We start from the raw sequence: 117,261 nt of genomic DNA, 5'->3' as shown, positions 1-117,261 counted from the left end.
ACAATTTGAAAAAGTACCCATTCCTTTAAAGGTCTATAAGGAGATGTAGGCCTATATTTCAGACTTTCGCGTGACAACAGACCTTCCACTGTTACTGTTAATGATGGTTCATGATAAAACTTAAATAATCTTTTCTAAAACACATTGGATTGCTAATATGTATGTATGGATATTTTTTGCAAGTTGTAATTAAATGTTACCCAAAATTAGACTACCTTTGACTTTTCTTAAATACAAGGTGTTGGGACGCAAATAGCATTTACTTATTTTGATAAAATACTATTCTGCATTAACTCTGTTCAATACAAGGAGGTAATCACAAACATAGCTCTGTCGAGGGGTTGGTTGTGGGTGTATGCGACTGTTTGATGCGTATGGTTTGATGGGACAAAATGAACGAGAACGAAATGAGTAAAGAGAAGTACCTGGCATAATAATGAGCCGTCAAAGTTGCGAGATAACTATGAAAGAAAAACACCCTTGCCACACGAAGGTGTGTGCTTTTAGATGCTTGATTTTGAGACCTCAAAATTTGGTTCTCAGGTCTCGAAATCAAATTTGTGGAAAATTACTTCTTTCTCGAAAACTATGTCACTTCAGAGGGAGCTGTTTCTCACAATGTTTTGTACCATCAACCTCTGCCCGTTACTCGTTACCAAAGTTTCATGCTAATAATTATTTTGAGCAATTACCAATAGTGCCCACTGCATTTAAAACGCCTAACGTATTGCACGGGTAAGCAGGGAATTTCTAAGAGTGTGTGTGTTAAAAGCGTGAGTGACGAATGCCTATGGAGTAAGAATGCCACACTCCACTTAGACTTGACTCAAGTCCCTTCCCGTGAGAGTCCTTATAGTTGGCGCAATATGCCTAGGACCCCTCGCACGAGAACGGGACTTAAATACAGTCTACACTCCACTAGACATTCGTCACTATTGATGTCATTAAGCCAAGCTGTTTCACAATAAAGTTATTGCAAACAATAGGGCCTACAATTTTCGAGTGAATTTATCTAGTTGTATTATTGAGCGGTCATCGCAACGCAATCTACACAGAGAACATCCGAAATTTAAAGTGTCTTTAGTCAACAAATATTGTTCAACCCGGTAAAATATTATCATCTCTTGGCTTTTTTAATACCCATAAGAAACAAAATGCGTAAAATAGTGCTAGCTGCTACTGGAACGATTGCCGCAGTTGTCGTTTACTGTTTGATGTTGCTAGCATCACAACTTCAATTTAAAATGGATGCTGTTTTCAGGAAACAGCAATCGGTTCCAACGCCCAAAGGTATGTACACTTCATTAAGTAAGGATAATTTTATTAGCAACAATAATTGGGTTGCATTCGTTAATACAAAACTAAATTAAATCTAAATTAATTTACACAATTGTAGCTGAGTTTACAATCAAACGCTTGTATTAAAAAATGGCCGGTAAAAAATGTACACAATAAAATGAGTGCGAAACAGACAATATTTCTTCGTAAAAAAACACATTTTTTACATCAGAATATTTGGATAAAAGAATGATTCGTATCTCAGTAACTCTTCATGAATCTACCACTACTATTAAAATAAATAAAATAATACAAAAAAATGTTACTCTGATAATGTAATAGATGTTAAACTTGCATCGGGGATAAAGAATATTAATTTTTGGTTTTTACCCATATACACCGATGTGTGTAGCACTGTATACTCGGTACTTTCCCGAGTCCTGTGAAAAAAATAAAGGTCGTGGGTTCGAATCCCACCCGAGTAAAACGCCTGTGATTTTTTTTCACAGGACTCGGGAAAGTACTGAGTATACAGTGCTACACACATCGGTGTATATGGGTAAAAAACAAAAATTAATATTCTGATAATGTATTTTATAAGCTAAACATCGTATTGTACCAGTTGCAGTGATGACTGTTGAACTATATAATGTAGCGTTCCAGCTGTAACCTGTTTCTTCTAAGCAACATTTGTCTGTGCTGAGTGAATTTGTGTAATTGATCGGCTTCGTGAAAGTTTGTATAGGCTTAATAATAAATATTATATTAGGACCGTCCCTAAAATCATTTAAAAACGAGCAGTGTCATAATTGTATTACATCCCTAGTTATTATTCAAATTAGGCCTATGTTGTAATATAAAGGAACATTACAGAGTTGGCTTTTGCTAACAAAACAGTTGATGGCAGTGTAAGCACTTTATGTAATCCATCATATACATAAACTGACAACACTGTAGAAGTTCACAAGATCGATCGGCCATCTGTGTCAAAAACCGATTACAAATTTTGCATTACATCGATGCCAAAATATAAAACGTTCACTGAGCGATAAACTCCAAACGCGAAGTATGATTATTTATTTCTCATCAATATGACATAACACAGAAATATTTCGAGGGATGTTTTTCTACTATCATCATCATTAGACCGTGCATTTTTTTATGTTAAAGTCACCTGGAAATAGATTTTTTTTTCTTTCAAACATAAGAGTATATGCTTACGAACAATAAAACAATTTTATTAGTAATTGTTTGTCACGATTTATATGTTTAAAAAATATATAAAGTTGTTTGGGGGCTGACTCCGCCTACCCCTTTTGTGACGTCAATCGAGGCAGACTGTGCATGCAATGCGTATAGTAAACACACGTGCAAAGTACATGTACGTCCAAGTCGTGAGTTGGTACATTTCAAAAAGTGTTTTTCTGCATTCAGCAGCAATACACCTGGTCGGCGTTGCCGAAAAAAAACACAACTCACGACTTGGTCCGTACATGTACTTTGCATTTGTGTTTACTCTACGCATTACAGGCAAAGTCTGCCTCGATTGACGTCACGAACAGCGCCCTCTCGGGTCGGGGTCTACTTGTTAAATTTGTAAATAACATAAGAACTGATTTTTTAAAACCTTAGTTAACTGTTTATTCACATTCCACTCATCAAAACACTTATATTAGTGACAAAAGCTTTATTTTGAAAAAATACCATTTCCAGGTGACTTTAATCTGTGGTCTTAAAGGCAGTGGACATTGTCAAAGACTAGGCTTCACAGTTGGTGTATCTCAACATATGCATAAAATAACAAAACCGTGAAAATTTAAGCTCAATCGGTCATCGAAGTTGCGAGATAATAATGAAAGAAGAAAACACCCTTGTCACACGAAGTTGTGTGCGTTTAGATGGTTGATTTCGAGACCTCAAGTTCTAAACTTGAGGTCTCGAAATCGAATTTGTGGAAATTTACTTCTTTCTCCAAAACTATGGCACTTCAGAGGGAGCTGTTTCTCACAATGTTTTATACTATCAACCTCTCCCCATTACTCGTAGTCAAGAAATGTTTTATGATGATAATTATTTTGAGTAACTACCAATAGTGTCCAGTGCCTTTAACGATTTTGGTTTCTTACCAATCATTACGTTTTTTTAGTATTGATAGCGTTGACAAACAAACTGTGTTAATGAGAGAGATCCTTGTTTGTTTGTTTGTTCATTTTAGTTTTTATTCATACAACAAAATAATTTGAACGAATTAATTCAGAAGCCTCAAATATGGAAATGGCATACATGTATACGCACCGATCCACAGTGGGCCAGGTCAAAGTTAAACTGCGCCAAAATAGGCAATTGATGATTGTTTAAAAAACACACAATACATTTTGTTTATTGTTCCTCGTGGTCCAGAGGTATGTTTTTATGAAAGAATTAATGAAAAAATCTCGTAAAATACGGGTAATAATTTCATTTAATCACAAAATGGTAAAAAGTGCGGCAAAGCCGGTGAACTCTTTGGGTATTTTAACTTGCTACCCTCAACAGCTCATAAAAGATAACGCCATGAAAATCGGTTCGGTTGTTGTTTATAGTCTATATTTCATGAAAATTAAATTAACAATCAGTTTCATTTCTGTTTAGTGTTTAAAAAAGCCTGAGAACTCCCATAAAATGCCCCCTAATTGCCATGATTCTTTTTAATCAGAGAAAAAGGAATTATAAAATGCCACCGTTTCTCACTTTTTTTGTCCAGAAGCCTGAACCTCCAGGAACAGTCTAAAACCAATTTTGGTTGCGATTTTTTGCGACTTTGGAAATTTTTCCGTTTTGAGATTGTATACTCCCTATGAGAGACGCCTGTTTTGACTCAACCACATGTTACGACTCGGGTGTGTGTCAGCGGTCATAAATATTTTCTGTTCAGCATCAAAGAAAGACCACCATTAAAATGAGTACCGTTATTATAGAAACCTTTAAGAAAACACACTTTGCATCACCAAAAACAACAACGTTGATATGCCTAGGTTAGACAAAAAATTATTTGAAAACAATTGTATGCACTTGCCCTACGCATATTAGTATAGGATAATAAAACGGCTGCCGACCAATCACGACTTAGGACTATGATGACGTCGTAGACATTTAAAACCATGACCATCGAATTATTCGTATCCGAAAACCCCACTTCAACCAACTTTTCATCATAAGTATGTTGAAATATAATTTTCATAATTTTGTTTATGTTGAAACATAATTTTAGTGCACTTTGATTCAATTCTGACCCACTGTGCGATCCCTTCACACGACATCACTCAGACGGGATGGTGATAATTGTCATTTTGTATTTTGACAATCAATGCTTTGCATAATGCTTTGGCCTTCCAGAGATTTTCAACCTTGGTTGGCTAAAACTCGGGCTGGAAGGGGCTATAAACATTCCTCACTCGAGGGGACGATTTAACTTAACACTCTTTATAGCCTGTGTCCGATTTGACAGCTTTTTTTTGGCGGCTGCACGGCCACGACTGGATTTTCGCGTCATTAGACGGGGTACGTCCTTTGTATACACTTAGCATTGTCGGTGTGGCAGGAGACTCGGTACCTCCAATAAGTGCAAACTGTGTCATCCTCATCCAGCCCATGTTAATGTCAAATGGGAGACTTTCGGGACGCTTGGTGGCAGCAGACTTACCAGGTAAAATCCATTATTCTCGGTTATGTGCGCATGGTCAGAACTAAGCAAACAATGGAAATTTACCTGGTAAGTCTGCTGCCACCTAGCGCCTCAAAGTCTCCCATTAGTGGACCGAATCTCCGGCGGACAGAATTCTCTGATTGGACGGCGGCTAGCAGACGCCGAAAGATGACCTTTGAAAAAAATGTTAACTCATCAGTAACCTCACACCATCACACTGGAAGTTTTGCTGACTATTCACAATACTTGTTTACCGTGCAGAACACTTCGGGCTTCCACGAATACTAATAGCAGACCTGAAGAAAAACTCGACAGTGGCTGCCAACTCGGCCCTGAAAGTTGTTAAGGCCGAGAAAGTAAAACCAGCTATGCTTATAACGGGTCCGAGGATGAAGATTGCACAAAGAGAAAGAGCACGGTCAAAGAAGGTCCCCTATACAGATTCCGTAAGTTTCATTTGTTACAGCTCAAAATTTATATTAGCATACAAACTTGCTAGAAAGAGCAATAGTGAGATGATGATGGCATAAACCATTTAAAAAAAAGAGGTTCTCACTGAAAGGCTATAGGCCTGAATCACCTTTCAGGCATCCGAAAGCACAGTTAAATAATTGGTGCGACAAGGGTGTTTTCCCTCATAATTTTCTTGCAACTTCAATGAACAATGAGCCCAAGTTCTTGTTCAGATAATTCACAGATTTTTCAAATCAACGTTCTTTTGTCCGTCTTATAAATTATGTAAGAATTTGGAAATAAATAATTACAGAATTATCATTGACCCAACCTATAAAGCATCGAAGCAAACCTACAATATTCAAGCTCTGATGGTTAAAGACAGACAACACTATTGGTTATTGTCAAAACCAGTCTTCTCACTTGGTGTATATCAACATATAAATGCATAAAATAAAAAAAACTGAGAAAATTTGAGCTCAATCGGTCAGCAAAGTTGCGAGATAAAAATGAAAGAAAAAACACCCTTGTCACACGAAGTTGTGTGCGTTTAGATGGTTGATTTCGAGACCTCAACTTCTAAATCTGAGGTCTCGAAATCAAATTCATGGAAAATTACTTCTTTCTCGAAAACTACGGCACTTCAGAGGGAGCCGTTTCTCACACGATGTTTTATACCATCAACCTCTCCCCATTACTCGTAATCAAGAAATGTTTTATGATGATAATTATTTTGATTTATTACCAATAGTGTCCACTGACTTTAACTCATCAGAGTGTGCGGGCTCGATAATGTGGTTTGAAAATATACATTTTCAAAAACACTTTCTTTCTACCTCTTTTTTATTTGTTAAAACAGACCTGCCCAATGAAAGCATCGTCCAAAGCTAAGCACTCCAAGTGGTTCGGACGAAGATATAAACACAGCATTATGCTCTTCCTAGATCGGAATGACTTGAACAACTCCGAAAATATGACGAAGTTTCCTCTACCGTTCGGATTTAATAAAAAAGACTTTGGCCGTAAGTAGCTCGTAGGTTAGTTGGACTTTGAACGGCACTGGACGCCTTTGGTAATTGTCAAAGACCAGTTTTCACTTGATGTATCCCAACATGCATTAAAGGAACACGTTGCCTTGGATCGGACGAGTTGGTCTATAAAAAGCGTGTGTAACCGTTTGTTAAAATATGCACATGGGTAGAAAGAGGTTTTAAAAGTAGAATACAATGATCCACACGAATTTGCCTCGAAATTGCGTGGTTTTCCTTTTACTCTGCGAACTAACACGGTCGGCCATTTATAACAAACGGTTACAAACGCTTTTCAAAGACCAACTCGACCGATCCAAGGCAACGTGTTCCTTTAAATAACAAATCTGTGAACATTTTGGCTCATTTGGTCATCGAAGTTGCAAAAACCTTATAAAAGAAATTACCCTTGAGGCACAACGTTGTTTGCTTTTAGATGCCTTCAACTGCTGTATGCCAGAAGTCTTTTACTATTTTGACTGAGAATTTCTCAAAAACTATAATGGTACTTCAGATGGAGCCGTTTCTCACAATGTTTTATATTATATCACTGGCATACATATCATTGTCATTTGATTGGTGGAACTTACTTCACGTGACATTCACTATTACTCCCATCCGGACCGGCGATCAAAAAGACCTATTCGCCCATGGGGAATAGCATTTCCCATTCAACAGTTAGGATCATCCTTGTTCCCAATGTTTTTGAGCAGTACAGCGCCGCCGCACCGCTGCTAAAACAAAGGAGCACCTGTGGAAAAGGTTGTGATCCGATCGCTATTAAATTTGTGCATTGTTGCCGCTACGCGGCGGTTCCGAACCAGTAATTTGTGTGATTTTTCATCATGTTTTACTTTTAAAGTACATCAAATGACAAGGATCTATATGTCAGTTATATAAAACAAATATTGAGTGGCTTTAATTCGTGGAATGGAAGGAATAATATTATTGCTCGGTAAAATTTGGACTGTTCCATTTCACTCAGCTTCGCCTCGTAAACTGGAACTGTCCAACTTTTACCTTGCGATAATACTCCTCCCATTCCACTCTGAGCCACTCAATATTTGTATACTATCAACAGCTCTCCATTGCTCGTAAAATACCAGGTTATTTTGTATGCTAACATTTTTTTTAAAAAGAATTACCAATAGTGTACAGTGTCTTAAAGGCAGTGGACACTATTGGTAATTACTCACAATAATTATTAGCATAAAACCTTATTTGGTAACGAGTAATGGGTAGAGGTTGGTAGTATAAAACATTGTGAGAAACGGCTCCCTCTGAAGTAACATAGTTTTCGTGAACAAAGGAATTTTCTGCGAATTTGATTTCGAGACCTCAGATTTTGAATTTGAGGTCTCGAAATCAAGCATCTGAAAAGAAAGCACACAACTTCGTGTGACAAGGTGTTTTTTCTTTCATTATTATCTCGCAACTTCGACGACCGATTGAGCTCAAATTTTCACAGGTTTGTTATTTTATGTATATGTTGAGATACACCGAAGTAAGAAGATTGGTCTTTGACAATTACCAATAGTGTCCACTGTCTTTAACTAAACTGTTACAATATTTTTGTAGTATTTATTTGGGGTTTTAATTTCAGGCGAAAACTGTATACAAATCTGACATAGGAATACAGAAGGAAAAATTTATTGTGATTTTCTTAACAGTTCTACACAAAATTGTGACGCAGACCATTTTACGTAACACTTCGGCACATGAAGGACACATTTATTGTGATTTTCTTAACAGTTCTACACAAAATTGTGACGCATTCCAATTTCCGTAACACTTCGGCACATCTCGGTGATACTCGGAAGGAGTGCCTACGATGCGCTGTGATTGGAGGCGGGGGCATTCTCAAAGGCTCTGGGGCAGGTCCTGAGATTGACAGCCATGACTACGTCTTCAGGTGAATCTTTATTACATCAACGTCGCTGATGTCTGAACTTCCTGTTTGGTTGGACGGGGAAAAAGTCAAATTGGGGTCAGGTTTTGGAATGAAGTGTTAATGTGCCATCAAGTACAAGATGGTATAAAAATCATTACTTTAGTAATTAAATGTGATTCATGAGAATTTTTTATTTAAATAGGTTTAAACTTCCCTTTTTGCCCGAGAAAGGTCACTTCGGGTCAGGTCTTGGAATAGTGTCCAAAAGTGTCATCCAACAAGAATAAAATGATGACTTTATGACATATATTGACAAGAAAACACAAGCTGCTCCTTCTATTTAAAGAAGCTATTAAAAGATGATTGACTATTTCACACAAATTTTTGATTATTTATTTTGATCATCACCTTTTTTTGGGGTATAGATTAAACAGTGCTTACATGAAGACGTTTGAAAACGATGTTGGAAAGAGAACAAGTTTTTATATCTTCTACCCGCTATCAAAGACTGCTCTACAGTACCCACTAGACAAGGTACCGGTAAAACAATCAATATGTCGGAGACTTTTAGGACGCTAGGTGGCAGCAGACTTACCAGGTAAAAACCACTGTTCTCGGTAATGCTTAGGAGTACGTTTTGGCGATCCCAAACCAAGCCATAAACGAATCAATAAGTCGGTTACCTGTTGGTCTGAACAGCATTGTCACCGCGGTTCAACCAAACACGCGAAAACGCTCAACGGACGACCAATCATGGGGGTCGCCAAAACGCACTCCAGTCTACATAAACTATAGACACTTATCGCCATGCTTATCGCACATCTTGGTACGCACGCGTTAGGAGTGCACGAGGTGCATCCCTGGCACTCTTTATGTTTTGCCACCTCATGTGGTACTTTCACTAGACTTGATTCAAGTCCCTTTATCGCGTGAGGTCCCAAACACATATTAAGACAAGTGCGCCCCATCGTCAAAATGTAGTTATTGCAGCAGCGGAACAGGTTGGGACCCGGGAAACAATTATTTTCTGTGGCGCTGGCACGGGATTGGGACTTGATTCAAGTTTATACTATCATCGGGTCCGATCACGTTTTATAGCTAGCTAGACCAGCATGCACCTCATTCAACAGTAAGCGCTTGCGCAATAGGTATAGAGAGGTTTCGCGTGACGTCACAATCGTAGGACTTTGACACCCGCCGCCATGTTGAGTACTAATTCAGCTGGCCTGTATAATATAACGTAACGCCTGCACGGTGCAACAACCAAACCAAAGCGGTTCATGTGTTCAGTTAAATCACGGTTAAATGTAAACATCGTAAGCCAGCAGACCGTGAATTTTTTTTCTCGGCAACCATCGATTGTTTTACACCAAGCAGGGCCAAGCACAGGCTGGCAAACAATCTAAACCTGTTGAAACAGCCGCGGAGGAGGACGACACGGCATGGCATTAAAAAGAGAAAACATCGGAATGGGCTTTGGAGATCTCGACGACAGAAGAAGCCTAAACTATACAAACCGGACACAGTGAAAACATCATCCACGTATGTCAACAGATAAAAAAACAAAACGAATTTGAAGGAACATTATTTTTTGGATAATGAAGCAAATTTTCTTGGATAACCTAGCCCTTTGGTTTCTGACCTTTTTAAATATAAATGAAAAAGGGGAACATTAAAATTATACAAAATCTTAAAGGATTTGGGTACTTTTTCAAAATGTCCACAGATTTACAATAAACTTACAGGGTTTGAAGATAATGATAGTGGAAAGCTTCCCTTCAAATATTACTAACTAAGGTTGTGTAGTTTTTGAGAAATGAGTAAAACAAGTCACAAAATAATTTTGCTCTCATGAGACCAAAATTATTTCAGCATGTAAAATCCCCTTAACCAGTTATTATATTATACCAAAACCATATCATAACTGGTTAATACGTTTTTACATGCTAAAACTGAGCCGAAAATTGTTACTTTTACCCATTGCTCAAAAACTACAGCACCTAAGTAAGTAAAATTTCAAGGGAAGCTTTCTACTATCATTATCTTCAAACTGTGTAAGTTTAATGTAAATCTGTGGACATTGTGCTTTTTGTTAGGAAAAAGTACATATACCCTTAATGGAGGTAGGATTAGTAGCAACAAAGCTTCGCACTGAGCTGCCCCAATGTTTTGCATGTATTTTGTAACGGATATAGACACACATGTGCAAGATAACATTGTCTTTTATGACACTTGAGTTTTGAACTTCCATTCCAGTCCCAAAGATTTTTTTTAAAGACACTGAAACTATTGGTAATTGTTTAAGACCATTCTTCTCACTTGGTGTATCTCAACATATGCAGAAAATAACAAACCTGTGAAAAGTTGCGCTCAATTGGTCGTCGAAGTTGCGAGATAACAATAATAACAGAAAACAAACTTTTTAACGAAGTTGTGTGCTTTCAGATGCTTGATTTCGAGACCTCAAATAAATGTTAGGTCTCGAAATCAAATTCGTGAAAAATTACTTCTTTCTGGAAAATTACGTCAATTCAGAGGGAGCCGTTTCTCACAATGTTTTATACTATCAACAGCTCCCCATTACTCGTTACCAAGTAAGGTTTTATGGTAATAATTTTTTTGAGTTGTTACCAATAGTGTCCACTGCCTTTAGCTATCGTTGGTTTCTTTGTAATTTCCCGCTCTTAATTTTAATTTTGACTAGCTTAAGACCTCTTTGCCTTCTCCTATTTTGTTTTTGTATAAAGTTGTTTAATGTGTACATGTACGTGTAAAAAAAAAAAAACATTCGGCCTGTGGCCGAGAATATTTTGTTTGAATTGTGAATAAACCATCTAAAAAGAAATCAAATCTATGCCAATGCGTTTTGTCAACGTGAATCGCCCTCTTCAGATAGTTGAATAAAAAATATACCAGAGTGCAGATGAAGGCCAGCCAAATACCCTTCCACCATTGCTGAAAAACTGAGTCGACAGCGTTTTCATGGATTTTTGTTTTGTAACAAATTGTTGTATGCCCACAGTATCGATCGGCGTTAGCTTGCATTATCCGGATTGTGCTTGATGTTGTTCATTGTTCCATTAAACAGCCAATAAAGGATGATCTCAAATTTTCCTGTCCATCCAGGAAACATAAAAATATAACGAGTCTCTTACCTCACCAAAACGTGGTAAAAATGGGTTTTCTCCAGAACGCTCCAAGCCAAATTTCTGAAAAACGCGGGGTCAGACAAACCTGCGCGAGCGACAAAGGAATCGTGACGTCAGTGGCGGCTATTTGAAGTGGAAATGCCAAAGCTGGAGAACTGTGTTCAAAACCAAAAGGGGAAATTTGTCACTGGCGTCCAGGGTCATTATAATAGACAAGCCGTTTTTGACTCTCGGCTGAAAAAGCCGCGCGGCCGGGTGCATTTTTGACTCGAGATATTTATTACTAAATGCAAATTTTGAGAGTAAAATGGTTATTAACCGGTATCTGCGATGTCAATTTTGACCATAAAAAGGTAATAGTTGACATATTGAGATCATCATTTATTGGCTCTTTAAACAACATACCAAATCAAATACTGAAGGAAAACCTTCTCCAAGTATTTGTCTTTCGGAGAAAAGCCAACTTTCTCGGTTACAAACAAGCGTCTGCTGTTGCGAGCAGACGACGCGTCACCAACATAAATAGTACTCAACATGGCCGACGGCGCGCACAACGAACTTTTTGCGGGGTCACGCAACCTCGAAAAGGTTTATGGAAGTTTACCTGGTGAGTCTGCTGCCACCAAGCGTAATTCCATAGTTTCACGTTAAATGAATAATCAAATACATAAATACAACTTTGCACTTAAAAGTCAAATACTGATTGCCATGCCTCTTCTAAGATCGCTTCATTGGTTACCAATTAAATAGATGATTGTATTTAAGATTCTTTTATTCGTTTACAAATTCTTTCACAATCAGGCACCAGTGTATTTTTTAATGAATGTCTCTAGTTGTATCGACCTTTGCGTACAAATCTTCACTCCAATGCAGATCCATTTCGCCTTACTTTTCCCATGACTCACAGTAAGGCGGGAGATCGAACATTCACTGTTTCAGCAGCTACAGAGTGGAATGAACTTCCCTCCTATATTAAATCTGCTGAAACAGTGAACGTGTTTAAGAAGATTCTCAAAACCTACCTCTTTCCTAATTGATTTTTTTTCTATTGTTGTTTGTTTTGTATAATGTTTAAATATTGCTCTTTGTAAACGCTGTGATATGGTTTTACCATGAATAGCGTACCTAAATGCTTAATAATAATAATAATAATGCTAATAATAATAAGAATGCTAATAACAATGCTAATAACAATGCTAATAACAATGCTAATAACAATGCTAATAACAATAACAATAACAATAACAATAACAATAACAATAACAATAACAATAACAATAACAATAACAATAACAATAACAATAACAATAACAATAACAATAACAATAACAATAACAATAACAATAACAATAACAATAACAATAACAATAACAATAACAATAATAATAATAATAATAATAATAATAATAATAATAATAATAATAATAATAATAATAATAATAATAATAATAATAATAATAATAATAATAATAATAATAATAATAATAATAATAATAATAATAATAATAATAATAATAATAATAATAATAATAATAATAATAATAATAATAATAATAATAATAATAATAATAATAATAATAATAATAATAATAATAATAATAATAATAATAATAATAATAATAATAATAATAATAATAATAATAATAATAATAATAATAATAATAATAATAATAATAATAATAATAATAATAATAATAATAATAATAATGATAGTTGCTGGAGGGCGCCCTCAGTGGCAGGCTTGTATCTTCAAATTCTACTTGTTTAAAGGCAAAGTAAATAACCCAAAATTTTGTTTTTGAAACAATTCGAATGTTGTTATCCTGCATCAATGAAGATAAAAAAAAAACGCAACCTTTGGACATTTCATTAAAAGGGTGGTAGCGTTTTGGAAACATTTCCGAACATCTGGAGCACTGGTTGATTAAAAATAGATTATTAATGTGTTCTCTTTCAGGATGCCAAGGTTATACTTGTCATGTTTAACAAGTTTGACATGAACTACGCGTTGAATATGTTGCATGTGCAAGGAGCACCACCATCAAAGGCACAAGGAGTTGCAAATCGGTAGGCCTTTCAAGTGATGTGTAAAATGCATTTTAACTCAATTCCTAGAAAAACTCAACTAGCCAGTTGCTAACTGGAAACTGGTAGTATAAGGGAAGGGTCGTTTGGTAATAAAATAAAAACCAAAAAGTAAACGAGGTAACACAAACTAACTTGGAACAGAAGTGCAGCAGCCTTCAATATTATACAGAGAATTATTTCACTTTGAAGTGTGGTTTGGAAATATTATTTCAGTTTTTGTTCTCAAAAATTTTAGCTTTAGCCTGAGCTCAGGTTGAGTATCCTGCTTCGACATAATCGCTCCGGATTTTCGGCGGTGATTAATCTTAAACGTGGCCACTTTTTGCAAATGAAATTTTCACAGGTAGATGACATATATAATTATTTACTTATTATATAAATGTATTAATGATATCAAAAACCAAAGGTTTACTTTGCTTTCAAAAATCTACTTCTCGTATTCTATTATTTATATCCTCAGTCAATTTGAGCCGACCCAACTAAGAATCGTTCATCCTGATTTTGTTCGTTACGTGGCAACTGCATACTTGAATGGATCCGAATTCCGGCCAACAACAGGTAAGCCCATTTGCGAATGATACATACACCGGGTTATAACCACAGACATAAAGAACCTATAGACGGACAGTAGGGGCGCCAAACTGTAATTTTGTACTTTCTCAAACCGTGGGCGGAAGTTAACGCGCGACCCGCTGCTTTTAGTACACGTTTTGGTATAATTTTGAGGCAGTGCCCGCACCGTCTTAATTATATTTTATATACGCAAGTTCATATTATAACACCCCTTCCTTTGATTCTATCTGTTGATTGGCCGAAAGCGTGTCACATGGTGTTGTGTATTTTCACTCTTGTACATGTTCACCGACCTAAGTAACTACTCAATGGACTATTAAACGATAGCCTAGCAACCGATGTACTAGTGCATGGGTACCCTGGTACCCAGACTACATTGACTACCATTGATTTAAACGAGCTGCTTGACAACCTCGAACCCGGTGTATGAACAACATATGTGCACTTGAAATACGGTTTAGAGAACGAACATAACAGCAGTCTGGTATCCTCTTATTGTGTCAAAACTCGGTGTTTCAACGTAAAATTTTACAGTTCTTGTTTGACGATTGATTGTGCGCGACGTACGTACAGTTTTTTGACGATTCTACCAGGAAAATGGAGGACAGTGAGCCCCGTCCGCGATTTGTTTTACTTACTGAAGATGAATTACGAGATTTTATAGACTCAGCAGATTCAAAGAACACTAAAAGCAGCATAAAATACGTCGAAAGAATTGTTCAACAGTACTGTTCTGTACGCAACACAACGTTGGAGATAGTGGATCACATGAACAACGAAGAACTGGACAATTTCTTATTAAAGTATACAGATAGAGTCAAAGGAAGGGGTGTTATAAAACAAATATTGATTGCTTTGTCTCGTGGCATAGTAAAACTAGTCACTCGGGGTGATCCCCGGAGCAGCCTATCTTCCCGAGGCGAAGCCGAGGGAAGATAGGCTGCTCCGGGGATCACCTCGAGTGACTAGTTTTACTATGCCACGAGACAAAGCAGTCAATATTTGTATATTATAACACCCCTTGCAAGTATTCTGCCTGCTCATTGGTTTAGAGCGCGTCACATGACATGTCTTAGTTTTGCTAGACGACGGCCGTGTGATAGTGCGTCGGTTTACCATGCGCTAGTCCGAAGACTAGCACACGGCGCCGTGCGCTAGTCCGAAGACTAGCACACGGCGCCGTGCGCTAGTCCGACAGACTAGCACACGGCGTGCAGTACCCAGACGTCCGTTGCGTGTACGAGGATGATAAATTAATAGTCTGTAACCATTTCGGATTGCACGACACACTACATGCAACACAGTAAGTAAAAGTGTTTGCAATCTGTATTCGCGTCGTCCGTGGATTGTAGCATTCAGGTCTGTAACTTAATAATAATAGTACAGTATTTAGAAATGTTTGGGGTGTTATAAAACAAATATTGACTGCTTTTACTCGTGCAATGGTTAAAAACTATGACTCCCTCGGTGATCCCCGGAGCGTTTTATTTTCCCTCGGCTTCGCCTCGGGAAAATAGAACGCTCCGGGGATCACCTCGGGAGTCATAGTTTTAACCATAGCACTCGAAGCAGTCAATATTTGTATACTATGGCCCTCCGTGTTGCGTACGCTCGCGTCGAATGCACACCAAACAATCGCGTATCGTAAAGTCTATGCACGTAAAGTCTATGCGGTTACGCTTTATCAGCGCCCGACGCAAAACACGCACCGACGCGCCTTTTGGTCGTAAAGTGTGTGACGAACATATTTTTTTAATATAAATTTCTTCTACTTTCATCGTTTTGGAGAATGTTCAGAAAGAGGAGGAGAAACAGCAAACAACTAACGGCAGAAAAGGTATCTAGCTAATGATTTTACATTGTTTCTTTTGTGGTCTTAAATTGTGTTTTCAGGTGCCATAACAACATTTTTGGCGTTGCATCTTTGTGACGAAGTTTCCTTGTACGGATTTGGCTACAATCGTCGATTTACGCTTCATTACTACGATCGGCATTTTATAAAGCACACAAACTACATGACAAAAGAACACGACGTGGAGAGTGAAAGTGCCATCTGGCGTAAACTGAACGAGGAGGGCGTCATCACGTTGCTGAAAAGAGATGTCACATGAATCAGATAGAATCGCAAATGGCTTTTAAGCTCGGGACCATTCATGACGTCACAATATTGCAAGTAATGATAATAACTAGACATAGAATTTTTGTTAATTACAAAAACACGGTGTTCGGTTGGACGTTACGTGATGACGTAGTTCAAAAACATTGAACAGTAAAGATGACTTTTTCTACAATGTGTCGTCATTTTATAGTTAAACTTGTATGACATTTTTAAACAACTCCTTCGTTCTTCACAAAATGCAATATGTTTGTCTGAGATTGGCATCAGGTTTTATTATGCAACTTATGGAAACCCTTTTAAAATTTAGCTCACCCTGCACGGGATGCTGTACACAGATTTGATAATCAACAGCGCCCTCTTTTGTTGGACAAAAGAGAGCGCTGATGGGATTCCCCCCAAAACGTTCTCGCCATATGATTTTTACAAATTTTAAACGTTGTTTTATTGTTATTTAATACCCGATGACGTCATTATGTTGTAATAAGGCCTGTGGTGTCTTGACATTAAGGTTCAACTATCTGTTGAGTTTCAAGGTTCAAATCGATCTTATTCTTGAGTTATGCCGTAGATAAGCTCAAAAGTTGTTTTTTGATGAACAAATATGAAGATGAACTTTGACCCAGGGTAACGACCGTAGGATATTGGCGTTAACTATTCAAGTGTTGCCCATGTCTTTATCTATCCGATGCCCAACGATGAACATCTTAGCTTTTATATTTGTTAAGATCCAGCAACAAGCAAATGGTCACTTTTCAAATTTAAAAACCTCGTAATAACGTCATCAATGACGTCATCATTCCCAAACAATGACAGTTTCATCTACTCACTATTGTCTATGTACATAGTAAGTTTCAAATTTGTACAAGCTTTACTTTTGTTTTAAAGCTCGAAAGTTGTTTTTTGATGGAAAAAACACAAATGTGAACTTTGACCCAGGGTAACGACCCGGAAGTTAAGGTCGTACGATTTTGGCGTTAACTTTTCAAATGTTGCCCAAGTCTGTATCTATATGATGCTTAAGTATTAACATCATAGCTATTATATTCGTTGAGATACAGCAACAAGCAAATGGTAATTTTTCAACATTAAAAACCCTGTCATGACGTCATCAATGACGTCATCATTCCAAAAAGTGGCGGTTTCATCTACTCACTAGTGCCTATGTACATAGTAGGTTTTAAGTTTGTACAAGCTTTACTTTTGTTTTAAAGCTCAAAAGTTTTTTTTATTTTATGAAAACATTCGCAGGCGAACTTTGACCCATGGTTACGACCGCATTTACTTTTCAAATGTTATCCAAGTCTTTATCTATCCGATGCCCAAGTATGAACATCATAGCTTTAATGTTTGTTGAGATACAGCGAAAAGCAAATTTCGTTTTTCAACTATAAAAACCTTGCCATGACGTAATCAATGACGTCATCATTCCCTTTACTTTTGTTCAAAATTGCTGGAGAAGGTTCGCAGGGAAAGAAGAACGCGAGAAAAAAAAACAACATAATAATAACACTAGTTGTTCGGCTGTTAGCCGAAGACCTAAAAAAAAAAAAAAAAATCATAACAATAACAAATGTTGTTCGGCTCTGTTAGCCGAACACCTAAAAAACAAACATAACAATAACAATAGTTGTGCGGCTGTTAGACGAACCCCTAAAAAAACACATAACAATAACAATAGTGGTTCGGCTGTTAGCCGAACACCTAACAATAGTTGTTCGGCTATTAGCCGAACACCTAAAAAAATATATAACAATAACAATAGTTGTTCGGCTGTTAGCCGGACACCTAAAACAAAAACAAAAAACATAACAATAACAATAGTTGTTCGGCTGTTAGCCTAACACCTAAATTACAATAGGTGTTCGGCTGTTAGCCGAACACCTAAAAGAAACATAACAATAACAATAGTTGTTCGGCTGTTAGCCGAACACCTAAAAAACCATAACAATAACAATAGTTGTTCGGCTTTTAGCCGAACACCTTAGCCGAACACCTAAAAAAAACATAACAATAACAATAGTTGTTCGGTAGCCGAACACCTAACAATAGTTGTTCGGCTGTTAGCCGAACACCTAATGATAAAACCATTCTTATTATAGCGCATATCACCGTGACGTCCCTATGCGATGTAAAAGGAAATCAACAATTCAGAGATGCAACCAGGTGTTGAAAAAAAAATCTGAAATTGTTTGTGGTGACGTTTTGGACACTAACCCAGTAAACCACCCCAACCTCGCAGCCAGAAATAGGGACAAACCTGGACTGATTTGTTGCGGTCGCCGGAGGTGAACATACGGAATCTGTATATTGAACTAGTTTGGGGGGTCAAACAAACTTTGGGTCGCACAACGAAAGTTTCACTAGCCCAATTGTAACATTAATGCAATAAAAATCAAAACGTAAAAAAAACAAATTTTTAACATTAATGCAAAAAAAAAAAAATCATTTTTTTTTTTTTTTTTTGGGGGGGGACGATCTTACCCGCTAATTTCTGCCCTTAATAACACTTTTTTCGTCAACAGCCATTTTCATGGGTATATGATTTGAAGGTTGTATAAAAAACTTATTTTGCAATAAAAATGTTCGGTCAGCAACGCACACTTGGAAATAGTGCGGAGGTAGAAATACATGAACAGATATTATGTAGGCTGGTATAGTACTCCTAGAACTATTTCGGTTTTGTCCGGCTATCGTCTCCCGTAACCTCATAGGTTTAGAATTCTCACGCGTTAAACGATGATGGTTCAATCATTGTTCAAAGAATTTCGGAATCGAAGATCTCTCTTTCTTTTAATTTCAATCTCGCCAAAATTAGGCTCTATGTGTCCTTTGATATCTCAATGTCCGAACGGGCGACCAGAGAACCCACTCCGCAATCTCAAAAAAATGTTAAAAGTTATAAATTCTTACCGTAATTCAATCCCCAAATCCTCCGTGTTACCACTACACTACAAATGCTTATTGTCCCCGAACTCTGCCGAACGCATCGCGAAGTCACGACACGTGCCGAGCGAGCGCATATTATTTTATTCCCAGGCGGACGTGAAGAATTTTCGCACACGTTCGTCCGTCCTAGAAAAAAAAAAACTCGATCCGTGCTTTGTGTACAAAACATATGGACACGCGTCTAGGAATAAGACGTCTGTTTCCCAGACGCGTGTCCATATGTTTTTGTACGCAAAGCATGGATCGAGTGTTTTTTTATTCTAGGACAAACGTGTGTAGATAATTCTCCACGTTTGTCCTGCGAAAAAAGTGTTTCAGATATTTGATAATTTCATTGTATGAGGATAGCTCTATAAACAAGCTTCATCTCTGTCTTCGCCTTTTACAGATAATAAAGTAGGAGAAAACCAATTATTCATCAGAATTGCGTAACGACCCTTAATTTATGAGTGTCACATATAAAATTGCCGCATCCGCAGTAGCTTTAAAGTGTGAGTATCCTTGACGAATTAGGAATCCGTAAATGGGCATCATGGAAGATTCTGAGGTCACACACGGAGCGCTTCGCTGATCATGTTGGCAAGCCATTATGTCATGTTTGCCATATATTTACTGCAAGCCAAAAGTTCAATCTTCTGATCCCAGTGTGACAGGAGATTCTGTGCAACCCCTCCACATAAGGCGAACTATGTGCAAACCTCTTGTCATATCGCCATCTTTTTAATCATTACCCTTCCTCAGCACATGTTTTTTCCCCAATTTAGGTGGGGGGCACAGAATCTCCGGGAGGCAGGAACGTTCCCTATGACACCGGCATAGTCTACTACATGTCCATCACCGCCCCCCTACCACCACTCCCTCCCTTTACATATATATTATAAGCGAGACTTGGGGGTGGTAATGGGGGGGGGGGGGCACACAGAATCTCCGGGGAACAGGAACGTTCCCTATGACACCGGCGAGGTCTACTACATGTCCATCACCGCCCCTCCCCCTACCACCACTCCCTCTCTTTACATTTATATTATCAGCGAGACTTGGGGGTGGTAACAACGGCCATGATAAAGGCTCATCTTTCCGTCAGGTACTTCTCTTTACTCATTTAATTCTTAATGACCGGCGATGTACAATAGACCACCCCGTCCCATCAAACAGTCACATACACCCACAGCCAACCCCTCGACAGAGCTATATGTTTGTGATTATCTTCTTGTATTTAACGGAGTTTATAATATACTTTTATCTAATTTTCACATCCAAAGTAGATATTATTTGTATCAAAACACCTTGTATAAAAACAAATAGTCAAAGGTAGTCTAATTTTGTAACATTTTATTGACAAGTTCTCTATCTTGCATAATAGATGTCCAGTATATACAAATTGGCAATCTAAGATATTCAAAATAATTATACAATTTTTAAATTCCATTGCACCAGAGTTTTGTTTTCTTCAAAAATCTTCTTTACAAACTTTGCCTAACACTCTAGAACTTCCGGGTCATTAAGAACACGGATCCGGAATCCATAGGGCCTGACCCACTTTTTGGGTCAATATGACCTGGAAATCTTTGTCAAATTGAAGCCAGAAATTAGTCCAAACTATGCATAATCCGATTCAAGATTCTTCTCTTTAACCACTTCCTGGGTCAGCTTGACCCGGAATCTCGGAATCCTCGGAATACAAAAGGAACATATTTTAAAAGGGATATATTAAGGAAAACGATTTCCGAAGTTCAAACGTCTCTTTTGAAAAGCCTGATAGCGCCCTCATCATGCAGTTTCATCCAGAGCATTCGTTCGTTGTCCACGTCATGAGACCCCGTCGATGCTTGTGTATGGGTGACAAACTTGGTGTCGTAGTAGTGCATGGTGAAGCGTGGGTCGTAGCCAAACCCATATATTGTCACCTCATCACATATATGTAAGGCTAGGCCCACGACCAGCGCACCTGTATAAAGTTAAAGAATGTATTTGGTTCAATGAGTGTATTTGTAACGCTAGGTGGCAGCAGCCTGATTATCCACGTTAGTTATTACAATTAATTGATAAAATGCTGAAGGACAAATGACTCTGTGCCTCGTTTGAAAAGTGTTTTGAGTAACTCGACCACGGCACAGTGCCGTGGTGAGAAAGCAGGCATATGGCTGTACCCAGACCTTTGAACTCTCACCCACTTATACTCTGCGCGCGAGCGCTCTTCATAGATCTAGACTCGACTCAAGTCCCAATTCCGTGAGTCAAAGTCCTTTTATTTTCAGTCCCGTATCGCCTAACGTCAGCTATTTTTGCGCGGCCGGCATTCCCCAAACCTGTGCCACGGGACCACAATAGCTACATTGTATTTGCTAGTCGCACAAGATAGGGACTTGAATCAAGTCTATAGATGATACGGAGCCCAGGGGGAAAGCACGCGCGTAGAGTGTAGCTGTGTGAGAGTTCACGTAAAGTAAAATCAGCTTTGATCGTTACACTACAGCTCCTTTAAAGGCAGTGGACACTATTGGTTATTACTCAAAAGAATTATTAGCACGAAACCTTACTTGGTAACGAGTAATGGGGAGAGGTTGATAGTACAAAACATTGTGAGAAACGGCTCCCTCTATGAAGTGACGTAGTTTTCGAGAAGGAAGTAATTTTCCAGGGGGGCCGAATCTCCGGGTGGGCAGGACTTCTCCCTTCACACCTGTATCTGGTACATTTCACGAAATGTATGAGGATGGGGCAAACTGTTTTAAAGACGTTACCTCGACCGGTGTGGCAGGAGATTCCGTGTTCCCCACATGGCGAACTGTGGTCAAACTTCTATTGATATCGCCCTCTTTTGAATCGTCACCCTTTTTCGGCCGAGGCAAATGTTTATAAAACGTCAGCTCAACCGGCGTCAACATAGATCTGTAAAGTGTTGCCAAGGGGGGACTTTTGGGACTTAGCAGACTTACCATTCCATTGTTCTCGGTCATGTATGTGCCCATGTTCAGAACTACGTAAACAATGGTAGGTCTGCTGCCACCTAGCGTTCCAAAGTCTTCCATTGTATCGATTCTTACTCAATGTTCCACCTCTCCACAAGTGCCTCGATCTAGCACCTAAGGATTTGTGCGCTATATAAGAGCATGGGGGATAGATTTGTCTTTGACACCGGGATCTGGAACGTTTCACGAGATATGACATCCAATGCTGGGGATGGGGCTCGGGCAAACGTTTAAAAGACGTAAGCTTGAACCACATAGACCTGTAAAGTGTTGCATCATGTATACACCTTAATCTATTTAAAAACATTGCACCAAACTGTATCCGTGTAACTCCCAAGTCTGAATGAAAGAGAAAATATTAAAATACAAAAGGAACATATTTTAAAAGGGATATATTAAGGAAAACGATTTCCGAAGTTCAAACGTCTCTTTTGAAAAGCCTGATAGCGCCCTCATCATGCAGTTTCATCCAGAGCATTCGTTCGTTGTCCACGTCATGAGACCCCGTCGATGCTTGTGTATGGGTGACAAACTTGGTGTCGTAGTAGTGCATGGTGAAGCGTGGGTCGTAGCCAAACCCATATATTGTCACCTCATCACATATATGTAAGGCTAGGCCCACGACCAGCGCACCTGTATAAAGTTAAAGAATGTATTTGGTTCAATGAGTGTATTTGTAACGCTAGGTGGCAGCAGCCTGATTATCCACGTTAGTTATTACAATTAATTGATAAAATGCTGAAGGACAAATGACTCTGTGCCTCGTTTGAAAAGTGTTTTGAGTAACTCGACCACGGCACAGTGCCGTGGTGAGAAAGCAGGCATATGGCTGTACCCAGACCTTTGAACTCTCACCCACTTATACTCTGCGCGCGAGCGCTCTTCATAGATCTAGACTCGACTCAAGTCCCAATTCCGTGAGTCAAAGTCCTTTTATTTTCAGTCCCGTATCGCCTAACGTCAGCTATTTTTGCGCGGCCGGCATTCCCCAAACCTGTGCCACGGGACCACAATAGCTACATTGTATTTGCTAGTCGCACAAGATAGGGACTTGAATCAAGTCTATAGATGATACGGAGCCCAGGGGGAAAGCACGCGCGTAGAGTGTAGCTGTGTGAGAGTTCACGTAAAGTAAAATCAGCTTTGATCGTTACACTACAGCTCCTTTAAAGGCAGTGGACACTATTGGTTATTACTCAAAAGAATTATTAGCACGAAACCTTACTTGGTAACGAGTAATGGGGAGAGGTTGATAGTACAAAACATTGTGAGAAACGGCTCCCTCTATGAAGTGACGTAGTTTTCGAGAAGGAAGTAATTTTCCACGAATTTGATTTCGAGGCCTCCAGTTTAGAATTTGAGGTCTCGAAATCAACCATCTAAATGCACACGACTTCGTGTGACAAGGTTTTTTTTTTTTCTTTCATTATTATCTCGCAACTTCGACGACCAATTGAGTTCAAATTTTCATGTTTTTTTTTATGCAATGATGAGATACACCAAGTGAGAAGACTGGTCTTTGGCAATTACCATATAGTGTCCACTGCCTTTAAAAGGCATCGGTTCTGCTGTTTTACCTGTAGTTGGCCGAGCGGATTTGTCATCTAAATAAGTGTGAAAGACGTATTTGAAAAAATCGGGGTGAACGATTTTTAACCTCCGTGGATCTGATGCGGGCTTGCGGATTAAACTGTTTTGATGAAAAACAAACACAAAACAAACATATTAGTTTTGCATATAAAGGCTGAAACCACCCCTAAATGTATGCCATTAACCCTTAGTGTGCCACACTGCCACTTAGTAACTCAGTGGCTAATAATATATGCGTATAAACTTAGTGAAAATCTCAATTTCCCTGATTTCTAAGAGAATACGCTTATATTAGGGAATTTCCGATTGACTCGTACATGAACGAGTATTTTAGTCTGTCCTGCAGTAATTGTTTGAAACATGTCACCTGACCATACGTGCACACATTCATGGTGCCCCCTGGAATGGTGGAATGCAAGATCTCCAGACCACCATAGAAGACTGTGAGATTGCTATCAGTTAGTAAATTAGGATAGGCAACGCCATTTAGTTGGCAAATGACAGGGTTTTATTTTAACGTCAAAATTAAATCTCTTTTAGTTCAGAGCCATTTTGTGTTGGTCCCATTTAAAACAATGTAACAAAATAATCACGGAAATTCTTCAAAGTTAAAATTGGAATTAATTAGTCACTCTATGCCTTTACCCAGCCTTTATGTTTTATACACATTCCAATCCATCTTGAATTATGCCCGTACCATTAAGTTTTTAATTGTTTTACTAATATGATATCTTTGTTATTGTTTACCCCCCCCCCCCCCCCGTACATTGTATATGGCAGGTCTGTACCTTTTATAAATATTTTTTTTCGGCTGACTTTACCTTTAGGTTATAGGAAAATTTACATGTTCCTCCTCCATATCTTGCTTATACCTCTTATGTGTGTGTAATTTTATTGAGCTTGGAATAAAATAATCAATAAATAATAGTAAATGTTCGTGGGTTTTTCTTCGGCCTTCAACTTGATCCAGCCTCATGTTCTGTTTGGCAAGCTGAGGGGGATGAATGTTAACCCGTTATTTATTTTATGGATAAACGATTTCTTGACAAATAGATCACAGAGAGTTAGACTGATGCAGTCAGTGTCTGAAACTGTTCATACCAATACAGGCGCCCCTCAGGGATATGTTTTATCCCCAGTACTGTTCACATTGTATACAAGCGATCTTAGATGTAGTAATGCCACGAGTGTTCCATGGTCAAGTATGCAGATGACACTTCACTTACAAGATTCATTACTCATGAGGATGAGACGAGGTATAGATATGGAATTGCCAAGTTTGTTAATTGGTGAAAAGAAAATGTTCTGGTTTTAAATGCAAAAAAAAAAACTTAATCTAAATAAAAAAACATTTCAAACTTACTGCTCTTTTCCTCTGGATATGTAAGGTGGAGGTGGAACGTCTTTAATCATGTTCAACCCATACTCTACGTCGTACTTCTTAAACATCGTAAAGAACAGAAGAACATTCTGTGAGTATAGGAAGAAAACAATGTCTCGGTTAACTCGGACCTTAACGAAGAACAAACGAAATGCAGAACAATACGGCCGTGTCCAGAATAGGAAAAGGCTATTGCCGGATTGTTGAAAAGGGCCAATAAATCACTTGCGCAAAGCAGAAGAAGGCAGGCACCTCCGAATAATGCGCGTCTGCCATTTTGAATCCACGGCTTGGGCTTCTAAACCAAAATAGTTCCTATTGTCATTAATTTTGAGAGTGAGTAATTACAAACGCATACCTTTCCTGCCAGTTAATGGAGAGGTAGACGTTTGGTAATTACCCAAAACAAATAATATTAAATTAAAAACTGACTTGGTAACGACCATTGGACAGCTGTTGATAGTATAAAACATTGTGAGAAACGGCTCCCTCTAGCCAGAAGTCTTTTATTCATATCTGAAAGCAAACAAATCGTCCAACAAGGTTTTTTTTCTTTCATAATTTTCTCGCAACTTCGATGACCAGTTGAGCTCAAATTTTCACAGGCTTGTTATATTATGCTTATGTTGGGACACACCAAGTAAGAAGCATGGTCTTTGACCATTACCAAACGTGTACCTTCCCTTTAAACACAAAGTGTAAATTCCATATCAAGATAAAGACATCTAACCTTGTCTTCGACATCCTGGATGTTTTGAGACTCGGGGAAAAAGGTGTAAAATGTTGTCCGTTTTCCGACGTCGTTGGCGAATCTCCCTTTCGTTAAAGCACGGTTCACTCTTTGGATTAAAAGGGCAACAACATATTATTTTCATGAGTCCATTTAATAATTTGAAACTTTGGAATACAAGGTGGCAGTAGACTTACTAGGTAAAATTCCATTGTTTAGTTTCAATTGAGCATGCGCACATTACTAAAACAATGGATTTACTTGTTAAGTCTGCGCTGCCACATTATGTCATCAAATGCCTTCCATTATTACTTCAGCATCATCACCAATGGCCACAAGTCCTCTACGTCCAAAACGTATGTTGGAAAATCCCGAATTTGAAGTTAAGCTCGTTTTTAGACTTTCCCAAAAATAGATTTTGAATCATACACATTTATTTTTAAGTTTTTCCATAACTTGTGTAACTTTAAAAGCAGTGGACTCAAAATAATTGTTAACATAAAACCTTATTTGGTAATGAGTAATAGGGAGAGGTTGATAGTATAAAACATTGTGAGAAACGGCTCCCTCTGAAGTGACGTAGTTTTCGAGAAAGAAGGTGTCCACGAATTTGATTTCGAGACCTCAAGTTTAGAATATGAGGTCTCAAAATCAAGCATCTGAAAGCACACAACTTTGTGTGACCAGGGTGTTTTTCCTTTTATTATTATATCGCAACTTCGATGACCAATTGAGCTCAAATTTTCACAGGTTTGTTGAGATACACCAAGTGAGAAACAATAATGTCTCTACGTGAAAACTGTACAGGATTGGTTTGTTTACTTTGCAAAACAACCAATACTTTGACCAATGTTGGGTCTATGAACTCACAGCTGTTGACTAAAATTATACCCAACAATGTTGGGTAAATATATAAACCGACTTAAAGGCATACCATACATCGTACAAATATATCTCGCAAATGCATGCCTTTCTGTGAAAGAATATACTGTTTGTAATGCGCTATAATAACTGTTTCTCTGAGGCAAACATTGGTGGCGCCCTTTATTGTGAATTTGCCATTATTATTAATATCAAGTTAATTTGAATGGTTGCATTCAGTTGGAACACTTCTATATTTTGTAACCAGAGGTATTTGTTTAAAAGGCCGTCGGGCGACATTTTTTCTGTAAACCTTATAGCGATGACCTTCATCCTCCATTTCAGGTTTCGTTGGACGATACCCGCCGCGTCTTGTCCAAACTAAACGAGAGGAAGGCTCCTGGTCGGGATGGGATTTCCTCTCGCCTTTTGCGATCATGCAAAAATGAACTGTGTGACATTCTCTGTATTATTTTTAATTGGTCATTGAAGATTTGTCATGTTCCTAAGGTATTTAAACATTCATTTGTCATTCCTGTGCCCAAGCGTACACCTGTTTGTTTAAATGATTACCGACCAGTTGCTTTGACGTCAATTGTTGCAAAGTGTTTAGAGTCTCTGGTACGGCAACATATTTTAGCTAATATTCCACCTGCTCTTGATCCTTATCAGTTTGCTTACAAGAAACACAGATCAGTAGAGGATGCAGTGTCTCTCGCATTATTTAATGTAACACGGTTTCTGGATCAAAAAATGCCTAACCAAGTTATGTAATTGTTGTTCACCTAAAGACGTAATCGTGACTGTCGATTTCATCGCCAGCTCCGGAGCCGTTCAAAATGCCACCGCACCCTACCACAGCGCAACGGACACACCCCGTCTTGCTCCCTGCCTTCTTTTTGTGAATCGATGGGTTAGTGAAATTCTCGTGCAGTAACATCTGATTGAGAACTGGAAAGAGACAGAAATGGAGGTAAACTTTCAAGAAATAAATGCGTTCATTTATATTGTGCAAATTAATTCCATGTTATGTTAAGATATGCGCCACATCATAAACTATATACCAACTTCACATGACGTCATGACTCGTTTGCTTTATGCGCGATTTTGGAAGTCACAATGCATGTGTGTTGTAGGAACTGCTCGTGTGGTATTCGCCTACTCTATAGATATGAGGTTAGTTTTTGCAACTTGAATTCCAAAATGGCGGACTATGGAGGGCGGCTGTGAAATCGGTGCAAGTGAACCAATTAGACTGGTGCCCTGCCTGTATGAAAAAATAGACTTTCTTACCGGTTTTATTTTGACCTTTGAACCCGAACGGAAGTGTGTTAGACGACAGATTGTCATAGTGACGGGTGTCATCCTCGTCCAAGAAGAGTTTGACGTCCGGCCGGTAACGCTCTCTGAACCACTTGGAGTATTTAATTAGAGATGACAGAGTCTTTGAACATTTCTGGTGCTATAGATCAATTTAGAATGTTTTTTTAAAAAGAAAGAAAACGTAAGCAGGGTTTGAGGTAGTTCTATATATGAGAGCTGAATAAAAACATGAACTGTAGAAACATTGTTCGTCCGATTCAGCAGCCTTGAAGCATGAAAGGATAGGTGAGTCATTGCCACTATATCTGACGTCACACTTCGAGGCTCGTGATTTACGGATAAGGACAGGGCGAATGTCATTCTGCAGCTAGGGGGACTATTTTGGACGCTAGGTGGCAGCAGACTTAAACTGTAATGGATATTTACCTGGTAAGTCTGCACAAGATAAAATATATTATCTTGTTGTTACCGCAAACATGTCTTATAGTTAAGTCTTTGTTTGCTGGAACGATCATTTTGTTCTAAGAACACCATAGCGCCCTCTACCGGTAAAATGCTGTTCATGCACTGAATGGTTGGTTTGAAGTGTATGGCATTGCCACCATCCCTATTGTTTGTTCATGGCTTTAAAATACGGGCTGTGATTTAATAATTCATTTTCTAATTTAGAACTACCACTTATCGTTTACTTTTTGTTGGTACAATTAAAAATAATAATTATTATTATTCTTATATATGTATATTTTCTTGTTTTAGAACTACCGCTCATCTTTTAGGCAGATGCTTTTGTTTGTTCAATACTTAAAGGCAGTGGACACTATTGGTAATTACTCAAAATAATTATCAGCATAAAACCTCACTTGGTATTACGAGTAATGGGGAGAGGTTGATCGTATAAAACATTGTGAGAAACGGCTCTCTCTGAAGTGACGTAGTTTTCGAGAAAGAAGTAATTTTCCACGAATTTGATTTAGAGACATCAAGTTCAGAACTTGAGTTCTCGAAATCAACCATCTAAACGCACACAACTTCGTGTGACAAAGGTGTTTTTTCTTTCATTATTATCTCGCAACTCCGACGACCAATTGAGCTCAAATTTTCACAGGTTTGTTATTTCATGCATATGTTGAGATACACTAAGTGAGAAGCCTGGTCTTTGACAATTACCAATAGTGTCCTCTGTCTTTAAAATGAAAACTTAATAACAACAATAACAACAACACTTGTCATGCGGACATATCTACCCTGCTTGGTGTTCAAGGCGCAGTAAAAACAAAACAAATCGAAAGAAAAACAGACACAACAAAATTAGTCTTTGAAAACCTGAGTCATGATAACACAAGTTTTGAGAAGAGATTTGAATTTTGGTGGTACAAAGACACCGACCTACTTGTATCTTCTTCGAATCTATTCATCAACATTAAAATCTATATAATATTTGTGTCAACTAGGCTTGATATTGCACGTAGCATACAACAGCAGACGCAACCTCTGCTTGCAAAGTAAGTGGACACCATGCACACACAGACACCCCCTGGGTGGAGTGACCCAACAGGTCAATCGTTATGGGAGTTTAGACTCTGACATTTTGGTTGTGAATCTAAGTATGTTGAATGCTTAATATTGCTTAGGCGATCTTTAAAGGATATGGGTACTTTTTGTAACACAAAACGCAATGTCCACAGATTTACATTTACATTAAACTTACACCGTTTGAAGATAATATTACTCGCTGAGGTGCTGTAGTTTTTGAGAAGCTAATGAATAAAACAATGTCATGAAAATACGTTTTTACATGCTAAAATAATTTACTAATTCTCATGATCACTGAGACGAAAATTTATTTCATGACATTGTTTTACTCATTTCTCAAAAACTACATCACCTCAGCAAATAATATTTTCAGGGAAGCTTTCTACTATCATTATCTTCAAACTGTGTAAGTTTAATGTAAATCTGTGGACATTGTGTTTTGGGTCCTACAAAAAGTACATAGACCCTTTAAAAAATAAGTTTAATCCAGTACTTAGTTCCTTGCTAAGCGCTTTAGGGTTGATGGTCTAGTTGTAAGGCGGTTTATAAGTTCTCTTTATATGATTATGATAATTATTTTGTGTTGAAATGATCGTAAAAAGACGTCAAACTTTTACATTCGAGATATTTCGAAATATTTACCCCTTTAAAAAACAAATACAGTGGGACTTGAGCGGGCGGCTGAGACAATACTGGAACGCCACAACCCCAGTTTTTGGCAACCGAGGTTAAATGCACACAAAAAATGTCACAAGTTCGTTACATTGTGTACAGCCAACTATTCAAAACTTGTGATGAATATTAAAACAAAGCAACCATTCATTGGGAGTATTTTATTTGATTGAAAGTTTAATCACTATTAGCACGATTGAATGTTTATCTAACATTCTACCATGCATAGGAACTTCTACATTACATGTGACGCTGTGCCCAATTTTTAAACCCTGGTATGTGGGTTATTAATAAAGGCACGTCTGTGGGCTACATTTTGGGCTCGGGCTACATTTAGGTGTCACACACACGTCATTTCTTTTGTGACAGCTTCAAATGGGCAGGAACCTTCCGTTGTATTGCAGCTCTCGTGCGGTTAAATTGATACGTGCGCGGCGAGGCGGGAGCGGGCGTGTATCGCGATAACAGAGTGATTGTGTGAATAACCACGACTTGCACCATCCACGACAAAACTTTTCAGAACGTAGTGATGGGGGTATAAAACATAACTACGGCCCAATAGTGAGGCGACACCATAAAGTAACGTTAATTTGCAATCATTGTACGTATATGCCATGCAGAGTATTGTTGTCTTCCGATGTTACACGTACTAATTTGACATATGCCGTTTTCCCATGACAGTATCCTCGACACCTGAATCCTGTTTTGTATTAACAATGATTTTTGTATCGATTTCATTGCAAGTGATTTTTTTTAAAGTTTCTATCCTTTAAATGCTTGTTATAAATATGGTAATGCTAGTACAGTAAGCATCCAGTTCAACTATATCGTCTGAAATTCCCCGCTGACTGGAAATCAATAACATAAAAAGAAGGAATAAAAAAACATTTGATTCTGAGAAACGATTTATCGCATATTTCTAAAGGGTTTGTATCCAAATGTTGTCAATGGACCCGACCCCCCCCCCCCTTTTTGAGGGGGGGGGTTGGATATCGTTACAGTTTTTATTTGTTCTATAAACGAGTACAAACACCATATTCAATTCTAACGTTCACGATTGCATTTTATTGCCCTTTCTTGACAACTTAAAGCAGCCTTACGTTGAAGCAGGGGACACTTTTGGTAATTGTCAAAGACCACTATTCTCACTTCGGTCATGCATAAAACAGCAAACCTGCAAAAATGTTGATTCATCTAGTCATCAAAGTTACAAGAGACAAATGGCTGAAAAAAACATCCTTGTTGCACAAATCTGTGTGCTTTCAGATGCCTAAAAAAGGCTTCAGGTCTGGAGTCTTTCAATATTCTGAGTGACAATTACCTCTTTCTCAAAATCCAGAGGTTACTTCAGAGGGAGCCGTTTATAACTATGTGTAATACCACTAACAGCTCTCCGTTGCTCGCTACTCAATGGGTTGTTATGCTTACAATTATTTTGAGTAATAAACAATAGTGTCCACTGCCTTTAAAGGCAGTGGACACTATTGGTAATTGTCAAAGACTAGCCTTCACAGTTGCTGTATCCCAACAAATGCATAAAATAACAAACCTGTGAAAATTTTTGCTCAATCGGTCATCGAACTTGCGAGATAATAATGAAAGAAAAAATACTATTGTCACACGAAGTTGTGTGCGTTTAGATAGTTGATTTCGAGACCTCAAGTTCTAAACTTGAGGTCTCGAAATCAAATTCGTGGGGAATTACTTCTTTCTCGAAAACTATGGCACTTCAGAGGGAGCCATTTCTCACAATGTTTTATACTATCAACCTCTCCCCATTACTCGTCACCAAGAAAGGTTTTACGCTAATAATTATTTTGAGTAATTACCAATAGTGTCCACTGCCTTTAACGATAAGTGTAAATGGGTTAAACGAACATTACGCAACAGTCCTGGAGGGAATGTCTCGTTTTGAGATCTGGGCCCAATTTCATAGAGCTGCTTAACGGTCGATTTTGTGCTTAACGGGTGCACCTAGCAAGTTTTTCATTTCATAGCCTTGCTTAAGCAAGGTTTTTTGCTTAAAACGGCAAAGCAAGCAAGCAAAAAGGGTCCTTAAAGTCCCATTGCTTAAGCACCCTGTTTAAGCGCCGGGCCCAGTTTCAAAGAGCTGCATCCCGTAACGGTCGATTTTGTGCTTAACGGGCGCACCTAGTAAATTTTCATTTCATACCCTTGATTTTTGCTTTTATAGGTAAGCAAACAAAAAGGGTCCTTAAAGCCTCTATTTTGCTTAAGCACCCTATTCACACAGCGCATAGTGCAACACTAAATGCAAACGATGTTATTGTGCCGGCAAAGCGGTGATTGTACGTGCGTTTGTATGGTAGGTGTAGCGAATAAACGAGTGTCTAAAATGCTTCAGAATCATGCTGTACAATTCATGTATAATTATCTTCTTGTTTACTTTCAAATTAGTGTGTAAACCTTTCGAGGGGCACTTTGAACCATTACAAATAATACATATCAGACACAGAAGGTGATGACTTTTTTTTTATCGCCACTCGAGTGCACTCCGCATTTATTTCGCCCGCCATTTTGTCAGTACTTTCTTCTTTTTCGCTTAAGCAAACGATCTAAAATGTTGCGCGCGCAGTTTGTTTACGTGCTTAAGCTAGCAACCGCTGGTGAAATAGGTTTACGCTTAAGCAATTTTTGTTGCTACGTTAAGCCAACATATTTGCTTACCGTTAAGCAGCCCTAGGCCATGCACACAGTGCAAAATACACTGCCTTCTTCTGTTTTGCTTAAGCAAACGATATAAAATCTCCGCGCGCAGATTGTTTACGTGCTTAAGCTCGTGTACGTTTAGCATGGAATCCGAATGGTTTTAAGCAATTATTTTTGCTACGTTAAGCGAAAAAATTTGCTTACCGTTAAGCAGCTCTATGAAATTGGGCCCTGGCCTCACGCCATAAAGGTCAAGTCTCAAGTCTTATTGGTCGAGTCTAAGTCGTAGAGGTCAAATCTCAAGTCATAGAGGTCAAATCTCAAGTTTCTAAAGGTCAAGTCCTAAACCCAAAAGGTCAAGACTGGAATCCTAACATAAATCAAGTTTCAAGTCCTAGAAGTTGAGTGTCAAGTTAAGGAAGTCAAGTGCCAGGTCACAGAGGTTAAACGCTCACACATTTGCTGTAAAGACCTTCAGCCTATACCTAGAGCCAATAGTTCAAAATATGTGCAGGCGCGCGAGCATAACATTTAAAACGGTATGTAAAAGGAATTTGAGGGAAACAAATGTCATTTCGGACACTAATCCTACCTCTCTGTGCTCCTCTGTCGGTCTGGTTTGGTTTCCCATAGACTCTTTCATCGTCATCACAAGCTTCTGCAATCGCATCAGTTCCTTCTGAACAGTATCATTATGTGAGACTGTCTCTTCGCGGCTACCAATTCGCCACCTCTCGATTACCACTTCGTCGGCCTTCTGGGCTTCCCACGGGTACAACAGCTTTGGTGCGTGCTGCCGCGAAGTTACCCAAACCAGGACAGAAGCAGAGGCAATAATTGCTAAATAAAAGGTGCGTAGCCGAATTGAACAAAATGACAACATATTGGATGATATTATCCGTAGTTCATATCCAGTGTTTTGTTAAATGGTATTGAAGAGTGTATTGTTTTTAAATATCCCTTTTTTACTCCAACTTTCAGAAATCTATCATTTTTTTAGAGTCTGTATTACAGTTTTACACGGCATATCATTGTCTTTTTGCTAAAATTGTTTTGGTCTTAACAATTCCGCACGGGTTGAATACGTCACCAGTGGCGTCAATGAAGATAAGCTCAACGGTACTCGTCCAGCCTCTGTTATTAACTGAAAGAAAACACAGTGAAAACTAGATATAGTGATTGTTATCCCTCAATTTAAATTTAACTTTGTTTATAGACAAAGAGGTGTCGTGGCCGAGCGGTTAAGAGCACTGAATTTAAACTCAGGTGTTTCTGATCAGCACAGTGTGGGTTCGAATCCCCAGCCGTGACACTTGTGTCCTTAAGACACTTAACCATTGCTTCGTCCTTCGGATGGGACGTCAAGCCGTTGGTCCATGTGTTATGTAACGCATGTAAAACCCAGTGCATTATTATCGAAAAGAGACTGGGATTAGCCCCGGTGTTCCTGGTCTGATCGGCAGCAAATTGCGCCACAGCACTTTGTAAAACATTACATGGTGCTATCAGAGTTAGGTCTCATAATTCAAACGTAGTCCCACATCTTGCAGGAAAAACTGCCTGTTACAGCGCCAGGAGAGTCACTGGGTGACGGACATGTGTGCTATATAAGAAGCCACATTTGTATTATTATTAATGGAATCAATGTGTGGTAACGAGGTTTTCAACTAGTGGTTTAAACCCAACGAGACCTGGTTCTTTTACCGAGACGAAGTCGAGTTGTCAAGAACCAGGCCTCGGCGGGTTTAAACCACTTGAAAACCGATTCAACACACCTTGATTCCAATTCATAAATACCTTTTCAGTAAAAGAACCATTAACACTTTTGGTCAAAAAGTAAAATAACTCCTTATAAGGGAATGCTGTGCGCGTCGCGCGTATCGCGTGATGAGGCACAACTGTCCCGGCCGTTGCGCTCGACCAATAGGAATGAAGAAACTGTCTTATAAGCACAGGTGCAAGCTCACGTGTCACGCCCATGTTTCAACACTTTTGACTGGTCATTAACAAAGGTTTATACACACCCACGTGACGCGCTCTCCACCAATAAGAATAGCGAAACTGTCTGAGGTATTTATGAATATTATTTTATAAACCTAGCCCTAATCTTCATTCTAATATCCTGACTCTACCCTGACCCCGTACCTGACCTTGACTTTGACCATATAGGAACCTAAATCGTACCACATCCCACCTGATTCAGGAATTGTATTTTTTTTTAAATGTTTTGTTTACTTTCTCTTTGGCCTGGAATAAAGGTCAACAAAAAAATTGTTTTCAAACAGGCATAAGATACTCATGCTAAAGTATAGAGCTAAAGTCAATACAACAGATACAGGTAAAAGGTCATAAGACTGGGGAATGAGGTGTGAATTTGAATGCGTTGATAATGTTATCAAATAATTATTGCTGAAATTGGCTGGGAAAAAGCTATACAAAAGCGAGTAACTGACAGACCACACACGGCATGCATCAAACCATGAAACAAAAAATAGCCGTGCAAAGTACGAGGCGGTCTACGCGACGAGGTCTTTATCCCTGTGATAACCGTACTATAATAGCGGATGTCATGCGGTTGCCAACGCAACACACAACAAAGCAAACCACGTTCCAGTAGCTTGTGAGAGACTTCCATGGCAGTCAATAATTGAAGAAACATGTAATTAGACGGCATGAGCAAATTCAGACTCAAGGTTGTACGATATTACCGACGAGCAAGAACAAAAATCAACATAAAATAGACGCATGCTCGTGAATTTACTAATAATTTTATTTTTTATTTACCCCCCCCCCCCTAAAAAAGACTAAGGGCTAAAAAGCCTTGCACGTAAAAAAATAAATAATCATCATCATAATAATTTATTATTTTATATTGCGCCCATTCCATAACATGTACACATATAAATACAGGCGCATAACAAAATTATTATAAACATATTAAAATTTTACGACAGGAAAAAATGAGGAAATCCATCAATCTATCAAAATGTAAGTACATATCTTTACAAATCAAATCATTTGATCGGTATACCTTTGATCGGTATACCTTCCATCTCAGCACAACTGCCTGAAAGCATTTTATTATTATATGATAAGAGCAAGAACAGTAAAATATGATGAATAAAACAATACAACAAGGACAATAGGACAGGTGCACAAGCCTGAAAAGGATTGTTACAGAATTGGTAAGATATATATAATCAGTACATTTATTTCAATGCTGTCATACAAAACAATAATACAATAGCGTACATTTATGTCAAAATTAAAACAAGCAATATAGTATGAGGTATGATTAGGTACACAATACTTCAAAAAAATAAACATGTAGTATTTAAAGACAACATTTAGGTGTAAGGTGAAGCAAAATGCTTTTGTGCCCTAACCTATTGACAGACAAACATGATACCAAGGAACACAAACAAAGACAAAGACAAGGGACAACATGGTCAGACGATAGGTGTAGGCCTACAAACAACACAAAGGCGAGTCATCATTAAATGGACTCGTACTATTAAAGTCATGAATTATAGGGTTATAAGGAATATGCATTTGAGTAGTAGTTTTTGTAGTTGTTTCGAAAATACAGGTAGAGTGATTGCCGATTAAATAAATAAAAAGCTATTAGGTAACAGGTACATAAATTTGCCTTATATCAATGATGATAAAAATCAGAGAACAAAATAATGCGACAGTATGAAAAAAAAAAAAAAAAAAAAAAAAAAAAAAACCCGACATCTCGCTTTCGTGAATTAAGACGCCGATTACTACTAGTGTACCAAAGTATTCTCTATGTGAGAGACAAAACAGACACACAGGTATACACAAGCTGACAGCTGAGACCAAACAAAGCAAACGATTAAAAAGAACAACATTAGATTTTGATGGCATTACAGATAAGTATCTAGCAAGTGGTGTTTAAGTTTTCTTGAAAATGTACTGATTGTAGAAGGTTGCTTAAAATGTATGGGAAGACTATTCCAATATTCTACTCCTCGTTGCACAACGCTATTTTTATGAATTGAAGTTCTATTGTGATTAATATACAGATCCCCCTTCAATGCTTTACGAGTACCATAGGAATGTAATGATGAAGCTAAAATAAACATTTCATTAAAGCTATTAGGTAACAGGCGGTATTTGTTCTTGAACATGAATTTACTTAAGTTCAGACGATACAGGTCATTAAATTTGAGCACTTTAAGTTCGGCAAATATAGGAGCTGAATGAGAAAGATAATTGGCTTTTGTAATAATTCTAACGGCTTTCTTTTGCAATAGTAAAAGTTTGTTACATAGTGCCTTTCCGTGACCCCAGGATAATATTGCGTAATTTAAATATGAAAGAATGAATGCATTGAATAAAGTTAACAAAATCTTTTGCGGTAGAAAATATTTCAATCTATTCATAATACCAACATTTTTTGAGATTTTGGTGGTTAAAACATGTATGTGTTTTTTCCAGGACAAGTTCTCATCAATATTAATACCTAAGAATTTACAACTCTTTGTTTGGTTTAGAGCACTGCCATTTAAACAGAGGGGTACATGGCGCACATATTTTCTTTGCCTAGCACAGAAAATGATATAGTTTGTTTTCAGAACATTAATTGACAGTTTATTTGCTAGAAGCCAGTTACTTATTTTAACGAGCTCTACGTTAAGGTTTTGTATAGCTACGTCAACATTGTGGTGTTTATATAAAAGGCTTGTATCATCTGCAAACATACAGAAGGAGATCAAACTAGACGAATTACAAATATCATTTATATAGATAATGAACAATAGAGGACCTAATACGGAACCTTGAGGAACTCCACAAGAAATATATTTATTGGATGATTGTCTAGAATTATACGAAACAAATTGTTTTCTGTGTGTTAAGTAGCTCTTAAACCATTCCAGGGCCAACCCACGAACACCAATATTCTATAATTTAAAAAAAAAAAATACAAAAATCGTGAAGATCAGGTTTACATAAAACTTACATGGTCTAATGATGATGATAGTAGAAAACATCCCTTGGAATATTTCCGTCTGAAATGTCATATTTGATGAGAATTAAATAATCTAACATCGCGTCTTTGAGTTTATCGCTCAGTGAGCGTTTTATTCATTTTTCATTTATTCATTTTTTTGCATCGATGCAATGCAAAATGTGGAATCTGTTTTTTACTATTCTCTCGTGACCCAGACGGCCGATCGGTCTCAAACTTATACAGGTTTGTCAGTTTATATATGGTGGATTACATAAAGTGCTTACACTGTCGGCAACTGTTTTGTTAGCAAAAACCAATTCTGTAATGTTCCTTCAACTAATAACGGTGACACCAAAGCTTTTAACTCCGATGCTATCATGGCTACATAAAAACACATCTAAGAAAGACATAAACCAAAATACAACAATGGAAATAATATTACAGATGTTAAACTTGCATAAATTTTCAAATATTGTTACACACATATTTGTGTAAGGGTAAAAACCAAAAGTATAATTTTGTTTTATCTCCAATGCGAATTCAACATTTCTTTAATAAAAATATACGTACATGACATACACGATCCTAATAACCAATGGAACATTAATGCATGTGTAACGTACATGCAGAAGAACTAATTACACACTTTTAATTAAAATGAACTGGTGTTGGTTTTGTTTTTGGGTCTGTTTGGCCACATAATAAGCAGCTACTTTATTATGTTAACGCTACTTCATGAATTTGCGATTGCACACGCAGTGGACACTATTTAATTGTCAATTTCCAGTCTTCTCACTTGGTGTATCTCAACATATACATAAAAATAACCAACTTGTGAAAATTTGAGCTCGATCGGTCGTTGAAGTTGCGAGATAATGAAAAAAAAACACCCTTGTCACACGAAGATATGTGCTTTCAGATGCTTGATTTCGAAACCTCAAATTCTCAACATGAGGTCTCGAAATCAAATTCGTGGAAAATTACTTCTTTCTCTAAAACTACGTCACTTCAGAGGGAGCCGTTTCTCACAATGTTTTATACTATCAACCTCTCCCATTTACTCGTTACCATGTAAGGTTTTGTGCTAATAATTATTTTGAGTAATTACCAATAGTGTCCACTGCCTTTATGCATCCGTGTATGCAATTTTATTTTTTATTATGCGTGGTTTTTATTTAATTATTCAACTTAACATGATATAAGTTTTTTTTTTTTTTTTTTTTTTTTTTTATAACGCACAATCAACAACTGCAGTTGGCAGATTATGTCCAAGCTGCAGGTGTGACATCGGTAACCTATTTCCGTTTTCATCAATGGGCAATCGATATCACAAAATGTAAATTACAAAAATTAGTTTATTAAAAAAAAAAACATATGTAAAAAATAGTTTATCAGCAAGAGACAGACGTACATTTGATTTATCCACTATTAATTCCAAACTTTATTTTGGTTTAAGCATGTTCTTTCTTTATGATTTTGTGTGTTTCGCGTGTCTTGGTGATTTTGTCATTTTTTTAATTTTTGTTTGTTTGTTTACTACCTAGATCATGTATTTTTTTAATCTTTTATATAAAGTATTATGATTAAGCACGCGGCCATTGTTAAGGACATGCATGTGTATCAATATGCTTCGTGTAAATCGATATTATTATTCGTAGAATTTGAAACTTAGCATGGTGGAAACACGATATAGAAAGGTTTGCGGTACAGCATGTAATGATGATCTCTAAATGAGTGTGTGGTTGTGTGTGGGGGGGGGGGGTCTGAAAAGAATCGTTGGTTTCAATATAATATAAACAAAATAACAAAACTATGGTGAAAGCTTAAGCCTGATCTGTCACCGCTTACCGGATTCATAAGAATTTAGAGGGGAAAAAACCTTTTGGGCCTATGCACTATCGGTTTTCAGAACTTGATGTTTTTACTCATTTAAAAAGAAAATATTTACCGTTGGTAAATAATCGAAATAACTGTTAGCATAACAACTTGTGTGTTATGTCTATTGTAACGTATATTTCACATTTGTATAGTGTGGTCAAAATCAAAGGTTGAAACCTTGAAACGAGTATTAGGCGTTTGAACGTGCAACGAGGGTGTTTTTCATTCATTGTTCTCGTGCAATATTAAGTTCAAATGTTTACATAATTTATGCGTTATTGTATGTATACGTTTGGATACACCAATTAATCATACCAGAGACAAGACTGGCGTGCCTTCAAATATTCCCATATCTACCCATACACCCCACCCAAATGAATGATTCTGTCGTTATTTCACAGCTATAGGAACAAAAGGTGAAAGCATGACAACAAGGAGTTATTTCGCATACGTTTTACCAAATCCCTGCAAAAATGTCTAGGGCGTGGAATTACGTTACAAGTCCTATGCAGCGAGTTTCCTTTGTGCTTATGCTTAATTTTAGACAGGCTATTTTGGTTAACAAAGAGCTGGTTTTCTTGTAAGGAACAGAAAGAAAATTCCTAAGGGAATTTGGCTCATAGCCGTTCTTTGCGGTACTCCGAGCGGCGGGGTCTCGCGCTGCACCCAGGGCGGCCCTGGGACCCGGTGCCCTCGCCCGTTGTGCCTGAAAGGACCGAGTCGGCCCGGCTAGTTGATGGTGATGGAAGGGGAGACCGACAGCGTATTGAAGAGTGCGGTATAGCATTAAGAGTATGAGCTGTACCTAATAATGAAGTGATCAAGAATATCTTAATCTGAATCTATAGTCGACAGAGCATACTATAAAAGAAACATCACTACAAGTTGTTATTTTAGAAGGAGACAATGAAGACATTTCAGTTTTAGACATGGGAGGAAACCCCTTATGTAGGGAAGACCTATACGCAATCACAGTAACTGAAAAACCCGGTCCACATGCAAGGCTCTTGGTGCGGGAATCGAATGGGGTATACAGAGGTGAACGGCAGGGACAGAACCCAATAGCTGACCTTACTGATCAAGGTTTGGGAGTACCTTCCTAGAAAGTTTTAAGATAGCCCAGATAAGATCAACCAGCAACATTTCAGCCAATATTTTTAAGCGATAGCTGAAGTGAAAGTGGTGATGATCGGCGAAGTTGGAGAATGGGAATATTGCCGAGCCCCGAGTCTTCCATGCATAAGGGAGCCAGTTGAAACGGTAGGTGTAATGCTTTATTCATAAATGACTCAGCTATTCCTTTTGGTGGAGAGTGCGTCACGAGGGGTGTTTAAACGGCTTAGAATGACCAGCTGGAGCTGTTATAACCTGTACGAATGCATATCCGAAACGCTCGGGCCTTTATCGCACGGCCACGACCCTGCAGATTTAAATAGCAGTTTTAAAAACTCGTCGCTACCCCTGGTATTCCCTTATTTAAGGGCACTGGACACCTTTGGTAATTGCCAAAGACCAGTATTCTCACTTCTATATCCCGACATATAGGCCTATGCATAAAATAAAAGAGTTTACTTTGTGACCAAAAACATGGCGCATTATAAATGTTAATTTATTATAATTTCTTTTCAGTTTTGGTGTTTGTTGTTGTAACTGTTTATTTAAATTGGGATCCACCTATGCCTTAAAGGCACTGAACACCTTTGGTAATTTGTCTATGAACAACTGAGTATTCTCACTTGGTGTGTACCATGCATAAAATAACAAGCCTGTGTAAACTTTGGCTCAATTGGTCACAAATTTGTATGCCTCCAAATGCATGAGAAAGGCTTCAAGCCTGAAGTCTTTCTCAGATTCAAATGTTCAAGTGAGAAATTACCTTTTTCTCAATCACTACGTTACTTCAGATGAAGTTATTAATTCTCACAATGTTTTATACTATGCAACAACTCACCGTATACAATTGCCCATTTCCAAGTGAGTTTGTATGCTGACATATATTTCGTGTAAAAACCGAGAGTGTGGACACTCTTTAAGTTGTTATATGGCTTTTAGTTTGCAGTAGAAGAGTGAGATTTTTATGTATTTCTTATTTACTCTGGGGAAACCTCTCAGTGAAACACTGTTTTTCAGAGGTGCCCAGCGACACAAACACATCAAATTTTAAAATTGTATTAATAAAAATATATCTACAAAAACTAAAGTTACCAAGAAAATACTTTCCGTTATGGACATTAATAATAATCGAAGTCTAATTATAGTCTAAGTACAACGCCGGCTATTTTGTAGAGTATTATAATTGTGGGGTAGACAATCAAGCCCAATAAAAAATACGGATATATATGTTTTGGGGTTTTTTCTGTGAAAAATTGGCCTTGATGCTGAACGATCAGATTATTGTCGGATTAATATTGTTTTTAATATCAATATTTTCAAGGGCTTCCGAGAACTAAAACACTTAGAAAGACCCCGACCTCATTATTTGGACCGACCCAGATGCAATTGATTCTTCTGCTATTTAGAATTGGCATCCTCAAATATTTTCCTGATTTTTGTTTGAAGATTCCCCTTTTGAATCGATTCAGAAAGGAAAGAACTCCCATTGAAAAGCACTACGACAGTGGCAGCTTCGTAGTGCCGTAAACAAAATGGCGACCCGCATCTGGGAAAACACCATCATTAGACTGGCCCCATGTCTTTATCCGCGAAGAAAAAACAAATCATGAAGACCTAATGTGATTTAAACAGGTTTTTTTATTGTATGCATATTTTTTGTTGAGGTCTAACAGAACCAGTGATTTCATCTGATACAATGATTTCATTTGATAAACGTGCAGTTACTTAAAGGGACACCCCCTTCGTTGGGCTACAAAAGGATTCCCTTTTTTGAAATCGATTTAGAAGACGAAAGATGTCCCTAATGGAAAGCAATAATACATGTGGCAATTTTGTAGTGCATACAAAAACAAATTGCTATACCGGGACTTCGTACAATCACAGGCGAAACCAAAAACGGGTAATATGATTCAAATATTATTTGCACAGTTCCAATCTTCGTGCGTGCATGCTTTAAACACGTATACCACTGTGAATATTAAAGGAACACGTTACCTTGGTGGTTTTTCAAACGCTTTTAAAGAAGCGTTTGAAACCGAATTGTCATGATATGCTTTGAAAGGTGTTTTAAGAGATAATGATCCACCTACGCCTCGAAATTGCTCACGCTTTTCCTTTTATTGTGAGAACAAACACGGTCGGCCATTTTGTGGAGTCAAAAATTTGACCACAAAATGGCGTGCCGTGTTATTTCACGACGTATAAGGAAAAGGCGTGTAAGTTGGGGGCATGATCATTTGTGTGGATCATTATACTCTACTTTTAAAACACCTTTCCAACCATTTATTATGCCTTTCATAACAAACGGTTTCAAACGCTTTTCATATATAGAGCAACTCACCCGATCCAAGGCAGCGTGTCCCTTTAAGAATTTTCGTAATCCCCTCGTTTATTTTAAGCAGCTTTATATTTGGGTATCATGTGTAATAGTTGTAAATAAATAGTTCATAATCTGTACGATCTGTGTGAAAAGTTTGTTTGAGTAATCAGTGCACGTGAAGGCTTGGTGGCCCGGGTTTGTGCCATAAAACTACAAGCAGTTTTACGGTGATCTCAATGATTTACGCTGTAGTATTTTGCCCGCATGTTTTCATTTTTCCCCCTTTTTTTTAGACGTCAAAGTCATAGAGTTTATTTGTATAACTATATGAACCGTTAGCATGGATAATACCATAAAATAGCAAAACTATAAAATAGCAAAACATAATTTTTTTTTTTTTTTTTTTTTATAGTATTATTTATTGATAATAAAACCAAATTTTAAGAGACACATACTGGATAAGCCAACATGTAAATGAAAAAAAAATACACAAAACCATGAGAAAGGAAAAGCAAAACAAATGAAACATCACATGTACATGGGTTAGGGGTCAGCTATAGTGTTATAGTATCAAGCAGAAATCCCTATAACCATCACTACGAAATAAAAGCCTGAATAGGAAGGTTTATGTTGGGCTCTTAAAATATTCATGACAACCAACACGCTTGGTTAGAAGCATACAGCAGCTTTCGATAGAAACATTTGACTTAGAAATAGTGTGGTTACATGTAAAAACATATAAACGTTATACCCCCAAATTTGAATATGAGAAGCGTTAATGCAGTAATGCTTCTCAGACTATGTGCTACTATTATTCTTCCTGAATGCTCCTAGCCGCTCCGGATTTTTGGCAATATCTCAACAAATTTAGCTTGAAATAATATTAAAGGCAGTGGACACTAATGGTAATTACTCAAAATAATTTTAATCATAAAACCTTTCTTGATTACGAGTAATAAAATGGGGAACGGTTGTTGATAGTATAAAACATTGTGGGAAACAGCTCCCTCTGAAGTGACGTAGTTTTCGAGAAAGAAGTAATTTTTCACGTTTTTTGATTTAGAGACCTCAAGTTTAGAATTTGAGGTCACGAAATCAAGCATCTGAAAGCACACAACTTTAGTGTGACCAGGGTGTTTTTTCTTTCATTAATATCTCGCAACTTCAACGAGCGATTTAGCTCAAATTTTCACAGGTTTGTTATTTTATGCATATGTTGAGATGCACAAACTGTGAATACTAGTCTTTGACAATTACCAATAGTATCCACTGTCTTTGAAATAGATATCGATTTTTAGATAAAATAGCACTTTATCACCGCCCGAAAGGCGTATCAAAGTGTTTCCAACATTATTACCCCCCCCCCCCCGATCACTGGGCCTTAAAGGCAGTGGACACTATTGGTAATTACTCAAAATAAATATTAGCATAAAACTTAACTTGGTGACGAGTAATGGGGAGGTATTAATAGTACAAAACATTGTGAGAAACGGCTCCCTCTGAAGTGAAGTAGTTTTCGAGAACGAAGTAATTTTCCACGAATTTGATTTCGAGACCTCAAGTTTAGAATTTGAGATCTCGAAATCAAGCATCTGAAAGCACACAACTTCATGTGACAAGGGTGTTTTATCTTTCATTATTATCTCGCCTCCGACAACCGATTGAGCTCAAATTTTCACAGGTTTGTTATCTTATGTATATGTTGAGATACACCAAGTGAGAAGACTGGTCTTTGACAATTACCAATAGTTTCCACTGTCTTTAAAGACACTGGGCCTTAAAGCCATTGGACCCTTTCGGCGCTGCGAGTTACCGCACTCCAAAATATCATGGGTAGAGAGAAGCATTGGTTAAGCGATGCCCAAGGACACAAGTGTCGCGACCGGTATTTGAACCCACATCCCGATGAGCCACCATTACTTGAGTCTGATGCTCTTATCCGCTCGGCCACGACACCTTTTCTTAACTTTAACCAATACTGGGAGAGAAAAAAATAAACCCGATCTTAATGACATTGTACACGGTAAAGGTAATGAATTCTTGTTTTGATATTCGCTTTGCATCGAAACAATAACTCTCGCAGTACTTACCTCGTGTCGATATGTGAAAATGTCCAGAAGGTATTCAGTCCAACTGTCATTCCTCAATGGTTTCCGGTAAAAACAACACTTCTAGTATTGTGCGCTGTAATCATCCATAGCGCAAACAGTAAACAACAATAATACACAATCAATACACAGCGGCAGCAGAGCGACTTATTAAACGACTACAAACGAGCTGGTCTTCGAGACTTATAACACACAGTTCGATGTCGGTGGTTGTTTATTATGAGCTTGCTGCCTACTGGTCCCGCCTCTTGTTGCTATCGCTATATCACTATAGGCTGCTACATCAAAAAGGTGGACTTTGGATTCCTGTTGAACTCTGTGCGCGCGCATGTTTGATCATGAAGGACGAAATGTCTACCTCCATGGTTTGATGCTACAAATAGCATGTGAAGATAAGTGGTAAAAACGGGAAAACCCACTCCTGTTTTCGCGCGTTTCGCCGTGTCATGACACGTGTTTATAACAAATCCGTAATTCTCGCTAACGAGAATTTATATTGTTTTACCGTTTTCTCAAAAAGTAAGGCATTTCATGGACTAATATTTCAAGAGAAGTCTTTCACCATTACCTTCTGTAAACCCTGTAAGTTATTTGTAAATCTGTGAACTTTTATTTTTGTCTGTACCGAAAGGGTCTAATGGCTTTAAATTTGCATCGGGGATAAAGAATAAATATATGTTCTTTGTTTACCCATACACCGTTGTGTGTTAGCACTTTTTACGAATTTCAAAGCAAGCATTCATGACATTTACCGTGTACAATATCATCAAGATCGGGTTTATGTTTTTTTTTTTTCCAAGGTAATAATTGGTTTCTGTTTTGGTCTAATGTTTCTTCATCTTTCACAATGCTTGGATTTGGTGCCCAACGAGTTCCTGTTTCGACTGAAACTCTATCTGTATAATATAAAGTCCACTCTTAATTAATGTTAAACACTATCAGGACAACTTTTACAGGCAGCTTGGACGGGCAACCACACACAATGCATGCAAAAAGGGACACGTTGGAAGTCTACATACACTGTCTTACACATCGTGTCCTCACATACTATTAGTGTGGAAATACGCTTGTGAATGGTTATTTGTCTTGCAGTTTGCCTGAAAAAAGGGTTTTCAGTTAATTGCCTCGTCGTCACACGTCTCATCCAGTTTAAAGACGAAAACGACAACATGTTAGCTTTGCCTAAACTCATTCAAAGTTGTTTCAATAAAAAAAGAAATTGAGTTGACAGATTTTATTTGCAAGAAAAACATTCGTTTTGAGTAGCATACTATGTGAGAGCTTCTTTTTGTGTAGCCACTTTGTTGCAACATCCCATACAAAAACTCGTCAAAGAACTGCAATTTTGACGCACGCCGTCAACGGTAGAAGTGTAATTTTTAAATAATAATAATCTTCATACAGTGTAGACTGCGAAGGTGATTGGTGTTAAACGAAAGTGAATGGTGTTAAACTGTGTGTTTGAAAAAATAAGTTTGTAAACCAATCTAGAATTGATGTTCAAACATTCTTCACGGCTTGATGCATTATTGGCTTTGTATAAATCGATATTCCATCTACATTTTTTGTTTTTGTTTAATACGCATGTTTGCACCTTTAAAGGCAGTGGACACAATTGGTAATTACTCAAAATAATTGTTAGCATAAAAACTTATTTGGTAACGAGCAATGGAGAGCTGTTGATAGTATAAACCATTGCGAGAAACGGGTCTCTCTGAGGTAAAAGCGTATTTTTGAGAAAGAAGCAATTTCTCACAAAAATATTTGAATTGAATTCGAGGTCTCGAAATCTTATAATAATGAAATACAGGAAAATAGAGAGAAAGTGTGTAAGAATTCCGTTTCAATGATAAAAATGCTTAGCATTTTGACACCTGCTCTCGTATTGGTTTGTAGCACTCAAACACATACAAGAATCTAAAATGTGGTTATGTAAAAGTATCAGTTTCTAATGGCCTAAAATTTGAATTTGAGAATTCTCAGAACATGTGTTTCTATTGTGTATTATTCTTCCTGCATAAGCGCACTTTTCATCCTGCTCCGGATTTTCGGTGGTATCTAAAAAACGCGACCACCTTTTGAAATGAAATTCTGAAATGTTAGCTTTATTGTTAGAATACATCTACATTTAAATAGGATTAAAGGCAGTGGACACTATTGGTAATTACTCAAAATAGTTATTAGCATAAAAACTTTCTTGGTGACGAGTAATGGGGAGATTTTGATGGTTTAAAACATTATGAGAAACGGCTTCCTCTGAAGTGCCATAGTTTTCAAGAAAGAAGTATTTTTCCACGAATTTGATTTTGAGACCTCAGATTTAGAACTTGAGGTCTCGAAATCAACCATCTAAACGCACACAACTTCGTGTGACATGGGTGTTTTTTCTTTCATTATTATCTGTGAAGGCTAGTCTTTGACAATATTATTACCAATAGTGTCCACTGCCTTTAAAACAATCGAACTGTTCCAAACACCAAATGTTTACTTTGCCTTTAAGCTCAGCACATGGGAAAATAGTGAAGCAAAAAGCTGTTGTGGTTTCCTTTTAGACAGACAAAACAAAGAATGATAAACAAGGGAAAGTTCGACAGCTGAGAAAATAAATGCCCATGGAATAATTTTTCCAACTGTTCCAATATACCACGTTTAATGGGTAGATATTACGTTAAAACATACAAATCACCCTTGAATACTCTTTTTGTATACTGATTGTCCTGGTTAAGTATTTCATAAAGAGTAAATCAATTTTATGAACAACGGACAAAGAAATCAATCCACTTCCATGATGGGCTTGATGAACAAAGGCTACACAAATCTATCCCCCCCCCCCATATTTTGGGCTGGATGTGAGGGGATCAATAATATGATAGCCCCAAAAATGTACCCTCCTGTTAAAGGCACTGGACACTATTGAGCTCTTGAAATAAGTGTACATTGGTGATCATATTGTTTCGACTTTGACATTTATTTTGAAATTTTTAAAGTATCAACATGGTCGAATGATCGAATGGTACTGATTTCGGTTGAATTTAATACATCTTTTCGACAACTGCTAATCCTATATACAGCCTAAATTTCATGTATTTAATTTATTATCGTTTTCCTTTTCACTTTTTATGGGAATTGAACGTATTCTTTGATAATCTATGAAATTTCCTTGATGTGGCTGCTTGATATGGCGTTTGTAACCGTTTTTTATAAAATGCATATGGTTGAAAAGATGTTTTAAAAGTAGAATACAATGATCCACACAAGTTTGCCTCGAAATTGCGTGGTTTTCCTTCCACTGTGCGAACTAACATGGTCGGCCATTTATGGGAGTCAAAATTTTGACCCCCATAAATGGCCGACGTGTTAGTCGACGAGGTAAAAGGAAAACCACGCATTTTCGAGGCATGTTTGTGTGAATCATTGTATTCTATTTTTACAACATCTTTCTACCCATATGCATTTTATAAAAAACGGTTACAAACGCTTTTCAAAGACCAACTCGACCGATCCAAGGCAACGTGTTCCTTTAAGCAGGAAGTAAAATACTGAAATTCTGACAAAATACCTTGCCGATGTAATGCATGTTAGCGACATTTATGCAGTTTCTGCGTCTTTGACCCCTAACTCGCCTAAGACAAGCATCTTTTTCAAGATGATTCGGACAGATATAGAAAGCTTACGTCACTGCACGTTTATCCAATGACGTCATTCAATCCAATGACATCTCTGGTTCTGAAAAGAAAGTACCCGTCTTTATCCTCGCAGATGTAGACAGGAGAATCCTGCTGCTGACCTGGGGCCAATTTCATAGAGCTGCTTAAGCACAAAAAAAATGCTTAAGCACGAAAATAGCTCATTTATTTTACGCATGTTACTGGCCAAAAATGTCATGCCATATATACATTGCTTATGACTCACTGGTATATAGCTGTTCTTAGCATAACATTGAGTGGGGGCTTGGCCCGGTAATCTGATTTTACTAAAGCAAGGATTTGTTGCTTAAGCAACTCTATGCAAATGGGCCCTGGTGAAGGCAAAGCTTAACAGAATTCCACATCGACTCAATCCGCGGCGAGTTTTATTTTGTCTGTGTCAACAAAGAAGGCCACAACACGTGTCACGTGTCTCTCTTGAAAAAGCGAATGGCGCCATCATCGTGCAGTTTGTCCCAAAGTCTTTTCTCGTTTTCGACGTCATGCGTCCACGTCGATTTGTACGAGCGCTTGATGAATCTCGTGTCGTAGTAATGCATTGTGTAGCGTGGATCGTATCCAAACCCGTAGATGGTTACAGAGTCACATAGGTGCAAGGCGAGCATGACTGCAACCGCCCCTGAGTAGGGAAAAAACAATACATTTATTTCATTATTTTGTCTCAGATCGTGGCACGGGTGCCAAATTACAAAAGGCAATCATTAGAAACAACCAAATTCTACAAACCATAAAACTTGCTTTAAAAAATGCTATTTTGTTCGTGAAAAGTGACTACCTTGAAAAGGGGTAACCCCTGAATAGTGGTTACCAACAGGGTGACCCTGAAAGTGGTTACCTTGAAAAGGGTTACCTTGGAAAGGATTACCTTGAAACGGGTTACCTAGAAAAGTGGTAATCTAAAGAAGGGGTTACTTTGAAAAGTGGTTACCTTGAAAAGTGGTTACCTTAAAAAGTGGTAACCTTTAAAAGTGGTAGCATTGAAAAGTGGTTACCTTGAAAAGTGGTAACCTTTAAAAGTGGTAGCATTGAAAAGTGGTTACCTTGAAAAGTGGTTACTTTGAAAAGTGGTTACCTCGAGAAGTGGTTACCTCGAAAAGTGGTAACCTTTAAAAGTGGTAGCATTGAAAACGTGTTACCATAGAAAAGGGAATAACTTCCCTCACATTGCTTGAATACCTTGCTAATAATTAAGGTCTGTTCAGCCAAGCATGTGGTCCTCAAGCCCATTATCACGGTGTGTGGAAATCCTGATTTTCTCACATAAAACTCAATTTAATCAAACCGAGGCTGGAAGAAAAAAAATATAGTCTGGTTCTTTTTTGTGCAATGAATTTATTAGGGTCCATTACTGCTATACTGAACACAGGGAAATGACCGAGATGGTACCATCATAATGTCGTAACCATGTGAATTTGCCATCAGGGCCCAATTTAATAGAGCTGCTTAAAAGCAGAAGATCTTGCTTAAGAATTGTTTGCCTAGCAGAAATAAGCAACATACCAGTCACCAAGTGTACGTGTAATATGGTATAATGGCTGGTAACCCTGTTTTGGTAAGCATAATGTTGTTGCGCTTAATGAGCCCTGATCCTCGTGAGACTCGTGCGTCCGCGCATTACGGTCCCTAAAACTTACCCGTTGTGGGCTTCATGGATTTGCCATCCAGGTACTTGGCGAAGACGTAGCGGAAGAAATTTGGGTGGATTATCTTGAGTTTAGTGGGGTCAGCTCGTAACTTGTGGTTTCTCCTGTGGGGGGGGGGGACAAAACATATTCATTTAACCACCACGTAATAAACGTAAACTTTGCTTTGTACATTAAAAAACAATATTATTACTAGCTTGACGGCAAAATCAGTTCAGTCGACTCTTATATAAAGGGCTTCATTGTTCTTTAGATTCGCAGTTAAGTCTGTGACGTACATGACATACATAACACCAACATATGTCCCTGTCCCTGCAGATAAGGACAGGGAACAAGTCTAATACAATACTTACTTGCCAATCCCGAACATTTCAGCAGCGTAGGTTAAATCAAATGAGTTGAACATGGCGTACAACAAACTCACATTCTGAAATAAAGAAACGAAAATTAATTGGAAAAATATTCTGCAAGTATACTGGTTTTGTAGGATGGCACAACTGTGTGCAGAATCAACTGTATATTCATGTAAAAGTGTACATGCATTCACCACATAGCACCACATGATGGCATGCATCAAGTTTATCCATCTCTCTCTCGGCAGTCCTACATTATGTCATACATCCATATTAACTTATTTCAAGAGTGAACAAAATATTATGTTCTGACAAGTAACCAGTTTCATAAAAAGGATTCCTACAAAACAAAAAAATAATTTTATTTTAAAACAAAATATTAAACAACACTTTATTTACCGTTGTTTTCAAAGTTTGGAGATGGGCCGACTGGGGGAAGAAAATGTACACATTCGTCTTTTGTCCGACGTTGTCGGCGTGCTTTCCATAAGTGACCGCCTTGTTCAACCTATAATCACAAAAGTCAATAAAAGAAGTGTCTTGTTAGAAGGCATGTTGAGAAACATTTCACTTTTGGTAAAAAGATACAAGTTTTTATGTCCCCAATTTAAATACGAGAATTAACGCGGTAATGATTCTCAGATCGTGTATTCCTATATAGGAAACAATTCTTCCTGGATGCGTGGACATTCGTATTACATTGCATTGTACATGTGCGATTCCATCATTAGTTTCGTCATCGTTTAACCTCTTATTATAGACGATGTGACCTCCGACGTCACACGAAAACCATAAGATGATTCGCGCGCATACCGCCGGGCAAAACCTTTGTGTCTTGGCAGCCAGCTAGAAAGTGTATCTTACTATATGACTACGCAACTCAGTGCCCGGCGAAACATGACGTATATAGTGTTTTGTCAACAGAGGGCGGTTTGAATGTAAACATAGGTCACATCGTCTATAGCAGGGTGATGACGTCACGTATTAAATATCATGACCTAGACTATACCCATTGTGTTTTTATTTCAAACAGCTTACATAATTGTTATCCCCAATGGTTTCATATTGAATCTGGAATGCAAACAAAGTCCAACCCCTTTTTCAGCATGACTATAAATGTCTTTGTAAATGAATTTTTCTACTTTTTTACTTTTTTGCTACCTGAAAATCAGACTGAACGTTTTGCGAAAATGCATTTCTACTTTTCTGTTACCAGAAAAGCAGGTTTTACGTTATCTCCTTTACTACTGGCGGACGAAAAGTGGTCATTTCTTATCTGCTATGAGAATAGTAGAAAAGCAGATTCAACGTTTTGTGAAAATGCAATTTTCTATCTCTCTGCTTGTCTGCCACCTAAAGGCAAACTTTACCCTGGCGGCAGAAAAGTAAGCCAACTCCTTTTCTCCTTTCAGATACCAATTTTTTTTTTTTTTTTTTTTAATCAAATTTTACTTAGGCGGCCAAAAAGTGCCCCGTTTGCCATTTGCATGGGCAAACGTATCATGCACGCTCATTGGTTTAAAGGATTTGGGTACCTTTTCAAAATGTCCATAGATTTACATTAAACTTACAGGGTTTGAAGATAATGATAGTGGAAAGCTTCCCTTCAAATATTACTTACTGAGGTGCTGTAGTTTTTGAGAAATGAGTAAAACAATGTCATGAAAATATGTTTGTAAATGATTAAAATAATTTTCGTCTCATGAGACGAAAATTATTTTCATGACATTGTTTTACTCATTTCCCAAAAACTACAGCACCTCAGCACGTAATATTTTCAGGGAAGCTTTCTACTATCATTATCTTCAAACTGTGTAAGTTTAGTGTAAATCTGTAGACATTGTGTTTTTTTTCCTACAGAAGTTACATAGACCCTTTAATAATGCGCAGCCCCATCATGCATCACACTCACACTGCACCATATTTCTATGCACTGCACATATGACGTACTTCCTGAACAAGAATCTGTGCAAGCCGATTAGCCCATCCCAGCGGTCCTGGATAGACTGGCCGCTGGGGCCGAGCAAATCAACAACTCTCCATTGCTCGTTGGGTTTTTATGCGAACAATTATTTAGAATATTAACCAATTAGTGTCCAATGCATTGAACCACCTCTTACCTGAAAACAAGGTCGTGTGAATCGATCTCGCGGCCGGCGTGCGAACCGTTCAGTATACCACCAGAGCCAACCACGGCACAGCTCAGGCAGTCCTTGCCCGCCCTCAACGAGCTGACTGAGGGGTTCTTAAACTTTGGATGACGTAATATGTCCTTCAAGACTGAAATGAGTCAAAGACAATTTCAGGTGTTATTTTGTTAAAGGCACCTGGAAATAGGATTTTTTTCTTTTAAACATAAGAGTATATCTTTATTAACAATAAAACAATTTTTTGAGTAATTGTTGTCACGATTTATACCCCTTTTTCTGGCATTTTTCCGGCAATGCCGACCAGGTGTATTGCTGCTGGATGCAGCAAAACAACTAAAGATGGGGTCAGTCTTCATCTATTTCCTGCAGATCCCAAGTATAGGCGGTTGTGGGCTGCGAAAGTCAGATTAACTAGAGCAAAGTGGTCCGATCCGACGTCTTTTTCAGCGCTATGCAGCGAACACTTCGACCCGTCTTGCTGGGATACACCACTCATTTGACATGACGAGAAGAGCCATTCTTAAACACGACGCCGTCCCAACAACTTTTCCAGCTAGTGGGAAATTGAAGAAGGTATCTGAAAGACGTAATGTACGGGGGCCTGACTACAAATTTTCTCTTCAAATATCGCGCCTTGAATTACGTCACGAACAGCGCCCTCTCGGGTCGGGGCCTACTCGTAAATTTGTAAATACAATCAAAACTAATATTTTTAAACCTTAGTTAACTTTTTATTCACATTCCTCTCGTAAAAACACATATTTTAGTGACAAAAGCTTTATTTAAAAAAAATACCACTTCCAGGTGACTTTAACAAATAAGGCAAGAAATGTTCATGGATACCTACTGACCATAGTATTTACCTACGTTAACATTATCATTTTATATACCATTTGATTGGAGGATTGTCCGTCACGTGATAGCAAATAAAAGTACCATTGCACGCTGAGTCACTCACCGTGCTTTTTCGTTCCAGCGTGCAATGGTACTTTTCGGATGGAACGAAAAAGCTGAGTAAAAACATCACTGCGTGCGCGTGTCTTTGTAACGCAGCAGTGTTACTGCAAGGAATAATATTAGTAAAATTACTAATACTAGCATTCGGATTCTACAATAGACTGTGCAAGTCTCGCGCGGATTTGAACTTCCGGGACCATTGTGGTCCCAACCTTATGGAGTTTTACGTTGGGGAGATTTTGTTTTGTCCATTACTTTAGTTTAATGTAGTTTATGACCATAAAAATGACACATGTTGTTAAAAATGTAATACTAATTAACATCATATATAAAAGTAAAAATAAAGTCAACATAATAACGAAGAAAAACCGATATTTAAACTTGACCTCAGGTCAGGTTACTTGGTAAAAATTAAGAATTTCTGCCCATCTCCGATCACGAAACTTACGCAGACGCTTGTTTTGGTCGCGCGGGGTGAAAAGCTTTTTCATTAGTCGTTTAGGCGTCGGCTTCCTCTTTAAACTGCGTCACGCGTTTATCTAACGCCCTTGCGACCATCGTGCGTCCGCGTATAAACCAGCTTTTAGCAGTTTCACATTCGGGCGTAGATTTACAAAAGGGGTTTCAAAAAATTTAAGATCAAACAAACATCCTTGTCCCAGAGTTTTACTTTTGTCCATACATAGACTTTAACCGATAATTGTGTGTTTGTTTAAAAAGCTAAAACTAATTTAAACAAGCTCTATAGGGTATTTTTGTTGTTCAGATTCAGCATTAAGAATAAATTAAAGCAAAGATTTGATTCATAAAAAAATAAAGTTCTTCAGTTGTCGTGTTTTCTCGCTCCGGTGCGCGCGAGACTTGCACAGTCTATTAAAAATTGTAGGCCAACGCTTTGTTTGTTTTGAAAGTTGTATCTTTCAATCAAAATGGCAAAGATCTACTTGGATGTTATATAAAACAAATAATGAATGTTTTTCATTCGTGCAATGGTGCCAATAATATGTTCATTCGTTGAAAGCTGGAATGTTCCATTCAACTCGGCTCCGCCTCGTTGAATAGAAAATTCCATCTTTCAACTCATATTCGCACCATTGCACTCATAAACATTCATTATGTGTACACTAGTCTTGGTTGCGCCAAAATATAGCGGCTCACTTACTACAAATTGAATTTACTTGTAAACTTAATTGGTTTGTTTTGAAGAGGCTTAACAACTTTAAAACTGTTTTTTTTTTATTATTATTATTTTTTTTTTATTCAATTTAACATTGGTTGATATTGTGAAGTGCAAAAAATGGATGCGTTCAGCAGACAGTATACAGATATTAACTGGCAACGAAGTAACTAGTACACATCTATTTCCACGAGGGACTTTCAGTGACCAGAACAGCGACCTATTTCCCGAGGCCGAAGGAAATATAGGCCCCTCTTCTGGTCATTCACAGGCCCGAGGGGGAATAGACGTAATGCACACTAGTTACCGAATTATGCAAGTCAATAACGTGTTTTATAACACAGCTCGGTCGTAAATGTCAATTAAGAACAGAAAAAGGTATTTTGCACTATTTGCAAAGACTATAGTCCGCTCTGGTACTATTCCCGCAAAACACGCGCGCGCGATCACTAGCCTACATTAGTTCATCCCACGTGACCGTGTTTCAGCCAACCAGAATACAGGTGTGTTATAATGCGTACTATTAAACACTAGCAACACATAATGAGTTGTGGCGTGACGCATGCCTAATTAGCAACTCCACTGCCAACCAATAATGTATGAACGGTTGCGTGAGTTTAATCATTATCACATTTGCGAGGAGCGGCTAAAACTAAGATGGATTGCAAGTGACGTCATTGACCGCCATCTTTGATAGCAACCGAAGTTTCATCAACGACGGTGGTCAATGCGAGTATCAGCCTAATAGCTTTCGGAGACATGCCTAGGTCTCCCCATGTCGTTTTGATTATAAACTCTTGACGGTTTAACCCAGCAGGTCACCCCAACCACCCTGTTCTTATGGGGGGGGGGGGGGGGGGGGGGTAGTGGGAGGCTAGGAGGCAGACCAGATTTCGACCCAGTACGAACCGGTTGGGTACAGTCTATACTTACGTGTAAGGTTCTCATTCTTGAGGCCGAACGGTAGATCATAAAACGACGAGTTATCCAAGTTTGCGATGTCATTTACGTCCAGGAACATCTTGACGTTTGGTTTGAATCTCTCCCTGAACCATCTGGAGTGAGCCGGTAGAGACGCTATGCTTCGTGGACATATCTATAGGTGGTCAGAGGAAGAAAAAGGACTGTGCCGTGCAATTAGGTTTGCTCGAGAAAGGCTAGATGTCGTCACACCATGTATTTTTTTTCCAATTTCAATTCAGCTCGACATTATGTCCAAGCTGCCAAATGTACATGTATACAGGCTATTATAAAGAAGGTTTACTGAACAAGGATAAATAAAAATATACTATTGAATAATTGTATAACTTACATATAATAACAATAAAATCCGGGCAAAATTGGAGGCATATTCAAAAGACATCGTGTGGCCTACAGCATCATTGTGTGGACTTCTGAACAGAACGAAGCGTAAGTGAACGCACGATTATTGTTGAAGTGAACTTAAGATGCTTCTGATTTTTATTCGCAAATTGCATCAGTCTGTGATCAAAAACTAAATTTGCTCGCAAATGAAAATGGTCGATATGTTCCGTTATGAAGCAAATAAACCGGAAAGTGGTATTCGATTCAAATACTTTACTTACCGACGGTTCAAAGTAATCGATTCTCCCAGGCACACTTTGCTGAAAGTTTGTTGAATCAATCCCATTAGTTATCCGTTGATTATCGACTAGCGATACTCCGCTTCTGGTCGGTCTTTCAATAAAATCACGTTCGAGAAGATTTGACAGCTTTGTCGCTGCGAAATACCTTTGCATAAGAGTCACTGCAATGAATGCAAGAATTGTAAAAGTAGCGAGAATCGACACTTTCCTCCAGGTCAGAGATCGAATACCGGTTTTTAGGAGTCGGCATAATGTTGACACTAATACATGTGCTTTCCTCATTTTCCTTGGATTTGAGAGATCTTATGAGAAGCATCACAGCAGTTTGCAACGTGTAGTTGGTGTAACGTGATGTCGCATTGTTGTCAGTTGGGTGTCGTGCCTAATGGAAAGGAGAGGAGAGAGTGGTCAAGTTGAATTAATGATAAACAAATTAAATTGCGGCCGAATGTCAGCAAAGCATTTCAATCGTGATAAAAGATGATGTGACAAAATTCAGAACTTTCTGAAAACTTTCAATGGGAGACTTTCAGGACGCTTGGTGGCAGCAGACTTACCAGGTAAAATCCATTGTTCTCGATAATGCGCGCAGGCTCAGAACTACGTAAACGATGGAAACTTACCCGATAAGTCTGCTGCCACCTAGCGCCTCAAAGTTTCCCATTGTAAAACAAAATACTCTCCCATGATTGAGTGCTCTGTTTCAAACAAATTCAACACTATTTCTGAACAAGTATTGTGTGACACTGTTACAAACTTTGGCCATCTGGGTTTTTATCCTTTCCATTTATGTCTTATAATTCCGTATAGTTTTCTAAGCTCGGTTTGCACAACTCAGACTGTGACGTTGATATAGACACTTCCCGAATCCACCCCGGCTTCGGCTCAGGCTAGCTATACATGTAGGCCCATCTTTTTTGTTTTGGCTATGCGTGTGCTATGCGTTCAGGGCTTCAGTCCAGAGAAGCCTGAAGACGAATCCAAAACCGAAGCCGTGTATTCGAAAAGGGCAATTGAAAGGTCCGATCCATCTGACTATCGCAATTTGATTGGGTAGCAACAATTTTTTATTTTTGTAGAGATCACCATGTGTGCTAACCCATATACGCACAAGTTTTATTTTGGTCATGTGGCTTCAGTGAAAACCTTTCAGAGTTGATGTATACCTAAAGGTTATGAATGGGGATCAAAGTGTGTTGAATCGGTTTTTAAAGGAACACGTTGCCTTGGATCGGACGAGTTGGTCTATAAAAAGCGTTTGAAACCGTTTGCTATGAAATGCATATGGTTGGAAAGATGTTTTGAAAGTAGAATACAATGATCCACACAAGTATCACTCAAAGTAGCACGGTATTCCTTTTACGTCGCGAACTAACACGGTCGGCCATTTATGGGAGTCAAAAATTTGACTCCCATAAATGGCCGACCGTGTTTGTCGACGAGGTAAAAGGAAAACCACGCATTTTCAAGGCATGTTTTTATAGATCATTGTATTCTACTTTTACAACATCTTTCCACCCATATCGATTTTATAACAAAGGGTTACAGGACGCTTTTCAAAGACCAACTCGACCGATCCAAGGCAACGTGTTCCTTTAACTAGTGGTTTAAACCCGCCGAGACCTGGGGTGGATTTCACAAAGGTTGACCTAACTTAGGACTAGTCCTAGGCAATGCTAAGAGATAGGACTGGTCCTAAGTTAGGACCAGTAACTCATCCTAACTTAGGACTGGTCCTATCTCTTTTAGCATTGCCTCGGACTAGTCCTAAGTTAGGACTACCTTTGTGAAATCCACCCCCGGTTCTTTATAATTTACCTCGACTGCGTCTCGGTAAAATTATTAAGAACCAGGCCTCGGTGGGTTTAAACCACTAGTTGAAAGCCTCTTCACCACATATTGATTCCCTTTAAATTGTGCATGACCATAAAACGTTTTCGGACTGTGACCTTCTAACCCAAATTGAACCTTACTGTGTGTGCAGTTCCTGTCGCTCTGTATGCTCATATACTGCTGCATCCGTTTGTAAGTTCCTTCCTGTATGATGATAGCCACGACAAAGTTTACTCCATGGTGACTATAATTAAGTTGACCCATGGACTTTGGCCGGCTGTGTATACATACCTGAGTGAAGTTTGCTCGCTAAAAGTGGGTCAATGACAGGGCGCACTACATCAGGCCTGATAATTCACGGAGGCATCAGCCTCCACGCCCCTCCATTGCCTTGGTGCCCTTGAAATGCTCAAGTGGAATTTCACACAATTTCCTCAGGTCATAAGGGAGCCCTTTGCCAAGGACAAAATGCCGTGGTGCCCTTACCCTTTCAAAACGCGGCAGTCCTTGTTTACTGATGGACTATAATGTAAATCGTACTTGCCTCTCTTAACTGCAGTAGGTCTATTATACACAATTACAGCACAGTTTCTGCCACATGTTTTATTGATTATAGTCACTCCTTTTTATTAACCATAATACACAAGCTCGTCCAAACCGACGACAGCCGGGCAAAATGGCCGGTTGGTGTTAGAGTAGAGAGGTGCACGCAGTCCAGTCATCCGGTGAATAGAAAGGGTAATTTCGCAATGCTCCAATGCACATCCAAAACTCTTCATTCATACATAGAGGAAACAATTCTGGATGACCGTTGCCAACTTCAATTGTCCCATGAATAAAATATCTGCGTTCAGAGGTTCATAACAATGATACTTGGTGCACACTTTCTACATGCAAAGCCTCACGAAAAATCCCAAGCAAACCAGATGTTTCTTCGATTCCCTTCTTTTTTTTTTATCTCGGGGGAGATGATTGAAGCTCTTCGAAGTATTTAGCACCATGATGCGTGCATGTCTTTGAGCGTTATACAGCTACCATGGAGCTATATATGCACGCAGTGGGTGAACCAATGCCTTGTGTGACCATACGGTTTGGGTTCAGGGCTACGTATCAAGGTTGTCAGAACAGAGGGTGTCACCCGGCCCATGCGTTCCGTTATGTTAATTCAGTGTGACCATGGAGCAATATTGAATAGTACAGTAATGGACGGGGATCAACATTGAAAACTTCCCATTTCTACTGTGATCATATGAAGCGAAAATTACACTTGTATTTTTCGGTTTACTGGGTTATAACTACAAACAAAACTTGCATTCTTTGGTGACATCATTCTCGAAAGAAGAAGGATGTGGTGTTTATCTGAACCTGAACTCGACTCACAGGAATCTTTACCAATTCGTTCTTATACAAACATCGATTTGGTAATCAATTGTTTTATGTCTATTGCCTAAAGTTTGCGTTTCGGCCTCCAAGTCCAAGTGAAATATCTATTACTCGTAGTTATGATTATGTAGAAATCGTTGCCCATTGAATGGTTCGTACATAAAAAATTCTACGAACAACTGCCTACGATATATATATAGCTACACACGCAAAAACATACTTACGATTTATTTGCGTGAATATACTGTCTTGTATTTGCGTGAATACTGTGTTGTACAATATGGACCAATAAACTTTAGTTTATTGATCAATGGTTGTACAATAGGCAACTATAAAAGAAAGTGAATGAATTGAACTGAATCGTTACCGTTACCTCCATAACAACGTTTTAGGCATAGAGCAGGTCGACCTTTGCTCTATCTCATAAGCTTATCGCGAAAAAGTAATGTATGATGCATGTTTCACTCGCCGTTATTGGTGTATTAAAATGATCAGCTGATAACAAACAGCAGCGAAGAATTTCATAACACAAATTAACTCTGGAGCGCCTAGCTCGACTGTCTAAAAAAAGCTTTAGTGACTTTTGAAATGGCTGCCGAATGAAAAAATATACGATTCTGGGGAAAAAAGATGATATGTCTGGATAGATTATGGTCTAAACTTTCATATGACACAAGGGAGTCCGAAATAATTAATGCCTGGGTGAGCACTGCTCACTTTTGTGAGGGTATGGAAATCAGGCTGCGCAGGAATATAGCCTTCCAATTTGTGAGTTTACAAAATTGAGGATGAGTGATATAAATTCATGATCAATTGAAACTAGTTTGAGTAAGCATGAGTGAACAGTATTTAGCATTGTTTTTCTTTTAGCATTGAAACTTTCCCTGGTAGACTCACAGTTGTGTGTTCATGGGAGTCAGGATGGGCTGTGCTGTGGTAGGCCTACATGTTGCAATTTCCACGTAAACTGTTTTTTTTTTTTGCTTTCTTTCTTCACATCTGTGACTTTGAATCAAAACCTCCACCCCACATTTAAGTTCGTGTAAGATTAGTTGAAAATTGATTCCTGAATAACCAGATGGAGATTAAATAAATTAATTATTCAAAAACGGTTTGTTGAAAAAAGGAATGTCAAAGATGTTGGCTACTTCTTCTTTAGAATACCCATTGACCAGATGTAGCCGACATAAGCTTGTATTGAATTCCTGCGCAGCATAATTGTGTTTAACCCATCACAAAAGTGAGCAGTGCTCACCCAGTGTTTTCGGACTTTTTGGTGCCATATGAAAGTTAATAGTAACAATAACAATAACAACAACGATAACAATAACAATAACAATAACAATAACAGTGACAGTGACAGTGACAGTGACAGTGACAGTGACAGTGACAGTGACAGTGACAGTGACAGTGACAGTGACAGTGACAGTGACAGTGACAGTGACAGTGACAGTGACAGTGACAGTGACAGTGACAGTGACAGTGACAGTGACAGTGACAGTGACAGTGACAGTGACAGTGACAGTGACAGTGATAGTGATAGTGATAGTGATAATAATAATAATAATAATAATAATAATAATAATAATAATAATAATAATAATAATAATAATAATAATAATAATAATAATAATAATAATAATAATAATAATAATAATAATAATAATAATAATAATAATTAAAACTTATACAGCGCCATCTATCTAAGACTTAACTTATTCCGAGGCGCATAAAACAAACAAAGAAAGTAAAAAAAAAAAAAAAAAATACAAATTACGAAGCTTGGAAAGAAATAAGGGTACGTGGAATAAAAATGTTGAATTACATAAACGTGTTGGCAAAAATAAATGGTTAAAAACAGACAGAAAGTCAGTCATAAGAAATTTTGAATGGGTGGGTTTTTAGCAGAGTTTTGAAAATGTCCAAAGACGTTGTAGCTCGAATATGTAAAGGAAGAGAGTTCCAGAGTGTGGGTGCGGAGAAACACGACGTAGAAACAAAGTTCAGACCATAAGCTGTCCATACGGCACCATATCCTTTCCCCAGACGTTTTATTCGGCAACGATCAAAAGTGTTTAGTTTCTTTTTATTTTTTTATTTAGACATATGGTAGTATTTTTCATGTATCAATGTTTATCGTTCGTCTACCACGGAGCATGGAGGTATAAATAGAGCACGGAGGGAGGCAAGCCCTCCATGCTTCCACCGTAAGTGATAATTACTTACCTATACTTCAACATGACACTGGGCCCTTCTCAGCGTTAATCCCTCACAATCGCTTTGCTTGATATTATATAGTATGGTGGCCCTGAAGGGACATCGCATATCGCAAACGTGTGCGCATACGTATGCAATGTCGTGAAACAATTCGCAAATATGTGCGCACACGAATGCAATGTCGTGAAACAATTCGCGAATATGTGCGCACACGTATGCAATGTCGTGAAACAATTCGCAAATATGTGCGCACACGTATGCAATGTCGTGAAACAATTCGCGAATATGTGCGCACACGTCTGCAAATACTATTTTAGATGTCGTGAATTTTATTGCATACCATGTTGCATACCTTTGAATAAAATATCTAATGATCTGGGGGGTTTCTTTCCAACAGTGAGATAAGCGGTAGTCATTGCAGCAGTAGTCTTTGTTGTGAGGCAAGCGAGGCGGGTGGTCTTCCTTGGCCTGGTGCCAAGTTCCAGGGTATACACATGCTTTACAGAGGGAGCCTGCTGTAGCGCCACAGTACTCCCTAGATCGGTAAAAAATTATCCATAACTATGACATCATCCTAATGGTATGCAACATGGTATGCAATAAAATTCACGACATTGCAAAACAAATCGCAGTCGTGTGCGCACATATTCACGATTTGGTTCACGAGATTGCATTCGTGTGCGCACATATTCGCGATTTGTTTCACGACATTGCATACGTGTGCGCACATATTCGCGAATTGTTTCACGACATTGCACACGTGTGCGCACACGTTTGCGTTATGCGATGTCCCTTCAGGGCCACCATAATATAGTGTTTATTTTACTTAGTCATTGCAATGCTAAACTGTGTTAACTAAATGAGGACAAACACTCACAGTGAACAAACCCATTTGGTTTAATAACAAATATATGAATTGATCTATTGACGTTGAAATGAATGGACAGCTGATAGGTTGAACCAGATGTTATGGAGCGCCGAATGAGCACATGATGCGCATGATTATGGGTGAACTCTCGGGCTGAATAAAAATGTGAAGTTCTACTTCTACTTCTAGTATTGGGGAACTCATGGAAGCCTATATTCAGCGTCTAGATGTGAGACTGGTGAGTGGTCATTCCAACAAAGGACACTTAAAAAAAAAATACCAGCTGGTCATCCGGGGTTTTCAAAACAAAAAAAGAGGATGAGGGCCTTTTTATTTTGTATTTTGTTATTTCTCTCAAAGGAAGCTACCAATCATTTTAATTCAAACTGGACTCTATTTCTTCAGTTTAAATTCACCACTTCCTTATTGTTGTTACAATTGCTTTTAAATGTTAGTAAGTTTAATGAAAATGCGCTATATAGGAGCCCAACAGTTTGGTTGCTGAAATGGCGACCAATGAGTATTTCACGTTCCACCAATTAGACACCGTACGTTGGATATCAAGTTTACAGGCTTTCCGGCCCTTTCGGCGCCCCGTGGTCCTAAAACATCCCAACTGAATTCTTGGCCACACAAACTGCACGTTTTGTGCTGGTACCGACGGCATAATATATAATGTTCACAAACCTTATTTTGTTTCTATGACTATACTGTATTTTGATTGTGATTTGATCCGGATGTGAATTCAAGGCATCTTAAAGCACACAACTTGTGCGACCAATTAAGTTCAAATTTGCATATATAATTTGCATATATGATATTACGCTTGATGTACAAAACATAGAAAAATAGAACTACAAATAATAATACATCATCATCATAGCCGTCCTCCCGAGGTAGATCCCGGAGATGTTATTGGAGATCGTTCCAATTGGAGACCATTCCACCTGCCGGCAAAACAATGTTTAAACAAGCTATTAAATCAGGGGTGGATTTCACAAAAAGTTAGGACTAGTCTTATCTCGAGTTAGGACCGGTTACTTGTCCTAACTTAGGACTATCCATGCAATTTGTATATCTCCTAGGACTAGTCCTAAGTTGGGACTAGTCCTAACTCTTTGTGAAATCGACTCCTGGTATCGTACTATGAGATTATGACATGTGAATGTCGAAAAGTAGCCAGACTATTTGAATTTGAATTATACGTATCCAAATTTTTTGGATATGAAAATGATCCAATACCAGGGTGAGAGAGCGGCCAGCCTTGTAACCGCTCGACACACCCTGGGGACGAGTTTGGCGTATTATCCCTCTCAAATCTACATCGGCGTGATCGATTCAGATACTCATGAGTCTGAAATTGATGACCTTCAAAATATGATGAGGGATACACACCCCTGATGTCAAGTTTGGAACAGAATCTCGGTTGCGACCGCTAAATGATGATGATGATGACCGTGGTTATAATGATAGATCCACGTGCGTATCTGTTGTAATACCTGTTATAGAGGCAGCATACTGCTGTGCTTTTAGAATTCCCCTATACGTCCTTTTGTTTTCTCTATTCGGTTTTGTCCTAGGTCTCCATAACTTGTATCGTAGGCCCTACTCTCTAAATGTAGGCCTAAAAGAGTGAAAACACTACTCTTTGCATTTATAGATATCCCTTAAAGGCAGTAAACACTATTGGTAATTGTCAAAGACTAGCCTTCACAGTTGGTATATCTCAATGTATAAAATAACAAACCTGTGAAAATTTGAGCCCAATCGGTCATCGAACTAGCGAGATAATCGGGGTGTCGTGGCCGAGCGGATAAGAGCACCGTATTCAAGCTCTGATGCTTCTGTTCAGCAGAGTGTGGGTTCGAATCCCGGTCGTGACACTTGTGTCCCTGAGCAAGACACTTAACTATAATTGCTTCTCTCCACCCAGGGGTAAATGGGTACCTGTGAGGGCAGAGATGGTTCTTGTGATTGATTTAGCCGAGTAGCGCATATTAATGTTGCACAGGCTGCATACTCCCCACCAGGGAGCTGAGATGGTTTAAGGAGTGAATTAAGGCCAAGTGACCAGGGGTAATAATGTGAAGCGCTTTGGGACGCCCTCCGGGTGTGAAAAGCGCTATATAAAAACGGGTTATTATTATTATTATTATTATTATTATTATTATTACTATTACTATTACTATTACTATTACTATTACTATTACTATTACTATTACTATTACTATTACTATTACTATTACTATTACTATTACTATTACTATTACTATTACTATTACTATTACTATTACTATTACTATTACTATTACTATTACTATTACTATTACTATTACTATTACTATTACTATTACTATTACTATTACTATTACTATTACTATTACTATTACTATTACTATTACTATTACTATTACTATTACTATTACTATTACTATTACTATTACTATTACTATTACTATTACTATTACTATTACTATTACTATTACTATTACTATTACTATTACTATTACTATTACTATTACTATTACTATTACTATTACTATTACTATTACTATTACTATTACTATTACTATTACTATTACTATTACTATTACTATTACTATTACTATTACTATTACTATTACTATTACTATTACTATTACTATTACTATTACTATTACTATTACTATTACTATTACTATTACTATTACTATTACTATTACTATTACTATTACTATTACTATTACTATTACTATTACTATTACTATTACTATTACTATTACTATTACTATTACTATTACTATTACTATTACTATTACTATTACTATTACTATTACTATTACTATTACTATTACTATTACTATTACTATTACTATTACTATTACTATTACTATTACTATTACTATTACTATTACTATTACTATTACTATTACTATTACTATTTTTACTACTATTATTACTATTATTATTATTATTATTATTATTATTATTATTATTATTATTATTATTATTATTATTATTATTATTATTATTATTATTATTATTATTATTATTATTATTATTATTATTATTATTATTATTATTATTATTATTATTATTATTATTATTATTATTATTATTATTATTATTATTATTATTATTATTATTATTATTATTATTATTATTATTATTATTATTATTATTATTATTATTATTATTATTATTATTATTATTATTATTATTATTATTATTATTATTATTATTATTATTATTATTATTATTATTATTATTATTATTATTATTATTATTATTATTATTATTATTATTATTATTATTATTATTATTATTATTATTATTATTATTATTATTATTATTATTATTATTATTATTATTATTATTATTATTATTATTATTATTATTATTATTATTATTATTATTATTATTATTATTATTATTATTATTATTATTATTATTATTATTATTATTATTATTATTATTATTATTATTATTATTATTATTATTATTATTATTATTATTATTATTATTATTATTATTATTATTATTATTATAATAATGAAAGAAAAAAAACCTTGTCACACGAAGTTGTGTGCTTTCAGATAGTTGATTTCGAGACCTCAAGTTCTAAATCTGAGGTATCGAAATCAAATTCGTGGAAAATTACTACTTTCTCGAAAACTATGTCACTTCAGAGGGAGCCGTTGATCACAATGTTTTATACTACCAACCTCTCCCCATTACTTGTTACCAAGTGAGGTTTTATGCTAATAATTATTTCGAGCCCAGCCCAGCCCAGCCCAGCCCAGCCCAGCCCAGCCCAGCCCAGCCCAGCCCAGCCCAGCCCAGCCCAATCCAATCCAATCCAATCCAATCCAATCCAATCCAATCCAATCCAATCCAATCCAATCCAATCCAATCCAATCCAATTCAATTCAATTCAATTCAATTCAATTCAATTCAATTCAATTCAATTCAATTCAATTCAATTCAATCAATTCAATCCAAACGTCTTTATTTATCCTTAAACGGCGGCAGTTACATAAGGAATGAATAAAGTTTGTTGTGCGTTCGTAGCTTCCCTGGGTCGACCCCGGTGTGTGGCGGTGTTTTTTTTCAAGGACGAACGTGGGCAAATAATTACCCACGTTCGTCCTGGGGAAAAAAAAATCGCCACACACCGGGGTCGACCCAGGGGAGCTAAACGAGCGCACCCTTTGAACCCTTGCGTGTCACTGCTATATATAAACCAAACGTCTATAACACTGGTCCCCTGTGATATTTGAATCTTTGCCTGGTATGAAAGGTTGTATTTAACACCACACGAGTCAGTTTCCGAATCAATGACAATTTGCCTAACGGACTCGAAGCTCCGAATTTCCCTCGCTTGTATTAGGAACACTGTTTTGTTTGTTCCGTAAACACAAACAACTGACGCATCTCTGATGTGTGCAGTGACATAATGAATTCCAGATCAAATAGCAATAACGGAATAGCCACAAGTTTTGTTTGCGTTGCATTCTGCTGCTACGCGATGTATAGTTTGCTTTTGCTGGGACTGAATAAATTAACTTTTTTATTTTATATAAATGTTTACTTCGTAAACAAGGAGCCAGCACCGATTTTCCTCACTGCAGTCATAAATTATTGGTTTGGCCTAAACTAAGGATGCAGGCTTTAATATTCCCTTTGAGTATTTTTTTTAACCCCAGATAACTGTAGATAGGCCCACAATACCATAACTAGACGGTGAAAATTCGTTTCAAAAACCTGGTTAATTTTTAGTTATAGGCCTATGCCGAAAACCTGAAGCAGTTTATGTACACGCAGAAAAATAATCTGCATGTTGAAATACACAATCTGTGAAACGTAACTGTCAGTAATTGTTCTCAGATTCAAGTTTGTTTCAATCCTGAAAATTTTGTTTCAAAATGTGGCAGAGTTTTTTTGAGGTATTGCCGAAAGTCCATGCAGAAGAAGAATCTGGAAGGCTGGAAAACACAATCTGAAACATGTTCACTGTCAGTAGAGCTTCTAAGATTCATTTTCTTCAAATTTGTTGTTGAAAAAAGTACCTCTCTCTGGCTTACTTCACAACTAGGATTGTTTTCAACACTATTGTTATATCAACTGCCCTCCGGTGTTTTTTACCAAAAGTAAGCTTGATGGTTTTCAACTTGTGGAGTAATTACCAAGAGCCCTGCCTTTTCGGCACACAAAAAAATAATAAAAGAAAAGAAATTAGGCCTAGGTCTCACAAACTGCTTCATAAACTATGGTATAAAATAAATGCAGATAACGCAGATATCAGATATTTTAAGATATATTTATTTTACAAAGCCTTTTCTGTCTCCCTGTTTTCTCATAAACCGTCAAGAAGTTAGTGACAAACACCCGTTCAGGAAAATAAAATTACTAAAATAGGCCTACTCGTTCTCGTTAATTAATTAACTCCATTAATAGGAAGTATAAAAATAAGAGTCATTTCTCGGATGATAACAAACACAACACACTATTCCGCGGCTACACTCTTTGGTTTTCAACTACTGTAACTTAAATATTGCCACTTGACACAGTAAAGACATATTCAAGTAACCTACTATATATGATATTATGCTTGATGTACAAAACATAGAAAAATAGAACTACAAATAATAATACACTCTTGTTTATAAAATATGCAAATATTCAGATAGGAAGTTTTTGTATCAAATGTATGTTTGTCCGTATTAAGTACATTTGCATTTCAACTTAAAGTATAACAGTGTAACTTGTAAAGTTTGAAAACGACAGCTAGATATATTTTTGCTGCATCATAGGGGTATTAGATGCTGGACACTCATTGGTAATTGTCAAATACCAGTATTCTCACTTGCTGTATCTCAACATATGCATAAAATAACAAACCTGTAAAAAGTTGAGCGCAATCGGTAGTCGAAGTTACGAGATAATAATGAAAGAAAAAACACTCCTGTCACACGCAGTGGTGCTTTCAGATGCTTGATTTCAAGACCTCAAATTCTAAATCTGAGGTCTCGAAATCAAATTCGTGGAAAATTATTTCTTTCTCGAAAACTACATCACTTCAGAGGGAGCCGTTTCTCACAATGCTTTTTACTATCAATCTCTCACCATTACTCTTAAAGGTTTTATGGCAATAATTATTTTGAGTAATTACCAATAGTGTCCACTGCCTTTAATATACAGCCCCAAAGCTCTAAGGCTTTTGAGGGAGAGTGTGTTAGGGTTTTTGCTTAAAGGAACACGTTGCCTTGGATTGGACGAGTTGGTCTTTGAAAAGCGTTTACATCCGTTCGTTACAAAATGCATATGGTTAGAAAGATGTTTTAAAAGTAGAATACAATGATCCACACACATTTGCCTCGAAATTGCGTGGTTTTCTTTTTACTTTGCAAACTAACACGGTCGGCCATTTATGGGAGTCAAAAATTTGACTCCCATAAATGGCCGACCGTGTTTGTCGACGAGGTAAAAGGAAAACCACGCAATTTCGAAAGATACTTGCGTGGATCATTATATTCTACTTTTAAAATATCTCTCTAATCACATGCATTCTATAACAAACGGTTACAAATGCTTTTCAAAGACCAACTCGACCGATCCAAGGCAACGTGTTCCTTTAACTTCATAATAACATGTGATTGTCATCATTTAAAAAAAAGGATGATAATAACCATGTATTTCAATTATCATCTAGGTTAGTTTGGTTGGTAAGCAGCTTTCCATCAGTTGATAATTAAAACGTTCAATAATACAAACCACAGTAATAATTACAAAAGTTCATAAAGGTTAGAAGTGTAAGACATAATGACAGATTATTTGATGATAATCTGTGAACATATTACGGTGTATAATAATTACACTTTTGGTTTAAAAAACACCTCAACTGCACAACTCTAGAAAAACTTTGGTGGTTGGGGTAAATGCATATGCCATTTTGAAATATGGTGGACACAGCACCAAGGCACTGTTTGGTTTAGGTTAATGTATCTGTAGTTAACACCCAAACCAAACAGTGCACCCATATAATGTCCAACATAAAAGGCTGTATACCCTTTTTATCCTTAAAGCCTACAAACAGTGACAAATGCTCTGTGGCAAAACCAAAAATATAACAGTAAAATTATTGCCGTAAGTGTTGGAAAACACAAATTGGTTCCTTACAGAAAATGTTACACTGAAAGAGTTCCGGGTATCAAAATATCCAACAGGAATACAATATTGCATGAATGTACAAACACTCAGTAGAAAAAGGTGAAACACAGTATACAAATCATGAATGTGACATTAAAGACACTGGACATTATCGGTAATTGTCAAAGACCAGTTTTCTCAGTAGCTGTATCTCAATGTATGCATAAAAAACAAACCTGTACAAATTTAAGTTCAATTAGTCGTCGGAGTTGCGAGATCATAATGATAGAAATAAACAACCTTTTCACACGAAGTTGTGTGCGTTTAGATAGTTGATTTCGAGACCTCAAATTCTAAATGTGAGGTCTCAAAATCAAATTCGTGGAAAATTACTTCTTTCTCGAAAACTAGGTCACTTCAGAGGGAGCCGTTTATCACAATGTTTTATACCATCGAACCTCTCCCCATTACTCGTCACCAATATGGTAATAATTATTTTAAGTAATTACCAATAGTGTCCACTGCCTTTAATATGTGTGAGGTTCGCGAAGGTTCTGAAAAGAACTGGTTGTAACAACTGGTTGTTGACATCTCACAAGTTCTGCTAAGAACCGCAATTACTTCCGTCAACCCTATGTTAATTTTTTTTTTGATGATTTACACGACAGGGGTGTTGAAACATAGGGCTGTCGGAATATAGAGAAAGAGTTCTGTGTATTTGCCTCCTCCTCGGTTCCCACTAAATTGTATGCCCACCATGCAAAGTTCCAAACCTTTCTTAATACAAAACAAGTGTTAAAATATTTTACCCGTACCACGTTTGTTCCGATCCATAAATAACTACGGCAGTTTTGTGTTTATTATACTGCCTGGTTCTAGTTAACCAGGCAGAGTAATAGTTAAACTATTCGTATACGCTAAGTAAATTATTCCACCATACTTGTTGTTTTACCGTGTTAAATTGCATTTGAACATATGCATTTTTAGAACAGTGGCCTTTTTTAAAGTTAACTTCATGAACTTCACTCGTTTTAACCAACCTAATTTATTTCCTTTTTCTATAAAGTAAATCTCATTTTCATTTATGTGTTGTGAGCCAGGTTGTCTAGAGCATCAAACTCAAGTTCTGATTGCCGAGTGTCCAGAGTGTGTTCGAATCCCGGTTTTGACACTTGTGTTCTTGGGTTAGACACTTTACTTATCACCCAGAAGTAAATGGGTACCTGCAAGGGTAGAGATTATTGAGGTATGATTTGAAGCGTGCACCCATTTGACTGTTGTTGCTGCATACTCCTCAGCAGTTGAGATTATTTCAGAATGACTAGTCCCTGTGAAAGGGGGTAGTAAAAGTGTAAGGCCTTTTGATACAATGCTTATTGCTTAAAAAGTATTTGTTAAATACTATTATTTAGTTTTTTTAATGGTGAACTTTTAAAGTAGTAGAAAAATCTGTAGAAAAATCTATAGCAAAAACAGGTTTAGTTTATGCACATTATTAGCTGACACAATTATGAATATTTACAATGCATGATTTTAAACTCATTTTTTTTTAAATATTAATATTGCGAAACTACAGAAGACAACTTATTCCAAGAATACTAAAGCTGAAAATGAAAACATTTTTTTCACAAATCCCTTTTGAATAACCTGATAATCCCTTCGTCATGTAACTTCAGCCAGAGCTCGCGTTCGTTGTCAACGTCGTGAAGCGCCGTCGATCGGTCGGTGTGCGTCATGAACTCCTTGTCGTAGTAGTGAAGGGTGAAGCGCGAGTCGTAGCCAAACCCGTAGATTGTGACCTCATCACAGAGATGCAGGGCTAAGAACACCACAATCGCACCTGTGTGGTCACCGAAGAAGGGAATAATTACAAAAATTACACAAAATAAAAATAATAACTTGACAATATTTTTCAACACCACTGAAAACCTGCCTAACATCCTTATTTATCCACCATGCAAAATTTCTCAAGGAGGTTGCCAAATGTACTCTTACCTGTAGTTGGGCGTTCAGACTTGCCATCTAGGTACTTCGTGAAGACGTACCGAAAGAAATCCGGATGGATAATCTTCAGCTTCTGGGAATCGATATCAGGTTTTCTCAAACGGCTGCCAGGGGAAAATCACAAAAAAACAAAAGTTAAGAGACTTCTTGTGCGTTAAAGAAAGTGGACTCTATTGGTATTTACTCAAAATAGTTATCAGCATAAAACCTTACTTGGTAACGAGTAAAAGGGAGCTTCTGATGGTATAAAACATTGTGAGAAACGGCTCCCTCTGTAGTGATGTTATTTTCCATGAATTTGATTTCAAACCCCAGATTTAGAATTTGAGGTCTTGAAATCAAGCATCTGAAAGCACACAACTTCGTGTGACAAGGGTGTTTTTTCTTTCACTATTATGTCGCAACTTCGACGACCGATTGAGCTCGAACTTTCACATGTTTGTTATTTTATGCATATGTTGAGACACACCAAGTGAGAAGACTGATCTTTGACAATTACCATTAGTGTCAACTGTCTTTAAACCAATGGAAATGTCATGGCTACATTTCATCGACCTGCTTAACAAAATTCTGCTAGGCACGGTTTAGAAGGAAACCAGTCACAAGTTGTTGTGAAATGGTATTTGGGCTGGTAAACAAAGTTTGTTTTCTTTCTTCCAGCTACAATGTACTTGTTGTGCTTATAGGCATTAGACACTATTGGTAATACTCAAAATAATTATTACCATAAAAATTACTTGTTAATGAGCATTGCGACCTGTTGATAGAATAAGAAGTAATCTCTAACTCAAATATTAAAAGACATCAGGCCTGAATTCTTTAATTAGGCATCTGATGAAAGCACACAAAATTGCGCAACAAGGGTGTTGTCTCTTTCATTATACTATCGCAACTTTGATGACCAATTAGGGCCAAATGTTCACAGGTTGTTATTTATGCATATGTTGGGATACACCAAGGGGAAATTCTGGTCTTTGACAATTTCCAATAAGTGGCCAGTGGCTTTAAGCAGCTCAATGGAATTTGGCCCTGGTAAATCTAACAAAACCTCAGTAACAAAAACTTGTTTTCTTTCTTCAGAAATTGAAACTTTGACTTACTAGCGTCTACCTCTGCTCCTGTAAGTTGGTGGGTTCTTATCGTTGAAGATGTTGATGACGTAGTCCATGTCATAAGTCTTAAACATTGAGAAGAAGTAAGTCGCATCCTACAAAGAAAACAATTTTTTTATTGTGATTAAAATTAGAAATAAGCTGCCCCCTTGAGAAAAAAAACCCAAAACAAACACTGTGGTTAAAGCCAGTGTTGTAGCTAGGACATTTTTAGTGGTGGGCGCAGCTGATTTTAAACTTGGTCAGGAATTGCGAGCAGTGCGCACGTACTTTGTTTTAAGGATAGTTTTCAGGGCTAAATATTAACATTCCAATCGTGCCAAATGCACATTATGTAAGATTCAAGAATCACAATTTTTAAGTATAATGACAATTGTTATTACAAAAAAAATTGTAAATGTGTTAATACAAAATAATTCTGATGCATTTGTTGTGGACAGACTGTTTTTGAAATAGTTTCTATTGTTTGCTTGTTGTAATCCCGCCGCGATGAAGTTGAAGTTGAACTTTGAAGGTGGAGTAACTGTCTCGATAGTCTCAGGTACAGTTTCATTCTCAGCACTAACTGAAGCTGTACGAGATACTTTTATATCATCTTCCAATCTTTTCCCATTTTCCAAAAAAGTCGTCCAGCTTACCGTACGTTGCGAGGCCATCTAAAAATTTACACAGAGCGCGCTGTCACACGTGTGGACGAAGTGAACGTGTTTACATGCCTACATCCGGGACACGCGAACTCGCACACTAGACTTTACACAGCCCTTGTACTGTTGTTGTGTGGCGATACTGTTTGTGTGTACATGGAATGCGTGAAATCCCCGCGAAAACCTCACGACTAGACTTGTAGTGCACTCTAGGGTCTACCACAGCGCGCGCTGGTGTACACCACATGTACTTACATACATCGTGTACATGTGCACGGTACCAGCACTGCTGTCAGCCTGTATAGACGGTACGCCTTCTACACTGTACTATAGTTCGTTCAATAAAAACGTCAGGGCACATTTCACGAAGAAAACTTCACAAGATGGCAAGAGGCGCAAGTTACGTGGGAAAACACGTTTGAGATTTTTATTGCTCGTAATTCTGGCTCAAAAAAATTACAAACTGCATTTGAAATGACAAAACACAAAAAAACATGACATTTTAGTCTTGCAATGTAATCAATATCAGTAGAACTTTTACTTTTTTATTAATTTTGGGGGAAATTTTGTGGTGGGCGGCAGTCTATTTTTCAGCTGAAGTGCCGGGCGGAAATTGTCAGTGCTGGGCGGGCCCGCCCACCGCCGCCCACCGTGGCTACAACGCTGGTTAAAGCCATTGGACACTTTTGGAACAGAAACAAAAATGAAAAGTTCACAGATTTACAAATAACTTACAGGGTTTACAAAAGTTAATGGTGAAAGACTTCTCTAGAAATATTATTCTATGAAATACTTTACTTTTTGAGAAAACATTAAAACAATATCAATTCTCGATATTGAGACTTACGGATTTGTTTTAAACACATGTCATGACATGGTGAAACGTGCGGAAACAAGGGTGGGTTTTCCCTTTATTTTCTCCTGATGACTGATTGAGCCTAAATTTTCACAGGTTTGTTATTTTACATGTACATATAAGTTATGATACATGAAGTGTGGGCCTTGGACAATACTGTTTACCGAAAGTGTCCAATGGCTTTAAGGGTCAAAACACTCAAAATATTAACGAACAAAACAGAAGCACTACAGCTGTTGATAGTATAAACTATTTTGAAAAAATGATTTGGAAAATTTTCACCCAAAATAAATTTTAATCCTTGACATAATGTACCACCCTAAATTGTTTACAAGGTGATGCTGCCAATCAAACCAGGAACACCGAGGCGAACCCCTTCTTTTCAAGATAAGTGCACTGGGTTCTATTATGAGCATTATGTACACAGCATACGGGACCAACGGCTTTACCCCCCATCCGAAGGGCGCAGCAATAATGGTTAAGTGTCTTGCTTAAGGACACAAGTGTCACCACTGGGACTGGAACCCGAACTCTGCTGATGGGAAACACCAGAGCTTGAGTCTGGTGCTTTTATCTGCTAGGCCATAAAGATGGTTTGCTTGTTGTGACTAACAATTACCTTATCCTCAACCTCAGGGATGTGCATCGACTCTGGGAAGAAGGTGTAAAAGCTGGTCTTGTGCCCAACGTCATCTCCAAAGTCTCCCGATGACTTTGCATGATTTAACCTGGTCAATCAGAAAGAGGTGAGACTTAATGCTTGTGTGAATGGGGCGTACAAACATTCTTTGTTTCGGAAGGAAACTCATACTGCCAATTTCCCAGAAACTTGCAAAGTTTTTTTAAATTTCTTTTATAAATATTAGTTTTAAGGGAAGGTGTACATTTGATAATCACTCTTAAAATAATAGCAAACAAAAACAACAATATGGTTAGAAGTACTGGGCCCATATTTCATGGCTCTGCTTACCGCCGAATTCTGCGCTTACGATCACGATTCCCCGCTTACTCGCAAGCGCCAAATTTCTGCCCTAGCCTTGTAAGCGTAGAATGCCTAGTAACTTGGAGTACGCATGCGCAGACGCCAAAATTTGCCGCTTACCTGAGAAATAGGTATGCCGTAAGCAAAGAATTCCCTGCTTCCGTAAGCGCCGATTCTTGGCTTACGGTAAGCAGAGCCATGAAATTGGGCCCAGGAGCCTTGTATAGTATAAAGCATTTAAAAAATCATTTCACCTCGAGCAACTGCTGTTATGGAAAAAGATACAATCAAAGATAGATCCCCCAAAGTTTAAATCTGAGAAATGTTACTGTCAGATACATTTCTCAGCATGTTCCAATATAATACGGATTAGTCTTCCTAAATGACATAACCACTCTAGATTTTTTGGCAATATCTCAAAAACACTACCACCTTTTGAAATAAAATTTTTACAGGTTAGTTTGATTGTGTGTAATCCAAAGGTATCCCTTATTTTTATGCCCCCCCCCCCCCAATCACCATTATTCCAGCTCCGCCATGAAGGGGAGTTTAGTAGAAGCCCGGCCTGGGCCCAATTTCTTAAAGTTGTTATGGAGATAATACTGCTTAGCAAATTTCGAAGCTAAGCCCAAAATGGGTAGGGCATCAGTAAAAACAATGTAAACTAAATGGACTTCTGTGCTTAGCAAGTGCTTGTGCTTACAGGCTTTATGAGATTTGGCCCTACCCTGTATAGTGGCTCCCATCAAAATTTTTACATTTTCGTTCTTACCTAAAAACGAAATCATGATTGTCGATTTCAGGACCAGCTTTTGATCCATTCAAGATTCCCCCACAGCCAATCACAGCGCAGGTGGTGCATTTCTTCCTGTTCTTACTCGTTGTGAGCGGGTTGTCGTTGAAAAGAGAATGCTTGGTAATAGCTCTCAGTTCTGTTGTGAAGGAAAACAAAACCAGTTTTGGTAAAAGTAAGCTTATGTAATGTTTTAAGAGAGATAACACGTCATTCAAATAAAGCTGGATTTGAAACTTTTAAGGGTGGGAGTATAATTAAGTGAGGTTTGGGGTAGCTCCATGAGTTGATCTCATTTGAGTAGTGTTGGTTCTGAAAAGAACTGGTGGTTTACAGCTCAACGTTTCCATCAGTATGCTCTGATCGTCTTCAGAAGAGTTGACAATAATTGCAATAGTGATTTGTAATGTGACATCACAGTTTGCTCAGCAAATAAGATTGATAGACAGTTTTCAATCGTAGCACTTTGTGAGATTGTCACCAGGACTCAGAGTTAAACCCACTCCCTACTGATCAGAAACACCATGGCCCAATTTTCTGCTTAAGTACAAACAGTAGCTATGCACAACAAAATTGTCCTTACCAAAATAAGGTTACCAGACAAACTGGTACACTTTGTGACTGGTAACCTGCTCCTTTCTGCTTAGCAAAAAATTCTTGAGCATCATTGTCGCTTAAGCAGCTCTGTGAAATTGGGCCTTGAGTTTGAGTCTGATCGGCCACGGCCACGACTCACCACTTACTTGTTTTGTTTGCATTGTTGAATCCGAATGGCAGCCTGTAGTGTAACAGTCTGTAGTAGTTACGGTATGACAAGATGTCAGCTTTCTCTAGGAAGATCTTTACGTTCGATTGAAAGCGATCACGGAACCATCTGGAGTATCTCGTCAGGGACGTCACAGTCTTGGGACACTTCTGGAAGGGTTGAATGACAAAACAAAAAAATAGGATTTTGTTTGTTTGTTAAAGACTCTATAGGCACCTTTGGTAAAAGACCAGTCTTCTCACTTGATGTATCTCAACAGCTGCACAAAATAACACACCTCTGTGCAAATTTTAACTCAATTGGTCGTTGAAGTTGCAAGATAATAACAGACGAAAAAACACCCTTGTCACACGAAGTTGTGTGCTTTCAGATGCTTGATTTTTGGGACCTCAAAATCAAATTCACATATTGTAGTGGAAAATTACTTCTTTCTCAAAAACTACGTTACTTCAGAGGGAGACGCTTTTCCACTGTTTTATCCATTGCTTGTCACCAAGTAAGTTTTTATGCTAACAATTATTTTGAGTAATTACCAATAGCGTCCAGTGCCTTTGAGGAAAGAAAACAAAGTTTACTCCTGATGCATTTTTAAGGGACATCAAAACAATGCAAGAGGGGCAAGGACGCAATTGCCTCTGTTGAAGACACTGCACACCTTTGGTAATTGTCAAAGACCCGTCTTCTCACTTGGTGTATCTCAACATACGTACATAAAAATAAAAAAACTGTGGTCTGGAAATTTGGACTCCATTGGTCGACAAAGCTGCGAGATAACAATGGAAGAAAAAACACCCTTGTCGCACAAGTTGTGTGCTTTCAGATGCCTTGTATTCGAGACCTCAGCTGAGGTTTCTTATTCAGTTCAAAATGTGGATTTTTTCCCCAAATGCGGGCCCTGAACAGTTGTGTAAAGATTCATTTATTTTCTGTGGATACAAGGTTTTTGTTATGACAGGATAATTTACCGATGGTCTGTAATGGCTGTCCCTCATGAATGGCAAGTCCTCCAAAGTGGCATTCCGTGGCGGTAATTCAGGCTTCAGTGCACTCAAAGACTGCTCCGTCTCAAACACATCAACAGCAACAACAGGAAAAGGCGGCTTTCTGAGTTCTTCCAATTTGTCTCCCCATTGTTTAAAATTCGAATGTCCTTTAAAATTCCAGTTTAAATTTGAATATTTGGTATCATTATGAAGAAAGATCTTCTCAAGATCTCGGTGCGCTATTTTTGAAACCTTTCCCTTTGGCGTGATTGCATACAAATTGTTGAGGTCCATTTTACGGTTTAGCACCAGGCGGTTTGGGTCCCTTGTCGGCTTGTTGTAGAGGAACAAGTCAATGAACGTCAGAAAGAGGTAGACGCAGACAGCTATGAGGAAGCCGACTTTGAGGGATTGGCACTTAAACAATCTAGTCACTGCCATCGTGGAACAAAATGCAATCCAAATAAAAGTCCCACAGTACTGTTTAACAATCTGTTGAGCAACAGTCAGCAGGTTATCAGTCAGACACTGTGTTATCACTGTCACTTTGGCCGGTAACTTGTATCATCTAAGCAGATTTGCTCAGCAGATTTGGAAGGCAAGCTGCTTCATACAGGAGGCTTAAAGTGTGTCAGATCAACCCCTTACTTCCGAGTTCCATCTTGAGGAAAGTAAACATCGGTTTTACAACGTCCTGAAATCTGTAAGCCAATGAACAAAAGGAAACCAAATTTATAAATTAATTTTACTTTAACTTAAAGAAGACTGCAAATGGAAATAAAGACACACCAAGAATTTCCAGTACAACAAAGGCAAAGCTTTAGTTGCCTGTGGAAAGAAAAACTCTTCAAAATAATAAACAAAACTGTGCATTTTGTGAGGTCCTAGCCTCCCTTTCTTTGGCTCTCAGTCTCATTAGAAAATACAATTTTTTATTTTGTTTTTTGTTTTCGATATTGATATTTTCAATATTGATAGAGTTGTCGTGTATATAAAAGTTTCCTAAGCTCATCCCATCATCATCATCTGATATTTATTTATTATTTTAACTGTTTTGTGTTTTGTACAAACAATTAAGCACCACTGGTGCAGCAAAGACTAGAAGATTGATTTGTTATGCCGGTGGTGGAGGGGGGGGGGTAAACTTGATCTTGTTGATATTGATGATGTAGTTACAATGATTTTTTAATTGGCATATCAATATGGGGCGCCGTTTGTCCATTAATTGTTTGACCCTTTTAAGGCTTGTTTTTACCATGGTTTACAGCAACTAGATGTAAACCATAGAAACTGTTGGCAAATCCTGTTATGGTTTACATACCAGTAAAGTATTTGTATTTGTTTATGGTTTACAAACCATGAACATACAAAAAACATTTACAAATCGTGGTTCATAAACCAAGAAAATTTACGCATCTTAAAATCATGTTTTATAAACCATAAAAAATAAAGCATCAAATTCATGGTTTACAAATCATGGTTTACAAACCATGAAAATTGAGACATCTAAAAACATGGTTTACAAACCATGAAAATTTAAGATAAAAATCGTGGTTTACAAATCATGGTTTATAAACCATAACAAATGAACCATAAAATCATGTTTGGGACAATGGTTTATAAACCATGAAAATCGAGCCTTCTTAAAAAACATGGTTTATAAACCATGAAAATTGAGACTTCTTAAAAAACATGGTTTATAAACCATGAAAATTTACACATCTCAAAAACGTTGTTTGTAAACCATAAAAAAAGTGCACTTACAAATCATGGTTTACAAACCATAAAAAATGTGCACTACAGAAATCATGGTTTATAAACCATAAAAACGTGCACTCAAAAATCATGGTTTATTAACCATAAAAACGTGCACTCACAAATCATGGTTTACAAACCATAAAAAATGTGCACTCAAAAATCATGGTTTATAAACCATAAAAACGTGCACTCACAAATCATGGTTTACAAACCATAAAAAATGTGCACTCAGAAATCATGGTTTATAAACCATAAAAACGTGCACTCACAAATCATGGTTTATAAACCATGAAAACGTGCACTCAGAAATCATGGTTTACAAACCATAAAAACGTGCACTCACAAATCATGGTTTACAAACCATAAAAAAAACTCCACTCACAAATCATGGTTTACAAACCATAAAAGCGTGCACTCACAAATCATGGCTTACAAACCATAAAAAATGTGCTCTCAGAAATCATGGTTTACAAACCATAAAAACGTGCACTCACAAATCATGGTTTACAAACCATAAAAAAACTTCCACTCACAAATCATGGTTTACAAACCATTAAAAAAATGTGCACTCACACAAATCATGGTTTACAAACCATAAAAAAGTTGCGTACACAAATCATGGTTTACAAACCATAAAATTCTATTCGTGTGCGCACATATTCACGATTTGGTTCACGAGATTGCATACGTGTGCGCACATATTTGCGATTTGTTTCACGACATTGCATTCGTGTGCGCACATTATTGCGAATTGTTTCACGACATTGCATACGTATGCGCACACGTTTACGATATGCGATGTCCCTTCAGGGCCACCATAATTATTGCATCAGCATTACACACACGGTGCATTGATCACAGCATTGACACACACGGTGAATTGCTATTGCTGGCTTGCACGTGGCATGGGGGGAAATGGGGGTGAAATGGGAACCGATCAGAGTTGGGAAGGAGGTTTTAGAGACGATCGTAATAGAATTTTATGGTTTGTAAACCATGATTTGTGTACGCAACTTTTTTTATGGTTTGTAAACCATGATTTGTGTGAGTGCACATTTTTATGGTTTATAAACCATGATTTGTGAGTGCACGTTTTTATGGTTTATAAACCATGATTTGTGAGTGCACATTTTTTATGGTTTGTAAACCATGATTTGTATGAGTGCACATTTTTTTAATGGTTTGTAAACCATGATTTGTGAGTGCACGTTTTCATGGTTTATAAACCATGGTTTGTGAGTGGAGTTTTTTATGGTTTGTAAACCATGATTTGTGAGTGCACATTTTTTTAATGGTTTGTAAACCATGATTTGTGAGTGCACGTTTTCATGGTTTATAAACCATGGTTTGTGAGTGGAGTTTTTTTATGGTTTGTAAACCATGATTTGTGAGTGCACGTTTTTATGGTTTGTAAACCATGATTTGTGAGTGCACGTTTTTATGGTTTATAAACCATGATTTGTGAGTGCACATTTTTTATGGTTTGTAAACCATGATTTGTGAGTGCACGTTTTCATGGTTTATAAACCATGGTTTGTGAGTGGAGTTTTTTTATGGTTTGTAAACCATGATTTGTGAGTGCACGTTTTCATGGTTTATAAACCATGGTTTGTGAGTGGAGTTTTTTTATGGTTTGTAAACCATGATTTGTGAGTGCACGTTTTTATGGTTTGTAAACCATGATTTCTGTAGTGCACATTTTTTATGGTTTGTAAACCATGATTTGTGAGTGCACATTTTTATGGTTTGTAAACCATGATTTGTAAGTGCACTTTTTTTATGGTTTACAAACAACGTTTTTGAGATGTGCAAATTTTCATGGTTTATAAACCATGTTTTTTAAGAAGTCTCAATTTTCATGGTTTATAAACCATGTTTTTTAAGAAGTCTCGATTTTCATGGTTTATAAACCATTGTCACAAACCATGATTTTATGGTTCATTTGTTATGGTTTATAAACCATGATTTGTAAACCACGATTTTTATCTTAAATTTTCATGGTTTACAAACCATGTTTTTAGATGTCTCAATTTTCTTGGTTTGTAAACCATGATTTCTAAACCATGAATTTGATGCTTCATTTTTTATGGTTTATAAACCATGTTTTTAAGATGCGTAAATTTTCTTGGTTTATGAACCATGATTTGTAAATGTTTTTTGTATGTTCATGGTTTGTAAACCATAAACTTAGACACAACAAATACTTTACTGGTATGTAAACCATAACACTAACAGGATGTGGCAACAGTTTTTATGGTTTACATCTAATTGCTGTAAACCATGGTAAAAACATGCCTTAAAATTGTCAAACAATTAATGGACAAACGGCGCCCCATATATCAACCAATACAAATCATGAACTTTAATTTTTTTAAAGGAACATTCAGCATTAATTAATCCCTCTCTATGAATATGATTATGAAGCTACCCCACCCCATCCTACTACTACTCCTAGAACTATTTCGGTTTCGTCTGGCTATCGTCTAGCAGGCCGAAACCGAAATAGTTCTAGGAGTAACCCCATCCTACTCAAACTATGCTTTATTTAGATTACCTTTTTGTATTACCTTTATTTACGCGATATAACTCCCCCCTCCTACCGTCCCGGCCGGCCCCCTAAACAACGCACTCTGTCAACTCAAACTCACGTGCCTAGAAAACAGAAAACACTCTTCAAAACCATGGACGGAGGTGTTCCAACCTCATGACCTGTGTTGATTGCTTACTTACATTCCAATTGGTCCTCAGCGATCATAGAGCAATGATAAAGACAATATTGTAGAAGTAAGCCACAAAATCGTCTTACCATTTCAATCTTCTGACATTGATGGAACTTGTTTACTTAAGTTGCTTGATCTTTGTGCAAGTTGTTCGTCGAGGGCGCTAGCCTACTTGTTGAAAAATAAAACTTGTTACTAAGCAAGTGTATTCAATTTTACTAGCAGGTTTTTCCTCCTCAGATCTATTTTGCAAGAGCACAAAAACACGGGCCTCAGCGCCCTCAGTAAATGGTTGACAAAATTATGATTTATTGAAAGCCATCAAAATAAAGAGTCAGCTTACATTAAACAGTTTTGCTAAAATCGTGCCAGAAAATAAAATAAAAAACAAATCCCGAAAAATGACACTTTTAAAGAACGCAAACAACACTTAGTTTTTGTTGCATAACACTTATCTGGTTCCCTTTTCAAAGCAGCAAACGTCATCATGATAATGTATGATATTTTTTGTAGATGGTACCAGTCAACCCCGTTCTGCGGGAAAAATAAAAAAATATCAAATTCTCTTACGCGGGAGATTTTGCTGAAAAGTAAAATCTAACCCAGTTTAAACAATCTTTCTTGAAAATCAACATATCTCGAGGTTTGTAATGTAGTTTGAAATATGAAGGTGAATATCGAAACGGTGTGACATTGGCATCAAACTAATTAAACTAGAGAAAGGCAAACGCTCTTCGACGCCGTGTAGATCTATCTCATTCTCTGCAGCTAGAGCTGTGCAGAAGGGTCGGAACAGTAGCTGCTCGTTCAGTCGCTGCATATCGAGCGTTGAGCAGAACTTGATCAGCCATGGCGGCAGCTAACTTGAGGAGAGTGAATGCAACAGTTGGACAGATGCAGAAGAACTTGGAATGTTCGATATGGTTGGTATACTAAATAGAAAATAATGATATTAGTATAGTACGTGTTCTGCTTGCTTGTTTGTATTTTTTTGTAACATACTACAAATACAAATACAATGATTAATCATTATTTAATGAACAGTCAATGAATGAATGATTAATTAATCATTATATTTTTATTGTCATTAATGACAATTAAACTTGGAATTGCATGATGAGCCATGCATGACTGAGTCATGACCCATGGACCAAATATGAAAATAAAAATGATGACTCCTTTGTGTTTTTTATTATTTTATTACTTTTCTTTGATTCCAATTTTGTATTGTGTACAAGTAGAAATAATGAATGTACTTCTACTTGAGTGTTGAGGTACTACTAGTTCATTCACTTTTCAGTTGACTCACACTCAGTCTCGTCTCACTCTCAGTCTCAGTGACTCAGATGGTCAGTGACTCGAGAGAGTCAGTGTCGCAACACGATTCAATCAAAGAAGTAAACGCCAACGGTTTACATAAACTTATCACTACTTAAGTTATATATGAATTAAAATAAGTATGGACATACAATTTACAACAAAATATTAACAACAAAAAGATCCAGTTACTTGGGCGCTGTACTCTCTTTTTTTTCTCGAATTTTGTCATACACGTATCAGTCACCACTCACTACTGTTCTTATAATCTAAGCCTGAGTAGTGAGTACGATACCAGTAGGTACTCCTTTTTTCAAAATTTGTCGTAAAACGCCCCATTTAGAAAAGATGATTTTTAACAAACGGGAAGAAGGAAAGTATAGATTAGTAACCCAAACTAAAACGTAGACCCACTCTTTTTTATGAATAATTTCTTTGGTTTGTACTATACTAAAACACACCATATATATTTCGTAGTTAACGATGGGAATCAACAATTTGCTATGATTTTCACAACACCAAGCCACAAGAAATGTCCCAAAATGATAATAAAGATCAAAGGTAAAAGCCTGAAAAGCCTTGTTTTGCTGGGTTCTCTGTCAAAGATGAAACATCACATATTTATTGCACTAACGATCGTTTTTCTGTGTTTCAATTTAATGAATTTTAAGTCCACACACGCAATAAAAATCATCACAAGCTTAGCCTTTGAACTCTCATGAGTTCAAGTGTTAGATTTGCCTTTGCAGCGTTGATGCATTAAAGGCAATGGACACTATTGGTAATTGTCAAAGACTAGCCTGCAAAGTTAGTGTTTCTCAACATATGCATGAAATAACGATCCTGTGAAAATTTGAGCTCAATCGGTCATCGAAGTTGCGAGATAATAAAAAAAAATAATAACCCTTGTCACACGAAAATGTGTGCGTTTAGATAGTTGATTTCGAGACCTCAAGTTCTAAATCTGAGGTCTCGAAACAAATTCGTGTAAAATTACTTCTTTCTCGAAAACTATGACACTTCAGAGGGAGCCGTTTCTCACAATGTTTTATACCATCAACCTCTCCCCATTACTCATCACCAAGAAACGTTTTATGCCAATAATTATTTTGAGTAATTACCAATAGTGTCCACTGCCTTTAAATAGGGGAATGGACCGCTACTACTTCAACTTGCAGGGCGACAAATAGTTTATATATCATTCTAATCCACAGTGAATGATATTGATTTGACTTTGTTCTTCTCTTGTAGCCTTGATTTGTTGCAGGATCCAGTCTCCACAAAGTGTGACCATCAATTTTGCAAGTGAGTTCAAGGCATTTCATTAATGTTGCACAAACTTGTATGCTTTGCGTTTGAAAGGGCAAGGGCACCAAGGCATTTTCTCCTTGAAGTTGTAAATTTTGCATTTCAAGGGCACCAAGGCAAAGACCAGGGCATCGAGGCAATCACCTTAGTTGCCTCCGTGACGTCTAGAAGAAGTGAAGTAGAAAAAGGTTGGAATTGAGTAATGTCATTACTCCCTTTTTTGATGACGGCCCCAACTGGTTTTTACCCATGTCAAGTGTAGTTACAACAGTCCCAAGGCAATGACCAGGGCATCGAGGCAATCACCTTCGTTGCCTCTGTGAAGTTTATAAGAAGTGAAGTAGAACAAGGTTTGGATTGAGTAACATCGTTGCTCTCTAAATTGATGGCGGTCCCAACTACATGTACTTTTACCCATGCCAAGTGTAGTCCCAACTTAAAATGGACTTAAAGTCACCTGGAAATAAAAAAAATTTTCTTTCAAACATAAGAGTATATGCTTACGAACAATAAAACAAATTTTTTAGTAATTGTTTGTCACGATTTATATGTTTAAAAAAAATATATAACGTTGTTTGGGGGGCTGACTCCGCCTACCTCTTTTGTGACGTAAATCTTTGCCTGCAATGCGTATAGTAAACACACGTGCAAAGTACATGTACGTCCAATTTGTGAGTTGTTACATTTCAAAAAGTGTTTTTCTGCATTCAGCAGCAATACACCTGGATGGCATTGCCGGAAAACAAAAAAATTTGAAACGTACAAACTCACGACTTGGTCCGTACGTGTACTTTGCAATTGTGTTTACTCTACGCATTACAGGCAAAGTCTGCCTCGATTGACGTCACGAACAGCGCCCTCTCGGGTCGGGGTCTACTCTTAATTTTGTAAATAACATAAGAACTGATTTTTTAAAACCTTAGTTAACTGTTTATTCACATTCCACTCATCAAAACACATATATTAGTGACAAAAGCTTTATTTTGAAAAAATACCACTTCCAGGTGACTTTAATGGAACACGTTGCCTTGGATCGGTCGAGTTGGTCTTTGAAAAGCGTTTGTAACCATTTGTTATAAAATCGTATAATTAGATAGATATTTTAAAAGTAGAATACAATGATGCACACAAATTTGCCTTGAAATTGCAGGGTTTTCCTTTTACTTTGTGAACTAACATGGTCTGCCATTTATGGGAATCAAAAATTTGACTCGCATAAATGGCTGACCGCGTAGTCGACGAGGTAAAAGGAAACCCACTCAATTTTGAGTGATATTCGTGTGGATCATTATTGTTATCCTTCTTTTAAAATATCTCTCTAATCGATGCATTTTATAACAAACGTTTACAAACGCTTTTCAAAGACCAACTCGGCCGATCCAAGGCAACGTGTTCCTTTAAGTTTTGAATGGCCACATTATTGATTGGACAGATTCTCAATTTCGCCGAGCTGTTTTAAGTTGTGGATAGGTTTAGTGCATCAAATTCAAATTCTGCTGGCTGAGTCATCAGGGTGTGGTTCGAGTCCTGGTCACAGCTGTGTCCTTGAGCAAGCCACTTAAGACGTAAATGGGTACCTGTGAGGGCAGAGATGGTTCTTGTCAATTATTTAGCACAGTGCACTACCGTATTTTCCTGCGGATAAGACGCTCGGCGGACAAGGCGCAGGACGCTAAAATGACAAAAAAAAATTCAAACGTCAGCAGACAAGGCGCACCGCCGCACAAGGCGCACGTTTAACCGCAAACAAAAGAACACCTGGCGCCGCCCGTTGTCGGTACATTGACACAAAGACGTAATTTGTTGCCTTTGAGAACCTACGTATACCGACCTTTATCCAATCAGCCAACGCTGTATATTGTAAATAACATAAAGTTCGGCCCAATCAGCGGGCAGAAACCATGGTCCACGCACTGTCTGAAGTTAATTTTATTTGCAACATGAACACAATGCCTCCCTGGACACATCCATCCGACGTCCCCACAAACTACGAGGATCCTTGCTGATACAGGTACATTGCAACGACAGACGGACGTAGCGTGTGGGTGTAGTAATGTATCTTCCGGCCGGGATGTCGCTGCATGCACATTAATATGCACATGTACACAGTGGATTGCGCTGCTCAATCTCGAGATTGCACAACAGATGTTGGCGACCATGTGGGCACCGTATTGAACGATGTTCGCCGACGGGTTGCGCTAAGCCGTCGCATTTGCGCTGCCTGGAAATGCGCCAAAATTCCCACGTGACTGTGCGGATCCCAAGCATGCCCAGACATAGCCTGAACGTATGCAGTCAAATTCCATTGCGGACTTGAGAGCAGTGACTATTGGGCATCTATATCACTGCACGTTCATTGTATCCAAAGGGAATCACTGGATCTAGCGGCAGGGACCTTCCGGATAAAGACAGGGGCGCAGTCTAGCCCAGACAAGTCGAGTCTTGTCTCAATGCGTTTATTGCTGGTTCACGTATTTTTTACCAATAGAGGGCGTTTAAACAAAGTTCCAAAACGCCTTCTAGCGTTCAATGTTTCTTGTATTTATTGTCACACTCACAGTAACAACGACTATAGGCGTGATATCTGCTTTTGTGTTGCGTGATTAAATTTACAGACCTCGGAACGGTTGCGTTTTGGGGCTAATTTTCTGTGTCGTTTTGAGAGATTTTCGAGTCTGAACTTGGACATCGTTGATTTTACAGGCAAGTTTCATGCAAGGGCAACCATGATTTTAACAACTGTTCCTACCCGAAGTTTTGAAGCAATACAATAAAATAAACCCTCAAAGTTTACCACACAATAGCGGTTGGGTGCATGACGTTTGTATGAAGTTATTGACTATCAATCGTTTTCGGAACGAATACCCGGCCACACAGAAAACGTTTGTACACTGCCGACGTCTGTTGGACCGAAAGCTAGACGCATTGCGGCATTAATGGAATGAAAGCACGGTCATGGGGAATAAACACGTTGCAGCGTTGTTGGAATAATTGGACCGTCTGGGGGATTGCGGCATTGTTCGAACGAAAATACGGTCACAGTGTCTGAATAGCCTTGTTCGACCGCATTATTGAGTAAGGATTCTTCACACAAAGATCGTTGATTTGAACTGGACATGAAGGTATTTTTTATTTCACGCAGTGATCTTAAAAAAAAATCAATCGTCAGCAGACAAGGCGCACCGAAAGATAAGACGCATCGATGTTTTTGGGGTCTAAAAAGTCAGATAAGACGCGTCTTATCCGCAGGAAAATACGGTACATACTTGAAAGCGCAGACTGTATACTCCCCAGGGAGCTGAGATGGTGAAAGGAATAATAAAGTGCAGTTCCATAGAATGACCATTCAATGGTCATTTCTCCGGAATGGTGCTGTGTATCTTGATCTTGATATGATGATTGATCGGCTCCTTACTAGGAACAACACTCAATGAGGTTAGGTCAGGAGGGAGGAAGTCCTAGTACGTCCACCCCCTCTGTGTGTAAGAGTCAATATTATTATTATTAAATGTGGAAGTGTCGTGGCCGAGCGGTTAAGATCACAGAATTCAAACTCTGGTGTTTTTGATCAGCAGAGTGTGGGTTCGAGTCACAAGCCGTGACACTTTTGTCCTTAAGCAAGACACTTAACCATTGCTTCGTCCTTCGGATGGGACGTAAAGGCGTTGGTCTCATGTGTTGTGTAACGCATGTAAAAGAACCCAGTACATTTATCGAAAAGAGAAGGGGTTCGCCCCGGTGTTCCTGGCAGTGGCTGCTGTATGCGCCTTGTAAACCATTATAAGGTGGTAACTAATTGGGTCTCAAAATTCATCACTGCAATAACTATCTTTCTGAAAGTTTGTATATACTCAGCGCCTTGAGTACCTTGTTTGGTAGATACGTGCGCTATATAAGACTTCGTTATTATTATTATTATTATTAAATAGTGTTGTATGCAAAGAATAATCTGAATCTTCTTGGTGATTTTGTTGATATAGCTTTTGCATATTGGCCTTGTTGGACTCGCGCCGTAAGACACCTGCCGCCTGCCCACTCTGCAAAGAACCTGTCACTAAAAGGTAATGTACTTGTAAGGTCGTGTCCCAATTAGCGGCTACAGCTAGATTTCCGGGTCACCATGCGTTGAGGTATAGGACGTCCTTTAGCAATAGCAACACCTTTAGCAATAGCTGTAACCATATCCACCAATTCAATTTCGGCCTTAGACTATTCCACTGTTACACGCATTACATTGACCCATTATCCCATCAGTCTGGTTTTCCTTAACTCTACCCTTTCTAAAGTAATTGGACACTTTCAGTAAACAGTATTGTTCAAGGCCAACCCTTCGTGTATCACAACTTATATATAAAATAACAAACCTGTGAAAAGTTAGGCTCGATTGGTCATCTGAGTCCGGAGAAAATAACGGGAAAACCCACTCTTGTTTCTCCGTGTCATGACGTGTGTTTAAAATAAATCCTTAATTCTCGATATCGAGAATTGATATTTTTTTAATATTTTCTCAAAAAGTAAAGTATTTTAAGGAATAGTATTTCAAGAGAAATCTTTCACCATTACCTTCTGTAAATCCTGTAAGTTATTTGTAAATCTGTGAACTTTAAAAAAAAATTCTGTTCCGAAAGTGGCCAATGGCTTTTATTACAAACAAATAAGATGAGCACAAATATCGTTGGGGTGGGTTTTTGTAATACTTGTTTTTCATGATATTTTCCTCTGCCTTCCCAAGATCACCAAAGATTGATTAATCGTTTTTTGTGTTCTCTCATTTTGGTAGGAGTCTTACAAGTAATGATCGTCTGAACGAGATTGTCAAAGCTGTAAGAGGAGTCGTCCAAGCTGTAGAGGAAGACACCGGTTTGAGATGTGAGTTGTATATAAACACTTGAGTGATTTTCTATGTGTAGGGTTCTTCTTCACTCAATACATATCCAACAAGGCATGTGATTTCTTCCTGATTTTAGGAGTTTTAAAAATCTACTTGAGCCTTCATATTTTCCTGCAAGAAGTAAATCAGTCACTGAAGAAAGAGATAGATAGAGTCCATATTGTGGCCAAACCTGTGGTTTTGTTTATGTGGTGATACTCAGTCTAAGAACCCCTTGAATACTTGTTAATATTGAGCGCTTAGAGACTTTCTTTTGGAGGTGTTAGGCGCTATAGAAATGCGGTTGTTATTATTATTATTATTAATATCTGGGAGTTTTTGAATCTAGAATAAGTGGGAAGCTGAGCCTACAAACTATTTATCGGGAGTTTTCATGTTCGTCAGATATTAGTCTTATCCCTACCAACACCAAACAGAAACTCAATACCCAAACTGTTGAACTCTGACAATGGTGGTATACCTGATCCCATGTAAAGCATGATCAGTTTACTAGTGCAGTCCTCAGTCCAACACCATACAGAAACTCAACACCCAACTGTTGGAGTCTGATTATGGTGGTATGCCTGATCCGATATACAGCATAATCAATGTGCTACTGCAGTGCTCATTGCAGCACCATTTAGTAACTCAACACCCAAACTGTTAAGGCTTAGTCACACAGCAGCAATAACGATAACGATAAAGACGCATGGAGAACGCATTCTATTGGTTAAATTGCTCTGCACAAAATATGCCCACGCTAATTCAACCAATTGAGGGCGTGTATTGATAATGTTTTATGTTCTTGTTATCGTTATCAAGGCCCGTGTGATATGCCTGATCCCAGGTTGAGCATAATCAGCAATTTTCACATGTTTTCTTTTTTAATTGCACATTTCATTTTTCACTTACACTAAGACTTGTTTTTTGGATATCTCTGCAGGCACTCCACCCAAGGGTCCCAGGGTGCTATCACAACAGAGCCAGACACCCTCAAACAACAAACCTAAGGAGACAACTTCATACAAGAGAACAATGAAGGTGTGTTTCATTGCATTATTACATGATATATATATATCAAAGTCTTATGTGCACGTATCTACCTAACAAGGTACAATGTACTCAAGGCGCTTAGCAAACAAACTTTCAGAAAGATAGGTTATTGACGTGATGAACTCTGAGACCCAATTATTTAGCACCTTGTAAGGGTTTACAAGGTTTTACGGCACATTCAGCAGCCTCTGCAAGGAACACCGGGGCGAACCCACTTCTCTTTTAGATAAAAGTGCACTGGGTTCTTTTACATGTATTACAGAACACATGGGACCAACGGCTTTATGTCCCATCCGAAGGGTGAAGCAATTGTTAAGTGTTTTGCTTTAAAAGGACACAAGTGTCACGGCTGGGTATAATAACTTCCATGCTTGCCTTTGCTGATTCATTCATTTCAAGACATCTATTTCTATTCTAAAAGAGAATCATCGTAACAATGATAAAGAACAGTAAGAGGGGAAGTGGAAATGGGCCTCATTACCCAGTGTTCTCCAACTATAAAAATTAAAGGTTGGTGCTGGGGGTGGGGCTAATTCGTAGGTTACGTACAATGCGAAGCCCTCACGGCGTGGGGTCCGGGGCCCGCTAAAAGGGCCCGGGAAAAATGTTGATCCTAGATGCTCTGTGGTGCATTCTAAGGTGAGTCCTGGCCACTTTCCTTAGACTTTTTTGAGGGTATACTTGGTCAGTTTTTAAGAACATAAGTACAATAGGGCCTAATTGTTTTCTGAACACAAACTTGGAAAGAAACCAATATTTTGTTTGTGTAACACTGTTACCCCATAGCCACAAAACCAAAGCTTGTGGGAGGTATGCCCTCATGTAGATAAAAAGTTATGAGATTTTGAAATAATAAACTTTGATTTTCCATAATTCAAGATTGGATGACGTCATCATGATGTCACTTCACTGGTTTCTCTTCAAGTACCTATGTGTGACATTTCAAGTTTATTTGAGCTTAGGAAGTGTGTCTTTGTTAGAGGACAATCGCCGGCAAGAAGAAGAAAAAGAAGTTAAAACAAAAAACAAACAAAAAGAAGAGGTGTTCCGGGCTTATGCCTCAACACCTACATTGTGTAGCTAAATTTTATAAACCTGTTTGCAAATGTATTGCACACACCACCTTGTAGGTGTTTAATTACATAGCCCACAGCTTCTCTCGTCCCTGGTCTTGGCCTTGGTGCCCCTTCAAAACATTCCCATCACTTTTAAGATTCTTCCAATGGAGATGCCCGTTGCAAAATGCAAATGCTCTCACCCTCTAAAAGATAGAATTCCAGGCCCGCTGTTCCCACAAGATTTAAATAACTTTACCCTTTTAGTGCCCAGGTCATACATGGGTACAATCTATTGTATGTATCCCAAAGCGTCATTATCATTACCGTCAATGTATGATCTATTTCATGTACTCGAAAAGTGTCATCAATTGAACATGTAAGGTCCGGTTTGGATCGAAAGCTAAGGCCATACTCATTTTACCCATAATATATATGTTATAACGAAAAAAGCGTTATCGCTTTAACAAGAAATACTAATGACTTTGAAATGTACCAAGGCAACACAAATCAGGAATACACATTTTGTTTGGTGTAAAAAGACTGATCTTTATTGTTTCTGTGCAGTTTTCGAAAAAAAAAACACAAAGCTGGGCATTTTTAAGTTAAAAAAACACAAACAAAATTGGGGCACTGAAAGAGTTAATTAGTCACAACAGTATTTATGTTTCATTTGTTGTCTTATAAAAATCCTCAGAATAAACAGACAAGAAACCAAGGCAACCTCCGCCAAGCAAAGTCTAAGACAGCAGATTCTGTGACGATCTACGTGGACAGCGATGACACTGACGTCTCTGAGGCAAGCAGCCCAGGCATTGCACTGATTACTGATTTCAACAGGTAACGCTTAATAAACTCTTCATTCAATACTTTTGGGCTCTATCATGGTTCAGATACACCAGGGCCCAGTTTCATAGAGCTGCTAAGCACAACAATTTACTTAGCATGAAGTTTTTGCCTAGATAAAAACAGGATTACCAACCAGCTTTTCAGGTGATTTTCAGGATAAGCAACCAACAGCTGAATACCAGCTACAAACAATATGCAAAAAAGGGAAATTTGGTTGGTAATCCTGTTTTGTCAAGGAAGAAAATTGTTATTCAGCATAGGGTATAACTGGAACGAGGTTGAGATTAGACCCCAACATAGAAATAGAAGCAAATTTTTGTGCTTAGCAGGTCTGTGAAATTGGGACAAGGAGCCAATTTTATAGAGCTGATTAAGCTAAAAATTCTGCTATTAAATTGAGCGGGCTACCAGTTACAGTTTGTACATTTCAAAATGTATTTTAGCTGGTTACCTTATTCTGGTAAGCATACTTTTGTTGTGCTTAGCTACTTTTTATGCTTACGCAGCTCAATGAAAGTTGGCCCTGGGTGGTGATCTGAATTTAAGTTTTTGAGAAAACTTGATAAAGTTGGGTTTTAAATTTGGCCCTATTGTTGAGGCCTGGTGGTTTTAGTGTTGGGCCGTAAATTCACAATGGGATAATGGTCGTGTATTTTTGTAATATCTTTCTGGACAAAATATTGACTCTGAATTTGATAATATTTTTTCAATTCTCTTTCAAGTGTATTGAAGTACACTTACACATGACACTAATGAAATACGCCTTCTATGAGTGCTCGTTCAACTCGTTTTGATTCTGGTCTTGTAAAATAAATTTTGGTCCAGTAACAACTTTAAACTACAAGCCCTGCAGTCTTGTTGATTCCCCCCCCCCCCCCCCCCAAAAAAAAAAGAAGAAATTTGAGCCCTGTGCATATAGGGTCATAGATTTGTTTTTATAGCTGTGTATTAAATGATAGCCAGAAAAAAAGAAAATATGTAACGTTAAATATTTTTAATAAAACCTACAGAATATTCTGATTATGAACTTGGGAGTTGTTTTTATTAAAAGCTCTGAAAAAATATTCTCTATCTGAAACAATTTCTTTTGGGGCTTTTTTCTCTTCTTTTTGGAAGTCAAGGAACACAGCCACAATCGATTTTGTGTGTCCACTTTCTATTGCAAAGACACCAAATGAACAACAGATTAATATTGACTAAGTCTTTGCAGATCTTGTTATTGACAAAGAATTCCTCCTGACGATGACTAGAGCAAGCTAGTCGAAACGTTGAGACCAATTCAGAACTGACTCCGCGGCAGTACAGTTAATTACGATCCTATAAGCTAAAGTAGTAGTCCAGTCTAATTTCTATACCATCCGTCCTGGTAATAGTTAAAAAGCAGGACAGTTCTTTTCAGAACTGAGAAGTCTCCCGAACCTCCGATTATCTACTTCACGGCAGTAGAATAAAGCAAGACAGTTCCCTAAGAACAACTCTACCTGGCAAGTAGATACAGACATGGTGTTACCGCAAACCAAATATACATTGATACCTCACCATGCAATGCCTCAAATCCTATAGACAAAGAATTTGTTATTCCTCATTGACACAGAATAGTTGATTTATAAATAAGGTTGAGATATCTGGTACACCTTTGGTTTTCAACCTTGTTTGTAACATGGGCACCAAACCTTTTTAGAAATATCCATTGCGCAAGGGCTAACTGTTGAATGAGGTGTATGCTGGTCTAGCTAGCGGTCAAATGTTATCCCTTAGCTAGACCAGCATGCACCTCGTTCAATGCCTAACAAGCGCGTACCGAGTATTTGTGATAAGGATAGTGGCTGTTCACTTTTAATATAAATAAAAACCTAACATTTTAATTAGGGAATAACATTGCGAGGACTCGGTTTGTTACCAAGGTCATAACCACGCAGTGAAGAGCAGGTCCTGGCACTTTCTTTTAACATTAATGGATTGTCAAAATAAACGGCTAAAATTGTCAAAATGTTGTGACTTTTTTCTTGGCAAAAATTCCCGACAAGTTCAGGGGCCATAGTTTAGCTTTCGATGGCTCCTGTCTCTTTCATGTGTTAATCACATTAATGATACTTTGAAACCAGTGACTCACTGGGCTCAAAAGAGGCAAAAGTGCGTAAAAACTTGCGCATCCATGTCGCGAAACTGTCCAATTATTAATTGCCAATAATCTCAAACACTGATTCATGAAATTGGCAACCTTTATAACTATTTGATACTTGCAAGAAATGATTTTGGACTTTCCTTTTTCCTTTTTACCTTAAACAGTGATGTTGCTGAAGACAAGCTCAAACGGAGAAGCAGCAGGGAGACGAGAAACCGAAAGCCCTTACAGCCAGTCAATCAGATTCAGACCTGGTCACCTTCAGTCGGCTCTTCATCATCTAAGACCTTGGATGAGGCTAAGACCTTAGATGAGGCCGAGGAAAAAAATCTAACAGAGCGTAATCAAGATGGGTGTAATCTCTTGGAAGCTCTTGAGAAAGGGTCTCTGGGAGTCATAGCACAGAAAGATGCCAAGGCAACACGGCAGGTTACTGAGAGACTCGAAGAGCTAAAACTGAAAGTTGCAGAAGGCTTGGTTGTTGACGAGAACAACCCTGCAAAAGTGTCAGTGAAGCTGGGCAACAAGGAAGTAAGCAATCCAAGAGTTGCAGCAAAGAGTCTAAATAAAAGTCGGGATAATGGGGACTGTTTGCTTCAGGCTTTAGACCAGGGATCTTTTGGCATGCTTGGAGATTTTGATGTTGATGACAGCCCTGATGCGGACATAAGTCAACCAGGTGGTTCTCATACCAGCTTTTCTCATCCTGATCCCCCACAAGATGTTTCAAGCACCAAGTTATATGATGCAAGAAATAATGTGAGAGCAAACGATAATATGACAGAAGTGTCAGGTCCTGAGAAGCAAAATCAAAACTTTGGAGGTTGTGAGGAGAAAGACAAAAATTGTGGAAAAGATAGGTCTACAGTTGGGCAAAGCAAGCTCCCAAGTAGTGAGACTAGTTTGTCAACAGCAGAGGAGGATCCATATGAGTTCATCGCCAGCCAACGAACCCCAAAGAAGCCCAAACCCAAGCGAGCCAGGCGCCAGAAGAATCCAAGTGGGAAAAGCACAAAGGAATTTGACTACATGAAGTGGAAGAAGAGCAACAGTGCTGAAAAAAAAATTGTTGGAAGTAGTCAGGCAGCAGGAAGTCAAGCCTCAACACAGATCCAACTTGGAGCAACCACTTCAAGACGTTCAGATGAGTCCCAGCAATCCCAAGATGAACAATGTTTCAAAGAACCACCAGAAGTGGAAAGGAGGAAAGTTTCGCCTTCTCTGCAGACCGGCAGTAGTCCTGAGAACAATCAGAGATCTTTAAGGAGGAAAATTCAAACAAAGACTGTCGAGGAAGACCTAGAAGCGGAACAAATATCCCCAAACGGAACTTCTTCAAGAAAAGCACCAGGAACTTTCAAGCAACACCAAAATAAAGAATCAGATCATGCACTATTCACCCTAGAGCAAAGTCGACAGTCCACTGGGTTGCAAGATAAAAACCAGGAGAATTTGGTCGTAAAATCACAATCGGAGACAAATCAAAGGAACAAGCAAAAAAATAGTGGAAAAGAGGACCAAAGCTTGATCCTTGACGAACAACCCATCAGAGAACTAAGGAGCAGAGCGAAGGACAACAGATCCAGTAAAGAAGGCATAGTGGAAAGTGGGAAGGACATTGAGAAGGAGAAGACACCGCCAGAAGACAACTGTAAGTCAAGAAACAAAAGGAATGTTTCTGAAGAAGTCATCCCTTCAAATGAGGATGAATGTCTTGATGGAGTAGACAGTGATGATGATGATAATACAGATTACAGGTTTGAAGATGGGAGTAACCATGACGACAGTGATGGAGGAAGCTCCTTAGAAGGCCCAACAGATCCAACTTATGAACCATCTGCAGACACATCTATACAAACATCTGCTCCTGAGAGAGTGACAGAGATTATTCTTCCCAAAAGGCTTTCAGAGCACTCTGAGAAAAACCTTGTCGATGTACCTCAACAAGAATATGACGGAGAAAGCTCACTTGAAAGCCTGAGCGATCCGTCTCATGAATCATCTACAGAAACACCAGCAAGACTGAGAGCCATTCCTGAGATTTTCACTGACGGTAGTCCTCCAAGAAGGCAGTCACGCCGTACCAAGCTAACCCTCATTAGTGCACCGCACGTACCTCATGCTGACACACCTTCTGATTGCCAAGGAGAGGAGTTGATGGGGTGCTCCCAACCGCAAGTGAAAAAGCACAGTCCCCTTACAAGTGCTGGTGTTTTTGGTCAGGTGTACAAGAAAGGGCGTCTACAGCTAAAAACGAGTCCTGAAAACGATCCTCATAAACTCAAAGCTGCAAATGTCATGGATGTTGAGGAAAAAGTTGAGAAAATGTATGCTGAGACAGGAGATGTTTGTTCCGATGATGAAGACAGATCCAACATTGTCGAAGAATGTCTTGTTGAAGACAGTGCCACAGAACAAAGTGATGAAATAGATCTACAGAGCTCTTTTATTGTACAAGCAAAAGGTAGAGTTGGCTCCCCAAAAGGCATCGCTTCTAAATCAGGTGTTGTTGATCAAGAGAATGACGATGAAGTTGGTGATTTCACTGTTGACCTCACTGAAGAATCTGATGACGAAAAGAACAACTTGGAGCCTCAACTTAATCAAAAAGAAAATTCAATTGTTCCAAGCAAAGAGTGTGAGACTTCTGTGGTACCTCAAGAAGCTGGACCTCATCACGAAGCGGATGTCTCCAAAAGCGATTGGCAGATTGCTCTTGAATTGGCAAGAGAATTTGACACAGAGCCTCGGCAGTTCTCACTCAGGTCATCGAGACGAGGTAAGCCTGAGCCTGGATCAAAGGATCAATTTATCCAGCCGAGCAGAACTAAGCCAGAATTGGCGGTATTGGTGAAAAACAAGAGTGGTGATCGAGCAAGGAGGTCTGGCGAAGTAGCTGAGCAGAGCAAAGCTGATGGAGAAGGTAAAGGCATAAAGACACAGACGTTATTAGACAACAAGCAAGTAACTCTAACAGATTCAAAGACTGATCATACTATTACTGCCGGAAAGAGAACCCTACGACAAACTTCAAACTCGACAACAACTAACAGCAAGACTCTGAAGGTTCCTACATCAGCAGGTAAAGTCAAAAGGCGCAGTATCAGACGATCAACTGCTGATGATCAGGCGATTGAATTAGATGGCCATGGTGGTTTGATCGAGTCTTATGATTCTAACAGTGATCATTGTGCACTCTCGACAAAACAGAAAGCGATGAAGCGAACCTCCACTTCTAATGAGCTAGTTCCGTCATCAGATGCCCAGGGGGAAGATTTGCACTACGGTAAGGAAGAAAAGACTCCTTCAAAGGAGGGTGCTGAGGTTGACTTAAAAATTGCTGAGGCATCTTTACAAGGCAGCAGTGGACAAAAATCAAGGCGTTCTCTGAGGAGCCGGTCTTGCGAAAAATTGGTAAGCCATGTTTCAAGAGAGAAAGGAAATCAAGAAAAAACTCCTGCACTTAGTGGACAGAACATTTGTGATAATGTCCCCAAGGGCAGCAATAATGCATCAAAAGAAGACAGGCATAGTGGTGAAGTCAAAGATTACAAACGCAGGAGCAGATACAACATTTCAAGCACAAGAAATAAAAGAAAAAGTTTGTGTGGAGATGATGAAGCAGACTGCAAAATGAATACTTCAATAGATCCTTGTGGTGATAGTTTGGAAGTTAACTCCAGAGGATTGGGAAAAGAAGACGAAGGGAAATCCAAAGTCGAAATAAATCAGAAAACACCAAACCAGAGAGCTGCCACGACAATTCCTGATGACATTCCGCTAAAAGAGGACGATGTTTTAAATTTTCAACAGAAGTCTGACAACGGAAGAGAGATACTTGAGAGTTTGCCAGGATCTGTGAGTCTCTTCACAGCCGATGATGAGCAACAGAAGAGTGAACTTTCTCCCATGACGGCTTCTCCTCAACGGACTCCGACCGATCCACAGCAGACTGGAGCGGAAGATGGAGGAAATGACAGTGGTGAAAGTGACCGGACAGAATCAATTGATCTGGAAGGAGAAAACGGTAAGTCGAAGCATTGGTATTATCAATAAATTCTTAAAAGCAGTGGACACTATTGGTAATTACTCAAAATAAATATTAGCATAAACCTTACTTGGTAATGAGTAATGGGGAGAGGTTGATAGTGTACAAATTTTGACTGCTTCAAGTGCTATGGTTAAAACTATGACTCCCGAGGTGATCCCCGGAGCGTTCTATGTTCCCTCGGCTTCTCCTCGGGAAAATAGAACGCTCCAGGGATCACCGAGGGAGTCATAGTTTTGACCATTGCACGAGTAAAAGCAGTCAATATTTGTTTTATAACACCCCAAACATTTCTAAACACCGTACTATTAAGTTCAGACCTGAATGCTACAATCCACGGACGACGCGAATACAGATTGCGAAATCTTTTACTGTGCTGTATGTCATGTAATCCGAATGGTTACAGACTATTTATTTATCATCCTCGTACACGCAACGGACGTCTGGATAGTCTTCGGACTAGGGCACGGTAAACCGATGCACTATCACATAGCCGTTGTCTAGTAAAACTAAGACATATCATGTGACGCACTCTAAACCAATGGAAAGGCAGAATATTGGTAAGGGGTGTTATAATATAAAACATTGTGAGAAACGGCGCCCTCTGAAATTAGATTTTGAGGTCTCAAAATCAAGCATCTGAAAGCATACATGTACAACTTCGTGTAACAAGGGTGTTTTTCTTTCATTATTATCTCGCAACTTCAACTATCAATTAAGCTCAAATTTTATGCTTATGTTGAGATACACCAAGTGAGAACAATGGTCTTTGACAACTACCAATAGTGTCCAGTGTCTTTAAAGGTTTTGGGTACTTTGTGTACAACACCGACCACAAACGTCCACAAATTTACATTAAACTTTTGTAACACACTTACTTTCTGAGGCGCTTTAGTTTTTTGAGAAATGAGTAAAACAAAATTCACAAAAGTAACTTTTGTCTCAAAAAGACAATTTTTTGTTTAGTAATACAATGTTAGATTAATGCGACTCTCCTGAAAACATTGCTCTGTGATTTTCCCTTGTTTCTCTCAAAACTTGACAACTAATGAGGCTTAAACTTCTACAATAAAATTATATTGCATACATCTTCATGCACAGTGAGTAGGGATTCATGTCATGGCAAAAAATTTGACCTACAAAAGTTACCAAAACCCTTTAGCAGAAGACTGTTACTAGTGAACTTACATGTACAACCAAGTGTAAGTCTGTTGTGCATTACTCTAATGTATTAGTCTTGAAGCTTCAAAAAAATACTCTGCTCGTCTTCAGGAGAAATGAGGAGATACTGTTCGAAGCATCAGACTGGCTTTATTCAGTGCCAGCACTCCTCCCACAACATACCATGTTTCAAAATGACCCATTTGTTTTTCAATACATTGTTATGAAAAAAATCTCCTTTCTGAAGTTATTTGATTGCCGATAAACTTTTTAAACCCTCAGGCCTTTATGGCTTAAAATGCAAAAATTATAGAGATTCCACCATCATCAATATCACAAGTTAAGCCTTCGCTATAAGGATAACTTGAAGTACATATTTATTTTGTTCAGCTCCAAATCTTAAAAAATAATTACTTACTCATTTTCTTTCAGTTCCTGTTATGATCGTCACCATCGGTGAAACCATTCCATCCGGATCTGACACCGAGTCCATTGAGCTCTATGAGGACTTAGACGACTCATCCAGCATTCAGTTTGTCTCTCAAGAACAGAAAAAGCAACCAAGAAAACTTCTTCAGGACAACCAAAGCCGCAAGATCCGCATGTCCCTTACTGAGAGGGAGACTTCCCCAATGATGACCAGGCGGACTCCAACAAGTACCCAGGAGACTCCTGACCAAACCCCTCAAGAAAGACCAAAACGTAGATCATCTAGGAAAGCGAAGAGGTTGCCAGAAGAAACAGAAAGTGACATCGAGGAAGTCTCTGCTAAAAAACCTTCAAATACCATTGAGATATTGAACTGTAACTTTCCTAAAACTACTCAACCGGATGTCACCCAAAAGTCTAGAGCTGCAGATAAAACCAGACAGAAACTCGCTGATCCTAAAACTGAGAGGTTTGTAACAAAAGGGAAGAAGGAAAGCTCCTCAGATAAATCACCTCAAACTAACGTGTTGTCGAAGAGAAGACAAAAACCTTCACCAGATTCATCATTCCTTAGATCTGTTGAGGATTCTTCTAATAGAGAGAGTGAAAAATTGCTTGTCTCACCACCAGATCACTATCGCAAAACCCTCACAAGGAATCCAGAAGTTGCCAACTCTGGGAGACCCTCTCCCTTAACTTCCTCAGATTCATCTGGCAGAAGGGAAACAATGAAGAGAAAGTCTTGTCCTGATGAAAAGAGTGTCGCCGAAACCAAACCTTCAAGTAAGAGACAGAGAAGTGCTGGTGCTACTTGTTTCAGTGCATCTAAAATACAGCATGATGAAGTTGGAACCAGGCGGAAAAGTGAACGTCTCCGTGGAGTACGACAAGACATCGAATCCCAGCAGTCTACAAAGTCAGAGCATGCACCAACCTATCTCCGCCATGAAGCTTCAGAAGACAACTCCAGAGTTAGTAAGGATACAGAATCCTCAATGTTTGGATTACAGACAAGACGCAAGAGTAGAAGTTTATCTCGTCGTGGAAACCTTTTAAAAAGTCATACTCCTGAAATTGACAAGTCCCAGAAAGAGAAAACTCTAGCCTCATCTTGGACGACCAGACAGAAAAGCCAGGAGTGTCTCCAAGTGTCTGACGACTATTTGACAAACAGCCCTTCTACAAATGTTTTTGGAACTGAACTTGGTTCCCAATCACTCTTTGATGAAAGTCCTGCAAAAGATTCAAGAGACCAAGCCCTGTCTGTATCATCTCAGAATGGATTACAAGTTGGTGAAAGCTCTGGGCAATTTGAGACAGCATCCGAGGGAAGTTCTTCCTTGATCTCGAATCCAATGAAGAGTCCAAAGAAAAACCAACAAGGATGTAGACCCGAGGTAGCTCGGGAAGAGAACCAGATAGAAGATTCTCAGAGAAACTCAAAGGCAATCAAACAGAAGGAGCAGTCGCCTGAAAGAAATTCACCTGAATTGGTTCATACAGAGTCTTCAAATTCATCAGAACAATTAAACAGTGAGCCTAGTTTTACCTCAAAGTCAACAAAGTCTTTGTCTCTGTCTTCAAGAGCATCATTGTCAATACCTTTTCTAGGAAAAGTTGTCACAAAACGCAGCAACAGTTTGCAGAAGCCTAGCCCTGTAGTAAAGAGAGGAAGTGGAGGCCGCCGGCAAACACCCTCAAAGGCAACAGATGACGACTTTGTGTCTGCCAGTGAAGGAGCTTCCGAAAGTCCCAGCCGCCTCTCTGAACCCATCCCCATACCTCGGAAACACCGATTAGGAAAAGATCTGAATTCAAGTTATCAGAAGAAACCATCAACAGTCAGTGAGAGTATCCATGCATCTGGAATCTCTCAAGATGTCATTCCTTCCTCTCAACCAAGTCCAAAGCCACAGCCTATGAAGAGAAAAAGTTCTTCATCAAGAGCAAGTAGATCAAAGCAGACTAGAAATGAATCAAGGGAAAGTGTCACAAGAGACCACCTGGAAGATGAAATGGTGGAAGACGATGTCATACTTCATCATCCACAAGAAACAAATCAGGTCTGTCTCGATGGAAGAGGAGAAATAAGGGAAGAAAGAGATGAGAGCAGTTCTTCCAGTTTGAAGAGTCTAAAAAATGATAAACAAGCCAATTTAGACAGCCACAACAAAGCAAAGAAGGATGTTTTTTTGGATTCTACGATGGATGAAGTGACTGGTCAACACTGCAAAGGAGCCGATGTAGATAACGACTTCAACTCAAGCGGTGATGTTGAGATGGTTAGTGCCGAGGATGAACAACTGCGCCATGATGGTAATAGCGACGAGGAGGAAGAATGCTGCCAAGAATTCGGTGAGGAGGAAGGGGACGATGATGAGGAAGATGATGATGATGACGTCATCATCCCGCCAACTCCTCCGTGTCAGGTTGCGACAAACCTCCAAACATTCAAAAGATCCACGTTTTCATTCAGCTCAACCTCATCCTTGGCCAGCAGCACCAGCTTCAAGTCAACCAAGACCCTTGCCTCTGCAACTGGGCCAACTGTTTCAAGATCAAATCAAACTCTCAAAGTAACCAATCCCAGAGAGGTGAAAGAAACATCTGCCATTTTACCGGAGAGAAATACAAGAGAGAGTTCTGGCGCTGATGAGCCAAGTCTTGACGACTCCTTTGATAGGAGAGTCTTCCCTCTTCATAAAAGTCCACCAAGATCTGAAGTCTTACGAGAGACTGAACAAGATGAGGATACTCTGGACAAAAGCCAGAGCTTAAGCATCTTTCAACAGAACGTCAGCAAAGCTTCAATGAAGTGTCTGGAGACGATACAGCAAGAGGCAGTTATTGGAGATGGTGTTGAAGAGAATGGAGTTGAGGAAAGTGAAGATGAGGATGCTTTAGTGGGAGATGCAAAGATCCAGAAAGGAGAGGAGGAAGAAGGAAAGATGGAAGAAATGGATGATGGAGAGAATGGCCTGAATCTCATGGAAGGCGATGATAATGAACATGAAGACCTGATGACTGGCATTGAGGACCACCATTATGACAGTAAGCCTTGTTATATTTCGTTGGCTGAGTACTAAAAGGTCCTGAATGCTAAGTTTCATATCCGTACTGATCAAAAGGGCTTTAAGTGACAAATGCTTATTATCTGGGGTCAATTTAAACAAGATTGTCCTAACTTAGAACTAGACCTATTCACAAATAGGCAAAATCAATTTATGAAACGCATACAAATTGTACTTATGACCTTATAGTTCTGAGCCAACTAATTTGCTCTTGTATCACCTGTTATTTGCATCCCTTTTTTCAACAACTTAGTCTTGAATTTGAATTGTACATATATTATAATTGCAAGAAACTTTGCCTGATTGCATAAGCTTTCATTGAACTTTCTTTATCCTTCTTTTTTAACTTGAAAAATTATGGACAAGAAGGAGAAAGCCCCTATTTTTACAAAAAATTTGGGTTTTATCGAAGAGGACACACTTTTCAAATTTTCTGGATCTCTCTTTTGTGTACCATCTTTGTTACATGACCTTAAAGTTTTCTACATTTATTTTTTGCAGCTGAAGGATCTTGTTGCTCAGAGACTAATTGCAGCCATCAGTTGAACCTGACCAGTGCATCATCGGTTCTGTCTAGCCAGAGTGAACTCATGAGTACACAGGTAATTCTACAAGCTAATGGCATTGTGTAGACTTTTAGGGCCATGTCACACAAGGCAATTTACGCGCAACCAGTTCCAGGCAATCTCCAAGAAGAATTCCCATTTGAATGTTAAAATTGTTTTTTTGTAGATTGTAAGACAATGTTTTAAAATTGACTCATGTGCTACCAAAGTGGTCTTGTAGCCTGCACTGTAGTTGGTTGCCTCCAAGTTGCCTGCAAAAGTTGCCTCGTGTGACAAGGCCTTTAGATATTTTTTTTATATGGAGCTGGTCTACTGTTGTAATTGCCTGCAAAGGATGATTAAATTGTTTTAATTGAATTTAATTGAATTTATCACGGTGTGGCCATCTTGATTTTACTCCATTCCATCTCAATGTAACCAAACTGAGGCTGGACGAAGTAATAGTCTGGTGCCATGTTTGCTCAATGAATGTAAGCAATCATTATACTGTTATTGGAAACAGGGAACATGACCAAGATGGTGACATTGTGATAAAGGTCTATACCTTGAGTAGATACCTACAATTTTTTTATTCCTTTGTAAATGTAGGTGTATACAGTAAAAACAAACCTGAGAAAATTTCATTTCAAAAGTAGGTTGCGTTTGTGAGATACTCGCGAAACTTTGGCACAAATTTGCCATGCAGAGAACAAAATATATTGGAATAAACAATGTGAGAAGTGTTACCGCCCCCGTAGTAATCTTCCAATGTTCAACTTTTGGGAAATAAAAAGTTATATCTTTCTTCATAACCGCAGTACTTTAATAATAATAATAATAGTGGAAATTTGTATAGTACCTTTCCATGAAAACATGCTCCTGGTCGCTGAACAATTAAAAGAAGATCTAATCCATACAGTTAAAACACCCACGAGAAAATACAGTTAACAAGTAATAAATGCAGAATTTGTACACAACAGTCAATAACATTAACAATGCCTTAGTGCTGCTTAACCACCGCAGTCTCCGCTTATATGGTCAATAAATTGCATGTGATTCTGATGGCCCTTAGTGCAGTTTTTTCGTGGTTGTAGCAATGCCATGAAATTGGGCCAAGATTATCTCAAACGACTTGTTTCTCTCTAGCAGCATCTGTCTTCTCTTTTCATTTTACTAGATTTCTGTCCAATGATGGTTCTCGTAAGTTGCCTTATAAAAATGATGATAATATATTTATCCTTTTATCTATTTTCAGCAACGACTGAAAGCTCAGGAATCATTGAAGAAGATGGCTTTGGAGATCGCCCAAATGGAAGCGGATCTCGACGGTGACTCTGAAAAGCACCCAGGTCACAAAGTTTACCCCGAGGTTAAAGATCAAGGCGAGATGGAAGAAGATTCTGTGGTGGATGATCAGGGTATTCAAAGACAGCCGTCAGAAACAGAAGATCCCAAAAAGATGTTGGACATGAACGATGGTGACAGTAACTGCAGTGATGACATCACTCACGATGGTGACAGTAACTGCAGTGATGACATCAGTCACGATGGTGACAGTAACTGCAGTGATGACATCACTCACAATGACGACAGTAACACTCCGGCCAACCTTTTCACTCCTGCTGACCTTTGCACTCCTGCTGACCTTTGCACTCCTGCTGACCTTTGCTCCCAGAAGGACTTATACTCATCAAGTAACCATGACTCCAGCAAAGCGCACAGCATCAAAGCAGTTGCTGATGCATATGTACCAGCATCACTTGGAGACAGAGGTCAATCACCCCAAAGGTCATTCAGGAGGCCAAAACCAGTCATCTCCGATGATGAATCGGACTCCGATGAAGAGATCACTGAAATCACTAGATCGGAAATAAATGTTGTAAATTCCTCGCCTTGTCGACCATCAAGAAGTCAGTTAGAGATTCCTGGTGTGACTACGTACGGTAGCGACTCGGACATCAGTGAGCCTGAGGAGGACCCTGATATTCCAAGTGGAAGCCCTCGATCTCCCTCCCCACCACCAGACCTGTCTCAGTCCACAGCCAGGAGAGCTTCCCTGGCCAACCTTCCAGAGAGCATCAAAGAAGTCAGCCGTCTGGCCGCAAAGTTCAGATCTGGAGGAAGCAGAGCTGCTGATGATTCCATCCCTCGAGGGAAGGGTCGCTCTAAGAACCGGAGCAAGAGCAAGGCCTCAGAGGGAAGGTCCTGGATGCACATCGAAGACCCCTCTGATGATGACGACTACAACTCATCACCAAGACGATCCAAGAGTGCTGCACCTCAGAAGTCGAGATCTGTTCCAGAGCGGCAGACATTTGGATGGAAAAGTAAGACACTCGAGATGAAGTCAGCAAAGGACAGAATCCTGCCCCGGTCATCTGAGGTTGTAAAGAACAACACCCCTCTGAGAAAGTCTAGACAGCCAGGTCAACCATTACTCAATAGCAGGAGGAATTTATACCATTCAAACCAGAGGGATGTTCATTTGACTAGAAGAGTTGATCTGGATCAAGATGGACCATCTGGGAGGAACCAGGTAGACGGCACAGGTAACCATGAGCGAGATGAGAGTCCAGAGGAAAGATCTTTAAGTCCAGTCATCGGCCGAAGTCATCACACCACCCCTGGTGCTAAGAAGAGTAAACCAATATCGTTTGTTTCAACAGGACTAAATCGACAAGACATGGTAAGAGAAACAATTAATCCTATCCCTCTTCATCCATTTAAAATCCATCTGCATGCCTTGTTTGATTATTTTGGACTGAGGACTGCACTGGTAACTGATAATGCTTTACACACTTTACCACCATAATCAGAGTCCAACAGTTTAGGTGTTGACTTACTGTTTGGTGTTGGACTGAGGACTGCACTAGTAAACTGATCATGCTTTACATGGGATCAGGCATACCACCATAATCAGAGTCCAACAGTTTGGGTGTTGAGTTATTGTTTGGTGTTGGACTGATGACTGCACTAGTAAACTGATTACGCTTTACATGGGATCAGGCATACCACCATAATCAGAGTCCAACAGTTTGGGTGTTGAGTTATTGTTTGGTGTTGGACTGATGACTGCACTAGTAAACTGATTACGCTTTACATGGGATCAGGCATACCACCATAATCAGACTCCAACAGTTTGGGTGTTGACCTAATAATAATAATATTAAAAATAATAAACGGCATTTAAAATACGCTCTACCTAGAAAACTTAATCACAGCGCTTACCAAGGACTGCACTAGTTAACTGATCATGCTTTACATGGGATCAGGCATACCACCATAATCAGACTCCAACAGTTTGGATGTTGACTTAATAACAATAATAATAATAAACGACATTTAAAATACGCTCTACTTAGAAAACTAAATCACAGCGCTTACCGAGGACTGCACTAGTTAACTGATCATGCTTTACATGGGATCAGGCTTACCACCATAATCAGACTCCAACAGTTTGGATGTTGACTTAATAACAATAATAATAATAAACGACATTTAAAATACGCTCTACTTAGAAAACTAAATCACAGCGCTTACCGAGGACTGCACTAGTTAACTGATCATGCTTTACATGGGATCAGGCATACCACCATAATCAGAGTCCAACAGTTTGGATGTTGAGTTACTGAATGGTGTTAGACCGAGGACTGCACTAGTAAACTGATTATGCTTTACATGGGATCAGGCTTACCACCATAATCAGAGTCCAACAGTTTGGGTGTTGAGTTACTGGATGGTGTTGGACTGAGGACTGCACTAGTAAACTGATCATGCTTTACATGGGATCAGGCTTACCACCATAATCAGACTCCAACAGTTTGGGTGTTGACTTAATAACAATAATAATAATAAACGACATTTAAAATACGCTCTACTTAGAAAACTAAATCACAGCGCTTACCGAGGACTGCACTAGTTAACTGATCATGCTTTACATGGGATCAGGCATACCACCATAATCAGAGTCCAACAGTTTGGATGTTGAGTTACTGAATGGTGTTAGACCGAGGACTGCACTAGTAAACTGATTATGCTTTACATGGGATCAGGCTTACCACCATAATCAGAGTCCAACAGTTTGAGTGTTGAGTTACTGGATGGTGTTGGACTGAGGACTGCACTAGTAAACTGATCATGCTTTACATGGGATCAGGCTTACCACCATAATCAGAGTCCAACAGTTTGGGTGTTGAGTTATTGTTTGGTGTTGGACTGAGGACTGCACTAGTAAACTGATTACGCTTTACATGGGATCAGGCTTACCACCATTGTCAGGGTTCAAACAGTTTGGGTGTTAAGTTATTGTTTGGTGTTGGACTGAGGACTGCACTAGTAAACTGATTACGCTTTACATGGGATCAGGCTTACCACCATTGTCAGGGTTCAACAGTTTGGGTGTTTACGTACTGTCTAGTGTTGGACCATGGACTGCACTAGTAAACTGATTTTGCTCTACATGGGACCAGGCATACCACCATAATCAGACTCCAACAGTTTGGATGTTGAGGTACTTTATAATGATGGACTGAAAATTGAGATAGTAAACTGATTACAAATGCTGTGTATGGATCAGACATACCCCCAGAGTTCAATAATTTGGGTTTTGAGTTACTGAATGATGTTTTTGTTTTGTGAGGAAGAAACGCTTAACCAAGGGAGTTCCCCAACCTGTAGCTGGTTGCCTGTACATTTTCCATGTCATATCAAATAATAGTTTCAAGGCAGATTTTCAAGGGTCATATATTTGTCTACAGTATCAAAAAATAAGAGACATTATCACTCAAGAGTGATCAGTTTCAAGAATACCAGTACATCTTTACAGTAAAGGTATAGTAAAAACAAATATGAGACTGCATATTTCAGAAGCAGAGCTTGTAGGCAATGGTCACTTGTCCCTAGAGACATGCATTTTATTGAGACAAAGAATATCGCATAGTTTTTGGCCTGTATCACCAAGGGGTTATTATTCTAAGCAAGAAATTTGTCATTAAAGTATGTGTTCCTTAATTTTGTATTTCTTCTTTTTTTTTTCTTTTTTTTTTTGTGTAGAAGGACGTTGAGCAACTTGCCAAGATCTTTGGCTGCCGTTTTGCTAGCACCTTCAACGCCTGCACAACTCACGTCATCGTCAACACTGGTAAAGAAATTGCAGACCACCCTAATAAATAATCAACTTCATTCACTTCCATATGCAACCTGCTTGGATTTTCCTCTTTTTTTTTAGGGGTGGTGGGGAGGGGGGCGGGTAGTAAATACAATTGTTACAATGAAACCATAGAGTATTCACAGTGTCCGTAAAAGTTTTGATCCATACACGTCTTCAGGTGTACAAACAACTATTTAAGTTAGTTTTCTTGCTTTGTAATGCAGCTTTCATTAAAAAAAAAATATCAAAAAATATTTATTATCATGATAAAAATATGACATTTTTGTCTTCCATTTGAAAGGAGACTACATTACATACAAGGAAGACATGGCAACAACAGACAACAAGAATTAAATTACAATGTACAGATAATTATGTACAAATATCTGCCATATTTAAGTGGATGAACCACCCAAACGTTATACAAACACAGACATAAAGGTGAAATTGGCAGAAAAGTACGGAGGATTTTTACACAGGGTAGTCGCGACAGAGCAGCGCTCTCTAAATTACTGATAAGAATCAAGGTTGTCAAAAATTATTTAAGATAGTCGCTCTGCCAGACACACAGGGGCGAGCACCTTCCCTCTGCGCCAAGTGTGTACTGGGGGGTCTTTTACATGCATTGATAGTTTTATAGCAACACACAGCACCTATGGCTTTACGTCCCATCCGAAGGACGAAGCAATGGTTAAGTGTCTTGCTTGAGGACACCACAAGTGCCATGACCGTGACTCAAACCCACACTCTGCCGATCAGATGAAGCAGAGGTTGAGTTTGGTGCTCCTATCTGCTCGGCCAAGACACTTCCAGTCGGTTTACAAAATATTGAATTAATTCATTCTGTGTTTCACGTGCAGATGAGCAAATGGTTTGCGAGAGGACTCTGAAATACTTCCAAGGTATTGCTTCTAGAGCGTGGGTCGTCAGCTTTAAATGTAAGTACAGTAGCACCAAGATCCTTATTAAGTATCCACAGTGTTCCAGTGGTTTGACTGCAGGACTTGCAATCACAAGTTTATTCCTAGCTAACCACTTATTTCACAATGACTAGAATAAGTATTGTCGTCTAGTTACTGAGTTACAATTTCTTGATTTGTGCATTTCATAATCATAGGCGTTAAACCAATGTTCCTTGCAACATCTAATCTCTTGCATAAATGCCAGAGATTAGTTGTTGCCAGCTGGTCGTTTATATCCCATTGTGGTTGTTTGCCAAGTTCCCTTTGACGGGAAGATCATCTAAACAAAACAAGCAAACAGACAAACAATGAGATGGATAGATTTTCTTCTTTGAGAGGGCAAGGCCATTTTGAAAGAGGGCACTCCCCTTGGAAAATCTTAAAGTCTATTGAAACATTTTGGAGGAGCACTAAGGCCAAGCTGAGGGCCTCTGTGGCCTCCTTGAAATTCCAGGCCTGTTACTGTTACCTCAATCTCATTATTCATGTCAGAGTTTGACAATTGTTTTTATTAAAGGCACTCGGCGTGACACTATTGGTAATTACTCAAAAATCATTTTTGGCATAACAACTGCCTTGATAACAAGCAATGGAGAGCTGTTGATAGTATAAAACATTGTAAGAAACGACTCCCTCTGAAGTAGCATAGTTTTCAAGAAAGAAGAAATTTTCCACTAAAATATTTGAATTTGATTTCGAGACCTCAGAACTATTTGTTGAGGTCCCGAAATCAAGCATCTGAAAGCACACAACTTTATGTGACAAGGGTTTTTTTTTCTACATTATTATCTCTCAACTTCCACGACCAAGTGAGTTCAAATTTTCACAGGTTTGTTATTTTATGCATATGTTGAGATACACCAGGTGAGAAGACTGATCTTTGATAACTACCAATAGTATCCAGTGTCTTTAACCATCATCCGTATCTCATGTCTGTTTCTAGGGGTCTCAGCCTGCCTCAAGACGGAAGAGCTCCTTTCTGAAGAACCTTTTGAGGTGCGAGGAGACGTGGTCAACGGTTCTTCTCATAAGGGACCAAGACGAGCCAGACTATCCAAGCCTCCGTATCCACTACATAAATATGATGTTTGCTGTGTCGGTCCATTCACAGGCCTCAATAAAGGTAAGCACTTCTGGATTGGAAATCATGTCAAACAACGTAATTTATAAACTCCTTGCCAACACGCAGTGCACTCACCCACGTCTATCCTGTCGAAATCAGGCAAAAAAATGTACAAAAGATCTGACTCCAGAAATAGTGCACCTTTTTGGAGGTGCGTTCCGCATGCTGCAAGGAGGATATATATATCAATTGACCCCAGTGCATAGCGCAAAACGCTGGTCTCAGGGGTGGCATTTTTTTGAGAGTGTGACATCATATGCAAGGGGTCTATAGGTCATCATCTTCTATAAAATTTGCTTAGCATGAAAATTTCTTCCCTGATAAAAGCAGAATTACCAACCAAATTTCCATTTGTTGCATATTGATTGTTACTTGTATTCAGGAGAATTTTGCTTATCCTGACTATCACTTGTAAATTTGTTGTGCGTAGCAGCTTTATGAAATTGGGCCCTGAGCTCTGAGCCCAATTTCATGGAGCGACTTTTTAAAAATTAAAAATATTGCTAAACAATTCTCTGCTGAGCAAAAAATGAGCTGGACTCCTCAGCTTTTACTGACAGTTTATATTTGTTTGTAATGAATAATGCTCATAAAATACATTTTGTAAATGTACTGTGTAGGGTTGGTAGTGCACATTAAACAACCCAGAACACTTCATCTAGGAAAGGGTTGACCCAGATGTTCTGGCTCATTGCAAGCACTCTTTAAGGGATTACTCAGGCTTGTGGGCTGCAGTGAGCTAACTTATAAGTCATCCCTTGTTTCTTTGCCAGAAATATAAAGTAATAAAACTATTAAGTTGTAAAGCACCAGTGAAACTGACTGGGTAAATTTGGGCTTGGACAAAGACAATTTTCTGGAGCAGGAGTTGAACCTTCACTTAATTTACAGACACTCTACCAACTTGGCTATCCAGCCAGCTCTTTGTTGACACTCCCTGTTTAGTTGCTCAAACCCAAATCATTTAAAGCAGTTTGGTAGTTGTCAAAGACCAGTATTCTCATTTGGTGTGTCCTAACATACGCATAAAATAACAAGCCTGTGAAAATTTGGGCTCAGGTGGTCATTGAAGTTGCAAGAGAATAAAGACAGAAAAAACACCCTTGTTGCATTACTTGATGTGTATAAAAAGGGTCATTCGATTTCGTTTTATGATCAGTCAAATGTATTTTTGCATCGTTCGATTTAACAAAATGTTCATTTATTTTACAATTCTTTAAAGCAGCATTCAAATTCGGAGACGCTTCTTGAGGCGTGTGTGTCACGAGAAAGAATGACGATACGCTAAATTGGACAGAGTGCTAAACGACTTAAATCGAAATTGAATGGCCGAATTCTGAATTTGAAGTGCAGTAACAACCGGAGAGGCAAAACAGCTATAATTCGAACACATAAAAATGAAAGTGACTGCTCATTTGCCGAATTTGACCGAGAAAACCTATAATAATAATATTTATTGTTATTTTTTTTTCTAGAGCAACTAGTCTCGCTTGTGGAGCTGATGGGGGCAAGCACTATCCAACATCCCTCCTTGTTTCCTTACAACGAGGGACGTAAATCCATCATTGTTGCCCAGGCTGATGCCAGGGACTTATCCTACGATTATGACGGTGAGTAATGTTGTCTTTGACCTTGTTCAGTGAGGACAACTTTCCAAATTGACTACTCAAGCCCGGTTCATACTTTCTGCGAATGCGATACAAAATTTTATGCAGATATTCGCAATGAATAGTTGTTTGCTCAACTCCTGCAAAACATTTGCTGCAAATACAGCCCAGTGAAGTCAAAATTTGCTCTGCATTTGCATTTAAAGGTAGTGGACACTATTGGTAATTGTCTAGCCTTCACAGTTGGTGTGTCTCAACATATGCATAAGATAGCAAACCTGTGAAAATTTGAGCTCAACCGGTCATCAAAGTTGCGAGATAATAATGAAAGAAAAATAACCCTTGTCACAAGCAGTTGTGTGCGTTTAGATGGTTGATTTTGAGACCTCAAGTTCTAAATCTGAGGTCTCAAATTCGTGGAAAACATTTCTTTCTTGAAAAACTATGGCACTTCAGAGGGAGCCGTTTCTCACAATGTTTTAAACCATCAACCTCTCCCCATTACTCATCACCAAGAAAGGTTTTATGCTAATAATTTTTTTGAGTAATTACCAATAGTGTCCACTGACTTTAAAGACACTGGACACTATTGGTAATTGTCAAAGACCAGTCTTCTCACTCGGTGTATCTCAACATATAAAATAACACACTTGTGAAAATTTGAGCTTAATCTGTCGTCGAAGTTGCGAGATAATAATGAAAGAAAAAACACCCTTGTCACACGAAGTTGTGTGCATTAAGATGCTTGATTTTGAGACCTCAAATTCTAAATCTGAGGTCTCGAAATCAAATTCGTGGAGAATTACTTCTTTCTCGAAAACTACGTCACCACAATGTTTTATACTATCAACAGCTCCCCATTACTCGTTACCAAGTAAGGTTTTATGCTTAGAGTTATTTTGAGTAAATACCAATAGTGTCCACTGCCTTTAAACTCTGAATATGTTGAGTAATGTTTAGTCAAGTGGACAATATCCTATTGAATGGTGATCATTAAAGGCAGTGGACACTATTGGTAAATTCTCAAAATAATTGTTAGCACAAAAACTTACTTTGTAACAAGTAAGTGGGAGCTGTTGATAGTATAAAACATTGTGAGAAACGGCTTTCTCTGAAGTAACAAAGTTTTTTAGAAAGAAGTAGTTTTCCACGAATTTGATTTCAAGACCTTAGATTAGATTTTGAGGTCTCGAAATCAAGCATCTAAAGCACACAACTTCGTGTGACAAGGGCGTTTTTGCCCCATAATTCTCTCGCAACTTCGACGACCAATTTAGCTCAAATTTTTACAGTTTTGTTATTTTATGCATATGTTGAGATACACCAAGTGAGAAGGCTGGTCTTTGACAATTACCATTAGTGTCCAGTGTCTTTAACCCTTTAAGAGGCAATTCATTTCTGTTTAATCTTTACAAAATGCCAAGACATTGCTAAAAATTTTCATTTCTCAAATCAATTTTTTTTCTCAGTAAAAGAGCCCCTGTGCTACTGTTCCTTATTTATTTCCCAGGGCCACATATTATTACTGAATATTAACAGAAAATAAAATAAAGATCAAAGTTGAAGGAAATTTAAAATGTTGTTATTGATAACACTTCGTAAATGATCACTCCACCAATATACCGTATTGAATATGACGTCACCGTTCAAATATCTGCCCTACAGGATGGCGTCTGTGAGCGTGTGCGTGTGTATGTGCGTGCTTGTGCGGTAGAAATCAAACTGGGAACGCTGCATGCTTTGTGTTTCTTTGATGTAGGCATGTAGACGGGCATACGGTTTGACCTACAAGATGGCCACTTTCATAGCAAAAAAGGGGGTTATTCAATACAGTCTATTGTTGTGGTTTATAATTGTAGCTTATTTCATTTTCATTTTCCAGCTTTATACCGGAAGTTCCGAGTTCCCATCATTTCCAGAGAGTGGATTCTGGACATCATAGCAACTTACAAGATTCAACCAATGGCAGACTACCTTCTATCATCAATCGGGACTGCTCAGCCAATCATAGACCTTGGAAATAATCATGGAAATAATTGAATAAATTACTTCCCACCAATGGCAGACTTGCAGAAGCTACTTTAAGCCAATCAGAAACGTAAGAATTAACAAAGAGAGGCTCACATTAAACTTGCCTGAAGAGTCATTCAAATCCAGCCAATTGCAGAGCAGCATTTTTTGTACTCTCAGCCAATTGAAGTCTTTTGAAAGTATGAATAACTGAAGTGGAACATTTTGTTTGCTACAAGTCTTCTTCATGAAAGAAGCATCATTACAAAAATGTACTGAAAAAGCAAAATTTGAAAATATTCCAAAAAAGAATTTACTTTGGTGCGTAAGATTTGAAGACTAGGCGGTGTTATTTATGAGAATTAAACTATGTTACAGAGACGACATCTAATGGAAAGTTATGTGTCTTTAAGAAGAACCTGACGTTCGATAAAGTCATGGCGTTTAAAACAGCGTGATTCTTGTCAGGAAAACCTTTGCTCATCACATTAGGAATAAATGTCTACTTTCCAAATAAAATTTTGTATAAAATAAATACAAAACAATGTTTTATTAAATTTTTGCATTTTCCCTCATCACTCAATTTACATGTAATTTTTACCTTTAAAATTTGTTAGTGTTTTACAACGCGATGTATAGCTGACTTGAAAATCAACTTAACTCATTTTTATATTATTTGTTTTTGTTTTATACCTTTGTATAATTCGTATAATATGTGGAGAAAAACTTGCTTTATGAAATGGAAAAGTGTAAAGTAAAGAATTGCGGGAAAATGGTGATGTAGATAAGTTTAAGAAATGTATTCCAGTAATACTGTGAAAAGTACGTAAAGGACCAATTAAAACAAATTTAATTAACTAGACAAAGTCTTTCATTGTCATATATTATAGTCTCGCCACAGATACATGTACTTAAAGGCAGTGGACACTATTGGTCAAAGACTAGCCTTCACAGTTGGGGTATCTCAACATATGCATAAAATAACAAACCTGTGAAAATTCGAGCTCAATCGGTCTTCGAACTTGCGAGATAATAATGAAAGAAAAAAGCACCCATGTCACACGAAGTTGTGTGCGTTTAGATGGTTGATTTCGAGATCTCAAGTTCTAAATCTGAGGTCTCGAAATCAAATTCAGGGAAAATTACTTCTTTCTCGAAAACTACAACACTTCAGAGGGAGCCGTTTCTCACAATGTTTTATACCATCAACCTTTCCCCATTACTCGTCACCAAGAAAGGTTTTATGCTAAAAATTATTTTTAGTAATTACCAATAGTGTCCACTGCCTTTAATAGAGGAAGGGGAATGGTAAAATAAGTTTTATGATGTATTTATTTTCCAACAGATATTGAATTTTTGTGAGTGGGGGGTGGATTGCAAGTCTCTAAACATCATAATAAATTGGTGCAAATAGCCATTGTTTTCAACAATCTTCCAGGGCAAAATTTGTCAACACAAAAACATCAGATGAAATAATTCTGAGAAAGACATAGGGTTTAAATGTCATTCTTTACAACAATCAAACCTTGTCCAGAAAATCAAGAAAAATGTCCTGATTTTGTCAATTTATTTTTACTCTTTCAACATGAAGTATAATTT

General features: G+C 38.2%; 5 protein-coding genes across 8 annotated transcripts; 2 read left to right on the top strand and 3 right to left on the bottom strand.

Moving 5' to 3' along the window:
* Positions 1-9,857: 9,857 nt before the first annotated feature.
* On the top strand, positions 9,858-16,256 carry LOC139949197 (alpha-N-acetylgalactosaminide alpha-2,6-sialyltransferase 1-like). Its single transcript, XM_071947591.1, has 4 exons — positions 9,858-9,877; positions 13,442-13,551; positions 14,033-14,130; positions 16,039-16,256. The coding sequence occupies exons 2-4, from the start codon at positions 13,463-13,465 to the stop codon at positions 16,254-16,256; spliced, it is 405 nt and encodes a 134-aa protein (XP_071803692.1). The 5' UTR covers positions 9,858-9,877; positions 13,442-13,462.
* A 4,299-nt stretch (positions 16,257-20,555) lies between these two features.
* Positions 20,556-45,562, bottom strand: LOC139949185 (CMP-N-acetylneuraminate-beta-galactosamide-alpha-2,3-sialyltransferase 1-like). The gene is made up of 8 exons (XM_071947582.1): positions 45,322-45,562; positions 33,535-34,086; positions 28,038-28,206; positions 27,530-27,695; positions 25,884-25,992; positions 25,136-25,242; positions 23,760-23,872; positions 20,556-22,815 (listed from the first exon to the last, which is right to left on the bottom strand). The coding sequence occupies exons 2-8, from the start codon at positions 33,823-33,825 to the stop codon at positions 22,601-22,603; spliced, it is 1,170 nt and encodes a 389-aa protein (XP_071803683.1). The 5' UTR covers positions 33,826-34,086; positions 45,322-45,562; the 3' UTR covers positions 20,556-22,600.
* A 3,226-nt stretch (positions 45,563-48,788) lies between these two features.
* Positions 48,789-59,532, bottom strand: LOC139948773 (CMP-N-acetylneuraminate-beta-galactosamide-alpha-2,3-sialyltransferase 1-like). 3 transcript variants are annotated; one of them, XM_071947092.1, is made up of 8 exons: positions 59,311-59,532; positions 56,913-57,315; positions 56,260-56,422; positions 53,163-53,322; positions 51,442-51,550; positions 51,043-51,116; positions 50,681-50,793; positions 48,789-49,665 (listed from the first exon to the last, which is right to left on the bottom strand). In XM_071947092.1, the coding sequence occupies exons 2-8, from the start codon at positions 57,213-57,215 to the stop codon at positions 49,451-49,453; spliced, it is 1,137 nt and encodes a 378-aa protein (XP_071803193.1). In that variant the 5' UTR covers positions 57,216-57,315; positions 59,311-59,532; the 3' UTR covers positions 48,789-49,450. The 3 variants fall into 3 exon arrangements, with proteins under 3 accessions (XP_071803193.1, XP_071803195.1, XP_071803194.1); XM_071947094.1 differs by lacking the exon at positions 59,311-59,532 and adding an exon at positions 59,058-59,300; XM_071947093.1 differs by lacking the exon at positions 59,311-59,532 and adding an exon at positions 58,907-59,034.
* A 10,237-nt stretch (positions 59,533-69,769) lies between these two features.
* LOC139948643 (CMP-N-acetylneuraminate-beta-galactosamide-alpha-2,3-sialyltransferase 1-like) lies at positions 69,770-83,131 on the bottom strand. Of its 2 annotated transcripts, XM_071946854.1 has the most exons (9): positions 82,991-83,131; positions 82,828-82,912; positions 78,485-79,203; positions 77,497-77,668; positions 76,733-76,892; positions 75,598-75,706; positions 73,467-73,573; positions 72,358-72,470; positions 69,770-72,202 (listed from the first exon to the last, which is right to left on the bottom strand). In XM_071946854.1, exons 3-9 carry the CDS (start codon positions 78,941-78,943, stop codon positions 71,988-71,990), a joined length of 1,335 nt encoding a protein of 444 aa, XP_071802955.1. In that variant the 5' UTR covers positions 78,944-79,203; positions 82,828-82,912; positions 82,991-83,131; the 3' UTR covers positions 69,770-71,987. The 2 variants fall into 2 exon arrangements, with proteins under 2 accessions (XP_071802955.1, XP_071802954.1); XM_071946853.1 differs by lacking the exon at positions 82,828-82,912.
* Positions 83,132-83,212: 81 nt separating this feature from the next.
* LOC139948642 (uncharacterized) lies at positions 83,213-116,493 on the top strand. Its single transcript, XM_071946852.1, has 15 exons — positions 83,213-83,903; positions 85,549-85,602; positions 89,586-89,666; positions 90,386-90,474; positions 91,419-91,516; positions 93,281-93,423; positions 95,722-99,584; positions 101,199-104,246; positions 104,768-104,868; positions 106,067-107,497; positions 109,864-109,951; positions 110,821-110,898; positions 111,866-112,045; positions 113,521-113,655; positions 115,535-116,493. The coding sequence occupies exons 1-15, from the start codon at positions 83,830-83,832 to the stop codon at positions 115,690-115,692; spliced, it is 9,621 nt and encodes a 3,206-aa protein (XP_071802953.1). The 5' UTR covers positions 83,213-83,829; the 3' UTR covers positions 115,693-116,493.
* Positions 116,494-117,261: the final 768 nt, after the last annotated feature.

The sequence above is a fragment of the Asterias amurensis genome, chromosome 16, assembly GCF_032118995.1.
Source record: "Asterias amurensis chromosome 16, ASM3211899v1".
NCBI classification, from domain to species: Eukaryota; Metazoa; Echinodermata; class Asteroidea; order Forcipulatida; family Asteriidae; genus Asterias; species Asterias amurensis.
This window is presented reverse-complemented; position numbering and strand designations above follow the sequence as displayed.

What these genes read in the sequence shown, in the direction of transcription:
- LOC139949197 (XM_071947591.1), top strand. Translation starts at nt 13,463, where the DNA reads ATGTTTAACAAGTTTGACATGAACTACGCGTTGAATATGTTGCATGTG. An exon ending in GCACAAGGAGTTGCAAATCG is followed by an intron (nt 13,552 to 14,032) that starts GTAGGCCTTTCA and finishes TTATATCCTCAG; the next exon opens with TCAATTTGAGCCGACCCAAC. An exon ending in CGAATTCCGGCCAACAACAG is followed by an intron (nt 14,131 to 16,038) that starts GTAAGCCCATTT and finishes TTGTGTTTTCAG; the next exon opens with GTGCCATAACAACATTTTTG.
- LOC139949185 (XM_071947582.1), bottom strand. Translation starts at nt 33,825, where the DNA reads ATGTTGTCATTTTGTTCAATTCGGCTACGCACCTTTTATTTAGCAATT. An exon ending in AGTCACGATTACGTCTTTAG is followed by an intron (nt 25,993 to 27,529) that starts GTGAACAACAAT and finishes TTTAATCCAAAG; the next exon opens with AGTGAACCGTGCTTTAACGA. An exon ending in TCCAGGATGTCGAAGACAAG is followed by an intron (nt 25,243 to 25,883) that starts GTTAGATGTCTT and finishes CTATACTCACAG; the next exon opens with AATGTTCTTCTGTTCTTTAC.
- LOC139948773 (XM_071947092.1), bottom strand. Translation starts at nt 57,215, where the DNA reads ATGAGGAAAGCACATGTATTAGTGTCAACATTATGCCGACTCCTAAAA. An exon ending in TCGATTACTTTGAACCGTCG is followed by an intron (nt 56,423 to 56,912) that starts GTAAGTAAAGTA and finishes GACCACCTATAG; the next exon opens with ATATGTCCACGAAGCATAGC. An exon ending in GAAATGTTCGGGATTGGCAA is followed by an intron (nt 50,794 to 51,042) that starts GTAAGTATTGTA and finishes CCCCCCCCACAG; the next exon opens with GAGAAACCACAAGTTACGAG.
- LOC139948643 (XM_071946854.1), bottom strand. Translation starts at nt 78,943, where the DNA reads ATGGCAGTGACTAGATTGTTTAAGTGCCAATCCCTCAAAGTCGGCTTC. An exon ending in CAACAATGCAAACAAAACAA is followed by an intron (nt 76,893 to 77,496) that starts GTAAGTGGTGAG and finishes CCTTCACAACAG; the next exon opens with AACTGAGAGCTATTACCAAG. An exon ending in TCCCTGAGGTTGAGGATAAG is followed by an intron (nt 73,574 to 75,597) that starts GTAATTGTTAGT and finishes TTTTCTTTGTAG; the next exon opens with GATGCGACTTACTTCTTCTC.
- LOC139948642 (XM_071946852.1), top strand. Translation starts at nt 83,830, where the DNA reads ATGGCGGCAGCTAACTTGAGGAGAGTGAATGCAACAGTTGGACAGATG. An exon ending in CTGATTACTGATTTCAACAG is followed by an intron (nt 93,424 to 95,721) that starts GTAACGCTTAAT and finishes TACCTTAAACAG; the next exon opens with TGATGTTGCTGAAGACAAGC. An exon ending in TCACGTCATCGTCAACACTG is followed by an intron (nt 109,952 to 110,820) that starts GTAAAGAAATTG and finishes TTTCACGTGCAG; the next exon opens with ATGAGCAAATGGTTTGCGAG.